This window comes from Symphodus melops, assembly GCF_947650265.1.
Source record: "Symphodus melops genome assembly, chromosome: 18".
NCBI classification, from domain to species: domain Eukaryota; kingdom Metazoa; phylum Chordata; class Actinopteri; order Labriformes; family Labridae; genus Symphodus; species Symphodus melops.
The window spans coordinates 11068245-11195557 of NC_136708.1; the positions used below are offsets into that span (position 1 = coordinate 11068245).

General features: G+C 42.6%; 8 protein-coding genes across 10 annotated transcripts; 3 read left to right on the plus strand and 5 right to left on the minus strand.

Annotated features, from left to right (window-relative positions):
• Nucleotides 1–1837: 1837 nt before the first annotated feature.
• nup42 (nucleoporin 42) lies at nucleotides 1838–5629 on the minus strand. Its single transcript, XM_079368912.1, has 7 exons — nucleotides 5263–5629; nucleotides 4310–4625; nucleotides 4103–4191; nucleotides 3889–3965; nucleotides 3639–3725; nucleotides 3427–3529; nucleotides 1838–2553 (listed from the first exon to the last, which is right to left on the minus strand). Exons 1-7 carry the CDS (start codon nucleotides 5471–5473, stop codon nucleotides 2030–2032), a joined length of 1407 nt encoding a protein of 468 aa, XP_079225038.1. The 5' UTR covers nucleotides 5474–5629; the 3' UTR covers nucleotides 1838–2029.
• A 1540-nt stretch (nucleotides 5630–7169) lies between these two features.
• Nucleotides 7170–16277, minus strand: LOC306839623 (gasdermin-E-like). Its single transcript, XM_079368413.1, has 10 exons — nucleotides 16066–16277; nucleotides 14524–14762; nucleotides 14222–14414; nucleotides 13822–13999; nucleotides 13573–13693; nucleotides 12578–12718; nucleotides 10623–10744; nucleotides 10275–10443; nucleotides 10098–10168; nucleotides 7170–9382 (listed from the first exon to the last, which is right to left on the minus strand). The coding sequence occupies exons 2-10, from the start codon at nucleotides 14732–14734 to the stop codon at nucleotides 9146–9148; spliced, it is 1443 nt and encodes a 480-aa protein (XP_079224539.1). The 5' UTR covers nucleotides 14735–14762; nucleotides 16066–16277; the 3' UTR covers nucleotides 7170–9145.
• Nucleotides 16278–19204: 2927 nt separating this feature from the next.
• LOC306839714 (oxysterol-binding protein-related protein 3-like) lies at nucleotides 19205–37387 on the minus strand. 2 transcript variants are annotated; one of them, XM_079368558.1, is made up of 22 exons: nucleotides 37249–37387; nucleotides 29855–30046; nucleotides 29376–29492; nucleotides 28521–28574; nucleotides 28319–28432; nucleotides 28045–28197; nucleotides 27790–27880; nucleotides 27498–27601; nucleotides 26481–26570; nucleotides 26237–26396; nucleotides 26027–26145; nucleotides 25778–25909; nucleotides 25207–25300; nucleotides 23718–23953; nucleotides 23154–23291; nucleotides 22581–22644; nucleotides 22078–22156; nucleotides 21780–21924; nucleotides 21193–21337; nucleotides 20955–21081; nucleotides 20511–20633; nucleotides 19205–20008 (listed from the first exon to the last, which is right to left on the minus strand). In XM_079368558.1, exons 2-22 carry the CDS (start codon nucleotides 29915–29917, stop codon nucleotides 19912–19914), a joined length of 2445 nt encoding a protein of 814 aa, XP_079224684.1. In that variant the 5' UTR covers nucleotides 29918–30046; nucleotides 37249–37387; the 3' UTR covers nucleotides 19205–19911. The 2 variants fall into 2 exon arrangements, with proteins under 2 accessions (XP_079224684.1, XP_079224685.1); XM_079368559.1 differs by having other exon boundaries at nucleotides 37300–37379.
• A 9390-nt stretch (nucleotides 37388–46777) lies between these two features.
• Nucleotides 46778–51032, plus strand: tril (TLR4 interactor with leucine-rich repeats). Its single transcript, XM_079367671.1, has one exon. The coding sequence runs from the start codon at nucleotides 47102–47104 to the stop codon at nucleotides 49538–49540; it is 2439 nt and encodes an 812-aa protein (XP_079223797.1). The 5' UTR covers nucleotides 46778–47101; the 3' UTR covers nucleotides 49541–51032.
• Nucleotides 51033–51180: 148 nt separating this feature from the next.
• Nucleotides 51181–67016, minus strand: LOC306839064 (cyclic AMP-responsive element-binding protein 5-like). Of its 2 annotated transcripts, none has more exons than XM_079367542.1 (11): nucleotides 66681–67016; nucleotides 64204–64270; nucleotides 63515–63608; nucleotides 61077–61186; nucleotides 60513–60772; nucleotides 57126–57252; nucleotides 56767–56838; nucleotides 53554–53928; nucleotides 53086–53349; nucleotides 52892–53000; nucleotides 51181–52121 (listed from the first exon to the last, which is right to left on the minus strand). In XM_079367542.1, exons 2-11 carry the CDS (start codon nucleotides 64255–64257, stop codon nucleotides 51904–51906), a joined length of 1683 nt encoding a protein of 560 aa, XP_079223668.1. In that variant the 5' UTR covers nucleotides 64258–64270; nucleotides 66681–67016; the 3' UTR covers nucleotides 51181–51903. The 2 variants fall into 2 exon arrangements, with proteins under 2 accessions (XP_079223668.1, XP_079223667.1); XM_079367541.1 differs by lacking the exon at nucleotides 66681–67016 and adding an exon at nucleotides 66294–66660.
• A 4472-nt stretch (nucleotides 67017–71488) lies between these two features.
• jazf1a (JAZF zinc finger 1a) lies at nucleotides 71489–82261 on the plus strand. The gene is made up of 5 exons (XM_079367544.1): nucleotides 71489–71811; nucleotides 77800–77872; nucleotides 78821–79017; nucleotides 80220–80389; nucleotides 81270–82261. Exons 1-5 carry the CDS (start codon nucleotides 71697–71699, stop codon nucleotides 81444–81446), a joined length of 732 nt encoding a protein of 243 aa, XP_079223670.1. The 5' UTR covers nucleotides 71489–71696; the 3' UTR covers nucleotides 81447–82261.
• Nucleotides 82262–83894: 1633 nt separating this feature from the next.
• tax1bp1a (Tax1 (human T-cell leukemia virus type I) binding protein 1a) lies at nucleotides 83895–102546 on the minus strand. Its single transcript, XM_079367540.1, has 17 exons — nucleotides 102093–102546; nucleotides 100751–100965; nucleotides 97331–97433; nucleotides 96446–96636; nucleotides 95994–96149; nucleotides 92804–92952; nucleotides 92527–92617; nucleotides 92237–92422; nucleotides 91856–92107; nucleotides 91585–91776; nucleotides 91372–91444; nucleotides 90393–90898; nucleotides 88254–88340; nucleotides 87190–87376; nucleotides 86874–87082; nucleotides 86089–86171; nucleotides 83895–85529 (listed from the first exon to the last, which is right to left on the minus strand). Exons 2-17 carry the CDS (start codon nucleotides 100937–100939, stop codon nucleotides 85319–85321), a joined length of 2865 nt encoding a protein of 954 aa, XP_079223666.1. The 5' UTR covers nucleotides 100940–100965; nucleotides 102093–102546; the 3' UTR covers nucleotides 83895–85318.
• A 102-nt stretch (nucleotides 102547–102648) lies between these two features.
• hibadha (3-hydroxyisobutyrate dehydrogenase a) lies at nucleotides 102649–123205 on the plus strand. Its single transcript, XM_079367543.1, has 8 exons — nucleotides 102649–102795; nucleotides 104810–104970; nucleotides 105147–105256; nucleotides 105372–105493; nucleotides 115500–115633; nucleotides 116347–116423; nucleotides 120751–120907; nucleotides 121652–123205. The coding sequence occupies exons 1-8, from the start codon at nucleotides 102726–102728 to the stop codon at nucleotides 121808–121810; spliced, it is 990 nt and encodes a 329-aa protein (XP_079223669.1). The 5' UTR covers nucleotides 102649–102725; the 3' UTR covers nucleotides 121811–123205.
• The last annotated feature ends 4108 nt before the right edge of the window (nucleotides 123206–127313 follow it).

Below are 127313 nucleotides of genomic sequence, written 5' to 3' on the forward strand. Positions count from 1 at the left end.
ACTCACAAATCATGTTTATATTAAACAAGTCCGTTTGGTGGACTATGATAGTCCTTGGAATAAAATGATTGCCACCTGCACACTCGTCTTATATAGGTATTTATGTGGTCTGCAGTGATTGATTATTTCCAATAAAAAAACATTCTTTGTCTTGCTGTGTGTGTGTGTGTGTGCGTGTGTGTGTGTGTGTGTGTGTGTGCGTGTCTGTGTGTGTGTGTGTGTGTGTGTGTGCGTGTCTGTGTGTGTGTGTGCAGGCATCCACACTCATCACTCATCTTTCATTTTGCTTTCATCCACCCTGTTCAGCTCATGCATACATTACATAAACACAGTTATGCTTGCAAATTGTCAGCACAGCAGTTAGAGTTTAAATCTGATTATTTGGATCAAGGATTCTCAAATGCTCATATTTCTTCGTTCGATGTACTAAAGCGTCACCGGGTGGCAATTTTTAAAAATAAGTTACATTGAAACGAGCAAGCGAGTGCCTTTTCATAAGCTAGTCTGTTTCAATTGCTCATTAATCTGCTGAATTATTTATGCATTATCTGCAGGCAGGGGATGGGTGGGAGGTTACTGCTGACAGGCTGAGTTGTAGGATGGAGAATTTATGTTGCATACCGTCACTGGCAGTGTAGAAGAAGTCATACAGCACATAAAATACTCAGTTACAAGTAGAGCTTTGCATTTTAAATCATGCTTGACTAAAGAGTCTTACTGGAATAGAAGGATGATGTCGCATGAAATGGAAATATTCAAGAGTAGAACTTTATGTATACGAGAAGTGTTTGGGTAAATGTACCCTAAGTAATACAATTTCCTTGACCATCAATTAGATACTGACTTGGAATACTTTCACACAAATCCACACCAAAACAAACACAAACACACACACAGCTCAATTTCACCCCCTCCTGATATCACAAGCCCCCTGTCAGCTGAAAATGTGCCCCAGTCAGCAGAGCAGGCGCCCCTATAGCAGCAGAATAGGTTATTGCTGTCTCTTTCCTCTTCTTGCGGTCCCACTGGGTGCTCAACACCTAATGAATACGTATTGAATGGCTCCCTCACTCACTGTCGAACACAAACTGCCAAATTACCGGATGCTTACATTCTACAATTCATTTAGCAGATGCTTTTATCCAAAGCTGCGTTCACCAGAGTAAGAAGAACACAAGCAAGGGTCTGAAAAGAAAGAATCAATGTCCAAAAGTGTAAATGAACAGCTTTGAATCTGATAGAACAAGCAGGCTGACACTTTTTTTCAGTTAATATATCTGCATTAACAACATGGACAGCTGTCCTTAAGAGTTCTAATCAGCATCAAAACTATTGTAAATATTGTCATGCTGGTGTGGATGGATGGTTTTTGGACCAATGGGCCCTCTACAAGTTTCTTTTATTTTTAGCATGACACCCTCTTCTGTTTCTGTGTTGCTATTACAACTTTAAAACATGAATGAATGTGCATTGTGCACGTAAGACAAAAGTGTCTAAAGACATGTCATCAACTCCCAATGAATCCTTTGTAGTGAATTTGTTTCTAAGGATATTATAGATAGATAGATAGATAGATAGATAGATAGATAGATAGATAGATAGATAGATACTTTATTGATCCCGAGGGAAATTCACTAACTGCGATTATGATTGATTGCCTCATTTATTTTGCAGATAAAGGTTTCCAATCAAGTCAAATGTTTGTTATTTTTTGTTATAGATTGTGTTTACTTTCATCAACAGGCCAACAGATGGCACATCAAATTATGTTTACTGTAAACATCATTTGAAAAACAAAAAAAAACAACCCAATATCACAAACATATACAAAAATAAATGCTGTTGAAGCAGCTTTATAGAAAGAACACTTTGCATTCACACTAAGATGTAAACGAAAAAAAGAGCTGCCCCCGTGATATGAGTTCAGCCTTTATAAGTGGTAAAACCACTTTGGTTTAAATGCAGCACTACTCAGGAGGAACTGTTAGAGAATCTTAGCTTTAACTTCTTGGAGATTCTACCCACTGAATCATAACATTAACATGTCCGCTGGAGGAGGTTTTAGAGGGATCTGGCCTAGAGTGAACTTCTTAGCCTTAAACTGGTTCAGTTCCTCTTGACTCAGTTCGCTTGCTGGTGAAAAAAGAAAGTCTGACACCCCGCCAGAGGACCCGCCTCCTGCTGCAGGTTGAGCAGATTGACCAAAACCGCTGCTGCTTCCTGCTGATGCTGCCGGTGCCCCACCCCCGAAACCGCTTCCGAATCCTCCTCCTGTGCTGGCTGTCGAGGAGAAGCTGAACCCAGAGGCTGAGCCAAATCCTGAAGTGGCTGCTGGGGTGTTTGTAGTTTGAGAGGCAAAGGAGAAAGAAGAGGCTGAGGGGGCAGAGGAAGCCGAGGAGGAGGCACCAAACCCAGAGGAAGGCTGTGTAGGCCCAGCTAAGGCACTGCCGAAACCTGTGGATGATGATGGTGGTGGTGCCGAGGAGCCAAATCCCCCACTGGGAGCAGCAAAGCTGAAAGTGCTGGCCTGGGCTGGAGCCGCAGCTCCAAAACCTACATGATAAGAAATTAAACTTCAAAGACGAGAAAAGATTTTTTTTTTAAAAAAGGCTAATTGTAATCTATAAAGCTATACGATGAAATTCAGATGCATTCATCTTCTTCACAATCACTTGGCTTAGAAGTCAGTCACCACTAAAAAAACACAATGTCTCACATGTAGTTCAGTTATTTGCTCCAGCACTATACACTGTAGGTGATTGTGGATACTTCCTAGTGTACTGTAGCTCTGACTTACAGAGAGATTATTCCATCAAGTTGAATTAACGCTACAGACAGAAGCACCAAGATTAGAACAACGGAAAGCTAGTCTGGATCTGCAGGGTCATTGAAAAGTATATCTAAAATTATAAAGTGCTTATTTCAGTCATTAAAAAAAAGCAAAAGTGGTAATATTAACTATTTATGGTTTAAATAAAGACTAAAGGCAATAAGTGTGTCTAAAAAAAAGGACACTATGTACATTAATCTATGAGGCACAGCAGTCTAACTTCATGGATAGTTAACCTGTCTAGGAACAGGCTGTGCAGGACTCTTAACAGGATTCTATTTGTACATGACTGTATGAAACCAAAATGGCCTAATCCTGTGTGTAATCAGCAAATCAATTTGAGTGCATATGAGCAAATGATCTGGTATTTTAAAGGCGGAGTGGGAGCCCTGCAGTGTGACAAGCAGCTTGGAAAGAGGATTTTTTTTCTTCTTTTTTTAAAATAAATGAATGGCGGAAATAGCTTTCTGCTCCCTCGTGACGGCAATAGTCCAACAATGCACCTGACCACATCTGATTTCATGACCCACCAGGCCATGGTAGCTTGCCTTTGATAATACGTTTGCGACAAACAAAACATGGCGGTTTAGTCAAACCTTTGCTTTCAAAGCCAGATGAAGAAGATCCAAATCCAGACGCTGTCCCTGCACCAAAGCCGACTGACGACGCCTGAGGTGCTGGGTTGTTTAACTCTGCAAGCTGCAAAACAGTCAAAGCAGAAAATATATTGACATGTTTACCGTTTCCTTAAAGTGCCTTCTTAAAAAATAAACAGGAGGACTACACGGTGAGTGTGCTTGCGTCTCACCAAAGCTGTGCGGGTAGCTGGACTCATAACTTTCAGCTCCTGGACTCTGCTCCTCCACTGGTTTAACAACTGGTCCACACCGTTCACCTACAAACATTAAACAGGAGTTTGTTAGAGCGTAACATATTCAACATGACTGTCTGATCACACTCTGACTTTCCCCTGACAACCTTGGAATGGTAGACTTTATTCAGAGAGTTGTCTTAATGGCCTGAAGACAAATATCAGGGGTAACACTCAAGACACTTACATAACTCTGCAGATCTCCTGAGACTCTTGTGGAGTTAAACTCCAGCCTGAGCTCTTCGGGAGAGAGATCAGTGAAACCTGTGGACAAGAAACATAAACATTTCTCACTTGTTGTGTCTTGGTTATCGGTTCAGTAAACCTAGAACTTAAAACTAAGACTGTGACTTCTAACAAGAACAGAAATCAAAGTGTTTAAATGTAGAAATAAAACAGACCTGATAAAGGGTTCTTGGAGCCAGAGTAACACGAGAACCTCCACTGTCCTGAACTTTCCCAACTGTCCATGTCCATCTGAATGACCTCCCTGTGGGACAGGAACACAGACATCCCACGAGTGAACTCCTTTTCAAAACAGTCATTTTTATGAAGCTCTTCTATAAAAAAAATAAATAAATAAAAATAAAAAATTCAAGCAGACTCACAGTTTTTTGTCATCGTCTTCATCTCCAGCCACCACCTGCTGCTGCCCTCCACCACCTCTTCCTCCTCCTCTGTCAAAGGCACTAGGCGGAGCAAGCGAGGAAAATCTGTTTTGATTTGAGAAGCTGAACTCAGAGGCCTTCAAGTTGTCTCTTCTCCCTGCACCTCCTGCTTGACCCCAGTCATTCCCTCTCCCTCCTCCTCCTCCTCCTCCCCCTCCTCCTCCCCAGTCGTTGCTCCCTTGAGAGGAGAAGGATGAAGGCTGGATGTAGCCTCCTTTTTGCTGTGAAGGATTCACCCAAACTCTGTTTCCAAACCCTGAAATCAAAACGCATGAAACAAAAACTGTGATTAGAGATACAACCTTGTTTTTCATCAGCATCTTTCTTTAACGAACTTGGCTAACTCTACAGCTAATGATTAGTTCGTAACATAAGCCTTCAATGGTCACGAAGGTTGAAAAAAAAAACTGTAAAATTTGGAAGGTTGCGATTACTATGCAGATATGTTTAAAAACAATGCTTATTTTGGATACTTTGAGGTGCTGTTACATTGTGCTTCTTATATTCAGGGCTGTAGCTGAGGTCAACATTAGGCAAACATTTATTTTAGGGGAAACTGTTTAGTGTCTCTTTGTATGAGTGTGTTGTATTGTTATTGTAAATGTAAAATAAAGTTCTCATTCTCTTAGCTGATTGCAGTTCCCTCGGCCTTTCTTGCTGCAACAAATGATAACCAGATTGATGCAGCCTCTTACCACTACGTCTAAAATAGACCTGCAGTCAACGTATTTGCTTTCTGTTTTAAAGAAACGGACTTCTGGGAAAAAATACAAAGGAAGACACGACCTCGGTATCTTCAATGGTGGCTAAGGACCTGCTTATATTATGTCTCTCTGTAATGATTAAATAAGGTTGATGAAAACTCTTGTATCATTCACATTAGTTTATCATACCTCCTCCACCTCCTCCTCCTCCTCCTCCTCTGGGCTGTTGCTGAGAGGAGCGGTTGTAGTTTGTGTTGTTGTTGTTGTATCCTCCTCCTCCTCCTCCTCCTCCTCCTCCTCCTCCTCCTCCTCCTCCTCGGCTTCCTCCCCTCGGGTGTTCATTCCAACACTTGTCGCCATAACGACAACGTCCCTGAAGAAAGAAATTACACACTGGCATTTCCGCACGATGTTGTAAAAAAAACTATCTCACTATCAACAGCGATGCATGTTTTCATGCGACTGACGAAGGAGCATGAGTTGCCGTCGCAGGAGATTTACGTCATCGGCCGCTCATACGTACAACCAGCGCGCGCTACAACCATGTACAACTTCTATGCGTACAAGTCAAACAGCGACTCCGCGTGACGATCAATGGTAGTTTTCAAGAACATAAATCTACGCACACGCTGCAAATGTGCAACTGGGGAATCAATGCTTGACTTGCCTGGCGTGGGTTTAGTAAGTTGGTGGCCCTTTTGCACTCTCTCACAGCTATGTGTGTAATGTTTTTGTCTGACTATACTGTATTTTAATCTATCTGTGCTATCTATGTTCCCGAAAACTATACCTCCAAAGGTTACAAGAAAAAGTCTAAAGATATACAACATTTTTGACAACTAAAGAAATGACTAATTTGATCTCTGACAGGCTGAACTGGGGCTCATAAAGCCAGGTAAGATATTTGTCTCCTATACCTTTTTTAACAGCCTAATTTTTAGTTAAATTTGACATTATATATATATATATATACACACAATAATATAACACTCCTTACAATGTTATAAGTACACATTATGCATGTAATACATATCAACTTTTTATGATAAGGTTTATAAAAGTTAAAATATGACTATTGTGATTAGCTAAATTCAGCCTGAGCTCAGCTTGAGTGAAAATTCTCCTGTGAGGGGGTAAAAGTGTCAGCCGAGCTTTCAGCTGTTGACGATGAGCAGTCTCCCTTGCTTCAGACCGGTGTGGTGAGGTGAATCATCTGGAATCTTTCAACAATATATATATATATATATATATATATATATATATATATATATATATATATATATATATATATATATTATTTCTTACCACAGACTTATTTTAGTCCAGATTGATACTTTACCACCTCACGATGTTTTTAAGAGAGATATCTTGATCTTGAATTTCAAAATAAGAGCTGAAATGTGAAAAAATAGCCACGTTCCGGGCTTATTTAAATTTGAGATAGAAAATAAAGTACCTGTTCTCACGGACTCTTTTCAGTTCAGATTGGTAGTTCACCACCTCATAACGTGGTAAAGGTAAATATCAGGACAATCTGTTTTAGAATTTCAAAATAAAAGCTATCTGACATGTGTATAAAAAAAAACAAAAAAAAAAAACAGCTATGTCCCAGGTTTAGGCTTATTTCAATTTAAGATTAAAAATAATTTACCTGTTACCACAGACTCATTTTAATTCTTCATCACGTTATGAGGTGGTGAACTACCAGTTTTAACTAAAATAAGTCTGTGATAATATATCATTTATTTTTAAATAAATTATATCTGAAAACGTCTTATGATCTCTTTTTAAGCAAGCATCTAAAACGTGACAAGCCAGTAGGGTATTTTAAGGTGAAACTTTTCTTGTTAAGTGCTCTTCCTGTAGCCTAATACTTTCACTCCACACACACCTTAAAATTATTTTGACTGTCGTTTCTGAAATGGTGGCTGGTTTGACCTCAGTCCTAATTCAGCCCAGAAGCTGAACTGTTACTACACAATACTAACTATAGATAATGATGTAACCTGCGTTCTATCATTCCAGCAGCTCTGACGAAAGGTCTAATCAGCCATAAAAGAAACACACCCCACACAACCTTGAAAATATGATTTATTTGGTATGTGAAAACAAACAGTTTCTGACAACATGCATATGAAAATGAATGTCAACACATCCTACAAAGGCTGTTTGAGAACTTCATAAAATTGTAAATGATGTTTAAAAAAACAATGATGAAAGTTTATCTGATATCCAAATAGCACAGAGGTTAACCCCTATATTAGAACACTTTTTCCAAAATAATTACCAAAAAATGTGCAACGACATACATGTACTGTATACTGTTCATCAAAAAGTTGACCCAAAACGTAAATTAATTTAATGTTTAAAGAATGACATGTGTGGAGTGTTTTTCTTTACATAAAATCTTCGTATGTATGTCGGCTGAGAGTAGTAGTAGTTGCATTTAAAACATAGCTATATAAGCACTTTATAGCTTGTCCACATGATTTCATGAATGAAACGTCAATACAATTCATTAATCATCATCACATTCTGTTCTGTATGATTTTGCAAAAAATTCCAATGTTTCAGGGAATGCTTAAGAGGTTGTTTTCTTAACAAATAAAACTAGAAAAAAAATGCATATTTCAATCAAGAGCAGTAGCAGCAATAAAATACAGACTCTGAGTAGGTTCTCAGTCATCCAGGTCATGGTAAACTCAAAGCTTGAACAAAAGACACATGGATGTGGTTGAAGGTCTTGAAGAGATTTCAGCTCTCCGCCAAAAGGCATCTTCAGTTTCTAGACATTTCTAGCTCCGCTCACCAGTTAGTCTCAAGCTGGAGAAGCCTTTTGGCAGAGAGCTAAAACATCTCAAGTCCAGTTGTCTTTGGATCAAGCTTTGAAAAAGCTTGATAGACTTGATAAAATAAAGGTAATTGTAAGTACTGGTGTAAAAACAAGTTGTAGCACATGTTTTTTTTTTTTTTTAAAAACTGGATAAAAAATATGATCTGTTGGACAGATTAATATAAGGTGCTTCATGAAGTTCTCAATGGCTTACAAGCAATACTATTGAAACACTCATATGAACCATTTTAGAGCTGCCCCAACTTACAAGAAAGCATTGCATAAAATATATTTATTTCTTCATACAAAAATACGATGCTTTGCCTGGTAATAAAACAATGTTGGAAAACAATACTATAGCTGCCTCACCAGGGCACTTGGAGATGGACAGTACCGCTGGAGGCATGACCGGGTTGTTAAGACCATCGCTAACGTTAACAACGAAAGGACTTGTGTGGGCGAAGCAGCTCCGACCCTTCAAGGAAATCATCGCCTTTGTAAGAGCTGGGGAGCAGCCAAGCCCTGCCAGAAGAACATCTGCAGGAATCCTAACCTCTGCAAAAGACTGGCAGCTGTTGGTGGATCTTGAACATCAGCTGAAGTTTCCCAGCCACAGTGCAGTAACCACCCTGCGGCCAGACATTGTCATTGTGTCTGAGAACAGTAGGCAAGTAGTGCTGTTGGAGCTCACCATCCCGTGCGAAGATCACCTGGAAGAAGCCTTTGAGAGGAATCTCTCCAAGTATGTCAGTGACTGTCAGCTGGCAGGTTGGAGAACAAGGTGTCTCCCAGTGGAGGTTGGATGCAGGGATTTTGCAGCCTGTTCCCTAACTAGTGCCATTAGCTGTTTAGGCAAAGACAGAGAGAGAAGGAGAGCCATCCACAGCACCACCGACGAGGGAGAGAGAGCCTCAAGATGGCTGTGGCTTAAAAGAGCAGAGCCATGGACTCATGGTAGTTATCTATCTGTCTAGACACAAGATGGGGTCTGATCAGCCCCGACTAGGTCACATGGAGGAGGGCGTACTAAGATGAAGTGATGTGTGTCCAGAGGCATCAGTAGATGTATGTACACAACAATAATATAATATCTGTACAATACACAATTATCAATAAAACTTATTTTTAAAGAAATATGACAAATTTTAATAAACTTAATCCAAATGGATATTACAACAAAAAATAAATGTCTTGAATAGAGTCTATAGAAATTGAAAGAAAGTGCACGTGCAGACATGCCTACTCCTCCAGCCCTTTGCAAAGCATTGACAAACCCTGTGTGCTGAGACTGAGAACCATACAGAGAACTTCAGCTTGGTTTCCTGTCTCCATCTGTAGCCAGTCTGCATCTCTCCTCAAGGTGACGCTGATGGAACTGAGCAGCTGTTCAGCAAGTTGGAAGGCCTGGTTGTCCTGCAGCAGGACTGGAAGACACTGGATGGAGAGAGGCTCGCTGCTGTCCTTTAATCTGGTCATCTGGTTTAATGGATAGATGGACAAAGAGATTATTAAAAAATGTAGTGTGAGATGTAATCATACTTTTTTTTTTTTTAAATTTAAAGCCTGACATTTTGGGAAATACTTATTTCTTCAACCATCAGTGAGCTATTTAACACATGTCATATCTGTGTGACATTATATATTAAGATATAGATAGTAAATTAAAACCTAGATTAGCATTAACAAGGCTGTGGATGGAGCTGTAGACTCTGGGAAGTCACAGAGGAAAAAATACAACAAAAATAGCAGCTTATTATTTTCATTTTTCCTTTCTTTTTACATAATGGTTTGACTGATATGACATAATGTTTAGTTGTATTTGTTCAATTTCAGATAGGAGCTATCCAACAATCCACACAGAACACATCATCTATCTTTATAAATCCTTTTTTGGTAGACCGAGTATTAAATGAATTCAAACAGAATTTATCTTAATTTTTTACTAGGTGAATTTTCCTGTTTGGTTACCTTTACACAGGCTAACAGTTTCCTCATTATGCTAAGCTAGTCTAACTAGCTAATGTGCACGCTCGAGAGTGGTATTAATCCAGTAAGCATATTTAATAGAAAGGCCGAATTGAAATATATATATATTTGTTTTTATTCTGGCGGTACACACTAAAATATTTGACAGTTTTTGCTTCACATCCAATCTGTTAAGTGAGCATGGTAAAGGTGTGTATGAACTGACCAGTGTGTTGAAGGCCTCCAGGAAGTCAGGACAGCTCTCTGCCAGGAGGCTCAGAGTTTTATCAGGCAACTCTAAGAAAACCACAAATAAGACACACACAACTGACCATCAGAAATACTTTCTTGAATTCATCATTGTTTGAGGAATAATGTTTCAGTCCGAAGCGGACCTCCTTACCTTCCATGGCGCTGACCAGCAGGTGAGTAGCCTTTAGGTGAGCAGGGACACCACCCTGGCTGTCCTCAGTGTAACTGTTCAGTATGGCCGAAAGTGTTTCTTCCTGACTGCCCGATAGCTCTCCATGTTCGGCCATGTCGAGTGTTTCACCACTACAGAAGTCCTCCAGCTGACAGAGGGGCAGGGCAACAAATAAAACAGAATATTTCTTGTGTCATGACTTTTTGTGAAATTATTAAATTGCTGTTCTGGGAAACAGTGTCTGTCGGGATTGTTACACAATCATCTAAATGCATAGATGAACCCAAAACCCACAAATTGCTGACCCATTGTCACATTGTCACTTACGAAACACTGCAGATATGACAGAGCACCTCTGTCCTCCAGAGTGTCCTGGAGTTGCTTGAACAAGGCAAATCGAGCAGGCTGGGGCAGCTCTGCCAGAGGAGAAAGGTTCATCTCATGTGAACCTATAAAAGAGTGGAACATACTTTGTCAGGATTGAAACAGAAGCAACAGCAGCATCAAAATGTGGTTGGTTGGCTAAAGGCTTTTGCACACTGAGTCAAGAGTCAAATTTTGGATGTGTAACCTGCAATACCGTCCTCTGAATCTAACTCTGTGACTTGTGTTTTTTTAACTTGTACTAACATCTAGACACTTACTTTCTGCTGTTTTTCATATCTAACTCTGTGATTGTATTCTAACCTGTACTAACATCCTTGACACTTATTCTTCTTTGACATTTTATTCTTTGTCCCTTGAATTGCTCCCCGGGGACAAATAAAGTTTTTTTAATTGAATTGGAAAAAAAAAATCCAAACCTATAGTCACCTATAACAACTCTCAATCCGATGCATTTATTTTTCTATCACTTGCAAAATTTGCAGTATGAGACAAAATGCCTCGGATTTTTTTAGGTTCTTTTACTCCTTGAAAAGAAACTAACAGGGTCAGCTCACATGAAAACAAGAGCGAGGAAAGTTTCAACGGTCAATAAAGGAGCTGCAGAATTATCCCTTCCAGGTGTCAAGCTCTGTGTCCTAGTTTTATATTTTATTTTCTACATCTTGTTACTTCCTGTTTTGTGTCACTTACATCTCTCATTTCAGATCCTTCACTTCTTGTCCTCATGTGTCTACTGATTATCTGCCCCACCCTGATTGTTCCCAGCTGCGTCTCATTTGTCTTCCCCTCACCTGAGTATTTAGACTGTTGCTTTTCTTTCCTCAGTGCCAGTTCGTCTTTAACCTTCGTGTGAAGCGTACAAGCCTTTGTTCTGTAGTTTGGATTATCTGCGCTGAAAGTAAAGACTTCCTTTTGTTTGATCAAAAGACTGTGTTTGGAGTCGTGTTGATACCCTGCACTGTATACTGTAACCACAGATTGAACACTACAGATAGCCACGCACACACACGGATGTATGCATTGCACAGCACCTTGGTCAGCAGCTCCTGTTTTTAAATGTGCTTTATAAATAAATGTAACTCGACTTTAAATTCTCACATGACGCTCGGTTTTGACGTCGTACTGTTTCCTAAGAATAGTTGTTCATAGCATTATTACTGTAATTCCAGACAGCATTATGCAATCATAATTTTTTGAAGATTGCTTTAATTTCTATTGAAGGAAAATATTAATATACTAATATAAATAAAGCTAGATTATAATCATTAGTGTGACACATTTTACTCCACTATACTCCACTACTTCTCTCAGGAATGAGGGTGCATACTATAACCAGCATGGTTTTATGTAAACATCTTCAGTTTGAATAAGTCGCAAATAAAAACAGACGAAATAGCTTTAAAATATTTGAAAAATGACACAATGAGAGAATTGTGTAAATTGGCTGAGATTTACCCTGTTTTGATTTATACATGTTTCTTTTCATTGGGAACAAAGTATGGATTTGTTTGTGGATGTGTAGGTTGGATTGACAAGTTTGTATTTTTAAGAGATTTGGAATTTTAAAAAAAAAAATCTTTCTTTTTCTTTTTTTTTTCTTTTTTTGGAAATCTGAGGAATAGAAATGGAGATTTATAGCAAAATAACAACCTAAAATGTATAAATGTTACTGAAAACAAATAACAACTTTGCACCAAATCCTTTTTTTACATTTTGATTACAGTTATCCACGTTAACTGCCAGCTTCTTAACAAGTAGTACAATTTTCTGGAAAAAGGGAACTCACAGTGGTTTCACAGAATCCTCACTTCCTCACAGAAAAAGAGAAGTTTAGAAAAGATATATAATAGTGTATCTGTATTACTGGCCAAATGTATGAATGAATGCACACAAACCATTTTGTGATGCACTCGATGTTTCTGTAGCTTTGTGCCCATTGCACTTTCCGTCTACTGTGTCCAAGAAATTATGGGATGGTGTTGTTACGGGTGAGTCTGCCTCAATGCCTCCTATTGTTCCTGGTCTCAGACAAATATCTGAAAATGTGGAAAACATGTATTAAAAACATGCAGAGGAGAAAAATACAGTGAATAGGATTAAAGGCAGGGTTGGTAGTTTTTCAAAAACTATCATAGTTTTGAAAGCAGCATTTCCTCGATGATCTGTCTAGCCGCTCCCTCCCCTCTTTGCTCCCTTAAAAGCCACGCCCCTCGCATACATGCATGAGTGTGGCACCGATGCTCCGGAAGCAGACCTCAGCTCACTATTCTAAAACTCACAGCAGCCAACGACAAACTCGCAGTGTAAACTCATTCATCGGTAACATGTTTGGAGTGTGGGTTAGCAGCTAGTGCACAAGAGGTAGAGGACAAGCAGGGAGACAGGGAGTCATGATTAGTTTATCAAACTGGTCCCTTGTAGCAGACATTGGTCTAAGTTGTAAAACTGCTACAGATGGCAGATTGTCTTTGTTCCCTTTTCAAAGCGCATGAATTATTATTTTCTGTCAGGACCTAAACACAGTTTGAACCAAAATCTTAAAAAGTGTATATGGAGAAAATGACCAACCCTGCCTTTAAGTCAAAACTATCAAGTGCTCCGCTTCTCTTTTCCATAGCACTGTGGACACTGTGTTCTCTGCTATGTCCACATCTTGAAACTTTCATTTTTCATTGCATAATAATACGTTTTTCTCGGATTTGGTTGTATATGACATCAGTGAAAAGAACCAGGAATGGAGAAGTGTCATTGTGATTCATACTTTCTTTATTTTAATTCCAATCATGAATCCTGTGTCCCTCTTTTTAACAACACACACACACACACACACACACACACACACACACACACACACACACACACACACACACACACACACACACACACTCACCATAATGCCCATTTTTCTTAATCTCCAGCTCAAGGACGCTATATGCGATAACTGTGCCCGAGGGGATCTCCAAGGAAACATCGCTGTCTGCCTCAATGTTGTTGCTGTCCTTAACACACAACTTAAAACAAACATACATAAATACATTTGAAAAAAATCCAGGGGGAATGTTTTACATCAATGATCTTACCAGCAATTTAACAACTGTTTGCAGAGCACCCATATTAAATCAAGGCCATCTACACCCACCTTAAAAGAGCTCCCCAGCATGCTCACGAGCCCAACCACCCCCTGAAAGATGCACTGCTCCTTTTTGGTCTGGCTGACAGAGCAGGAGTCGGTGGTGAAGATGCGCTCCTTCACCACTGCCAGCGCCTCAGTTGACTTCTCCAGCTGCTTCACCAGCACGTGCTGCATGTCAACCTGCCTGCAGAAAAAAAAATGCTTTCATCTACAGTGTGTATGTACCTGCAGGTTTTATAAATAATGAATGGCTTTTGGTTGCATCACATTCAAAGTTGGGATTATAAATAGTAACATGGACAGAGGTGGTTAAACTACATTTAGAGAGAGTTCAACTCATTAATAATGGAATCATCTTCCTGTTAACTTTTACATGGAATACTTTAGAAAGGAATATTTTAAACACCTGTTGCTGGAGTCTTGTAGCAGCTTCTTCACATCCAGAGTCTCTTTCTTCAGCTTGCCAAAATATGACTTCAGTTTGGAGGTGCCATACCCCTCCAGTGTGGCGCTGACAGAGCCAGCCTCAGTCTCCAGCTTCCCTGACAGTTTGTCCCCATACTTCCCCTCGAAGGAAAGAAAATCTTCCTCACACACACCTGAAAACACATGTTGAAAGACAGGATGGATTTATGTGGCTTCATGCAATCCCAAATTATCTACAGAAAAGTTAGGCTTTTTTTTTTTTGCATGTGGACACCTACATACCAGGACTGAATCCCTTGGCTCCCTGCAGCAAGTCGCTGAGGCTGAAATCTGTGGGTTGGTACTTTGGTTTCTGCCAGAACCAGATGCGATTGCGTTTGATGACAAGCGCCATGGGAACCAATTTGTGGGAGTCATTCACTCTGGACAAGTGGATGAGGCTTCCTTCGGGGTCAATGTCATGAACAAAGTTGGCGGTGGCTTTAGAAAACATGGCTTCAGCAGATGAGGGCTGCAGACAGCTGCAAAGGAGAGACATGAAAGGCTTTAACTTTTTCCACTGGGAGAGAGAATCAAGCTTACAGTAAACTATGAAATAACTAAAGGGGGTTTCCATTCAAGACCAGGTACTCTCACTAGTTTTACCCTCTTTATGAAGTTTATTCCGGTTCAGAAAACTGCAGCCTTTTTATTTGTGCGGGGTATCCCGTAAGCCCGCAACACTCTTGCAGGAGGAGTGACTCAGATAGCATCGAGGAAGTCCCCGACGGTATGCAGGCTTACACACAACATCTCATTAATCTTGCCAGCTCAGCTTTCATTGCTTAAATATTTAAAGTAATCAGGCATTAAAGGGGATTTGTGCTGTGAGGAGACGAAGAAGAAGCAGAAGAGCAGACGAATGGAAGAAAGTTCAATGGTATGCTTAAACAAACAAATAAAGCAGGCAGGAGGATCTAAGTCGGTTTTGGTGAATGAGAGAGAGAGAGGATGAGATTTCTTTTTTCCCTTCATGGACTCAAGAACAGCCCCTTGTTTGCATAAACACAAACCCTATTTGATTAAACGTGGTTTCAGTGTGCTGAGTCATTTGGTCTGAATTATTACAGAGTGCATTACTTGGGACCTTTCTTTATGCCAGCCTCAAACTCCAGAATCAAAAGCTCAAATATGCTTTGTCTAACTCCTTTATGTCTTTCAGTATGAACAAAACTAAAACGAGTTTATTGTAATGGCTCCTATTATCAGTTATTATAAAGCAAAACGCAAAGTACATTGAATGTTCCTACAAAAACTGTTGTCCATTTTCATAATAAAGTACTAAGCTTTTAAACTTTTAAATCACGAGAGCTGAACTGTGATTGGCAAAAGCGAAAATCCAAAGGAAACTTCAATGAAAATGATATTCCCATTAAAAATCTGGCCAATATGAACACAAAAAAATGTCACTCGGTTATCCTCCCACAACATTCCTGCCGTGTGCATGCAAATTGAAACCAACCAAAAACACACGCGCACATGTGCTGGCGCGCGTGTCTATTTCCCGGCAGTCCACTTTCTCTAATGTGTCCCGGCTGCATTGGCTAAGAGATGCGCGTGCTCGTACAGTGAGGTCAGTAGTGCTTGAGTCTTGGGAACGCATGACTCGGATTAAGAGTTCAAAAATAAAAAAGAAACACATTTTTCTTGACAAACAAAGTTTATACAATACATTAACATGCATTTCTCATAAGACAAGAGCGAAAATAGAGTCATCATACTGGTTTTCTGCTTCTCAAAGTCATTGACAAATGTTTTTGCTTGGAAAATGAAGTTTTAGCCTACCTCAAATGATCTTCAAACTTCCCGAAAGGTTCAGGGCTTTGAGCCGTTACGCGATGATGTCCGGTTGTCACCTAAGGAGCGTCATCAAAGTTTTCATGCGTAAAAGTTTCCAAATGTGGCCCCAAGATAGTCCCCTGGTTGGGACAAGGGCACTTCCCTCACGGTGCTTTCACTTAATGAATATAGTACGTCCAATACAGCGAAAGAAAAAGTAAAAAAAGATATATCTGTGATAGAAGCTGTGTTGGTTCAGAGCTGTGGCTGTATGGAGGGAGAAGAAGCTTGTACTGGACCGTTATTCACTTCACAGCGCAGGACAGAGACCGCCTCCCCTCACACTCCCACTGCAGATTTAATTATGATCACATGTACTCCGCTGTCTGTGTACAGTACGTGCATGTGCTCGCATATTTGTATGTGTGCCAATGCGTTTATGCGCGTGCGTGTTTGTCGTAGGACATGCGTAGACTTGCCTCTTTTATTCTCCTTTCTTTAACCAAAAAAAAGTAGAAAGTGAAAACACAGTCAATTGTGCCTTATTGACTCATATCGTAGCTCTTACTCCGGTGAGAGGGGATGATTTGAGCACAGGTGGTTTCATCTTTTAGCCCAGCTGCAGCAACACCACATCCTGCCTAATCCTGTTTAAAATGCATCTTCAAATGAACTACTTAAGAATGTGTAACTTTGTCAAAAGGATTAAAAAAAACAACAACAAAAAACAGGAGATTTAGACCATACAAAGCTCAGGAATCCATGAAATCAGAAGACATATACCTTCTTTGCACATGGGACAGAGACATGATTATTCTGAGAGAGTGGCACAAGTTCAACTTTCCGCAGTAACCCCAATTAGAACATACCATGTGATATTGAAATGGGTCATAGTAAAAATGTGTAAAGGAAACCACATTTAGGTTAGTTGTTGGCACAGTCGGGTTTTTTTTGAAAAATGGTGTCAGCACTTGGGCCACAAGTGTAAAGAGGAGGGTGTAGTTTTTGCATCACATGCTTTCGAGCAGTGATAAGTAGAGAGTTTGTAAAGACTAACAGGGAGTTGTCAAACAGATGTATTGATAACAGGCCTCTGTCCCCCTGAGCTATTGATACACACAGCCACAATGTAGTCACAGTGGGTATTTGGGGCTTTGATCAAAGAAGCACTGCTATGTTTGACAGAAATAAAGGTACTTTAAAAATGTAACTGCAGCATAATGTACAACAATCAAGTAACAGGACTTTTGCAAGTTTCCAGTTTCAAAGACTTTATATTCCTCTATGACTATGAATTAGCATTTTTTTCTCATGTTGCAGCAGGGTAGAATGGGGATTGCGATTGCAAAAAAAAAAAAAAAACTTGAAAAACAAACATTTGAGGTCAAACCCGTTTGGTTCAATTATTTACTGTTATTACAGTTAACAGTTTAACTCTTAATAAAGCTTGATGACACAAACTTAACTCACCTCTCTGTGAGTCAGCTTTTTATTCTGTCCAAACATGCCCAGTTGCACTCTTCATCCTTTCTGAAAGTTAAAAATGTAATATATTCTGAGCAAATCAATGGTTACAACTGATAGAAATGATTATATTTCCACTGTAACATGCAATGTAAACATGGCTAGATACATATATAGTTTAATCTCTGTTGGTCATGTGCTTTAACCTATTTATGAAACTTTTGGTTGGATTTTATGTGAGTATGATGAACGTTTTTATATTGAGCCTCTAAACAAAGGTAATTTTATAGGTGATAAGCAATAACGTTCTTGGAATCTTGAATCTTATATTTGTAATTGTAAACAGACAGATATAATATTAAGACTATACAAAAGAGAAAATTCTAACTACAAATTCAGCGATCAAATTGTGTCAAAATCTTTAACTCACTATTTGTGTCAGTGTTTGTTGGGGACGACAGCAGAGTGCAATTATTTCTGGACAAATTAGTATCCTTTGTCTTATTGATTTGTATTACTTAGAGGTGCTCATTTTGTGCAGTGTATCAGCATAATAATCCCAAACTATCTGTGTTTCTCTCTGCGTTTCTGTGAGTCTTGTCAAAAGGTAGAATGAACCTATGGCTCAAAATGTGTAGTGTCAACGGTTTGGAAATGCAAGGCTATAACATGCATATTTGAAACAGCGGAAAAAGGAGCAGGTGCACAACCTCAAATATGCTACAAGCAAACAAAAGAGTCTGCACACTCAGTGGTTAGTATTTAAAGTTAGTATTGTCTGAGCAGAGCAGCAGCTTACGGATCAACAGTGGACACTTTTCAGCACTAAGTCTTCATCAGCGTTGCAGACGGGGGGAGGCCCCTAGGAAGGAATTCACACAGGGGATTTTACACACAGGGCTGTTCTGTAAAACAGGAAATAGACCAACACATCAACTCAAATAAAACTACTTTTTTTTTTTTTTTTTTTTTTTTTACAATTGTTACAAACCTGGAAATTTTAAAGGTGCTTAACGTTTAAGACATCCCCTTTGTTGTTAATCTCTTTTTTGACATCACATTCAAGAATTAAAAATGTGAAATTAAGCTAAAACTCAGTTTGTCTATCTGTTGTTCTTCTTGTTAGACACCATACATGTAATTAAAGAACTTTTTTCACCACTGAATTTGCACCAAACACTTTGAGGGAAGCTGATAACTAGCTTTAGCTCTATGTTATTGCATCCAAATAGTGTCATGCTCATGCCTCTATCCAGTGGGTAACAGGTACACATCATGAGAGAGAAATGTTTACATCAAAGTAAATATTTAGAGACATAAATTCAGACTATTTAAAAATACTTATTGCAAAGGCTCAAATCTCGACAATGAAAACACTGCAATTGATTGCACAGCCCTTATTGACATCATTTCACGTTTTCACGTGAACACTTGTGACTCATGAATCAAAGAACTGCTTCATCATAGAATAAAGATCCTCAAGCTAAACACATTTGTATTGCTCAATAGAGTGGACTACTGTTTTGCTCAATAGATTTCACCCCGACTCAGGTTTTTGAGTCAGGGTTTCGAGTCTTTCATTCTGTAATTCTATCAGCCACTACTCTATTGTGACATCATCCTTGGAGAGACTTTCTAACAGCATTTGTAGAGGTGAGAACAACAAGAGAGACACACAATATCATGTCCATCCATTGTACAGTTTATTATTATTTTCTTTCAACATGGAATATTATTGCTGTTTTGACAAACATTGGATACAGTCCTATGACAGCCATGACTCATTATTACAAGGCAGCAAAAAAAAAAAAAAAAAAAGCGATATCCTCCAATGATATCCTCCAGTCAGCCACAGGTTGAAGTCAGATCATGATGATGCATTGATGGAGTAATACTTGAACAGGGTTTGACCTAATGAACAAGTCCTCTTCTAAATGTAATCCTTTACTATCCAGTGAGGTCCACATATGATACTGACATCATCCTTACAGGTTAAAAAGTTGTTGTTTCTTGCATTTATGCAAGAGCAGCAGATTTAGCGAGGCACTGCAATAAAAAGGCACTTTGGTAAATGCTGAGATGCAACAGAACATGATGATATGACTCGACAGTCTCCACCGATACTGAGTAAAAGGAAGTCAGTATGATTTGAGGAGAAAAATGTGCACCTATGGAGAAACATTATAAAGAACAGAAGAAAAAAAAAAGTTCTACAGGCTCCGCTCCGTCCTGAAAGAGGAAGCAGGAAGTCCATATAACTTCAGGTTAACGTGACATCTCCTGGTTTATGTTCACCAGGTCAGGACACTGACAGACTGGTCGCAGTTCAGTTTTATACTTCCCTCTTTAGGATTTATTGTAGTGGAGAGATTTGGTGAAATGCAACGGTCACCACAACACAGGGAAGTCAATCTTACTGAAGCCGGGGTCTCTGCGGGTCTCCCAGTACGTGTTGTTGCTCACCCACGTGTCATCTTTAGACTTCCTGCACACAAAAAAAGATGACCATTTCTAAATGAATGATGGATTGATCTGGGGGGTTTTTTGTCTTCAAAATGGGCTTTCGTTGGTTATACTAGCTGTGAGGAGCTCACTTCATTCGGTTTAACAAACCAGCCTGCAGTTTTTTTCATCATTAAATTACTTTGGGTGTAACGTAAAGTTCAGTATGGTTAGGGTGTCTGCACATTGCATGATATGTACGTCATCATCAGTGTGACTTATTGAATGGATGTGATGTCATTGATAAAAAAATCTTTTCTTAGTAAGGATGAGCACAATCGTTCTTTCATCACATGCAGTCCGTTCACGAGTCTGCAGACTGTTACAGTCAGAGACACTTTTACCGAATGAGGCTCTATGTCAGGAGGGGATCTCTGAACATGTGCGGCCGAGTAAATGCTTGAAGAAAAAAAAAAAAAAAAAAAGGGAAAAACACAAACACTGTCTGATTGAACTCAAAGATATTCAGACAAACGGCAACGTACTTGAAGAAGTGTGGCTGGTGTGTCATGCTGTTGTCCTGCAGCACTTTCCTCCTCTCCCTCTGAAGCTGCTCGATTCTTTGTTTCTGCTCTTCGGCTTCTTCTGTGTTCCCCTCCTCCAGCAGTCTGGACAGAGGAGACAAGGAGACAAGGAGAGTGAGTGAGGAAAACTCTAGCTTTCACTCACCCTGAAGTAAACTGTTGTAGTAGCACATGGTTGTGTTGATACACGCTTACTATGACTACTTTCTAATACATGGTTTCTTTCATACATGTGTATCCAACATTAACTGCTTCACACCACATGGACTTGAGAAAACCTGCCCCATTAAAACACAAAACCGTGACTAAAGTTACACAGTATGAAGTCCGTCAAATGTGTAGGAATGATAAATGTGGACTAACTCGTAGAAATCAACACTTCAGACAAGAGCAAAAAGTGCAAACCTTTGGTCCGGTCTGAAGCGTGTGTCTGTGGGGGGCAGAAGAGGTCTCAGGGTGGGGTTCAGCTCATTCAGCTCCACTGCATACTGTGTGAAGCCGTAGTACTGCTCTTGGTCCGCTGGCATGACATCTAAATAAAAACAATTTAAAAACCGTCACGCAGAGCCAGTTTGCTGGCGTGTTTTAAGTCCCTCTGTGTAAAAAACGTCATACGTGACGCATCTGGGGACCGATCACTCACTTGTCCTCCAGATACAGGTGGCAGTAGGCGGGTCCCCTTGAAAGATGGAGTCGTGCCACTTTCCAAAAATGGAGTGCACGACTTTTCCGTTTGAATCGGTGATCACGCCCTCTATCTCGTTCACTGTCGAGCTCCAGGATCTAGCCTAAAAAAACACAAAGTTGGTATATGTGAGATGGAAGGTAAATGTAACATTGAATGAGGGCAAACACATTTCACACTTCTATAATAACTACTGTGTGATTTATGTTGTTCAGGTATGAAGGTTTTCCAACGCTTGTTTATAAAAAAATCTAGTTCCTATATTTATCCAGCAGGTGGCAGTGACTTCAAGAAAAGTAAGCTCATACATCTGAGAAGGCAGCGTGTGTCAAAGATGAATTGGACATTCAGTGTTCTAACAAGAGGGAAAAAACAACAACAGTATGTTTACAGAAAACTAGGTGCTGATTGTCTCTACGGTGGAACCACACAAAGAAATCTGCTTAAAGAGCTCATCAAGAACTAAACCATTTGTCTCTGCTTTGTTTTGCTGTTAACACCTCTTTTTAAAATAAGCACAGGGTCACATATCTGGGTTTTCTGACCTTAACGAATGTGACTTTGCATTGGCAAACATCACTGTTGATGTTCTTGATTGACATCTCTCCGTAGTGTTCTATCCAGCGCTGACCGCTCAGGATGTTATGGATACAGGATGTCACTTTGTTCCATTCGTAGTGGTCCCCGAAGCTGCAGAAATCACACGTCTTTTTGTTCCTCATGTTGTCTTTTTCTCTCACATACTTACAGCCCATACAGTGTACCCTCATCCTCAACATCCAACAGTGTAAACAGTTATGCAGATGAGAACACACACCTACACACAACAAGGAAAGGACTTACGCAGGTAGCGTGACATGGGTGGTTCCCATGGGAACAATTTCCATGGATTTGCCCCAGAATTTATTTTTCCATCGGACATCTGGGGAAAAAATATATATATATAAATACATCACAAAGGAAAAAGTGAGCAATTGATGATGATGAAGAAGATATCCACAATCACTCAATTTGAAATCTCAGAGGTATTATCAGGTCTCTTCAGTGAACAGCAGCATCTCTAGATGGAGCTGATCTTTCGTTATGTGAACAGGGGAAAAATCAAACAAGCCAACAATCATACATCCACTGCAGATAGCTGATAAGTTGTATGTGCCAAAGTTTACAAATAGGGTCACTTCAGTGTAATCTTCATGATAATCGTGAGTACGGCACTAAATAATCGTGTAATGAAAGGTTACAGACGTGTCATTAGGTTAAAAAAAGTCACAGTCAAACAACACACCATAAAATAAATCTGCAGAAAACAACCTCAGAAAAGAAAAGGATTGGGCCACAGTGCTCACCTTGCCAAAAGCTGAAGTTCTTTGAATCACAGTGACACGCTGACACGGGAGGGTGATGACTCACCTGCGAAACAAGTGAGGAGACGCGAGATAAGATATACAGCACTTCATTAAAAGTTGTACAACAGTACAAAGTGTTATAAACTCGATGTAACAAGGTGAAACCGTGAACGTCCTACATATTATTATCGTTAGACTAAATACTTTATTAACTCTGAGAGAATCAGTTGAAGTGCTGAAAAGCAACGGATCACAGGCTAGTCTATGACTTACAAGCTCTCCACTGATTACTACAAGTGTATCACTTCAAGGCATAAAAAGAAGAATATAAACTTTCCATCTTAAAATGATGATTAAAAATATCTAAACATAGAACCTTAATCTTACTTAAACACAGATTTTAGATGAAAAGGGACGCATTTAAGAATCTGACTTCAACGACTCCACATGTCAAATGACCGGTCATTCATCTGTTCTAAGTTCTCATACAGTCATCTTTAAGGCAGACTATCCTGGGAGGAGAGTGTAATCTCATGCCGTAAATCGTGCTGAAAATAATGATGTCATCGCTACCTGTTCCGCTATGAACCTGAAGCCTTTGTCCGGTCGGTCACACTCGTACGTCTCTCCCAGGACAGGGTTAAAGGGTTTACTTCCTGCTCGGTAGTAGGAGGATGCGTACGCAGATATTGCAAATGTAGCAACATACACCTGCAGACAAAATCAAATTTGTTGAGTTCATTTGTTCCATGTATTCAAAGTAATCGTAATGTTGTCTACATGTTTATGACATATGTACGTGCGTGCATGTGTTTTAGATGTGAAGTGAGATTACATATGAAAACTGCATCCCTGTACAAAAGCTGTTCAACTGTATAATGTTTATGCTACAGTATTTTGAGGTCCCAGACTTCTGTTGAAACAACAATAAGTCTTTATCAAATCTTTAAATAAAAATAAGGTCATTGTTTAACTAAAGTCAATTAAAAGCTTTTTCTTAGAAGTGTTTAATAGAAGTTTAGTCACCAAGAAACTGAGGAACATCAGAGTATTTTTCAAAAAGCTTTCTGGTTAACACATTCCCCATCGAACCAACTTGCTCTTGCTGGTTTTGACATGCATCTATTTGCCTCTCACCATGCGCTGGTAGGGATCATGGGTCTGGTTGGCGGTGTCCAGCAGCTCGCTGTACTCGACCTCCTCACACAGCCTCTGCAGGGTGTTGAGCGGCTCATTGAGCTGCACCGGCATGGCCACCTTGGACAGGTCCTTACCGATGTTGTTTTTCAGGATGTTCCACAGGCTCACGCTGCTGGTCGGGCTGGTGGAGGGCAGCGTGGAGCGCCGACGTGCCAGGGTCACCACGCTGCTAACTGGAGGGGCGTAAAGTGGAGGGAAGGGCGGTGGGAGGGGACGGCAGGAAGAAGGCGTGTGAGAAGGGAGATGGAGGAGAGGTCGTTGTTGACATAGATATGTAGATTAGACAAACATCAAAGTGACCTGCACAGCAATTTATAATCAAAGTCAGGAGTATCCGAAAAGCTCATATCCACTTCATGATCTTTTCTTCTTCGGTCCAGTGATCATGTCAAAAACCGAGGTTGTCATCACTGATTCAGATCTAAACTTTCAGAAGCACAGTACCGCTACGACAAGGACAGCCTTCTATCTTCTTAAGAATATTATCCAAACTCAGGTGCTTCATGACCCAATCCAACTCCGAACAACTGGTCCATGCGTTCATATCTAGCAGACTAGATTATTGTGATGCCCTCTATGCAGGACTTCCCAAAAAAAAAAAAAAAAAAAAATCAATGAAGAAACTTCAACTCATCCAAAACGCAGCAGCCAGAGTGCTAACAGGGACAAAGAAAACTGAACACAAAACCCCAATCCTAAAAAACCTTCATTAGCTTCCAGTTCACTAAAAATTTAATTTAAAATATTACTTCTGGTTCACAAAACATTACATGGAATGGCAGCTTAATATCTTTCTGACCTACACACAAACTACAGTCCAATGAGACCCCTCAGATCAGCAATAGAGTCAATACCAAATCTGGTGAAGGTGCATTTAGTCACCATGGGGCAGTTTTGTAGAATGAACTACCTGCTGATCTGAGGTCTTAAAATGTTGCTCTTCTCTCGTGCCTTTGGCTGCTAATTTATCTCTCTCATTTTGGTTTTATTTGTTTTGTTTGTTATTTTTAATGAGTTTGTATTGTGTTTGTGTTTTGATCTTTGTCTTCTGTGAAGCACACTGGGTTTATGTTTGTATGAAATGTGCTATAGAAATAAAATTGAATTCATTTGAATTAACACTATCCGTCATGAAGCTTTGTCAAGTAATCAACGATGAAATGTGGAGTTTGTAACCACGTCTGGAGAGAGATTGTGGTCGTGTTAGACACATTGTCTTAACAAGTGAGTGATCACGAGGGTTACAGACATTAAACATACATTTAATAGAGGATATTTTAAGATAGAGGCGAAGTGATGGATGCACAAACATAGAGAAGCCCCGCCTCTTTTTGACTGAATAAAACTCTTTGTTTTCCATCAGGAGATCTATTTGATTCCTCACACAGGCATTCAGACACACAAAACATGCAACTGTTTCAAGTACCAGAGTTGTGTCTCTCACTTCCTCCCTCATTGCTGTAGGTATCCATGGAGACACTGTCGCTGACGTCACTGATGTACGAGTCGTCGTCAGATACCTGGAGACAGAGAATCGACGATGAAAGGTCAGTCATCAATAATCAAAAATTCCCACACTGTGTTTGTTGTGATATTCAGGTAACAGGCTTTCATTAAAACTACTCAGGCTCCTTCCACATTTCTCTCCCTGCACAAATGATCAATTCTTAGACCTGAATTTACACTTTTCCACTAAATTTAGTGCTTAAACATATAAACAAATAGTTCATAATATGAATTAGTGTCCCAAATGTTAACATGAATTTAAATGTATAAGTCATTTAGAGCATCTAAAAGTCTTATAATAAGCAGCTTGTCTATGTTTAACACCATTTTAAATCTTTTTTTTGGATTTTTACAAAAAACGTGACCCCTATGTTGGAAACATTTCTCATCAATTATTCACATTTATTTGTATGTATAATATAATTATCATAGCCATGCGTTTGGATTCAAACACAGAGTTGAGGAATAGTATAAAGCAGTAGAAGTCTCACTTCATTCTCCGAGGAGGAAGAGGAGAGGAGGTACTCCTGAGCGTCGAAGAACTCGGAGATGGACTCTGGGATTGATGCTCTGCTCTCATTGGACGTCTGGTGAACCAAAGAGTGGGATCCACTTGGACATTCCTGATAATATTAACAAGCCAAGTGGATGAAGCAGATCCCCGGTGACAATTAAAAAAAAAAAAAACATACGTGCTGTGCATGCAGACACATGATAATCTGAATCACAAACACACTCACTGAGGCATAGGCGCTCTTCAAACCCATGACCTGCGCCGGCTGGGGGGCCTGCAGGGTTTGTCTCAGTTTGTCTTTTTCTGCTGAGAGAGAACTAAAGGCTGACTTCAGTGTGGCGTGGACTGGAGAGAGGAAAAACAGAGACGGTACAGAGTTGTCATGGAAACTATCTCGCCATAGACGCCGATAAAGGGAAAGCAGAGAGGGACTCACTGTTGTTGGCCAGTCTGCAGAAGTCCTCCTGTAAACGGGACACGTCTGTAGGTGAGTCTGGGGACTCGGGACAGACTTCCTGAGTGTTTGATTCCGTGGTGGAGAGGTTCGGGTTGGAGGCGTGGAGGCGAGGAGATTGGGAAGAGATGCAGCTTGGGACCTTAAACAGAGGAAAGGTGTTAATTTATTGTTTTGTTTTTTTGCAAAGAAATCTCAGTGGAACAAAAAACATCTGTAAGTGTACCTGTAGTGTGGCTTTGGTTTCTTTTCCATTGTTTTTGGACCTCCATCTCCTTGGCCTCTTGTCCTTTTTAGGGATGTCAAAATTAGACCCCTGAGTATTGCAAAAAAACATAAATGTATTTAATAAACACAATGGCTTAAAGTACAAGTTGATCATTAATCCAAAGAGCACATCAAAGAAGTAAACTATGGCCTCAAAACTAGCTAAACAGAGTTTAATGTGCCTTACACCTGCATTATCTGTAACGGCCACCAGGGGGAGACTCCACAGGATGCATAAAGATCAACAACTGTACGAAACCAGATGAGGAATTCACATTCTCTGGTGATTTATTATCTCAGGAAACACTTTCCTCTGAGTAGTCACCGGTCTCTTTAATACAGCATGATGTTTATTTAGTAAATGATGATCCCATTTGCCAACACAAATACAAGACGTGCAAAGGTTCAACAGCGCCTCTGTTTTAATGTTGTCAACACAATGCTCTATCTATTTTACCCGAGTTTTATTGAAAGTGTTTGGACCTTTTGTATTCAGTGTTGGGGAGGAGCACTGTCTGTAAAAAAATAAGCACAAACTGAACACGGTTGTTAAACTAGGCAGCAAAATAACCAGGAAGTAAATGTGCTGCATTTCTGACCTGACAGACTAGTGAACAACAAGATAACAGCTGACCCTCTGCACCCTGTTTGGTCGGAGTTTGAACTCTCGACTTCAGGATGAGGACTAAAAGAAGCATTACATGGTTTGTACCCCGCAGCATCCAGCTGTTTAAAAAGCTCTGGACTGTACTGAATGTACTATAGGCACTCTGCACTTTATCTAACTTCATGTGATGCTTTTGTGTTTTATGTGCTTTCATTCTTTTGTGCCATCTTGTAAATGTTTGTTTGTTTAGAGTCTTATGCAATAAAGGTTTTCATTCATTCACTGGGTTTGAGGATAAGGCAGTCTACATCCATCCTTTACAATCAATACTTTGCATAACGACCAGCTGAATTATTATTCTGTGCTTACTGGTAGCAGACTTATGGCTGGGGCTGAGTAAGTGCGATGGAGGACCTCCATGCTCTTCAGCAGCAGGTTGAGTTCCAGCAGGTACGACTCACATTCTTCCAAGTCTGAGGTGAAAAAAAACAAACAGATTATTATAACATGTCAGATGGGATGCATGCATGCATGCACAGCGGTAAGGGAGAGGAGTAAGAACATAAAAGATTCACTGCAGTGACACACACTTAAAAAAATAAAAATAAACAGTTGACAGGCAGGGAAGAAGAAAAGACAAGAGACAACAAAAAAACCTAACCTTTGCTGCACTTGTCCATGTCCTCTGAGGAATGGAGCCAAGAACTGACCTTCGCCTGCTGGATGGACGCCTGCTTTGTCAGAGTCGCCCTCTGTTCAATAACAGGAGAACAGAATGAATGACGCGTACACAAGCTAACATCACTAAATCCCTACTGTGACTACTTTAAAAAAATACAACAAAAAACCCTCTTTGTTTTGAATATTTTATACAAAAAAAAAAAAAAAAAAAAAAAAGAACACAGGGAAGTCTTACTTTTCTAAGGGAGTCACTGAGGGAGGGGGAGGAGGAGGAGTGTGGGTGGAAGAGGTGCCTCTCGTGGGGATACATGGCAATCTCGTTCTGTCGGAACACGCGGTGATTACGCAGCTTTGACACCCACTCCTCGAACAGCTCGGGAGACTTCACCTGGGCGGCACGGAGTCAAATAAGGAGCAGAAACTTTGAGAACGCCGCGGGGCGTCGATGCGCAAATCTCCAAGGAGATTCACATTTATTTCAACGACTCTCGTTAAAAGGCAGGAGTTACCTTCAAGTGATAGATGTTATCCTCCGTGTCCAGGTCGATGCACAGGGCTTTCTTCTTGATGGACATGACGGAGAGGCCGACGTCGATGCAGCCATGGAGCTTCCCCTTCTTTAGCTGTAAACAAAACACCGCTTTAAGCGTTGTCTGCATGGGCCTTAATGCCAGAACGACAGAGAGATGGTGCTATTCAGGAAATACCTACATCAGTGTCCCGCTTTGCATACTTCAGGATGCCTTTCTCCAACACAAAGTACCTCTGAGAAGAAGGAAATAAAAACACCAGTTAAACTCCATTCTGTTGTTTTCCACCAATAAAAAAAACAAAAAAACACTTGACCTCGACTTCCATGTTTTACAACAGCAGCAGTGAAATAAGTGATCAGCAGAATTTACAATGACCTTGAGCAGACCAACCTTTAAAAGGTTTACAATGAAAAGAATGCACTGATAAAGCACTTTGACAGGACTTGAGAACCTTTTGTGTGTGTGTGTTTTTTTTTCCTGGTTGCCAATTTAAGAGGCAATCCACTCGTGTTGTAATGCAGAACTTTCCAGGTCTGAGCGCAGTCACAGAGAAGAAGAGGGGGAGGAGGATGAGTCAGGGTTACAGTATAATCAGCTGGGAATATAAAGAATAGAAAGGAGGAAATACAGGAGGGCCATGGTGGTGAGGGGGAGGGAATGTAGAAATAGCTCAAGGTATTAACAGATAGCGGGTCAGATCTGTAGCTCGACATTTGGGACGGACTTAAAGCTCAGAGGAACGTGTACGTCAGTTTGAAGATTTATTGCGTGATTTCCGTATTTCTTCAGATTTGGATGGGAGACATTTTAGAGCATTAGATATTTTAACAAAAACCAAAAAAACAAACATCTAAAAAGGTACCCCTCACAACCTTCAAAACGTAGCACACAATTAAACGTGTCTGGCTTCAGGAGCTTCAGAATCACGCTCAGGGAGAGAAGAGCTCTGTGGTTCAATAAAAGGAGCAGCGCTGTTCTATAATAAGACACGTTTCTGTCTGGGGGGCTTTAAAAGGATTGCCGAGGCGCTCACCTTATGCCACCCCTTCATGGGCCACTTCCTCCTCTTGAGCAGGAGGCCCTCCTGTCTGTCGGGCTCCTTCATGCTGGCTGGAGCCCCCCTGAGCCCCTCTACAATCTCCCAGCTGTCCTGCAGGGACACACAGACACAGTACTGTTTGAGTCAGACAGACAGGTGAGTTCAGCACACAATGCAAACATCAACAACACATTAACATCAACACACATCGCAGGCAGGTACGACACTGGTGTGAGTGCAGCGCGGGTTAAACTGTTTCAAAGCACCTCAAGCATTTCTTCAGTGTTTAGAGAGTTTGCGTTTGAGGAACATTTCGTTTGTTACCAGAGAACAAAGCTGGTTCATCATTCAAAAAGATGAGTAGAAGTTGAATGAAAGCAGAGGCGAGTACATACAAACTAATGCAGGAATGCTAACCCTAGCTGTTAGCACCACAGAAGCTCTGATGCTGCACCCCCTCCTCACACACATACCTGGTTACTGTCATGCTTCGAGGAGCCGCTGCTGTCGCTGTGAGTGGGCGACAGTGACGTCATCTTCTGGCGACTTGAGCGCTTTTTGTCCACCTTCCTCTCGTTCCCGTGGCAACGTCGGCGACCGAGATCACACGAGTGCCGCTGGGAGCATCACTCTGACCTTTGAAGGCCACGGCGCGACAGTCAGCACTGCAGAGGGAGAGAGAGAGAGAGAGAGAGAGAGAGAGGTCGAAACAAATGGATGACGGAGCAGAACAAAAGCTTATTTTTATAGAGAACAGAAGCGGCGTGGAGGAGCTGCGGATAAAGACGGAGAGGAATCGCTTACTCACTGTGTGTCTGACTAACTGGAACGGCTGATTGAGGATATGAAATTCCCAAAAATCAAAGGAAGCAGCAGACACGTCGAGAATAGAAACACTTGAGCTCTGTATCATGTGCTCTTTTGGGAAACATTGGAGTATTTTAGATCACGTTTACTTGAGCTTCATAATGAATAACCGTCTGGTTTTAAGAAGAGTGAAAGCAAAAACTGTAAGCAGAGGAATGTACAGAGCTGTGGGCTCAGTGGTAGAGCCGCTCATCTAGTAGGTCAGGGTTCGATCCCCACCTCCTGCAGTCACATGTCAAAGTGTGTGAATGTGCATGATATACTGATGGAAACATTACACAGCATCCTCTTCAGAACAGTGTCTCAATTGTTTTGACCACGAAATGAGCAAACTTTCATTCAAATGAAATGAAAGGATCTGATTTCCATGTCGACCACATAACACAAGTCAAAACTAGTAAAACCCCCCAAACGATCCACTGAGCCCCTCGTTTCAAAGCTGCTCTTTTAAGGAGCCTCTCTGTCGTCCAGTTAGGAGTTCTGCAGGCCGCGTATTAGAAAACCATCTGACACTATCAAAATAAAATGTGAAAAGTGCTCATCACTCGTAACTCAGAATTTTGGACTATCAGGTGTTTTTTTTTTGTTTTACTCAATAACTGTGTTTTCCATCTCATTTCCCTCCTGGATCCAGAATGCACTTTGGTACATGAGGTAGTGTTGTCGTTAAGACCAAACAAGACAGAGACGTTCCCGAGACTGGAGTGCTCCAGACCAAGACCAAGAAAAAAAAAAAAAAAATCATCAACTTGTAACACTGGGAAGGTTTCAGTTGTAACCAGATGAAAGTCAAACTGCACATAAAGTAAAACAATAATCATTCTTTTAAAAAAGAGGTGTTTTCCTTCAAGTCTCAGCAAAGAGAAAAAAAAAAAAAACAACCTTTCAGTGGCGGTCTAGATTTAAAGTCTGCCAAGTCCGAGATTGAAAAATAATTTGGATTATGGGACGAGACTCCGAACCAGAAGACATCAAATCATTTGGGTTACATTACGATCCAGTTAGTCCCTTTTGCTATGTTCAATACAAATGCTCCTATTACTAACAATGACGTTATGAAGCCCTGACATGTTGTTTCCATCTCCAAACCGAAACCTATCAAAAACATCACAGCGTCAAACACGAATGCAAACTGCAAAAGCAGAAACAGCTTAACCACTGACTACTTTCTATTAATTGCACTTCCTCCTGAAAGATGTGCTGTATTCACTCTCTGAGGACTGAGGGAGTCTCCACCTCACCCAGTATTGTGAATCATGCTAGACATCTTAAAAAGCCCTTTCTTTGTTATAGTGATCTGAGCATTTAAAATAATCACATCATAGGAGTATTGCGCACACGAAAGAAAAAAAAGGATTTCATGCAGCAAAGGTTTTGAACCCATGCTCATCGTCCGATGAAGCTCAAGTCAGCAGCGAGCATGACTTTCATTGCTCATTTAGAACAGATTTTTTTTTTTTTTAATCTGGATTCAGGATGGGAAGTTTGTGATCGGCAGAAAGTGTGAGAGAGTTACGCACGCCGTCATCCCTTCATATCGTAGCACTGAGCGGCATCAGACAGTGGAAGCTCACACTCTGGGAGCTCGCCGATCAGGACTGTTATTTCTTTGAAAACATCAACACTGTATCTCTGCTGGTGTCACATGATGAACTCACTCAACCCCCCCCCCCCCCTTGTCTGCTCCCTTTGAAGACTTCAGTGTTCTGTCTCTACACAGACGTACTGTGCAGAGCATTGATCACCACATTCTCACTTCTTTGGAACAGTCAGTCTGTATCTCACCTGTGTGGTCCGATGCCACTCCCTTTGTGCGCTCATTCTGCCACAAGACGGCTACTGCACAACCTCGTCTTAAGTCTGGGTACAAAACAAAGCCGTGTGAGCAGAAATGCAAATGTGTGTTAAACTCTCCGATTCTGAAGCCAACTTCATACATCCTCTGTGAACTGTTTTTGGTGGTTTCTGTGTGTGTTGTGTATTCTGTAGTTCCCCAAGGCCTGGCTTACAGTCAGCGCCATGCCCAGGACGTGAGTCATCGACAGGAAAGAATGCGCTCCCTGCTTCGATACCCCCCCTCGACACACCATAACACACAGCTACAGTCAACACTGGTGCTAAAAGCAGACTGGACGGCCCACTTACTTCACAGCCCGGGAGCACAGACAACATGTTTTGAGTACAGGCTGCGAATGAGAAAACTTTGGGAGCTTGAAATTAGCTCATCAAGCCGTCGTGCGTTTTCGCCCCTTTGTCAGGCTGCAACATGTCCGGTGTCTTCCGCTGAAGCGCCACGCGGATGCAAGTCAAGTTCGGGGATTCTGAACACGTAGCACGTGCATGATATTATTTCTACTCTGCGTCTCCTGGATGCAGTTTAGACTTTCAATATGTGGAACACGACGATGTGGCATGTAGTGCCTGGCGCTCAGGGCCTCAAACGGTAAATCTGCAGCTCTCACTGCACTCCGGGGATGAATAGGGCCGTGATTATAAACACAATAGTTGGTGAGTAAGTGCAGCAGCATGAAGCGGCACCTTACATAACACACTCAGCCCTGCCTTCAGAGCCTCACTCTCTCTCCCCCCCCTCCCCTTTCACCCCAACAAACTTCCTTCGAGCTCAAGCTCAAAGAAGAAATGCCTCGGTATCAGTGCAAAGATTCCGTTTGAAGTGTCGCTACCTTCCAGCTTGAAAGCTCTCGCAGAAGTTCGTCTGGGATTCTTTCTTCCACAGATGAACTGTAGCACTCTGTAAGTGAACCTGGGAGACCGAGCGCCCTACTTCCCCCCCCCCTCCCCTCGCTGAGTGATTACTGGAGCATTGTACACCATGCAACAAGCCTCCCGCGCTGTAAGACTAGAAGTGCTGAGGTTTGGCATTCAGACTTACGTCATGGAAGTCAATCATTGATGACACAACACCTTGGTAAATGATCTGTTAAGAAAGAAAGAAGGGGTCACGGCTGCAGCGCGGCCGCACAGTCACAAGGCCCGAGCGAGGTGAGAGAAGGAGTAAAGGTGAAGGACGGGGGACGGGGGACGCTTTGTGTGCTTCGTCTTTAGCTTTTACTACTTCTTACAGCATTGGTGACATCAGCTGACGAGAGAGAGGAAGACGTGGAAACGGGCTCCTTCTGACATTGGGATAATAGTGGTAGCTCTTAAGATAACGCAAGCACTGAATGGTGAATTACACTTTCTGTTTATTCATCCCCTTCCTGACATGTTTCACTCAGGTAAGGGCCTGTTGCATCGCACAGAAGGGAAACGCACCAACGAGATCAGACATCTCCAGTCGCTCTTTGTGAGAGACGTGTTTTGATACCGGTATCCTGATTAAGCAACGCTTCAGGAAAATGGTTGTACATGCGGGGTTGTTTATGAGCAAGTTTTCTCAGCAGTGATCCAAAGACGTCAGTCTTTCTTCACGGATGCACTTTACACAGAGAACGTTTGAATGACCTGCACTCGTTACACGTCTGCCACTGTTTGAGATGATTGACATTATTTTCAGACTTACAGCAGTGAGATCTCTAACTGACAGAAAAACAAACAGAGGAGATTGATGGTGATTTGGAGAGGCTTCCCGGCGAACAGCAGCGAGGATGTTTCAGCATTAAGCGCTACATTAACACATCATGTTCACCTTCACTAAACTTAGCCTCGTTCCTTCGGCAGCCCGAGGATTGACTTTGATTTAAAGATTCGCAGGAAGTGGAACGAGAAGTTTTGGTTCAAAACGATCGTCAGCAACTTTCCATGTTCCCACAAAAGCGCTCACGCTCTTTGAGCACGTGTGTGAATCTGAGCCCAAATAATACGGAAGTGGAAATTATCCACCAATATAGGACTCTCCCAGATACACCACAGCAATTACATGTTTGAAAGCTTTTTTGCACATGTAAATGGAAAAAGGAAGCTTGAAGTTAGCCATTAAGACACAGTAGGCTGCTCTGGAGATAACGCTTTATGTTCTCTAATAACACTCTTTGATAAAGAAAGCATCTGAAGGTAATCTGGGCACAATTCACACAGAGATGCTCCAGAAGCTCAGAGAGAAAAACATGCTGCCTTTGTGCTTCTTGATCGGAGTAATATATCATATGATACATCAAAAACCTCAGAAATGCTATTTGATATTGATGCTCAATCCATCAATCAAATTAAACTACAAGTCAATGACTGCTTGATTACGTCCTTGTTGTGTACAGCAGACACATGTTGTTTATTCACAATAAGCCCCGTGGCTTTGAAAAGCAAAGCAAAGCCTCATCTGTCCCTCACCAGTTTCCATGACAGGATCTCAAGACGTCGAGGTCGCAGCCTCAGGAATTGTCAGACTGGAGTTTCCAGTCTTGGCACGACAAAACACACAGACGTTGACTTAGCAAGCCCGACCATCTGCTTTCAGCCCCATACTCGTTCTGACAACAGCAGAACTGCCATCAACACAGCAATCCAGTGTAGCCGTATATCCTCCCCATTACAGGCCGACTGGGACTGCAAAGAGGTCCTCACACAGATGGCACATCTGTGCCTCTACCGCCAATAAATCGCCTCCCAGTATGGCTGCAGAATTATCCTTAAAGCTGTGCATGATCCACTCATAATCAAGCTGAGAGCCGGCATAGCATGCTTTAAATAGACCCGCATCTGGCAACATGGTCAGGCTACTTTCAGGATGCATCAACACCTAAACTGAATTTATAAAAAATAGATAGAGAAATATGGACGCACATGGTTTTAGCAGCATTAGCACTTAGCTAATCCGACCTCTTGACTTCACGTCTGGCTGAGTGCGTTATGTGTAGTGTAATGTTTTCATTCAGTGTTGGTATTTCCTGTATGCCTGAACAGAAAATGATCATGAGCACCAGCAAGTGATCGAAGAGCAAAAAGCAGCCCCAACCTGCCGTGTACAGAAGTATCACTCAATGAGTGACAGAGAGAGAACAATACTGAGAGCCAGCAAGCCCAAGGAAGTCTTGTCAAATGTTTTATTTTGAAAAGACGCACACAATTATGCCATTTGGAGCCAAGGGACACTTCTGTTACTGCCCAATCCCTGGTTGCTATGGATACAAAAAGGCAAAGGCAGGAAGATATATTCAGTCCGTTTGTTCTTTATGTGAAATCTGGGGGCATAATACATGGGGCTATTTATAGAGCTGTGCTGTTAACAGCATGAACATGATTTTTACATGAGTGTCAGTGTTGACCTGACGGCTTAGCTTGCAGAAGGGCAAAGCTTCCTAAAACCGTGTGAACCCCCCGAAAGAGATCCAGCGCAGGAGGCGTCATTGCAGAGTGAGTCAAGGCATGCAGGGAGCGCTGTGGTTCCCAGTTTGAAAGTGGGTGTTGTTGTGTAAAGGCGAGTGACACGGAGGTAAGTCAGTGTGAGTCACATAGAGCCACGTTGGATGTTTACACCCAGAACATTAAAAAGGAATGAACAATCAGCTGACTGACAGACTTCATCGATTGCTTCAGAGGGAATTCTCTGCTGCTTTGAGCGGTCACACAAACGCAGCCTGGAACAGCGCCCCCTACAGTCAGGAGGGATTCACTTTCAGCGGATTGCCCTCCAACAGGAACAAAACACTGCAGACTGTTTAATCACAAGGCACGCCCAGTCTATTAATGATGTTTTTGATGAATTTGATTATTTATTTGTACTTAAATCGACAGATCACTTGGCCTATGGTGACATTTTGAAATATTAAAACTAAATCTGAGTTGAAAACAAACCACTAAGAAGTTGCAAATCTGCACAATCATGAAACAGGAATTTAAGCATGATGGACACGTTTGGCTTGAAAAGTTAGTCAGACAAATTAAGTTCAAATGTATTTCCTTTTTGTCTGATATTACTCTCTGCATTACATACATACATGCATACATACAGTGTTTGAACAAGCAATCTGTATAGTATGAATGGCATAGTGATGATACCACCACTAACATGATCCTGTTTCGCTAATAGGTGCTAGGGCCAAGGACTGAATTACAACAGCCTAAAAAAAACCAGTCCAGCCCCACAAAGGCCTGAGGTTAAAGAGGTGATCAGTTGGTGAACGTCTCACACCTATTCATCATTTATATGCGGATGCAAACAGCAACAATCAATGTTTTCAAATCAGACAAAAGAAAAAAGAAATCCATCATAATATCCCATATGATCAAGTTGCATATTCAAATGTATTGTTTTTAAACAAATAGCCCATTAGACAAAGGGTTTTATCATTCACTAATGAAGATGAAGCTAACATAATATCTAGCTGAAGCTCGAATAGGGAAACTTCATTTTTGGCAATTTTGCTTTAGACATATCTGAAAGTATTATCAGAATTGTTTCCATTTTTGTCAATCAATAAAGGAAATAAATAGTGTCATCCTCAATGGTTTGTGTCCTCTCACCTGTGCTTTGAAACACACAAACATGACTGTCAGCAACTTTGAATGTCTCTCATCACAACCCAACATAATGTTCTATAGACTAGACCTACATTTATTATTTAAGTTAAAACACTTGCATGATGTCAGAATGATACTTTACATACTGGGGACAGTGTGGCACTGAAACAAACGCGGGTTTGTTAAATGAAATAGTCATCAGAGGGAAAACTCCGCTAGCCGAAACCACAGGTGTCCCGTTTGAATCCACAGCCCCCACTTTAGTTCCTGGTACAAACAGCAATTCAAAACTTGTCAGCGAAGACCAAACACGTCTCATGTTTCCCATGTGGTCCCAACGGCTGAGAAATAATCAGACTGGTTCACGTTCACACACAAATTCTGCTCCAAATGTCAGAAGGAAGTCCATTAATAATTCTATCGAAAGCGTGAATTCACTTCAGCACTGACACGGGGAGCAAAAGGGAGGACAGGAGCGCTGTCAACTCTGACGCCTTAATCCAAACAGAAACGACACAAAACCGGCAGAAAACACCTCTAAATATCCCTGGATTAAAAGTATAAATGAAAGAAACATTCTTACGGTTGTGTGGCGAAAGCTACAGCATCCTGACAGTGTTGAGACACACTGTACCTGGCTTTGGGGCTTCTGCTCCTCGTTTCAGTGCTCGAGCTTCGTGGAAGAGGCGGCGTTCGCTCCTGTGGGCACGGGTGACTGGCGTTTGTCTAAGCCAATCAAAAATGAGGACGTCAGGAAGGGGCGGTAACAAAAGGGGTCGGGCGTTTTTGAACGGACCATTGAATGACGTAGGCAATATTGTCAAAGAATGAAAGACGCAATCAGGTGAGAGTTTAGTGGCAGACAATGGACGGTCAGTCAGGTGAGCTTCAGCTGTTAAAGTCATGATAATAGTCTGTGTGTGTGTGTGTTTGTGTGTGTGTGTGTGTGTGTGTGTGTGTGTGTGTGTGTGTGTGTGTGTGTGTGTGTGTGTGTGTATGTGTATGTGTGCGCGTGCGTGTGTGTGTTTTAACCATAGACTGTAAAAATACGCTCAACGTTAAATCCCCCACATGAAACCAACAACAGCAAAAACGAAGGAATAAAAGATATCGTGTGCTGGTGCTGCCAGAGGTCAGAAAGCCTAAGTCACTCTGTCATGTGGTAAGATCCCTGATCCAGCTGTAGACCACAATGATTGGGCTCATCTCTGAATACCGATTGATATGTTTATTAAAACAATCAATGTACTCTGTGAATTATCGTGTAAAAGAACCAATGGAGGCCTTCGATTCCTCATAACCAAGGAGATGTCATTGAGTTACTGATTTTGTTTTGTTTGATTTTTCTCTCTAAAACCCAGGTGAGTATCATTAAAGGTGAAGGACAGCTGCTTTCTGTTATCTTTGAAGGGATATTTAGTATTTTTGCTTCAAACATGTCAAATGCAATATGACCTATTGTGCATTGATGTGAACAGCTTGTTCATAATAAAACTCCAGTTGGTTTTAAGAGATACAGTATGTCTTGCTTGTCTGATGACAGATTGTTTGGTGCTTTTCCCCAGACTTTCTGATTGCAAAAGCCGACTTTACCAACAAGTGCAGACTGTTTGCTGAGATGATGAGTAAGTGAGAGAAGTTGTGTGAATGCCCCCAGACAGACTGAGTGTGTGGGTGAACAAACGAGCATGGTTATGTTTTTTTTTTCTTCCTACTTTTCACATGTATTTCACGAATGAAGATATGTGTAGAGAAAGCCTTGCTCGCTCTGTTCACCTCCATTGTCCTTGTGAACTACCTTCATGTCTTGGATTTGTTTACCCAAACAAAACAAATTTCCTCCTTTGCATGGGCATAAGGCTGTCACTTCCTGCCGAGGCGTATTTCTATGGCAACAGAGGGAAAGGAAAACATAAAATAGAGGAGAAAAAAAAAAGGATTTCAAAGGAATGGTTGGGTGTGTCCACATATTTACAGCCAGCAACACCGATGGCAGTGTTTGGAGTTTAAAGGAATGTCTGATATGCAGAAGTATGATGTTTAAAGAACACACAAATGAAGGGAAATTGTTATGTTTTGATATCACAGCCAGGCGCCAGGTGGATTCCCTAAAGCAGTGCACAATTGTACAAGAAAACACACCCTGACATACCTGACAAACCCCGCCCGGTTACAGTGGAGGAGAAAACCAGCAAACATACACAGGTGATGACTTTAAAACAATCTCTTCAAGCATCATTGAGGACAAAAGAAAAAATGACGGAGAGACCGTCATCAATAAGATCATCAGCTGATAATAACATTTATCATTCAGTTGTTGCATTCCAGAGTATTTAGATTGCTATAATGATTTGTTACACAGAAGTGCACATACTGTGTGAGCACTGAGCAGATTGTGTATAATAGTGTCATCTATAGGTTACATACAGTTACTGCACATTGAACACATACTGCTTGCTGTAAGCAAACAGCAGTTTGTCATTGAGCCTATGTGGATTCCTGTTAAACAAAGAACACGAGTTTGCAGGAAAAGTCTGAATGATGTTTTTCACAGCATAAAATAAATCTGTCATTTTCTCAGCTATTCATGCGAATTGCATTTTTTCCACCAAAATTGTAGAGCAGAAAGTAAAAGTTCCCTTCAACTTGAGGACATCTATTTTTAAAAGTGTAAGAGCATTTGAGCTGACACTGACAGCATCTCTGTTCCACAGCTGAACATGACCTTTGCTCCTGAGGCAAATTAACCAACAAGAGGGCTATAGGGCCTTACTGACCCCTAGTTTCCCTCCCTCTGTGTGTGTTGGGTTTATTCTTGTTAATAATGTGCAACTCATTGGATTTATCATAATTGTGATATCGTCAAATCGTGTAAAATGCATTATTAAAGCACAACGTTAATATAAGCTCCATAGCCAGCAGAGGTTTTCTTAATTGGGCATTCATGTGTTGTGTTGCAACATGTGTTGTGTTGCAAAATGCAAACTTCCAACAACTTCATAATGTCACATGACCAAACCCTCTGGTATATGAAGGGTTCAAACAAATTATTTATTGTGTCCTCACAATTGTATGTTTTGAGTGCATTACATTGGTTGACCAAACCAAATGTGTGCTCTTAATGAGCTTTTAGAAATACCAGTGTTGTGTTTTTTTTTAACTTGTTTAACATATCAGTCTCGGCAATATTTATGCTAAGCTAATAGATAGATAGATAGTTAGATAGATAGATAGATAGATATATAGATCGATAGATAGATACTTTATTGATCCCGAGGGAAATTCAAGGCATCCAGTAGCAGTATACAGACAGGCAGGACACAAGACATTAGTTACAATACACACCCGCTGTCCCCCCTCCCCTCTGTATACAATAATCCCCCAACAAGATTTAGCAGCCCCTATGTGACTAAGAGTAAACATAATTACAGGTTTAACCTGTGCAGTTAGCATTAGCATTAGACTTAAACTTATAATGTACATAACCTGTGAAGGAGAGAAAGACGTGCTGATTAAAATAGACCTGTAAACAGTTAAAGAGCCTTAGAAACAAAAAGTGCTGACCTTAATAGTGGTATACATTAGAGTGTCCTTCCTTATCTCACTCTTCACAAGAAAGCAAAGGTGTTATGACAAAATGTTAAAACATTCCTTTAAACGTAGGGGCACCATGATTGGGTAAGACTATCGATGTCTCAAGAACCTTAACACGTAGATTATATTACATTGTAGTGAGGCATTCATATGAAAACAAATTTTCATTGAACTATTATAGCCCCACACTACTTGCCAACGTGGATTTTTCAGTCATCTGGCCTCTGAAAAAAACTGGTGCCTTCTTTTGCTATAAATTTCCTCAACTGCAGAGGGCGATGTTGCACAAAAGTAGTGTGTGGGGACTCCAACTCGACAGCTGCAGATCAGATGTCTCAGCTTTCCAAATTACTGACTGGCGACTTTGTTTTGTGAGTCATAAAGCCCTCTCTCTGTCTCTGCTCTTGTTTTACTCGCTTTGCATTGTGTAAGTCTGAGTGTAACATGAGGATGATTGTGTGTGTGCATGCAGATGTTTTTGTGCAGCTGTGTACAGACTTCCAAGTCCTTGAGTGTGAGTGTTATCTTCTGTGCGGCTCAGGATTCTTTAGATGTTGAGGCATTATGTTCTCTTTGTATCATTATGTGATTAAGGTTATTCATGTGCATGCCAACAGTTTCTATCAGAGTTTCTGCATCAAAGCATTGTCTTCGCAATACACACGCACTCTATCTCTTGCACTATACTCTCCTTATTCCTTCCCCTTATCGCCCCCTCCACTCACTCCACCCTTTCAACAGGGCAAAAGCATGCTCTCTAATTTTTTCCAGATGTCAAGTACCTCCCTTCCCTTCCTCTTTTCCCTGTTCTTTTCCTTCCATTCTGAACTCTCATAGGGTCGACTGAAACCCTAACAGTTCCATCTTCCCCCCCTCCAGCCCCACCACCACCCAGACTTTTTCAGCATATTGGTCGCAACGACAAAACATGACCCCGGGAGGTCATGCAGGAGCAGAGAGGTTGGAGCTCTCCCAAAGCAGAAAGGAATGCAAAGACAAACTCATTTCCCACATTGCATGACATGCTCGTTTTATTGCAATCAGCCGTTTGGTCCAGGGCGCTGTTTGTGTGCTCTGCTGCTCTGATTTTGATGGGAATATTCAAAGAAAAGTTTCTCTTTGTCTCCCCTTGGTTTGTCCCTCCTTCCCTCCTTTTTCTCCTTTCCTGGATTGAAACCACCTGGGGGAGTTGAGCAATTGAGCAGTTATACGTGTAGGGCCACAAGCATGTGTCCCAGGTGTCCCTTCCACTTTTGTTCTATAGTTTATATTGTTTTAGTGCCTAAAATTATAGCTACATTTTCTGTTTGAAAAACAGCAAAACTGAACATATTAAATCTCTGCTATCAGCCACACTCAGTGGCGCTGCACATTTCACAGAGTGGACAGTCTTTCACCATCTCTAAGTGCATAAACACACTCACTCATGCACTCACAAACATACTAGTGCACACATACACACACACATACACACGGTTAATACACATGAACTCGGACTAGATCTGTTATTCCCAGACTTAGCTAAAGCACTTAATGATCCCAGCAGCTGTTGCTCATGTAAACTCTCCTTACACACATACAAAGACACACACTCACTCACACACTCACACACACACACGATCCAACCTCCTCATTGCCTTTTCCCCTTCCTTTTCCTTTACTCTCTTTTCTTTGTCTCTGCACATTTGTTACTTAAGCAATTAAGAACAAATAAAGTTGTAAAACAAGTTCAAACAGACACACAAATGCATATATACACCCTCACACACTTTACAAGATTGCCACACACCAACGCAATCTGTTATTAGTTTGACTCATTTCCTATTGATTACAGCTCTGTTGGAGGATCAAAGCTTGCTGATCATCTTCGTTGTGGCGCATCCTTCATGGATTACTGTGATAATCCGCCAGTTTCATGCAGGGTTATTTTACCAGGATGTGTCCCTTGCAGATTTTCTTTCTGATGTATGTTATGTCCACAGGGGAAAACAGAGACTTTATGATCACTACATACAATACAGCACACATGTTTCCACCAGCACAACTCCTTGTATGGTTGGGCCTTTGTATGAGGTGCATGGGGGTATATATTATACGCATTCTTATGTCTACATGTCTAATAAACAAGACAAATAATCACTTCAATTATATCACAACTATGTGCAATGTTATTTCATAGGTCTATAAGTTTACTATTTTTACCAGTGCAAAATCCCAATTTGTCTGCATCTGGTGAGCTCTTAATGCTAAGCTACTGCTAAGTTAACATGCTTCTGATAAGCTCTTCTTTATAACAGCCATGTTTCACAATATTTAGTCGGTAAACTGATACAAGCAGCATCTCAACATCATATGGCTCTAATTGTTTTAATTAAATCATGTTACCATGAACTGCAATGCACCACCGGGCTGTTGTCTACCAAAAAAATTGAAGTTGAATGAGTCAGATTCCACTTAAGGTCCACGATACAGTTGTACATTTCTGAAATGAGTAAAATGTCCTTGAAAGGAGGTCTGTTAAACATTAAGGCCATTTGATAAAGAGGCCTTTTCCACTGATGCCATTGTCACATGCCACAGAAAAGCACATGTGTAAATAACTTGCTTAATACATACCATTAGTTGTCAGTTTCAGGGTCGTGGGTTCTGTCCAAAATAGCTCCCTAGCTCATCATCCCTCCTGAAGCCATGGACTCTGAAAATGGAGCAGCTTGTTAAGACTGTTTTTGTTGACAATTTCATCATCTTATTGTGTCATCACTTCCAGGTATTAAGCTAAGCAACCGGAAATGTCACTTCTGTGTGACATTTGCAATGTGGCTCAATGCATTATGGACTTACTGCAGAAAGTAGCCGTCATGTCATGGACACATGGACATTGCCTTTTTGTTTCCTTTAGGGCACTTTTAGGAGCACTTTGCAGTGGATGAAATGGTCAAAATCCAACCCATTAAATGTAGTGTACTGTTCAGTAAATAGGTAGTCTTAAATATTTGTGGTAGTTTAGGATATTACTAACATCTGCACTTTTCTTTTCATGACAAGAGGCTGTGTGGGAGAAAATACATTTTCTTTTGACATTACAGACATTTGCCCAAAATACAGTATATTTATAAGAATCAATACAATGAGCCAGATATTGTAAAATATTGGTTACACATACATTTAGCATACATTTCACCTCAGGATACAAATGACCAAATGTAAAACTTGTATAATGAGGCTTACCATCGCTTGTGCAAAATTGCCTCCACAGATAAACACTCTTCCTTGCCGTCTAACACCCTAAACCATATTAACACCTGAAGACTGTGCAGGAGAAATTTAACACCTCTAGACGACCTACTTACGCTGCAGCAGCATCTCATTTACATGCATACACACATTCACCCTGCACTGACCTGGATATTCTTTATTTTATGCAGCAACACATACTCAAACTTCGGCAGTCCCATGAAAGAGGAGGCTCAGGTGCAGACTGCCGTAAAAGCCTTTTTCTTGATGGATTTAGGTTACTCTCTCACATACATACTCTGTGTCTCTGTGCAGACTGAAATGTCAAATGGCCGGTTGATTGGACAGTGAGAGGCCCACTGGGAGGGGAAAGGTGATGAAAGGATGTGCTGGCAAAACAAGTTTGCTGCCCTCATTGTGTGCAGGCACAGTCGCAGAGTCCTTGATGCTGCCTTTTGTGCCAGTTTCTTTGTAAATCTGGGTCAACTCCAGCACACTTTTCCCCCACAACAGTCTGTCTGCTTCATTTTAACATTGCTCACTTCTATCCTCCCCTGATCTCATGCTCTAATTTTTTTCAGATGTCTTTATAGATCTATATAACAAATCGTTCACCCTTATACAGCCAGAAACACAGCTTCATTAAATGTCCATCTTCGCTGATGACATATTTTTTTCTGATTCACCCTCAACTTGAACAGCTACCAGCTAATGGTAATATAAAACTGGATTGACCCCAGTGTGTAAAGCTATGTTGATTGTTTTGTCAATGTGTGTGTTCCTTAGAGATACGAAAAGTGAGGTTAGAAAGAGGGGGGTTCAGATGAGCAACCAGAGAAGCAAAAATGCTATGGAGAGATTTCTTCCCAGACAGGAAATGACCTCCCAGAGAGAGGGGGCTTCCCCAAGGGTTGTATTTCTCTCTGCCACTCATACACAGACCCTTAGTCATATACACTTAATGTCTGCCTATAAAGTCTTCCAACAGATATGAATAAGACTGAATCATAGAGAGTTTGGAGCCTCTGCATTGTGCTGAAAGACACTACAGCTAAAGCTCTGCACAGAAAACCTCTGCTTCTGTTGCTTTTCGAGAAGAAATGTATCTGAATGTGTCTGTGTGAGTGTTTACTTGAGTGAGTAATCACTGCTTATTCTTCTCTTTGTTAAAAAATATTTTTCTGACTTTCCCATCAAGTGTTGCAATCGAGAGTAACGGTCAAATAGGCTACCTGAAAAAGCTAAAAGTAGCTAACATAAACAATTTTAAAAACCTAGTCATGACAGTTTAAGATAACTCAAAGTAGTTTAAGATAGAGGATGAGAAGCTAAATTACTTTGGTATTAAAATGGATAAGTTTAAATTGTTAAGCTGTTAAGAATTTAACATAAAAGCAAAGGGTTGAAAGTTGAAACAGTTAGCCAACGCTAGCTAAAAACAGAAAACACAAGCAGGGTAAGAGTGGTAGCCAACAGAATAAAACAATTAAAAAGTTGAGAACTAATTAATACACATTTTCAATTAGCTTAACTTTTTTTTTTAATTGCAATTAATCACCCTTTGAAATCCCATAATGTGAAAAACTCTGAAGGATTTGTTTTAATGTTTCTATTGTCTTAAACTGATAGTAGCTAACTTAGTAGCTTACTTTACTTGATGCTTTTTTAACACTAAAGTAAGGACCTTCTGGTAGATCGAAGTTACAACCTTAACCAACAGTAACTACAGTAAAAGAAACGCTTTATGCATCAAAAACTTCATGACTAGGCTACGGCTCAAAGGAACAGTAAAAAAGTGAAATGTTTGATGTCACAAGGTTGAAATTGTTATTATGACTCGTCAACTGAATTGACTTTGAGTCTTTTTTTAAAGTGAAATGTGGCACAAATGAGATAGCAATGTTGTTCTGTTCTATTGCAGTGACTATTAGGAGACACAGTGGAGGCTTATCCACAGTGAGCCAAAAGGGACAAAATAGCATGCAATTAAACAGAGAAAATAATAAAAGTTCCAAGTAACACATTTCAATTAGCCTACAAGCAAGAGTATCCATTCAGTTTTCTATGGCACAAAATCATAAGCCAGCGAATTGTGAAAGCTATTGAATAAGTAGTTGAACACTTATCGAAAAGTAATATGTTTGTTACTTTAACATAGCATACTTGTATAAAGTAAATGTGGATGAAATGTGTTGGGTGTAGCTCCTTCAAGCCGAGTGCACATGAAGAAAGAGAACATTGATGACTCAATTAAGAAAAAAATGAACAAGTAAATAGGTTAACATTTAGAGCACTGACTTATTTAAGCATCTTTAATATAACATGTGTAATCATTAAAAGCTTGAGCTCATCTAATGTGGCTTACACGGAAGAAACAGTTGGAACCACTGATCTAACATAAGGTTGTGTGCATGTCAATGGGTAAGCTGTCTACCTCATGCAGGCTTCCATAAATGCTCAGATATCTTGGCAGTACATTTCCTGCTGTACAGACTGGACTGCGACATAAACCTTCATGAACTCTGTAAACATGTTCCCCACTCTCTATGCACAAAAAAACTTCTCACGCTGTTCTCAACCTTCATTTAATTCCCCACTTTCAAGTTCGAGATCTTTCCCTCAGATTTGGCACCTCTCCTCGTCAGACCCCGTCACACACTTCACGAATGAAACTCCTAATCTGCAAATGTCTACCATCTGTGCTCCTTATGGCCCTGGCAAGGCGCGTTAATGAGAGAATTGTAAATTATAGTTGAGCTGCATGAAAATAGTGTTCTGCACAGGCTGCTCATATGATGATTGTAGTTTATGATCACTTTGTGTAAGCAATGCTCACGTCCTCTGATTTGCAGAATGCATCACATGGATGTTCACTGTGCCACAGCTGTTTTATGAATAACCATTTTAGCTAACCAATGAGATAAGAATCACAGCATTTTATTCAATCAGTTTCTGGCTTGCTCTGCCTGTTCATCGCTACGAGGAAATCCAAGACTTCGGAGCTCTCTTAGGATTCCGTGGGAAGGAAATCTTCCTGACTGTTTTGTCCATACCAGGGATCTAATCCAGATCTCAGACCCCCGGTGGCTGCGGGGGCGCGCAGGAAACTCGGTCAAAGGCTTTTTCAACCTTTCTCGCTGTAAAGTGTGTATGTGATTAGCTGCGTGCACGCGCAAGGCTCTGGATCTCGTGCGTCAAGACCGGTGCACATCTGTTTTTGGCAGGGTCGCAGAGTTGCGGGGGAGGGACTACTCGGGTGTGTTTTAATGTGTGTGTGTGTGTGTGTGTGTGTGTGTGTGTGTGTGTGTGTGTGTGCGCGCGCCTGAACTCTGTTTTCTCTTTTTGCGGAACTCTGTAATTCGCTGCAGATGACCACTTGGGGGGAAAGAGGCTTAACTGGGCCAGTACCAAAACGCACTGCACAAATTAATTTGCGCGTTAGATGATGGTAAGTGATGGAGCTGTGTGCTTGATGTGTCTCTCCGCTTCTCAGAACAACAAGTGGAATATGGACGTGTGGATCTGCAGTGTAAGAGAGGAGAGGGGCGACTTCACTTGAAATACACAAAACGAATGCGGCGTCGGTCCCTGGCTGTGCCAGGCGCACCATGGGGATGGATACCGGCAATTTCCTGGCGGGGATTTGCATTTTTCTGCTGTCGATAAATGGCTTTATCTCTTCTTCACCGGCCCCAAGCTTTTGTCCCGACCGTTGCGACTGTCAGCACCCGCAGCACCTCATGTGCACCAACCGCGGCTTGCGCGCTGTGCCAAAAGCTGGCGCGCGGACGTCCGAGGAGTTGCTAATCTTCAGCCTGGGGGGCAACTTCATTGGCAACATATCTGCCTTTGACTTCACACGGTACAGTAACCTGGTGAGGCTGAATTTACAGTTCAATCAACTAAAAACCATACACCCAAAGGCGTTCGAGAAGCTCTCCAAGTTGGAAGAGCTCTACTTGGGACATAATCTTTTATCAAATATGCCCACGGGGACGTTACAGCCCCTCAAGAAATTAACTATTCTCTATGGTAATAATAATGACATCAACCAAATCACAGCGGAGCTCTTTGCCAACCTGGGCAATCTCGTTAAATTGCGTCTTGATGGCAACTCGATAGAAGTTCTACAGGACTCTGTTTTTAAAAGTTTGCCCGGTCTACACTATCTCCATCTGGAATTCAACAAACTGCAGCACATTCACAGAAACGCTTTCTGTAAACTCACTAACCTGCGCTTTCTAAACCTGGCACACAACAAGCAGACATCTGTGCGCAATGCTCTCACGTTTTCCCAACTCAAAGCTTTGAAAACGTTGCTGCTGTCTGACAATGAAATTCAATACGTAGGAAACCATGTCTTTCAAAACCTGAACAAGCTTTCCAAGTTGTCCCTCAGTAACAACAAAATCTCTCGTCTGGACAGTGGAGCTCTGAAGGGGCTGACGAGCCTCAGAGAGCTTCTCATTGACGGCAACGAGCTAGAGGAAATCCCAGCCGGTCTGCTTAACACTTTAGAGCGTGTCGAGGAGCTGGACTTTAGTCGCAACCGTATTTCCAACGTGGACTCTTTAGCCTTTTCTCAGCTTACACGTTTGAGGGTGCTGAAGCTGAAAAACAACATGCTTACGAGCCTGTCAGGGGATATGTTTTCCCTTAACAACGTGCTTTACGACCTTGATCTCCATGGCAACAACTGGACGTGCGACTGTCGCCTCGAGGAGCTGAAAAGATGGATGACTGCTGCGCACTCCCAGGGCAAATTGTTGACTGTTTTTGTGCAGTGTCATTACCCACCAACTCTGAGGGGGAAATATCTGGACTATGTGAACAGCTCCCAGCTGCAGCCCCTCGGGAACTGGACCCACTTGTGTAAGAGCCAAGCTGGGCCAGAGGAGAGCAGAGGAGGGGGGGTGATGTTGAAGACTGATGTGAAAGGAATGATCATCAAGCAAGAGAGGGATGAAGGACGCCAGGTAGTAGAGACAGAAGGTGTACATTTTAGACGTGGAAATAGAGATGATTCAATTATGAGGAACGAGGAAGCCAAAACGCTACAACAAGGTCAGGAGGAGACAGGAATCCAGGGAGACCAAGGGGGTCTAGAGGTTGCGGCATCCACATCTTTACAGGAGAGAAAGAAACCAAAGAAAGAGGCTGCTGGGAAACGTGCAAAGGGAAGACAAAGGTCAAATGTAGTTACGAGAACTGATCCACCTGTAACTTCAACACCAAGTCCTACTGAAGTCCAAGACAGGAACAGCACTGATCAGAACACAGCATTCACCACAGTCCAGTCCAGAGAAAAGTTTGATCTTCTGAGGTCAGACTATAAGGACGCACTACCTGTAATCACTGATCCATGTATTTTCAACCGCCATTTCATCACAAATGTTTCAGTGGATGAGGTGACGTCCAGTACAGTCACCGTCTACTGGACCACAAGGGATCATCATCGCTACACGCCAGGACTTGGGCTTGGCTTGGAAGAAGTCCACTATCGGATTCTATTCGACCGGTTTGGCACTTCAGACCGTTTCCCCCGCTATGTTTACACTCGTGGCACGGCTCGCTCTGTGACCCTCCGTGAACTGAGCTCAGCCGTGACTTACATGGTGTGTGTTGAAGGTGTGGTGGGTGGGTCCGTTTGTCAGGTTGCACCTCGTGACCACTGTACAGGCCTGGTCACTCTTCCTGACGAGGGTGTTCTGACCTCCGACCTCCAGCTGGTAACGGTGGCCACACTGGCTGGGAACGCCGTGCTACTGCTTGTCATTGGCGGGGTCTGGCTCGGGCGGGGCCTGAAGAGGAGGCTGCAGAGAAGGAAGTCAGCCGTGCATGTGAGGCACATGTACTCCACCAGGCGACCATTCCGTCCCGCCATGACCACCGCTTCACTGTCCGCTGACTTCACCAGCTATCAGAGCAGTCGACCTGCACGACTAGCACCCCTAGAGGAAGGGGACCTCATCGAGTTCCCTTGTGACCGTTTTCTTGACAACAGCAGCATTCGCAGAGACAGTGACATGCAGAGATTCTCTGATTAAAGCCAATAAAATCACAACATGTTAACATTATATACCAGGAAGATATTGATAGTTTATAGATAGAATCATGTCTACATAACATGTAACATGTATAGTTATATTACAAAATGTGTATTTGTGGCTGTGGACAATCCCAATACACAAACCCACCATGATGTGTTTTGGTTCTTTTGTGACCACTAAAGACCTTTTTATGTGACAAAAACAGCTGAGCTCATCAGTGCCTTTTCAGACACCAGAGGAAGTCCAATCCCTCTGACTTCCTTTTGCTTCTTTGTGCCTTTCCTCTTTCATTTCCTTGCACCTGCAAATGTCTCTGAACGTGTCATTTGTTTTTGAATGCAAGTATGTGTGTATGAAAGATTCATCACTGATTTCAACTATGGTGCTAATTTTGAGTTCACGGACAACACATTGTCTGATTTTTTTTATTTTGTACAGTTTGTAATGATGGCTGCTGGTTGGCAGAAAAAACCCCACTTCTTTTGTGTCACATCTATAAGTCTTTTTTTACTTTTCATAAAATGTTGCATTACATGATGAAGTAAAATCCCCAACAATGTGACTAATCTGCCATTTGAGTGTTTATGGATCATATACGCTGTCATACATGCTTAATAGTAAATGGACTTGAGCTTGTACAGTTGTTTTCTAGTCTTCTGACTTCTCAAAGCGCTTTTTGCAACACAGCTAGATCGCAAAGGTTGCTATGTTTAGTGTCCAATAGTATACATTCATACACCACCGACTAAGTAGCAGGAGCAATGTCTTGCCCTCGGACACATTGAACCCCTGTTCTGAGAGATAATGAACTTCACCACTGATCCACAGCTGGCCTTAAGCAGTAAGCTCTCTTTGGCTCCAGAATACCTTTTATGTTAGCCATTATTTTGTTATAGGGGGATACTTTTTTCCAGAGATAATGGGAATTAATACATTTTTCTGTTGTGGATAATTTCTTAAAAAATTATAACAGGAATACATTCACAATGATTACTTGCATTAACCACTTGAGCTTCAGGTTGGGTTTTTCTTTAATGATTTATTTATTTTATGACTTGGCAGAGTAGGCCAGTAAAGTCCTGCTGCCCTGTAATACCATCATAGATATTTCATGGTTAAAATATGGAGCAATCAATGTTTTTTTTTCTTCCTCTTCAGCTGATACTCAGTGCATTAAAGTGAGGCCTCAGCAGCATGAGAGGCTGGCGACAAAAACAAGTTTGTTAGAAAAGTTGGAGAGTATGAATGTGCATCAATTCTTCTGCCTGCGTGTCATGATGAGGTCTGGCAACAGTTAAGCAGCCCCCTTGTTTAAGTAGACAGGATGGAGCGTCTCTCCCACACTTGGTCAAAATCATAAACACATGCATACGTGCATGCACATGAAATGTTTTCATAACACAACAAAAAATCAGAAGGGAGCAGTCTTAAAAAAACCCCAACATGTTATGATTTTTAAGTTACATTAAGTATTCTAACTGCAATCTTTTCTGTATTGATTGTAAATCCAATTAGCCAAATCAAACGTGTAATTAAAATAGAAGAGGCCATACAAACAGTGTCTTTGTTTACTACTTATAAATAAATATGTATTTGTTTGTAAGGCTCTCAACTGTAAACATTTTGTAATCCACTGTGCAGACCACTCTGTTAGAGTCAACTTCCAATAACAGAAGCAGTCACTAGATGGCAGACTAGACCATACTGCATGTATAAACGCTCTCATAGCTAGAGTGTCAAAATAAATGCAACAATTTCAAAATAAAACTACTTAATTTCAATACTTGAAACAAACAGAAGAAAACAATTTCAGAGACACATTTATTTTGTCAGCTGATAGGGATTGAGACATCAGGTAAAATGTTAAGCTATTTATGTTCTCAATGATAAAGAAGTGCTTGTAGGGACATTCTGTACAATCATATTTCTTTAATGGCTTTTTTTCTTCTTTCTCGAGACCAACCTGGGTTTGAAATCTAAATACACGTTTTGTCCTTTGAATACTTGTAGAAAAATACAAAGTTTTGATAAGCTACCTCTGCATCACAGAGAAGGCATAGGGTGTGCAATTGTATCAGCGTAGTTAAAAATATAAAACTAATACATGAGCTTTGTTTGTTAAATTAGTGCAAAGTAGAGAAGCAACATTTACTGAAAGGATTGTGTTTGTGCAATGTCAGTGGGTAGAAGGCAAGGGTGAAATCGATTTAAACAGAGAGATATTTTCTGAATACACAGGATCCAGTCGTTACCATCACAGGCTGTTTTAATAGTCTGTGTTTGACCAGTTGTGGATTTGTTTCAGTACGTGGTATTTCTGTATTTAATTGAAAGAGACATGGATCCACATCCAAGTGAGACTAAGGTGGAGTTATGACAGATAGATCATCAAGTCTAGTGGGATTCACACTTCCAGACCCTCCCCCTCCTCTGTATGAAGGTTGGTGTCCGTGTCGGAGGTCATGCCCCAATGCGCCTCCAGCTGTCGAGGAGGTGGAGATGCTGTTGTGTTGGATGGCCTGCAGATGAGACCCAGAACCTACAGGGGTGGGACTTCCTCCTGGGCTAACCCCTGCAGCTGGACACAGAGACAGCTGTCAATCACAGTCAATCCAGTGTGTTTTCTCTGTTCTGTGATTTGTGCAATCTGAGCAGAACAGATGTGAAAATGAATGAAAAGCCACTAGATTTAAGGAAAATATCTCTTTTATTTTAACAAATACAGGTAGAAAGACAACATTAGAAATATAGGAATATAACACACAGCCAGTATTGCGTCAGTCCTCGCTCTTTTAAGCGTTCTTAACACTTAAAACATAATGGCTACCCTAACTGAAGCCAAAAGGTGCTGGAGTTTCTCAATTTCTTTCATTATAGGTCACATGCAGGTTTAGTTAGTGTTGAACATTAACCTTAACCTCACAGGTGTGCAAGATGCGCATGATCTGAATTTGGATACAAGCTAGCATCATGCAAGGCAAAACAGCCATTCCCAGAAAACTGCATTGCACTCCCGATTATTTCAAATACCATCAAGGTCCAGTTCATGAAATGAGCATGAAAGTGATAATGAAAAAGCTGATCCTTTAGAACGAGAGTCAAGAGTGCAGTGCTTTCCCCTGTTTGGCTCTCCACAGGAATAAAAGTGCATGTACCAATAATTGGTGAGTGTTGGGTCAAAAGCTAAGTGCTGCTTAGTTTCACTTTTTAAGAAGGAGTTCAGACAAAATTCAACCATGGCAGGCTCCCTTGTGAGCGTGTACAAGGTGTAAGGTGGTGTCAGGCATCTGGTAAAAGCAGGTGAGGTTTCTGGGGAGGGGGGGGTGCAGGGTAGAGGATCTTACTCACTGGGAAACCCCTGCGCCTCCCTCTGCCGGGCGGTGACGGGACAGTCCTTGTGTGTGAGCAGAATCTGCTTCAGTTGACCCACCTCCGACCGCAGCGACGTCACCTCATTCTGGAAAGAAACAGAGAAACACTAAGCATCCTCTCAGTGTTAGATTGCGGTTGTTTGTGTGTGTACTTGTCAGAGCGTGTCCCACCTGTAGCTGCAGGTTTGTGTGCGTCAACTCCTCGGCTTTCTTTTCCAGAGAGGACACCCAAACTTTCCTTTTCTGTCGGCAGCGTGTGGCTGCAGCTCGGTTACGTTCCAGAAACTTCTGTCTGCGCTCATCAGGGTCTTGCTCTGTTGTTCTTCTGCGACGGTTACCACCACCTCCTCCTCCGCTACAGCTACCGCCAACCTGCATGGCATGCTGGGATTGGGATGACTGTGAGGGTTGCATCTGCTGGGCAACTGGAGATAACTGCAAAACAGAGCAAACAACATTTAATTGCAATCTATTGACAGTTGGTTTGACGGCTTTCATAGGCACCAGGTAACCAGAACACCTGATATGAGTGATACATCTAGCTAAAAGAAGGAGTAGCTGTAATGTATAACTACACATGGAATGCCTCTTATCCAATTGGAACACATGGTAATTCATGATGATTTTAGAGCAGCGTACCTGTGGGGGAACAGACAGAGGAGGTGCAGGAGGCGAACCCTGATGCAGATGAGGAGGAGGTGATTGGTGAGCCTGAGCGTGCGGTACATTCACTGACTGGTGAAGCTGGTGCCTGTGAGGGCTTCCTAGATGCTGCGGAGATGGAGCATGGCATCTCGGTTGGTACGGGGCGTGTTGGGTTGGAAGCTGTGCCTGATGATGATGATGATGATGATGATTGGAAGGAGCAGGATGGTGGTGGTGTTGTAGCGGAGGTGCCTGATGACGCTGTGTCATCATATCCATCATGTGGCCCATAGATGTCACAGGGTTGTTGACGCTGACCATTCCTGGGTGGTGCTGTTGGAAATGATGCCCCAGGGCCTGTTTGGATCTCTGAGAGAAAATAAAGAAGAAACATGGGCGATCATGTGATGCACTGTGCGTAGCATTTTAAGTTGCACAAAAATTCAATGAATAAAGATTTTAGACTTTAAAGTATTGATGAACTAATTAAAAAAAAGTTTGATTGGAGCATTGTAATTGCTGTCTGCCTGTTTATTAAAGCTGTCTAAAAAACAAGTTTGAATTATAAGTTGGATTTGGAGTTGAGTTCTTTGACACTTTTCCTCGAATTAATTATTTTCAACGTTGCCACAATTTAATTATTTGCAATAACCACATTGGAATATTTAGAACATATGGCAATGCATGAGAATAAAAAAACTATGTGTAAACAAGAAATAATTTTTCACTCAATCTCCTTATCAGATACTTGATTATTTAAACCCTTGTTAAAGAAATGTAAAAAGCAACAAGCCCTAAATGTTGACATGAAACACAATCAAAAGTGTTTTTCTCTAAAAGATGTCATTTAAATGTTGCCTCTTACTGTCACTGTGTTCACCTCAGGAGAACTACAACCCGTTTTCATTTAAACATTATATATAAATGGGCAGGTGATTGTACACAAACATTTTCCATCAGCCTCATATTGGGTGGGGTGTGTTTGACCCCCTTACACGAGCTAAATGTGTGAGTGTGGCAGATAAGCTCCTAACCTCCAGGCCACCTCAGGTCACACAAGTCCAAGTTCCCACAGTGTCTCACCTCTATGTCACAAAATGCGTCCAAATTAAAATGATAGCTGCTCTCAGTTACACTCCCACACTTAGTGCATCATCGCCATTTCTCCTAATTATCAACAACTGTGACTCTGACCGTGGATATGTAGGTTAATGTGTTCAAATAAATGCTGCCATGTGAGGTTTGATACCTTCACACTTTATCATTCCCATGTATCATCTGACTAAACACACTGTAAGAGCTAAATTAAACCTCCTCTCACCTTTCTCCTACACGCAGCAGAGAAAGCAGGAGAGGAGGAGGTCATGTTTAGAGCATGACATCACCCCCCCCCCCCCCCCCCCCCCCCCCCCCCAGCTTAATGCTATCTGCTCCCTGTTGCACAATATTTCTTTAAGAGAAGAGGCAGTCTTTTTTCCCCTTCAACCATTCAGCAATGAGAAAAGGGAGCACATTTAGTGGGTGCCAAGGATGAGGTCACAGAGTCGAGCTGTGCCAGCTTAACCAGCCAGCCAGACTGCCAGTCAAACGCGCACGCATAGCCTCACACACGAACACCCACACACACACACACACACACACCGAACAGGACGGGACACGAGTGTTTCAGCTCTGTTTACTACATAGAAACACCCTGACACCATTACATCATTGATCTCCTTCGACTGGATGACACACCACGTTGATATTTCTGTCTAGAGGGATCAGTGAATGAAGACGCACAACTGTACGTGAAAGAGCGATCCACTTGTCAGACGTTTACTTTTCCACTCGGCCTGAGTGTGGAGTTACTGTACAAGGCAGGCATGTTAATACTTTTCCTGTGGTTTTTCAGAAGCTGAGTACTGTTTCAAACATTAGACTTGCAAAATCAAAACACTTGACTAAAAGTATTTGAATAAAATGTGCCTGAAGAGTAAGTTATTGTGACTGTGTATTCAAAGGAGAAGAGGGGAGGTTCAGATTTGAACCCGCGACCTGAGCAGCTCTGAAACCCGAAACCACCTTTCATTCGCTGCTCTATGTACAAGCTCGGCACATGAAGTCATAACCTGTGCGTGTTCGTGTGCATGCAGGGCCATTTCACAGTTTTCCCTTTCAAGCTGCTTTTGATAGCCCACATTTTAAAGTATTTATACTACACGCTCCTAGAAAGAGGATATGCAACATTCAGAATGCAAGAAATCAAAATCATGTTGACACAAGGGGAAATAAAAACATCTAGGATAGCTAGAAATAGTGTGTAGCTTGTCATCCTGTGGTGTGGATCTGTGTGAGTGTTTGCATGCGAAATGTGTTTGTTCTCAAGTGTAGAGTTACACTCTGTTTCCTGGCCATCCTGATTAGAGAGGAGTACAACCAACGAGTTTATTTTGTGACTTTAATCTTTAAGTAAAGATGAGTGCAGTGAGATTATACAACAACGTTGAAAGAGGTAGTTCGATTAGCTTAGCTTAGCTTAGCTTAGCTTAGCGTCCACATTGGAAGTCTTGAAATGGCACTGTCAAAAAAAAACTTTAAAGCTCACAAATTAAGTACAAAAATTGCAGCAAAAAAAACCAAAACCTTTTAAACAATTTTTTTGCGCATAATAAGTTATGCCTGTTAGCTGTTTTCAGCCTTAAGCAGATCCAAGAAATAGAAATTTTGCTTTTTCGGGGTCTTGGCTAATTTTACAAACAGGTGGACTGTAGGTGGATTGTAGCTCTTTATCAGGAAGAAGGGTTTTACTTTTGCTAAATTGTGTAATTGACCTTAAACTATCAGCTTTGGTCATGTTGGGTTTTTTTTGTTTAAAATATGCTAGCTAGAGGATGAGCGAAGCTCGATGGGTGTGTTTGCATAATGCCTCTTCACAAACCAATGGGAGACTCCACTGAGACTACATCCATGTTTTCTACGGTCTATATGCTTTCATGTTCATACTTGTGGTAAAAAATAAGATGTTAATATAATATCTGCTACGACGCGAAAAAGGGTATTTCCCAAAATGTCAAACTAATACTTTAATGCCGGGAACAAAATTCTCAACTTTAGTCTGAAAGGTATAGGCATTGGGATCAGTTTTTTTTTAAGTGTTTTATTCCCATAGAGAGAAGGAAAAGAGCAAGACACAGGAAGATGATATGAGTGCTGACTGGTCAGTACCTGAGGCGAGGAGCAGGTTGGGTTATGTACAGGGCCTGGTATACCCATTACACACGACATCTGCTTCTCTATCTAAAGACGGGGGAAAATGACACAAAAATAACCTTTTAACTTTAACAAGTAAAAGCTTCAGCACAAACAGAACCGAAAGGTTAAAGGGTTTTCCTTCAGGTCACATCCATTAGGATTATTTTGGCTCTTTTGATTAATTCATCCGAAAGAGTGAAGTGAATTTTTCTGTCACCAAAGAATATTTCTCACTCGGGGGATCTTGACCACTTTGGCCCCTACACCTGCATCAATAAATCATAATACAAACATGAATGCAAATGTGTGAGAAACCAGTCTCCTCTACTTACAGGCATGTGCTGAGCAGATGCCCCTTGCATGGCAGGGTCTGGCAGGGTGCCAGGTAAGGAGGCCGGCAGCGGTTGTCTGTGTCTGTTTCTCATGTGGAGGAGGGAGGACAGCGGCCCGGGAACTGGTCTGTGGTCAACCAAAGGGAGAGAGAGGAACGGGTCATACCAGACAGCTAAAGTTTCACTAGTCTGTATCCAGAGTGAGTTGCTAGTTGAAACATTTATAGCCGGGACTTATAAGTAGATGGAGGTGAGTTTAAGATATTAAGATAGATTTAACATGTTTTGTTCATTTTATAAAGGTCAATGTGCAAATAAAAACCTTCAAAAACATTGAGAAATCATATTTTAAGGCTTGTGTGTTTGCAGACACAACGTTCCACTAACCCTGGGTAATCCACAGACGTCACTGCCAGCAGTTTTCAAAAGACGACTTTCTGCTGAAAAATATGTCTTATGATAACTATTGTTCTTTAGATTACCCAGAACAACCAGGACTCGTTTCTGAAAGCACTTGTTCCCATAACAACATACTATTTCTCTCCACTGAGCTGAAATGTATGCTGTGTTGCTTGTTTTCCTCCCAGATTGGCAACTTTTTTTGTTGAGCAAACTTTGGGTGTTTTTACATTATCTGGGATTTCAGCTTCTCCCAAAAAGTGTTGTTTATGAGGCAGAATGTCCTTATTTATAGCTAATAATGTAGTTGCACCTAGAAGAAGTAAGACAAATTATTTTAATCAAGTTTTAGACAGATCAAACAAATGTGGGTAAATAGGTGTTAGAAACAGAATCATAAAGCTGTTTTATGCTTTGCCTTTATCAAACTGCTCAAAATTGAGAACTAACATGACATGTTGTGCCACAACAGGGATCGGCCTTAGGTGAATTGTGTTTTTTAAGTATCTTTTATTTCATGAAATGTACTCCTGAAATGTATCTCTATTAGGACAAAAATAACTTGTTTTTTTATATCACTTAATATGTCTGTGTTAAAGTGTTGTAAATTGTGTTATCTGTTCATGTCTTTCATATATAGAACCATTTCAAAGGATATAATTGTGCAGTATTTTGGATGGGTCAGATTGGGGCCAGAGGCCTTGATTTAATTCTTCAAGTGAATGAAATGAGAAGGCCAACCCTGAGTTGTTGTGTTTACTGTTGGTCTCATCAAGCTGTGTGCATTTCTTAATTTGAATGAATTGAAAGTGGATTTAAAAAAAGAGGACTAGAAAAGTGTTGGGCCATTTAGTGTTGGCTACATCTGGGACTGTCTTGTAAAAAATCTTTCAGGTGAAACTTGAAAAACAAACATAATAAACCATCATTTTCTACAAAGCTACAAAACCAAAATTGAAAAATGAGAAATATGCAGTTTTGAGAAATAGATTGACCCAACACTAAGACTCTGGGCAGAGAAGTGTTTGTTTTTAAACAGGGGTACACAGAGGTGTGAGGTGAGGCTTTTGAAAAATGGAAACTTTGAATGTGTGATGAAAGTGAGAGAAAAGACAAATATGGAAAATGGCGACGGCTTCAGAAGGAGGAGAGAAGCTAAGGGATCACAGCAGGGGATGTTGGGAGCCAGGGTGCCATGTGCTGACATAACCGCTGTGGCTCTCAGCCAGTCGGACATCATGGGCCTCCGTGGCAGCGCTGAGGTCATCGACAATGATGTCATCACTGAATCTGGGGTATGCGGCCCAGTTAACATACAACAAAGTTCAGACTCACCAAAGCGGCATTTCCTAAGATAACCACAACAGTTCAACTGGGCCACAAGCCAGACAATCTCAAGCTAGGTCGCTATGGAAACCAGCGGTAAACATGAGAGGAAACAATCAGACACAAGATCTGTGATTCAAGGAGCTGGTTTGAGTGACTAACATGCTAGCTGGCAGTGATTTGCTTCTCAGTCTTGGACAGCTCGCGCTTTCTGCACTGTCCCGTCTGCTCATGGGCAGATGTTTGAAATGATGACGTCACTGATTTACTTTTGGTGTTTAATTTAAGCTTAAACATGAGTCTTTTTTATCAACAGTAGGTGCTTTAAGCCAAGATCAGTTATCGTTCTGTTGATGGAATATGGTTGGTTTGATGGTTGGCAGGAAGGCTTTTTGTAAGACTGACTTTTCAGAGTATAAAAGCACAAAGTTTAAAGAACAGAGCTCCACTCTGTGAGGAATCCTGTTTGTGTTACGGTTTAAGGCATCCACCATGTATTTGTAATGTTCTGTCTAGAAAGCATGTTGTAACGTCTCTCATATTTCCTCTGTGTCTGCTGTCTGCCCTCCAAAAAGAGGCTTAAAAAGTAAGAATGCAGTTGCTCATGTTCATTTATGAGGTGATAACTATGACTGAGGGAAAAAAGAGAAAAAAAAACAATAAAAGAAAGCTCCCGGAAAAAAAAAGAAAATTAAAGTAGGCCAGCAGTGCAGAATTTACATGGACAACATTTAAAATACTTTTTTTTTTTAAAAGTCCAAATGAAATGAAATTAGACTGGACCTCGAGGGAAGCAAACGTTGAAGTTGTGGCAGAAGCTCAAGTTAATCTGTAAATACATGTTACATACATGTGGAACTTTTAGTTTCTCAGATGTTAAAGGTATTGTATACACACTTCTAACTAGAACTAATGATCCAAATTCAGCTTCCTTTGCAGTTCAATATACATTTTCACATCAATTCCAGTTGAAAAAGTCCAATTCGAATGATTACTATTCTTTTTTATCAGCAACTGACTAAAGCTGATCAAATCACCTACAACAAACTAAAGTTTTGTTCTTATCAAACAGTGTGCTTTAAGTGAAACTGGTGCTCAATTTGGCATTAATCCCTCAGAATGTATGTTCAGATGACAGAAAGCATTAGTGTGTTGTTAGAGAAAGAACAGCTGCTCAGATGAAAGACAGGAACTGGTCTAATCTGTGTGTTGAACTGGGTGATAACCAGGGAGCCTGGAAGCTTCACAGGCACTGACAGACTCCAGTCTGGTTCCTAACAGACAAAACAGAGGCTGCATTACAGTGAGAGAGCGGGCGGTGTCAGTGCATTTGATTTGGTGTTGTGCTGCGGTTCTCCAAGTTTTTGCTCTGACTTTGTTCTCTCAGTAAGTTGAAAAGTGTTTTTTCCTCCTCTCACAGTTCATTAGTGCAGCGGTAAATTATTCAGGGGAACTGTGCCAGAGAATATGAGTCTGAACACGTATAAGTCTCTGGGTCTCAAGAATAAATAAATAAATAAATAAAAATAAAAATAATAAAAAATTCCTCCAGGCATGAAGAGGGGGGAAAAGGAGAGAAGGAAGCCCGAAGGGGAGCGCTGTAAGTCTGTGTGTGTGTATATGTGTGTGTGTGTGTGTGTGTGTAGCCATGATCATACTCACCCTGAGTGTGTTAGGGTGGAAGGGGCCTGGGTGATGACAGATCCGGACTGAGAGCAGGACAGAGCCTGGGAGCAAGATAGAGCTTGCTGGGCAGCGAGGCTGCAGCTGGGGCTCATCAGGGAACCATGAGGCTGCCGCAGGTGATGGGTCTGAGGGTGGTGCAGTGGTGGGTGCTGAGGCTGGGGATGTGGTAGATGCAGTTGTAGCTGGGGTTTGAGCTGCTGCTGGGTCACACACGATGGCCCATTGTGAGAGAGTGTCTGTGTGGAGAAGCAGGAGTGAAAATCAGTGTATGTGTGGTCTCTGTTTAATTTACAGCGGAGAATGTGATCGTCCGGTGTGTCTTTCCCTGCAGCAGGTCAGATATCTGCAGTTGTCTAATTGGGCCCTGCTGCTTTTATCTCTCTCATTTCAAGTGTCACTCAAAGCGCTAAAGTGGTAGACCTCCAAAGCAAACACCATCACAACAAAAGGAAGTATTATGATGATACATGTTTTCTGTTCTTAATGTTTGATCTCAGCTGTAAATCAGAATATTCTGCTTATTTCGGTTTGCTTTGATACCTGTTTGCTCTTTTCCTCTTCTTCTGCTTGAAGAAATTCCTCCTCTATTTCCTTGAACAGACCAACCTCTTCACAATTTTGCAGAAATCTTGTTGGTGTTGGGGTTTGATCTGGAAGCATAGCAAAAATACACGCTCATAAAAAGGAGAAAAACAGAAAAAAAAAACAGTAGATTCATAATAGCCTCTTCTGTTTCGGCTTATTTGGTTTTTAAATCAGCTGTCCCCAGAACTGAATCTCCTCTCAGCCAAGCTCTGTGTCTATCTCTGAGATAACATCAGTCTGTCTCTCCAAGTCGTCTAAACATGCAGGGGGTCAAAGGTCAGCCACGCTCTTTGTTTTGACATGAGATTTCCTGCAGGAGGCGTGACACACTGTGGGACACAAACACCGACAGAGGGATAGAGAGTGTCTGCAGGGGTTGGATGTCAGGCGTATGTTTATGTTCAGAGAGACAGCGGTTTCTATGGTAACAGACCATGTCACATGATTTTGACCATGAGTCTGTATCACGATGGTGCACGTAGCCTACCTCCTTTATGATATATGATTAGTAAATTAAGAGAGCCTTCTTTTATAAAACTGGCTAAGGTTTCTTTCTCTTTTTTTCATTTTAAATTAAAGGTTTATCTATTTAATTGAACATCCTGTTTCCAGAAGAACAAGCTGTTTTCTAAGAACAACAGCATCAGTAATTCCTTGTAGCGTGCATTGCTCCTCGGGGTTGAATTTGCAAAACATTTTTTCCTCATTGACATTTTTTTACAACTGCAAAGTGCATCATAGGTGGCATTTAGACGGGGACACGGGACACGATATTCCATACAAATCCGATTATCTTTGGGTTGGCAGCTCTTTTGACAGAATGAACCTCTTTTCTTATTTACTGGGAAATATTAAGCCTTGAAAGGAGAGGAAGATTTTGGAACTTGGTGAAGGGTTTTTCCAGTTTATGCAACTTTACAGTTACATCAAAAGTGTGTCGTCAAATCAGTGTACAAATATTTGATCGAAGCTTCACACCTAAAGCTCCTCCTGCAGCCCTTTAGCCCCGACCATCTAAAAACAACCCAAACCCTCCTCTAATCCCCTCTCAGACAGCGACAACACACAAACACAACCTCCAGCACATTCATAAACTTCCCTTTCCATTCTCTCTTATCCATCTCAAGTGGACCAAAAACAACGAGCCTATCTTTGTCTCTTTTTCTTTCCATCTTCTTTTCCTCATTTGTTTCTTTTTTTCGTTATCTTTTTCAAGTGTATTTGATTTTCTTTTGCTTTTTCTTTGTTCATTTTTTTTTTCTGGTTTATTTCCTTCCATGAATATGTCTCAGTAATCTGCAAATTTATTAACGGTCCTAATATGCAATTTTGGATGCTTTATTTCGTATTGCTTACAAAGCACTTACTGTTTTTAAACTTTCACAGAATGAAGAGTTGAAAAAAAGAGCAAAAAGAAAATGTTCCTTGTATTTTAGAAAACTTCATGCAATTTTTTGTCAAACAGAAGTGTGTGGATGTTTAAACAATACAATGATTTTTTTTAAAAATTAAGAAAATATTCTTACGATTAATTTTACAGTAAAAATGATAGCAAACATTTGTTGCCAGCTTTTAAGCCCCACTTGAAGCGGCTAACAGCATGGCCTCTTAATCCTCACCACGCTTTGAACACTGAATATGAACTGTTACATTCAGTCGTTTGAATAAAGTTAGACTGAAGCACTCTTTTGTTCACAGGTCAAATCTGAAGTTGAATGCAGAGCTGAATCCCACATCAAAAGAAGTTAGAGACCTCTGAATGTTTGTTTGTTCCTTGAATGTTGTGTCACATGTTTGTATCTTGTATAATTTTTATTTTTCCTAAGGGAGCCACTGTGATGCGAGACACTTTTCAGACTAGTTCTATCAATCAATCTTTTTATTTATTTTTTTATCAATTTGTCAGTTACCTTGGAAATCAAATCAAATAATCTGTAGTTTGGTATCCAGATCCTTCCTGCACTCCTGCTCCCCACTTACTTTGCTAAATATCTAAAGCATCCATGTATTTCAGCTGATTTGTGCTGAAATCTACGCCCACTTCCTGTTTGTAAATCAAAGGGGGTTCTCAATGATGCTGTTTTCAATGTACTGTATATAGTCTAATCTGATGCAGTATACTGTACAGGTTGCAACAGGATCCGCTTTGTTTCATAGTACCAACTATCTGAGGGAAGCATGCCTGCATCGAGCTTATCTGATGTCAGACTGTATAACGTGGCGTCATCACTTTTTTTATGCTAAAAGTGCTGAAAGAAGTCATCCTGCTCAGAACTGAGGGACTGATATGTTTCAAATATCATCAGGGATTAAGAAAGAAAAAAAAAAAAAAAACAGAGTGAAACAAATCGTCGTCTGACCACACGTGTGACAGGCTCCGTTTGTCCACTCACCTGTAAAAGCGGAATCTGTCTTGACGGAGGAGAACTTGAGGGTCATCTCATGCTTGTGTCTGTGGATGATCAGGTGCTCCTCTAACTGGAAGCGCTACAGCACAGAGTAAGAGAGAGAGAGAGAGAGAGAGAGAGAGAGAGACATGAAGAGACACGTGCAGCTGTTCTACGTGACACACGATGACATGATGATGAGGCGAGATGTTCAGTTCAATCAACTGACATCCCTTATCAGTCATAAGGCTGTTAGTCAGTTGAAAAGGTTGGAATAGTTAGATAACTGACACATTTAATGATAAGTGTATTTTCTCCTTAAAAAATCGTTTTTAATATTTAGATGTAGGGATTTTTATTTCCACATGTTATTCTTTTTTGCCCATGAGTCTTTTGAGCTTGGCTTTCACAGTACTCCAAGTAGACTAATGAAATCCTGAGTCTGGAAAATCCTGTTACTATCAGCCCACAAAATACAACGTGTCCTCTTTTATTTGTTAACTATGGTTGGGTGGCACTTTTCCCCTCAAATAATGCTCATGAAAAACAAATGTAAGCATGTTATAGAACATCTTGCAATAAATGATCTTTTTCCTGATTGAAGTTGAATTATTCTTCAGATTTGATTGTATGCACAGTCATTTTTCTTCAAGCAGTAACATTGCAATACACACAGATTCTGCACCCCAACTGACCTGAGAGCAGCCGTGAGCGCCGCACACATAAGGCCTGTCCTGTTTGTCATTCATGTCATACACAAGCCTGCGAAACAGACGAAAGCAAGAACAACAATATTACACAGCTGCCTCGTTTTTAACACATGCAGGGAACTTCTCTCTGCGTACAGTAAATGGTCTCACTTACAGTTTGGTGATTTCATTTAGCGGAAGCCTTCAGTTCTCTATATTCTCTGTTTTTGTTTACACAGATGCCGTGCCTTCAGACACATCCCACACTGAGCTTGTGGGATACAGTTATCTTCCTATTATCAAGTCTTTATTGTCAAATCGTTGTGTGATGAAATAGATGCCTGTGAGCATGCTTGTTTCACTCTGAGACACAACAAAAACGAACCCTTTGGTGCAAGTGGGAGCAGCCATTTTTATTAGTGCAAGAACCATAACACACCCCAATGCGTCTGGGTTTATTTTTCCGAACAAGTCATTGCACAATCCTGATAACATGTAAGCATCACAAGGGTGTCTAGGTCTTACATTACTATGATCGCGCGTTTCCTTGGTTTGTATGGAGCTTAATGATAAATATAGTGCAATTGTTTCCTCCTACGGTTAGGCTTTCAGCGCAGCATCAGTCGATAACATCAGTGTGATGAAAGAATACATACAAATGAGGTCATCACCAGGTTAAAATATCTACACAAACACAGAAGAGAGCACAATGCTAACTTAACCTTTGGCTGACCCTTTTAGCTCTTCAGTGAACATATTAAGTGAGTGGTGGAGGCGGTGGTGGGGGATGTACTTTTGGAACGTCTTTGCTTCAGGCCCTTCATTTTCCGCTGAGACCGAACGAAGAGGATTTCAACTCTCTGACCTGAGGCATTCCTCTCAGCTGACTGTCACCAAACAAGACTCAAACACTTGAGGGGACTCGAAGGTCAATGAGGGGGACCCGTCCTTGACTCTTTCATCCTCCTTCAGTAGAACTTCAGAGGACAGGAAGAAGATATCAAGAAGGGGTTAAAGGTGGATATGAGGGAGATAAGGAGTTTGGGTTTGACAGTTCTTGACAGGTACACGAGACACGCGCTCTCAACGTTTGCGTGAGCGGGAAATCGCTGAGAATAGAGCCAAAGACAGCAGCGAGGGGAGAGAGAGAGAGAGAGAGAGGGCAAAAGTACATGCTTCCATAAGAACTGGAAAGTATGTATGTGTGTGTGCGTGTGTGTATTTATTTATTTGGGGGGCGGGGTTGATGTTACAGGGTGATGGCGAGGGGAATGGAAAGGGCAAGTGGCAGTGAGAAAGAGAGAGTAGGATGACACAATGAATTGAGGAGAGAAGGAATGAGGGAGGGAGCACAGGGAGGGCCTAGTCCTCCTGACAGGTTGGAACCTGCCTCTGCCCCCATTTTCCAACCCCCACCATGTAGAGATGACTTCATAGGTTTGTGTCAGCATGTGTGTGTGTTTGTTACAAAACCGAATAAGAAAACAGTGTCCACAACAACACTATCATCAAAAGAATGAGTGGAAAGAAACAATCGGCTTTCTTGTTTCACATTTTTAGGTCATGTTATATGTATATACACCCTGCAGCAGTGCCATCAGATAATGCAATATTTTAAGATTTGATCAAAACGTTCCACATCAATAAGACTCAACTGTCTTAATCTTCAGCAGCGTCTAGCTCTAAGTCTCCCTTTCCCCATTTTTAGCGGTACTTGTACAAGAGAAGCTCACTCAGCACATTTTCGGAAAAACCTTCTGTCACAGTGGTTACGTCAATGCACAATGACGTCATCTTTAATACATAAATCCGACAACGGAGCTTGCAACATGTTGCCAATTCAAGACGGATTAATGTATTTGTGTTGAAGAAAAAATATTAAACCAGGGCAACGACTTTTTTTTAGCCTTTATACCCCTCCTCTCTGCCCTTGTCATTTATATAGGGTTAATATAAATACAGCCTAATACACGCATGTTTTAAAACCACAGGGGCTTGCTCAATTTAAAAGGTAGGTAACCTATTAGTATTTTCCAAAGTTGCATGTTTGATAAATGAAAAGCAATCATTTCGAACTTGGAGCTCATTCCGCTCACATAAAGCAGCAGTTCTGGCCGGCAAAGTCCTCCGGCAAGCAGGCTGTCGGTACCAGTATGTGTCCCATGGAAATGCCGGTGTGTCCCCTCTTAGCGCTCCGTAAAGCAACCTGTTCAACTCCTAAACAAGCCCGGCACAGCTGTACGGAGAGTCCTGTCACACCCCCAAATAGACGCTCGCGCTCAAGCCGTCCAGCCTAGTGATGAGACTTAACCCGGGACAGTTGGCTGTAAACTTCTCCCCGTTAACTTTAAAGTAGCTCTAAAAAATGATTTCTAAAAAAAATCGTCAAACGCTACATTCAACAAACAGTGGTAAGAGTGAGGAGTATACGCCTGCTGCGTGGTTTAAAGTTTTGTGAATGAAAGTAAATGGTGGAGGCTTACCTTCAAGTAGTGAGGGACAAGCGGCGCTCCAGAGAGGAACCACGTTGGACTGGAGCGGGATTACAATACGTTCTATTTACAGAAGCATTACATCATCCTCCCGATGACGTCACGTGGGATTCCTGAAGTTCTAAATCATTGCGGTCCCGTACGGAGAGAGGGATCCAGGGGGGGGGCGGGGTTACGACACCGGCCGGGTGGGCGGACCGAATGGGACAGCAACAGGAGGATCCACATCGACGGACACTTCAAGTCATACACACCGGCAGCAACGTGACGGGACGAGGGGCACAGCAGGGTGGGCGGATGAAACCCAGTCCCCCCCCCCCCCCCCTTCTCTCCCTTCTGTGCCCGTCTGAAATGGGACGTCCCAGCGTCTGCGTCGAGTTCGGCTGTGCGTGCGTCAAATGAGCAACAGCCAAGGTTTTTGTAATGTCTAAACTTTTCTATCGCCTCTGTATGATGTTATGAAAAACTTGTGAAGAAACAGAAACAGCTTTCGGAGAGGAGAAGTCAGTCCCTGCTTCGACTTCATCCCGAATAAATCGCGATAAATAAATCTCAGAATACACAAGTGCTACAATTAAAGTATAGGCAGTAGTAATAAGTGTAATTAATTATATATCTTTATTATTATAGATGAGCTTTATGATAATACAGTTTTAATAAATAAGTTCTTTGACATGTCAGGACAAAAAAGTAAAGTATTTCTGATTCTGAAACAGCGACAGCAAACATAATCAATAGGCTACTATCATTATAATAATGACAAATTATGACTGAATTACATTTTTATATTAGCAATATAAAGAGAACCTGCAGACCAATACATGATGAGTTATAGGTAATTTAAGGCTTTGTATACAGTATTTGCTTTGTATATGCTGAGTAAAGAAGAATTTAGAATTTAAACAGTCTATATTTGCATTCATTGTTTTTGTTATCATTTGTAATTTTTACGTGTTAACATGACTAATATAATTACCTACTTAAACACAACATTTAATTTCCTGTATATTTGTGTCGAACTATTTATAACATTAAAGCAGGTTTAAGATTTGTGTTCTTTTTCCATTACAGACCTGTCAGACATCACTCAAAAATTAGGTGTAGCTTAAACCAGAGAGCCAACAATCAATTGACAACATTGAATAATCCTCATAATTAATCCATATTAGTGCTCTCAGGTGACAACAGAGAGAGAGAGAGATCACATTTTAAATCGCCCAGGAGTATGATCAAAATCTTTCTTAAAAAGCTGTTTTCAATTCAATTTAGTTACGAGATTAGAACCAATGAGGAGAGTCAACATTAGAAATGAGGAGCTATTGCTGAAGTATAACACATTTACATACAGTATGTTTATCATCAACACAGCCACAGTCCTCACACTCTTGTGTTTTAAATATGATGTCAGAAGTCAGAAGAAGGACAAAGAGTTGCATTACAGCGTGACAGGGCATTGAAACACAGTTTAAGGAGTTGTTCTGTGTTGTATTTTAAAAAAAAAAATCTATTATATAAGGTTCTATGCTTTGGTGAATTTGTATAGGTTAGAGAACTTTTATCAGTTGCATGTACATTTGATTTCTAAAATAAAATCCCTTTTTTGGGTGATTTTTCTAGTTTTGTGATTTCATAAAACCTTACGTGCCATGACTAAAAGTTAAAACTTCAGTCCCAAGCTTAACCATGGAGTTATACCTCTGCCATATTTAGTCAAGCTTTCCGGTGACCAGCAGGAGCTGAACAGAGGAATATTGTTTTGTAGTGGTTGAAGTAAAAAAAAAAAAAAACAACAAAAAAAACCCCAGAACAAACCCCACTGACTCATCATCCCCCAATCCCAAAAGTATGCAAATTCTGGAAGCCATGGTAACAAAAAGAAACAGGAAGTTGTGATGATGTCACTCAGCGTTTCAGAGCTCTTCAGGGGAGTTTTGTTTTCAGTAGAGATAGGAAATGTTTTACAGCATGTGTGCACGCCTGTGAGTGCACAGTCACACTGAAAAGTGTATGACGGCAGCCAGGAAGTCTTTGGCTGGAGCCTTGGAGCAGACAGTGCCACTGAGCTTACAACTACCCCATAACTCAGTGACTCTACCAGCCATTAGCATCAGGCATCTTAACCTCAGCATGGCTTTTAACAACCAGACTGGGAGCTTTAGAGAGCTGCCTGCTCGAAGCCTGATGTCACCATGTCAGCAGAATTATTGGGTTTCAGGTCAACGGTCAAACAAACTTACTGACCTGGATCTGTATGCTGCACTACATTTTTTAGCTAAATCACACATCAGGCTTATTTGCCAAGTCGATCTGGTGTGATGCATGGTTGTTTAACACTATTTCTAGTACCAAGACTTAAAAGGTAACTGGGAACAGATACTTTAAACAGCGTCAGATTAACAGTAATAAGATGCAGTCAACTTGTTATGTAATACGATGGCTCGAGTTTGATTTACATTCATCTTCATGTGAATCCATGCTAAAGGGGTGCATGTGTTCATTCTGCACAATATTGGAAGTGTGTGTTGGTCCTCACTCTGACTGGACTGTCATCGTTCAAAGAAAGCGTTGCTGCTAATCAGAGACGCTGCACTAGTTTGAAATCCATCCAACGCTGTGCACCACCCTCAGACCTCAGATCAGATGAAGTCATGCTCTGTAAACTCTCTCTGTGTCTCTCCCTTCTTCTCCTGCCTTTCACAACACATGCTACCACTTCTCATTTACGTAATGGTGCAAGGAACTGCGTCACTGTCACAGCTCTGATACACCGAGTGTTGTATGTGTGAGCGTGTTTATGTTGAGTGTGTGTCTACACACGATGGTGTGTAAGAGAGAACATCTGTGCTGTGCTGATGAAGTCATCGAGTTTCTTTACTGTACGTGTGCGAGTGTGGTGATGTCATGGTGTTTGTGTGAGTTTACATTTTTGTGATAGTTGGTATTAACTTGTAGTTGTGAAGGTTTACACTTTGTGTGTGTGTGTGTGTTATATACAGTTGGCCAGATAGAGGGTTGTCAAAAAAAGAGTAAAAGTCTGTTCCTAGGTTTTAAAGTTGTTTGTTGAAGTCCCTGGCCAGTGGTTTATGACAGGCTGTTTTAACGCTCGATTAACAGGTCCAGCACAGGCCAGCCGGCCCTGGTTAGCCATCCACAGTGATTTAAGGACATTCTCCTCTCTCTGGGAGCTGCACACACACACACACACACACACACACACACACACACACACACACACACACACACACACACACACACACACACACACACACACACACACACACACACACACACACACACACACACACACACACACACACACACACACACACACACACCTCACCCTTGAACCCTAAAACAACATTAATCTGTAAACTTTATAGATGTAATAGATGTCAATTCTGTTAAACTGTTACATCTTAAAACACACAGAGACAGAAATTAATCCATTTATTTATTAAGATTCATCAGATGACTTTATCAGAGATAGAAATCATAAAATGTATTCAAATTTCTCCAAGCAATGACAGATTTTCAGATTTAAACTTTTTTTTGTTTTTTGATGCAGTTGCACGGTGAAGTATGTTTCATTGTGTTATAAACATGTCAAATGTTGCACTCTGGCACAGGGAAAATAATCAATAAAAAAAAACATTTATGTTGCAAATTGCATACACACAATCAGTTGTATGTGCAATAAAATAAAATAAATAAAACGCAGAAGACATTCAGGAAAAACACATTGCTGCCTGGAAATTTGTGACACATAAATGAAATGCCATATGAATGAAAACGTTTAGTGAGTGTCAGCATATTTGTAGTTTTAATTATGGGACTCTGATGCATCCATCTCCTGACTTTAAGTGAAATCATTTACAGTTTGATCCTCCTCCTGACCTCTAGCCACACAGAATGCTCATATATCTATTCACTGACAAGCCCTGGATCCTAGAGGGACAGTGGGTGGCTGAAGATCCCATGGTAGAGTCTGTCATCTCTCACTCAGAAGGTCGGTGGTTCAATCCTTAGCTCACGCAGCCAAATCTCTGATGTGTCCTTGAGCAAGAAATTTAACCCACTTCACTTGGCAGCGTGTGAAGTGGGACTAATGCCATTAAGGTGTGAATGGGTAGGTGTGACCTGTGTTGTATAAAAGTGCTTTGAGTATACAGAAGACTAAAAAAGGGCCATCCATTTTACCATTTTCTTTAGTAATTAATTTCACGGTATAAGCACATATATGGCATCCGATTTAGGTCAAAAGGACATTGTAACTCGTGTTGGGTATTACAGTTCATTTTGTCATGAATGTAATGTACACAGTATGAATTTTGGATGATGCCTGAAATCCATTGAGTAGATATCTTATATTTCAAGTCTTAAATCTTTCTATAGCAGGCTCATGTTGCAGCACTGAAAGGGACTATTTGATTGTATTGTTGATTTAAACTCAGTGTTATAAAATATTGAACAACCTTAACCCATAACTAAATAGGGTCTCCACTATAAACAACAATTTACGAATTGAGATTGTAAAATTTTACTTAAATAGACATGGCCAGCATTTGTTATAGCTTTGAATAACAACTTTCAATATAATATAATAATGATGTAAAAAAAAAAAGTAGATCATGTAATGTCAATAGAATTGACAAGCACCATGATTTGGCTATCTGTGAAGCCAAGATGTATCTTTTATTTTTAAAGGGCATGCACATTTACCATTTAATTCGGATTGTTTTATTGTCGGGGTCTCGGATACCAACAGGTAAGAAGATCGTGACGTAGGCGGCCACCAACCAGCCCTCCTCTTCCCCCCATCCCCACCCCCACCGTCCCGCCTGCCTACCAGCTGCGTCCGCCGCTGTCCTGTCTGCTCGCCCGGTGTCTGCTCCGCCGCTCCGCGGCGCTCCCTCCCCGAACCCGACGACTCTGCCTCCTCGCTCACCGCCCCGGCTTCCCTGGTCCCCCCCCCAACATCCACCCGGTGAATGCACCAGCGCCGAAATCATGACGGGCATCGCCGCCGCTTCCTTCTTCTCTAATTCCTGCAGGTTCGGGAGCTGCGGTCTTCAGTTCGAATCTCTCGCCGAGCTCATCGTCCACATCGAGGACAATCACATCGGTGAGTCGGGCCGGAGGGAGGGGGGGAGATGGAGCTAAGCAGCTAGCCTGTATTAGCTAGCGTCCTAGCTATAGTTAGCTGAAGGCAGACGGACTCGGGTCCGCTATTCCTGCTGCTCGCTATCCGTCGACGCTCACTGGAGTGCGAGTTACCCAACAGCATTAGAGTTTAATGTCTTGGAAAAACACTCATTCTTTTCGAAATAAGTACCGGCTGGTTTTAATTACGCTTAAGCCATCACAGTCACCTTTTGCAGCGGTAACTCGGCTCCAAAGGGCCGCATAGGTGTAACTAGCATTCCGAGCAGGCAGCGGCTTCACAGCTAACAGTGCAGAGGAGTCGGTTTGTTTACATTTCCAGGCCTGATGCTCAGCAGCTGTGGCACCTCGAGCATCGTGTGTGTATTGAGCGTCAAAAGGTCTGTCGCTTTTGTCGCTCCAGGTGACTCAGCTGCATCGAGGCATCACTGTTTATTCAATGCGGTGTGATAATGTTGGTGTCTCATTACCAGTCAGTCTGACCCAGGTAGGCAGGTGACGCAGATTTACACTGAGATGATTGGCTTTTTCTGTCTCGTGCACAAGCTTCAACTTGTTGCATCGCTTGTAACGTGAGAGAAATTGAATAACTTAAAATCAATTCAGTTATTTTATGTAGGCTTATTGATGAATACTGATAATCAAGGCACAATATGTAGTGTTTTCAGGTATTTTGTTGTATTATTGTCAATTAATAGGTAATTTTAAAGATTGACAAATGTAGTCCCTTAACAAATGTTGCACTTTAATGCAGGCTTAGTGATTAAATATGCAAATTAGCTTTTTGCTTTTTAAATGGTTGGAAAATGTATTCTGCTATTGCTCTCATTTAAGTGGGGAAATTCATCCAGATACAGAAGTGTCTTATTTTAAGGTGCCTCACTGTTCTTTGTCAAGTGTCTTTATTTAATCTTAAGTATTACTGCAGCTGCTGTAACTGTGTTATGACCACATTTTTCCCTTTTCAGTCAGACAAAATGTTTAGAAATAACAATAGATTAACCTTCAATTCATTCTCACAAATGACAGTGTGAAAACTGAACGAAGCTTTAGATAACTAAAGCTCTCAATAATATGCTGTAAAGTTGATCAGGGCTAATCATTATTAGTGGCGTGTATCCATCTTCAGCAGGATGTTTGAGGTGGTGGGGGTGAGGGTGATATAATGGATGCTTCATTGAGCCAGTCTCCATGGCAACAGGCCGTCTCTAAAGGGGTTGGGGGCAGTAAGCAGTACATTGGCTGAGTTATTGCACACCTGCTGTCTAGCCAACAAAGAGCGCTCTTGAGAAGCGTGCGATGATAGGGATACTGACGCGCGATGTCTTGTTACATGCTGGATAGGACTGATGTGCTCACTTCTACAAACATATGAAGGGTGAAGTCAGTTTTGTGTGACTGTGTTTTTGTAGGTGAGGAGAAAGTGGGTGGTTGGTGGGGATGTGGACCGAGCTTAATTAGACCATATGCTCAACGGATCAGTTGCAAATAAACCAAAAAGAGGGAGGACACCAACATGTTTGGCCATGTATACATTTGTTTCTTCCCAAACCAACCAGTAATATTTCAAAGAACAAGAATGCAAGAATGTATTTTGTTTTTTCAGGCGCTCCCTGCACCCATCTGGCTCTGAGCTGGACCTTTTGACCCTAACGGTCAGCAGAGCAGAAAGGCCGTTCCCCTCTCAGATCACTCAGATTAATGAGTTTCCACTCTGCCAGCTTCTGCTGGTCCTTGGCAGCGTCAAGATCACACATAAAACCCAATCAATACGACTCCTGGATCAATGACCGAGTGGATGAGTGTGACAGATGGAGGGGATTGAGGTGAGAGAGTGGATGAGAGTGGGGGTCCGGCATCCAGCTTCCACGCCCCCCCCCCCCCCCTTTTTTTTTTTTACTTCTGAAACGCTGCAGCCAATCGTGATCAACAATTAATCAGAAGATAAGCTCATTTGATCCAGCATGTACAGGCTCCTTTATGTGCAATACCAGATAAGCTTTTTAAGGCTCTGTAGATAACAGGTTGCTTTGATTTCGCTCTGTCCTGCAGAGTGCTAATGTATTATGAAAAAGCAGGCACGTACTCGATGTCAGATAATCCAGAGGTGACAAAAGGCTGGTAAACGGCAGTTAAAGTGAGTCGCTGGCTCTTTCAGGTCCGACCCAGACAAATTTGGTAATTAGCGTAGACTGTGCTGCCCTCTAGTGTTGGCACGTCCACAATTCTGGAAGTCTTTAAAACAGTCAAACTCTTCTCTTGATTTTGGAATCTCAGTGATCTCAAACTTGTATCTTATTGGCCTTCCTTTACACAGCACACAATAGACGGCGGTGTGCACAACACATGATCCTGTCTTGATGTTTTTCTTTTTGGGTTTTTTACCGTGAGAAAAGTCTGTAATATGCGGGTCTGCAGCGCTGACCTCATCCAGTAACACACCTGTGGTGTTTAGATTAGAGGAGGAAATCGGTGATGTGAACTGTGTTTAGCAGTGTTTGGTTGTTGTCGGGGGCTTTGTGCCGTGGCTCTAGGTAAGAACCGAGGAATGTAATGATGTCAGCCTCGTCGACCCGTATGCGCACAGCCAGCGCTGCCGAGCCGTGTTCCCACCTGCACAAGCACATACCTGCCTCTTACTTCAACAGAGAGCAGCTGGGAGGGAGGGAGGGAGGGGAGGGAGGATGTCGAGATTAAAATCAAGGCAGAGATTTGAAAGACAAGTTTAAGAAAAGGGAAAATATAAGGGAGAGCAAGCACAGGGAAATCCCAAAGGTCTCAGCTCTGTTTGGACAGAGTTCACTTGGATTTGATGTTAGAGCTCCAATCAAAGGCTGAGCTGAGACCACATGTTGGCCGAGACAAGTCAGCATTGTGTGGTTGAAGGTAAGGCTCTGCTGAAGCATGACAATAATTAACCTACATTATCTTGTATAATGATCCAGCCCACAGGCAGAGTTCGCCTGTATGTCTCTACCCAGGGGAACGCAGACACAATATAATGAAGAAGCATCAACTGTTTGTGGGAAAATCCCTCTCCTGTTACATCTCTGAGCAGTTAGGGAGCGTTATTGTTTATTGATTGTCATGGAAAAAAGTTTTTGGTGATCTAATCAGGGACACAATGCAATGAGCGTCGCTGCGCGTGTAAAATATTCCGTAGATGCTGTGCATACTGACCGTGGGTGGTCTACAACCCCAGAGTTTTTTGGATGAAAACGCAGCATAAGACCAAAAGAAATCCAGAAACAGTGACGCTGTACGAATGCAAACATTACAAAAGTAATAAATGAGTGGATTGACAGAAGTTATCTGCAAGAACTCTTGACTCTTTTGTGTAATACACATTTGTCATGTTTCAGCCTCTCAGATCTCTAAAAATTGTCCAAAGTGATGAGTAACTGTTTGAGGTTTCTAGGTGATCGCTGTCCTTGTTGTTATTAGTGTTTCCTAACTGTTCATTTCAACGAGCCCACGCCACATGCTCCATTTAATGGTTGCGTTCTCTTACTGTGAAGTCCAGACGCCCAAAAATATATTGGAGTGTCTCTTGTGCAAGATTGCGTGTGCGTGTGTGCGTCCGCCATACTTCCTGAATGACCTGTCAGGGTGAAACGGAGCAATTAGTGGATCGACATCCCCAACTGCATAAAGCGCACACCCTCTCAGTTCACTCCTCGCAAGCATCCACATCCACCTTGTCACACGGTTCGCCTCTCGGAAGTCGCAGGGCCGGAGCGCCCCACTAATCTGTGGGAAGTGTAATTACAGAGAAGTCGGCCCCCACCCACATCTCCAGCCTCCCCCCTCCCTCCTCCTCCTCCTCCTCCTACTCCTCCTCCTCCTCTCCCTCCATCCGGTGGCCTGCTGCTCTACAACACTTTAAAAAGCTCTCTGTGGCTTAATTAGCAGTCTGCAAAACAAGCCACGCATTCTTTGCCTGGTTTCAAAACATGCACACATGTGAAGACGCACACACACACACACACACACACACACACACACACACACACACACGCACACACACAAGGACTCACCTCGACCCATACACACGTGCACATCCATGTGGAAACACGCACTGACCTCAGTGTGTGTTCAGCAGGGGGCAGCAGTGCTCTGCTGCCGGGAGATGGATGTTTGCGTTGAAGTGAGTAGAGTGTCGATTGGTCACTATTTTTTTTTTATGACAGGGCTGCTAATTAGGGAGATATTTATAGACCCTTAAGAGCCTGAAATGGCACAGACGAGCAGCAAACATGCACAGGGACATCATGAGTGCACACACACACACACACACACACAAAACGTGTGTGTGTGTGTAGCTCCCCTCTTGCCCCAGTGACAGGATCAGCAGTGTTAGTTAACTTCCTGTCCTGCTAGGTGAACAGAAGTCGTTAAGCCGGTGAACATTTATTGCAGCTCTCTCTCTCTCTTTCTCTCTCTCTTTCTCTCTGCACCTGGCAGAGCTAACCCCCCCCCCCCCCCCCCCCCCCCAGACTTTTTCTCTACACACGTGCACACACTTACCCCTCTTACCTTTGAGCTCCTAGTACTCGTCAGGTTATGAACTCTTTTCTTTTTGTTTCTTTCTACCTGGCTGTCTGAATGCTGTTTAGCATTTAGCTGACTGGAGCTAAAGGTTACAGTGTTCAGGCTACTTGTGTGTCACTTCTGATCAATGGTTTGGAAAGGTACGTTATGTGTGTGTGTGCGTGCGCACACTTCAGCATGCAGAGGGTTCTGGTCCCTGCATCAGAGCAGCAGGTAGGATGATTAAGCCTCAGCTATAAAAGACCGTCAAAGACCACCTGTGTGGACCACCTCAGCTGAGTTGTGTTTGTGTGTGTGTGAGCCTGTGTATTAGTTGTGTGTGTTAACGGATGCGCGTCCCTACTATCCCCTATTCCTCACCGAGCTTCTCCACTGTTTGAGACCCTGCACCACGTCCAGGACCGCGGCCTGTGCAGCAGCAGCGGAAACGCTGTTTTTTTTTTTTCTCCTCGGGTCGCGTTCTCGTCTTCTCCCGCTCGGTGGGAAGCCTGCATTCTTTTTTAATTATGAGGTGTGAAAGTCTGAAAACCAAAAGATCTAAGAAAGCCAAACACGCAAACACACTCACACTTGGGGATTGGATGCAAAGAGCATCCAGAAGAATGTTGTTAAGTGCTGCACAGACATGATCCAGCCCTTTGATCTCCATTTGCTAACCATTTCATATAAAGCTGCGACTCAGACGTGCAGGCCATGGCAGAAACATAACATGATTTCATTTAAAGCATGAATGTTCCCCGTGTTGAACACTTGATGGCACTGGTACTTCATAGATGCAGCCACCCGCAGTGTTTTCATGCACACACTTCCCTGTTTTCCAGAGTGTGAGTGTGTGTGTGTGTGTGTGTGTGTGTGTGTGTGTGTGTGTGTGGGGGGGGGGGGGGGGGCTTTGAAGTTAACGCTGCTTCCCTCAGGCAGTGGAAGTTGCCTACTGTAGTGTGACTGACTTTGCAAGTGAACTGGAAAAAGCGTGTGTGTGTGTGTGTGTGTGTTTGGAGCAATACACAGTGTACATTCATGACAGCCTACAAGTTTTTTTTTTACTCGAACAAATTTCTTCTTCACCACATTCTGACAGAGGGAGTTATTAATCTGCTGTGGGTAGCATTTGGAATGGCATTAACAGTAAATTACAGAAGGCTTGGCGCTGGCGTAATAATGCACCATTTATGAAACTATCTGAAATCTATCTCCAGGCTTTTATATATTATAAAGTCATACAGAGAAGGCAGTGTGAGAAACTTCCAGCAGTCCATCAGTCTGGCAGGAAGAATAGACGTATGAGTCAGCCACTTACGAAAAGTGTTCCCACAACATATCCCTCCGCAGAAGCAGTGATGAATTGGTGATTAATCTGAATCTCTCTCTCTCTCTCTCTCTCTCTCTCTCTCTCTCTCAGACACAGATCCTCGGGTCCTGGAGAAGCAGGAGCAACAGCAGCCCACGTATCTGGCCCTAAGCTACATCAACAGGTAAACGCACACATTCCCACACAGCCAAATAGCGTCTGCGTCTACAGGGGGCAGCATTGCTCCACCACTGACAGCCCTGGCGCGTGCGTCTTCCTGTGAGAAAGTGTGCACACATGTGGCTTGCGGGGGTTACGGGGGAGCAGCTCAAATGACGGATGTCTTCCCATAGACCCAGAAGCCGGTGACTCATCCACAGACCGGCACAGAAAAACCACTGCAGACCTCCCCTCCCGCCAGCCTAGGGCGGCGTCTTAGGACTGCGGCATGTTTGTATTTTTTCGTGCGGTGAACCGATGTGTCATGTCCAACTCAACGCTGCGCTAAATCACCCCAAAACGCAACATTTACTAAGACGACGGTAAAATAGGACAAGAGGGAAAGTGAGCATGAGGTTTTTTTTTTTTTGTTGTTTTTCTTTCTTCCGCGGTTTATGTTGTCTGTACTTACTGTGCCACGTTTGTGATGACAGTGAAGTGTATTTAAAGGGCCGGCTCATTCAGCAGCTCATTAATGTCGTCATGTTCCACTCTTCCTTTTCCTTGAAGCAGTGTACAGAAGCGCCATTATTAGAAGGATGAATCTTTGCTAATTATAGCAACAAAAAACTTTACAAGTGTATGCACAAACAAAAGGAGAATATGACAAGACAGCTGATTGGTATTCATTTTGTAAATTTAAATTACAGCTCGACTTCCCGCCTTTGTTTTCTCCTTAAGATCATTTTTCTTGCACATCTTAGAATTTCCCCCTTTTCCTATTATTTGTGTAAAGTTCGGCTTGAATTATTTTGCTAGTAAATCACGTAAATGCATCTCCAGGCTGACATGTTAATGCACTAACAAGTACGTCGGCGCGCGAGTCAGCTGTGAAGAACCGCTGGCGCCTGGCGATAAATTCTCGCGCCACCAGACTCACCGCTGACGCGTCCCCCTCTGCCTGTGTCTCCAGGTTCATGACGGACGCAGCCCGCCGGGAGCAGGAGACCATGAAGAAGAAGGCAACGCCCAAGCTGTCCCTGTCCATCACCGGCGGAGTGTCCAGGAACAGCACGGCCACGCCCCCTCGCCACACCAGCGGTAACCTGACGCCCCCCGTCACGCCCCCCATCACCCCCTCCTCCTCCTTTCGCAGCAGCACACCCACAGGTACGGCAGGTGTGTGTGTGCGCGCGCGTGTTGAAATGTGTGTGTTGACGAAGACGGATGAGTTGTGTGGCGTGAACGACGGCGTTGAATGCAAACGAACCGTACCGACGGTTTCAGAATAAAAGGCGCCAGTTGTGGTTGCACCACCAGGACACAGTCAATCAAACTGAGAAGGAGTTTTCATCAGCACATGATGAAGATATTTGTTAAGTTGATGGTTATGCAGCTTATTTAATACCTGATGAGTGAGTTTAAAACTCCCCCAGAGGAAAAAAAAACGGCACATTATTTTCTCCCAAAAACAAAAGCCTTGAAGAAGTCGGACAGGTAAATGTCACATGGCATTTATGGAAGGATCTACGTCTCTTCATAAATGTGAAGAGGCTCAAACCCGAGCCCGCTGTCTGAGGATGCACGTGTGTGTCTGCGAGTTGTTTGTGTGCTGGCTCTGCTCCGCTCCTGCAGCGCGCACACCAGTCAACACTCTGCTAATTACACAGCAGCTGTCACGCTGTGTGATCGCATGGGGCCGTGTGTGTTGCACAGCCCAGGAGCAGATGTCCAATTCCAGCCCAAATGGTTCCAAACATAGTGTTAGGTCTGGGCTCATGCACCAGCGGCACACACACACACACACACACACACACACACACATATGCACATGCTCGCTTTTGACATGTGCCAGGGTGCCATCCATTTCCTCCTGCTGAGGTGCAGCATTTCCTGTGTGATAGTGGGGGGTCAGTGTGTGTGTGTGTGTGTGTGTGTGTGTGTGTGTGTGTGTGTGTGTGTGTGCGTGCGTGCGTCTTTGTCTTAACATTTTGTTCATGCAGTAAGTGCCTGCGTGTGTTGAAGGTGTTCTGCATGTAACAAAGCACTTTTTTTTTCTCCCCAGGCCAAGCAATGGGAATAACTCCCACTTAATGATCTCTTTCTCTTTGCCAACCCCTCCATACACTCACGCACAACACTGCCGTTTTGTTTTTATCCTCGCTTTCCGTAACATGTGAGCCACGAAAAGCACCGAAGTAGGAGCAGAAGGATAGAGAGAAGTATTGATAAAACGTTATGTATCATCACTGATAAGTGAGTTCCCAAGGGAATAAAAGCATCGTGTTCTTTCAGGGTCTGTCACTTCCCATTTTTCATCCGGGGTGACTCGCGATATTTTTATACTTGCGTGTCCTCTGTTGTGCCTCCAGGCAGCGAGTATGATGAAGAGGAGGTAGACTACGAGGAGTCGGACAGCGATGAGTCGTGGACCACAGAAAGTGCCATCAGCTCTGAGTCCATTCTCAGCTCCATGTGCATGAACGGGGGAGAGGAGAAGCCGTTCGCTTGCCCCGTTCCCGGCTGTAAGAAGAGATACAAGGTAAGGTGACAAAGCTGCCCCCTATCTCTGGAACTCACTCCACACACACATTCAAGCACTTATGAATCCATTTTTTCTTATTATCCCAAAGGAATACAGAGAAATCTGTGTGAGCTGTGCACCAATAGCACATAAGCTTTCGTAGCTTCACACAGGAGCTTTTGTTTGATCACATGTCGTTAGTTTGAAGAATCACGTTAGATATCTAAAATGTCAATTAGAAGCAATGGTGAATGTATCATGGTGTATTTGTTTTGGATACTAACAATAATACAAAACTCTCATTCAGCCTCACTACGCCTTGCTCTGCACTAAGGGACGTTGTGGGAAAATGTCTGTGGAAAAAAAACCCTCTTAGATTTAAACTGCTGATTATCTAATAGAACAAAGATGAGAAATAAACACAATGATGAGTAATCATTTCGAATCAAACTCTCAGAGATGTAAACTTAAACAGTTTTTTTTTTTGGGGGGGGGGCCGTGTTGTTTTGGTTAAGCATGAATACATATTGAGATGTCCTTAATTATACTTTCATTTTTTTGCCTGTCACTGAAGCACATTTAGAATCATGAACGTCAGTGCAGTCTTTTGTCGCCTCTGACCTTGAACAATTGAAGACCTCTGACCTTCAAATGTTTTTTTCTCTTTGGATAACTGTGCAAAATCCAAGGAGTTAAAAACGACTCATTGTATTGGCGTACAAACTATGTTGTAGTCAGATCCAGTGACTTCCTGAAGTCTCCACTGGTTCCCTCAGAGTCTCACCGTGGCTCTGTACATGTTCAGTCAGTCAGCGCTGTTGGGAAAGGCAGCTGGATTTTTCTGACCTTCTAAGAGCTTGCCGTTTTGTGAAGCATCTCCTCTCAAATGTCTCCTCAGAATGTCAACGGCATCAAATACCACGCCAAGAACGGACACCGCACACAGATCCGTGTGAGGAAACCCTTCAAGTGTCGCTGCGGCAAGAGCTACAAGACCTCCCAGGGCCTGAGACACCACACCATCAACTTCCACCCACCTGTCTCCACAGAGATCCTGCGCAAGATCCAAGGCTAGACCCCGAGGTCACACCAACCCCCAAACACGGCCCTATCCTGACTTTACCTTTTATACCCATCCCACACACTAAAGGATCAAGTGCATGCTTTAAGTTCTTATACCTTTTTGTTTTTTTGTTTCCTTTTTCCTGTTATATTATTTTTTATCCATGTTATATCACTTGTATTTTTGGTAAAGAAAAAAAAAAAGTATCTTTGTAGTATTTTTAATGTTGTACTTTTGCACATTCGTATATGCTATCACATTATTTTTGTTTCTATCGTTTGACTGACATAAGGTGCTAACTGTAAAAAACAACAGAACGAAAAGACAAAAAACAAACGAGTGAACGAGACGGAGGGAAACTTAAAAGAAGACATCAAAAACAGGGAGTGCAACCAAGCCCCGCCCCTTTTCCCTGCTTTTCCCTGAGTGGGATGGAAGTTGACGTCAGAGCTGATCTAAGATCAGTCGTAGTCAGTACACTCCCTGTCTTTCATTGTAGAGAGTATGCTGAGCTTAGATCTGCCTTGGTAGTGACTTCAGCGGGCTAAAGTGCAAGTGTTAAGTTATACTTTAAATAGATATATTGATATATAAACAATAGATATGTGTATATACAAATATAAAAGTATTCATTACATTGATAGTTACACTTTATTTCCAAGCTTTATTTGATATATTTTTGTCAGTGTTTTAGATTTAGACGTTTTTTTTCTATATGACTCAATAAGTGTTCCTTTTATTCCATATTTGCTGAGGCGGCCACTTCAGAGGTTAAGATCTGCCAGATGACTTTGGGAGGCGAGGAGCTTAAAGGCCTTTCACTTTAACACACTCTGATTGTGAGCGATTTATTTACTGTGGATCAGGAAGGGGACCCTCGGTGCTGGACGTATTCGATAAGAGGCCCAGGCCAGTAATTCATATCTGAAACTTTTTTTTTTGTCATCCTTGCATTCCACGTGTCCTCATTCAGAGTGCCAGAGCTGCGTTCAAGAGACTTCAGAATCATACTTTATTCCAGTTGCCAAGATCTTTGTTGGTGTTTAGTTTGGTTGTTTTCCATGATTGTTGCCAACAGCTCTCCACTGCCAAACATTGACCATACCATGTGCCTGACGAGGGGGTGGGAGGGGGGAAGGGAGGGAGGGGGGGAGGGCAGTCGTAACACTTTCACTCTGGAGGTCGCAAAATGTGTGGTATGATTTTCAACCTAGTCGCGCCTCTGAAATGTGCGCTCGAGTTGATGTACATTGAATGTTTTCGTGCATGCTTTCTGTGTCGTAACAAGAGGAATAATGTGTGAAAGAAGAAAAGGGGGGGGGGGTGTCATATCAGAAAGAGATTACCATCTGCACACTGTCTTTTTTGTGCGTGTTGTAGAAGACCATTCCAGTTCAATGTGTGCTGTAAGTGTGTGTGTGTGTGTGTGTGTGCGTGCGTGTGTGTGTGCGTGTGTGTTTATCAGCAGTTTCCATCTGGTCAGCCTATAGACTGTATTTTGTGTGTGACAGTGCTTGGATGTCTTTTGCTGCCGGGTCGCCGGTTCGGCTCCTGTAGAGCAGGATGGCTGGATTGTCTGCCGGCTGTGTTGCATCATGTAGTTTAGCATCGGCCAACTTGTTGCCCCTGACTGGGATTTCATCATTCATTGCCTCTAGAAAAACAAAAGCGGTGTCATGCAGCGCTGCACAGTGTGCCAAGTTACATTGAGCCATGACATCATGTTCTAACCTGCAGGGGCTCATGAGCTCAATCTGCATTCCCATTTGTTTTTGTTTTATTTCATTTGATGGGTACAGTGACCTCTGACATGCACACACCCTGCTCATGTCCTCCCAGCTGCTGTTGCCATGGAAACCACAGCATTAGCTACGCAAAGACACTTAACTAAACTCTATTTTTTCCTTGTGTACCTGAATCTATTCAAGCCCTAATTCTAACATTTAACCCTGTCGTTTGTCACTTCCTGCTTTACTCATCGTCCGTACCATACGGACCATACATACCACCTTTAAGCAGTGCTACCTAACAAATAAGCACAAATGTGACCTGAAAGATTCCTAGTTCTTTTCTGAATGGATCTAACTGACTAGAGAAGCTTCATTCCTGCCTTTCAGCGAAGGGGAACACCTTCTGTTGGTTGGGATCAGAGCAGAGACCGGATGAGACCTACAGTCTCCTGTTGGTCTGTCAAACACTCGTAAAACCATCCCCGCTTCACTGACATTCCCGTCACCATGGCAACAGATCTGGCTCTTCACAAGGGCCCAATGGCAGTATTATAAATACGGGAGTGGAGGAGCAGAGGCTGTGTGCAGAAGGAGGGGACGAGGGAGGGGATTCAATATTCCAGTACCGTGTACAGTGAATGTATTGTAACGTGTCTGTTGTCAAGTGCTTTTAAATTATATTTTCGTATGTAACGTGGAGACCATTGTTTCCTTTTTGTATTGGGGGGGGGGGGGGGGGGGGGACAGGTTCTGGGCAGAGTAACTTGTAAATGATGTCAAACTGTCTTTCTATATAAAAGAGAAGCTGCTTAAATGTAAACAAGAAACTTAAAAAAACCCAAGAAAAAATAAAGTAAAATGCTTTCAAGCTTGGTCTTTTCATCATTTCTTCACTTTCAACACAAATAAAACAGAACGGTCAAATGAATTAAGACAAGCTTAATTTATTCATAAAGATCTTTGCAGTGCAAACTTTTTTTTCACCTTTCTCTCACATGAAAAGGGCTGCGTTGGACACATGACGTACAAACACGATTGCCTTGTGATTACTGGGCATGTGCGGTTTTGCTTTTTTTTTTCCCAAGCCTGAATACAACACTGTCAGGAGGAGGAGTCGCTCTAATGACAGAAAATAGAAAGCTGTGTGATGGAGCCCAGTGGACACGAAGGACACTCACTCATGACATGAACCTGCACAGAATGACTTCTTCCTTACAATCCTACTTTCATCTCTTAAAACGAAGTGTCCTGCGAGTTATTTAGAGGACTTCTCCAATTAAATCAAAAGACCAACATCTGACCAATCTTTGATCACGCAAACATGAAGGAGGTCACAATAAAAGGGAGGCGGGGTCACAACAAGTCTCTCCACCGACTTATGCTCGTTTTCATATGTACAGTACATTCAGAGTAAAGCCTTTTTTTTAGTGCAGATACATGAAAACGTCGTGCGGTTTCTGTTTCAACCTTTTCATGATTTTTTTTTTTTCAAAAACACTATCATACATACAGTAATACTTCAGTTTGGTAGAGAAATCATAGATCTCTTCCAGTTCAAGTCAAAAAGAATCACCACCGTCCTCTTCAATGACACGAACACTCGTCATGGCTGCCTCTGCATTTACACTTGGAGAAAATCTTGTTCCTTTTTTTTTTTTTTTCAACCTTTTTGAGCTTCCACCGTGAGGACAATTAAAGAGAGATTGGCTCTTTTATGACAACAGATTCAGAGTCTTTGGAGAGGATTTCTCTGCGCGCTTTAAGAACACAGACTTTGACATTATCTTCTTTTCTAACTCGGTTTTCAGCTTTCCATTCATGGTCATGATCGCAGAATTAATGCATGCACTACCACTGGTGTTTTACTCCATCACAGCAGAAAAATGAGCATACCATAATACAAAAGTAAAGGACCATGGCACTTTTTCACCAGTGATCCACTGACCCACTGTGTAATAAAGTGACAGATAATCTAGGTGGAGTCGCCAACTGTCGACTACATTCTAAGTTGTGTTAAGATTGCAAAAAAAGTGCTAGTGATAGTGTGTCAACGGGACAACTTAACTGAACCCCAATCATAATGAACTAATAGCTGACAACACACTCTTTTCTTTTTTTTTCTTTTCTAAATTATCAATATTCCTCTGCATCCTTTCATTCAATCTGCTCGAAGTTGAGCACGTGGCCGTCAAAGTGCGTGAGGACGTGTCTCTCGAAGAGCTGCTGCTGGCAGTTGAGGGGGAACTGCTCCGAGCAGACGGGGCAGACCTTCCAGTGGCTCTCGACGTGCTGCTCGAAGCTGCGCTGCTCGAAGTGGGGCGGGAAGATCACCTCGCATAACGGACAGCGCTTATGGACGTCACTCCTGCGAAAGGAAAAGGGAAGGGAGGGCAAGACAGATGACAGACTGATTAGTGTCAACTCTGATTTCATACAGATTATCTTTAAGTAATCACGTCTGAGTCTTGTGTGTCATTTTTGCTGCTGTTGGTTTTGTTCCATATTTTTGACTTTAGATCAAAAACTTTTGTAATTTTCAGTTCAATTGTTTCAACAACATATCTTCTTTACTTAACAAACGGAGTAGTAAAGATAAGGAGCTGTGGTTGCTCCTTCTGAGCTAAAATGTCATTCACTCAAAAATGAATGAATGTGTTCCAGTGGTGTCATTTATTTCGATCTCGTATCTGAGATGGAAAGATCGACCCTTGAGCCTCGCATGACTTGAAAAGTGCCACTGTTACTGTGAAGTCGGCTTTTCGGCTCATGTTGTTCTTATCATTCGCAGCTCCTCTCTTGACTCTATTTTTAGCCATGTCATCGTTTTTGCATCCGTTGCCGTCATGCGGCTTCTAGAGAAAGAAACTGATTTTAACGCATGTTTATTTCACATTCATCATTGAGTGCGCGTGTTCTCACATTACCTGGAATCAAAACAGAAGCTGCTCCGGGTTTCGCTGCGTCTGCTGGCCTGGTGGTCACAGGACGGCTGAGCCCCGTCAGCAGCCTTCGAAACAAAAAAACAAACGCACACGGAGAGGTTGAAACTGAGGTCTGATTTTATGCTTATAGTACTCTGTGCACAGGAACACATCCTTCACCATGTCAACCAAAAAAAAAAAAAAAAAAAAGACAGAACAGGCTGAAGGGGTTTGAAAATAACAAAACTACCAAAGACGGTAGTGTGTATTTAAGCGTTACTAACTGATCTCGGGTCTGACCCATTGCAAAATCTGCCCTAATTACTCTGTCAGCTCTGTCCTCTTCATCATGAGCCTTGACCACATGAGTTCAGAGATTCTGCTTCTAAGGGCAAGCCACTGTTCCCTTTATAGAGAGAGAGAAAGAGCGAGAGAGAGAGAGAGAGAGAGAGAGAGAGCGAGAGAGAGCGAGAGAGAGAGCGAGAGAGAGAGAGAGAGCGAGAGAGAGAGCGAGAGAGAGAGAGAGAGAGAACTGAACGTCTGCAGAAAACACAAAGAGAGGATTAGAACTCAGACGCTGCCATGATATTTAGTATGTTGTGTGTTTATGTTGGATTAAAAAAAGGGTTCCATTATCAGACGAATATCCTGAAAACAAGTCATGTGATTAAAGTAGTGCTGAGTAAAGAAATGAACCTAATTAATTTCAGGCTTTGTAATTTATTGCATCTCAATGTTTGCTGACTGAGGCAGTTTGTTATGGCGGCAGGATGTTTGCCCGCTCTCACTTTTTTTGTCTCATTGGCCGGGTGCTCCAGGCCTTCGGGTGGGGTGGAGCTGCGAGTGGGCTGCATGCAGACCACCTCTTGGTTCCAGTCTGGAGCTCCTGCACTTGGACTCGGGGGTGTGATTGGGGGTGCACAGGGAGGGGTACAGGTCGGGGCTTCAGGTGGGGGGCGGGACATGTGCTCAGGAGACAGCGCAGCATCCACCCGATCTAAAAAAAAAAAAAAAAAAAAAAAAAGACAACAACATTCAACTGTTATAGACCTGAGTTAAAGGCAAAATAGAAGACGCGTTCGTTAGAGTTTGAATTCCTCCCACCTCTTGTGGCGTCTGTGGAGTAAGGATTGCCGTACTGCAGCTCCGCGGGCCTCTGTGGCACCAGCGGTGGAGGAGAGGGGTCCTGTGGGTATGGAAGCGGGTAGCGCAGCAACATGGGCTGCCTCAGCTCAGCACCCTGAACACAGGCTTCCTGCTCCCTCTGCCTGCACACGTAGCGCTGCAGCTCCTGGAGGTGACACAGTAAACATGTCAAACTGGGCACATTTCTTTCAGCGAGTGACGTCTACCCCTACAAATGTTTTTTTTCCCGATGTTCCATCTTCACATGCGTGATGTTCGGATCGATATTTCTCGTCCTTTCTTCAATTCCCGTCGGCGGATATTTGCTTTGCACACATGCCAAACATTCTCTCGCTGACGACAGAGTGATTGCCTCGAAGAAATGTGCGAAAGGAATCTGGGAAATGTTCCCTCGGCTCTTTTTTTTTTTTTTTTTTTTTTTACCACTCAGGGAGTTCAGCATTTTCAGCTCTGAGTTAAGTTTCCCTCTACATTGTTTCTGCCCTTTGTGATTATATCTGAAGCACGAGCATTAGTACCCTACTCATTACTGTAATAGGTGTCAGACTTGGGCTCCCACTGCTCTCGCTTTGCCGATGGAGGCACTCGCTGGCTCCCTCCTTCCTGTCCTTACTCCCCCCCCTGACCTCCTCCCTTAAAGACTTCATTAGTGCACAGCTATCAGGTTTAACATTTAAACCGAGGTTGGAAAGGTGAAACAGACACGTCGCGTGGCATTTGCTCCGTCTAATGGCACTGTATCAGCGGGCAAAAGAAGCAAGTATAGGTGTATTAATTAGTGGGGAGTGAGGAGAGGGGAAGGAGTTTCTACACTGCACTGGAGCTCCTTTAATTGAATGTGAAGATCCCCACATGGACTTCAAACTGAGAGCCAACATCTCTACTGTCACAACTACAGGTTGAGATGTAACGCCTCGCCTTTTTCAGAAAATAAAACTTTCTCCATGTAACACTTTGGAATGAAGAGTTTCCCTGTTTTCGACTGTGAAGAGGTGAGAAACAGTGTCCGCCCGGTGCTGCACCTCCTGTAGCTGCTCCTTGTCTCGGAGAGCCTGGGCCAGGTTGCGTTTCAGCTCCGTCACCTCGCTGGCCCGCTCTGCCATTAACACCTACAGACAAAAAAAAACATACAACAAAAACATCAAGAACATAACTTGTCATTAAGGTTCCTCTACAAGAAACAACAATCATTTAAATAAGCAGTCGGGTTTCTGTGAGAGAGTCCCCTGCTGACATTATGGGCTAGAAAACAAAGCAGAGCTGCAACTTCCAACGTCTTTCATCGACGATTAATTCATCAAAATCACTTTTTTTTTTTTTTTTTTTCATGTTTTATCTCAACTTCCAGTATGTGTCACAAAGCTAAGCGACGAGCGCTTTACAAGAACATAAAAAAAGAAGAGAATCAACAAGGAAGCCGAATCAGACATCATTTGGTGTTTTTGATTCATGAAGGACGCGATCGCTCCATCGTTCCATTGAAGCTACTGTATCTTTGGAAATAAAAGAATAAGTGACAAAGCCAAGCATTATATTTACATACAAGAACTATGGATGAGTGACTTCTGGAAAGTAAAGACAAAAAAGCAGAGGCTGAATACTAAAATGAGGAGACTCATCTAGAAGTTTAGAGAGGAATCCAAACCACTCTCTTTCTGTCCTCGGCCAGTTAAACAGTTGCAGATGAAATAGTTTCAACTCAAAAAACCTTTCAAGGACTCGCTCGTCCTTCCTTTCTGTTTTCTGTGCTATCAGGTTGTACATCATCTGCCTTTGTGTTTACAGAGCAAAGTGAGACATCGGTAGGCAGACCGGCAAAGGAACACGATATTTGTTCAGTCGAGTTTTATTTAACCTGGAGCCGAGTCAAACGTGTGCTGCTTTACTGTAACGCCACAGAGAGCGTGAGCGTGAGCGTGTGCGTGTGTGTGTGCAGGGCAGGTCTGGGGCGTCGTAGTAAATCTGGGCACTTTCTCACAGGGCTCACTCTGTGGGAGAGTTTACACGGCTCTCTTATTTGATCCCGTTACGAAAGGGGTCCAAATTCCCCTCCTCCCGCCGGCTTCTCTTTCTGCTTCGTGTCCATCAGTCTGCCCAGCTTGTTTCACTCTTAAATTCAGTTTGCTTCTTTTTTTTTCCCCCCTCTCCCTCTTGATTCCCCTTTCATCTCCTATCCTAGACTCTTACCCTCCCCCCCCCCTTTCATTAATTTACGGCGCAGTGTTAGGAGGTTAAGTTCAGGTGGAGGGATTCTGCAACAGTGGATTTCTGTGCTCCCTCACTGTCTCCCTTCTCTACCCCCCCGCCCCCCCCCCCCCCCCCCCCCTCCCCCTCCCCCCCTCGCTCTTTCCTCTGGGTGGCTGATGTAAACAGCCGTAAAGCACGGTGCTCGGCGGCTGCCTTGTCTTGTCAGTCTCCGGGGCCATTAAGGGAGGCTGTGAGCCCGGGGCGCTCGCCTCAGACAGGAGACTCTATCAAAGACAGGGGAGAGCTTTATTTACAGCGCCGATAAACACACACTCACTCAGCGAAGATGAAATGCCGGCAGGTACTTTGGTTTCGATGTTCACAAAACGCAACAGGCCCCGGTGTAGACGCAAGCGGCTCAAGTGCTGGGTGTGGAGTCAACGCCGCGCAGACGACGTACCACACACATCGGCTGACACAGTGGGTCGTGTTTGTGCTCGGAGTCACCAGGTCAGTGCAAGTCAACTGTTTCTAGAACGTGTTCCCGCGTTTATGAGCCAATTAACACGACAGTTCAATTGGTTATCTATCAAAGTGCTGCCAGGGATAAAAGCCTCCTCGTGCTTCCTTTGTGTTTTTGACTGCAGCCAGTGTGAGACTGACTCATTGGTTTAAATAGACCGACATTTGAATGGACTCGAAATGTTGAAAAATGAAGAAGCACGAACTATGAGAACTATTTGAAGTACTGGCTGATTATTGGTTGGGACCTCAAAGTGGGCTTTTGGACCGCTGGAGGTATTAAAAAAAAAAAAAAAAAAAAAAGGGAATGGTGATGGCTGGTCTTGGAAGTTTGACCAGTTGAGAACCACTAGATTCTGTTTTAATCTACATTTAAAGTGTGTTGAGGGTTCACTCGGTGCCTTGCTCGAGGACACAGCGGCTCATCTTTCTGCCCTTCTGTGAAAGCATACCCTGAATCGTTCCTCTTCGTCAGCCAGGCGCTGTTTGAGCGTCTCGTTGATTGCACATTGCTCCCTCCACTTCTCCTCCATCATCGCCAGCTCCTCCTCCACCGAGCGACTCTGCTCCTTCTCCGCCTCCCCCGCATTCCTCGCCTTCGCCTCCAGCAGCACACGCTCCTCCGAAACGTCCCTCGCCTCGTCTGCCTTCCGCGGCGCCTCCGCCTCGCCTAGCGTCTTCTCTTCTTTGGCGCTTGTCGCCTCGTTCTGCACCTCCACCCAGCTCGTCATCCTGAGGCTCTCTTCTGGCAGGCTGTCCTTCTTCTCCTCTTTGTCTCCGACTGGATTGGTTTCTCCCTCAGCCTTCGCCTCAGCGCTCTCCATCTGCATTTCCCCCCTCTGATTGTCTTCCCTCTCTGTGCTGGAGTATAAATCTACGTGTGTGGACTCCCTGTCACTGTGTTCTGGAGTGATTGTCAGTTCAGTGGCTCCTTGTAGGACTGCAGCAGCTATATTTCCTGTAAACACAAAACACAAAGAGTGGTTGTAATTCAAAAAAAGAAAAAGAAAAAGAGTGCTGACATTTTAAGTTCCAGTCATGACTCTCAGTTAACCATGGCTTAACACCTTCTGATAGCATTCATCATCTATAAGAACGAGTGTTGTTGTTGAGTTGCACCTTAGTGTGTTTCGTCCAGTCGAGCGAAAGTAACTCACAAACGCTTCATCATGTCGTGTAATTACACTCCTTCACTCTGGACTGAAAATACGGTTAGTGGAAAATCTTGACGTACTACCTTTCCTTTGCATGATGTGATTTAAACTGTACACCTCCATGCAACTGTTGATTTCTGATATAGATTCATTTATATTCACGGGATGTAACAAACTGATGAGGTGCTTCTGTAGTTAAGTGAGTGCGCGTGTGTGCGTGCGTGCGTGCGTGTCTGTGTGTGTGTGTGTGTGTGTGTGTGTGTGTGTGTGTGTGTACCATCTGTTGGGGACTCTGGACTCGGTGTCAGTGGCTCCAGTGTTGTCTCAGTGGATACATTTCTCTTTGGCTCCTGCAAAAACAACAAACACACACACATTATTTCTTCAGGGATCATTTTCAACAACACCAATATGAACCTGAATGTGAGATTGTGTGATCGTAGTTTTTTTTGTTTGTTTTTTGCTGGGTGTTTATCTAGCTCGTACTCACCCCCTGTGACTCAGTCGTGTTCAGTTTTGCTACCTGCCTGCGTAGGCGCTGACACTCCCTGTACTTCTCCTTGTAGTGCTCTGCGGCCATGTGGAGACGCAGCTTCAGCTCCTCCACCTCTCTCTGCAGCTCGGCCTCTGCCTCCGACACCACCGTCACGCCGGGCGCCATCTCCCCGCTCGTCCCCACACCCTGGAAACGAGAGGGAACGCCCGGTCAGCGCTCTGTAATACAGAGACGGGCACACGGAGTGAGGATGTTTGACACTCACCACCTCCTTATGTGCGGTGCTCCTCATGCGGTCCAGCTGACTCTCCATGCGTTGGCACTCGGCCTGAGCGTCAGCCAGACTGGCACGGAGCTTGTCGGCTTCCAAGCGGGCCCGGTACAGCTCGGTCATTGTGTGGTCTCTGGCGCTGGCTGAGTCGCGGAGCTCCGAGGCCAGCAGGGAGGCCTGCTGCCGGGACGCCTGGAGCTGCTCCTCTGCCTGACGGAGGTGCTCGCGCACACGGGCCAGCTCTGCCTGTCGATTTACCAAAAACAAGTGTGATCAATAAAATGCCTTATAAACGCCCGCACACAAGACAATCCTCAAAGCTGTTCACTTGATTTCTGATTTTCATGACGCCGACATATTCAAACCCTCGACTACCTTGTCCGCCTTGTGTGCCAGCAGCTCCTTCTCCAGGCTGTCCCTCTGTGCGACACACATTCTGAGCCTCTCCAGCTCCTCCTGGAACTGGGCAATGGTCACCTCCCGGTTCAGCTCCACCGCCTTCAGCATCTGCAGCTCTGCGCTGAGCTTAGTGTTCTCCAGCTCGGTGCTGCGCAAGTGGGCCTGCATGTATGATGAACAGGGGAATAAAGCCCAGGTCAGAGTACAGAATTTCAGTCAAAAAGGTATTGTTTTTTTGTTTTTTTAGTAAAGAACTTTCTTCGCACCTTGTACAGGTCTCTTTCATCCTTATCGTTCTTCAGCTGGCTCTCCAGGCTGTCTCTCTCTGCTGTCAGCTTCTTCAGACGGTCCCTCAGGCTGTCACATGAAAACACCGTCTCACGTCAAACCTCTTCACTGACAAGTGTGTGTGTGTGTGTGTGTGTGTGTTTGCTTCTCATCGTTTGTTCTTTTGATGTAGCAGCTTTAAAGATGAAGATGTCGAGATGGGAAATCCTTCTCAAATCCATTCTTAAAGGCTCCTGTCCTTCATTCTAAACTCACCAGTCCAGCTCGGTCTCCTTCTGCAGGCCCCTCTGGGTGACTCCCAGCAGGTCCTCTTCCAGCTGGCGGACCCGGTCGGTGGCCTCGGTCAGCCTCCTCCTCACCCCCTCGCGCTCTTCTGACAGGCCCTGTGAAGAGCGCAGCAGCTCCTGTGGGACACAGAGGCAGCCGTGGATCAGAGTGACAGGTGCTGAAGCCAGTCACAGATACGGAGTGAGAAAGCTGAAGAGTGCTGGACGAAGACAGGAAGTGACGCAACACTTGTTATACTTAACAGACGGTGACATTTCAGGTGACTGTCATGTTGCATATAAAGTAGGTGTGAGAGTTTCAATGTGCTTTCATTACACCGATCATTTCTTTATTTCACTTTTCATTAACCCGGTAATTAACCCTTTAAGATCAAGATCTCCTTCACAAGTTCGACCTGGATAAGAAGGCAGCAACACACCTCATAAAACAGAAGCACCCCCCCCCCCCCACACACACACACACACACACTTACATCTCATTAGCCTAGTTTATTTGCGTTTCATCGTAATAAAAAGAATAACTGTTTTTTTCTGTTTCCCACCTCTCAGCCTGTAGGAAGGGCAGGTGTAACTCATGAATTTTCCCCTCAGGGGACCGGTGAGATCTTATCGAACCATCAATCACAAAACAGCAGTTATAACTCATTCCGACTGAGCGCACCTCGAGGAGCACGAAACGCACGCTCACGACGCTAAAGTTACTGAATTCTTGAAACTGGGTGAAGACGTTCAGCTTGTGGTGAAAAGGTGTTTAGACGTCGTAGAGTACGAGGGGAGAGACATTCCTGCGAGCGTGCGACAGATCATATGAGGTCTGTTTTTTTCCGTGCGGTGGGCCGGCTGAGGAAATGCCTTGTTTGAACTTGCTGCTAATCAGCAGTGGAGGACGTTAAATCATCCATAGTTAATATTGTGTTTGACAGAACAACATACCTTTTTGCGCACACCCTCCTCCTTTTCTTCTTACTACACACACACACACACACACACACACACACACACACACACACACACACACACACACACACACACACACACACACACACACACACACACACACACACACACACACACACACACACACACACACACACACACACACACACACACACGAGTGCAGAAAGATGCATGGACAAATTCAAATCTATGTGGACACAGAGGGACGGCGTTGAGTGCACACGCACACAGCCATGCATTCTCCGGCCGTCCTCCCTCTGGGCTTGGCTCTGTGCACTCTGTTACTGTATGATTTTTATGGCTGGCGTTTGGGAAGTACTTTAGCAGTGCATAAAGACCTTATAAAAAGTGTAGTCATAAAATTAGCAGCCACAAAATATGTACTTATGTTTTCATGTTAAACTCGGGATATTTTCATCAGCTTCATGAGCTAACACACCTACTGTAAAAAACACACACACACAACCACATGCACAAGTCGTATATTACACATGGACATGCCTGTTGAATGAGAGGCAGCACAGTAATAACAGAGTGTGTTTGTGTGTGTATTACCGCGTAATTTATGGCGATTTTGTCCTTTGTGAAAAAGAGAGAGAGAGAGAGAGAGAGAGAGAGAGAGAGAGAGAGAGAGAGAGAGAGAGAGAGAGAGAGAGAGAGAGAGAGAGAGAGAGCAGCGGACTAACTGAGAGCAGCTCGCTCTGAACTCTGAGGCCACGCTGCTGAGCTGCACTAGGGGGCGATAAGAGACTGGATTCAGGCCGAGAGAACTCTCGGCCGAGTTTCACCTCTTCCTGCTTGTCATGGAGGTTCTTTGAGTTTACTGCTGGGTTAAAGTGTGAGAGAGCCAAGTTCGCGCTTATCAAATGAGTAACTCATAAAATACTAAAATATGAAATCTGACCCCAGTTGGTGAATTAAGAGGCAATCAAAGAAGATCCACTCTTTTTTTTTTTTTTTACGTGGTTTAATTCGTAGCGACTTTCCTTTAGGCGATGTTGTTTAGCTTGCAAAGTCATGCAGATGTCTTAATGCTCGAAACAGACACTAGGTTAAAAAAAAAAAAAAAAATGAAGAAAGGACGGAGCGCGGGGAACAGACGGACTGACAGACAGGGAGAAAATAAGCAGTGAGGAAGCAGTGGCCACTGAATCGCGTGACAGAGTGGTGTTTGTCCCTGAGGCTGGGCAGGGCTTTTTTGTCAGGCGGGCGGTTTGTGGACTACCCTCCTCTCATTCCACACACAGACTAAAAGGGTTTGCAAGCGGGTGGCATAATGAGTGTGTTTGTGTGTGTGTGTGTGTGTGTGTTTGCGCTTGAGCATGTGTGAATGCATATTAGAGGGGCCTTGTGGTGTGGAACCTGAATGTGAGTGTGAGAGTAAAAGGGGGGGAATGGTGGGTGGGTGGGGGAGAGAGAGGGGGGGGGAAGGCAGTTTGTGTATGCGTACATGCATTTTTTGTGCGTGCGTGTGTGTCTGTATGTTTGTGTGTTTGACGTCATGTTTGTTCACTCTGCGGTTGTGATGGCATCGTCCCTGACGCCAGATGCCCAGGAAAACTGCTTCCCAATTCCGTTCTGGCCCACTGAGTCAGGTCGTTAAAAAAGAGGGAGAAAAAGACTAACACACACACACACACAGAGAAACACACACACACACACACACAGAGAAACACACACAGGCTCCGTGTGTGTCTCTCAAACATGGTCAGAGATTATTCATAAATTCGGACCTTTGAAGTTTTCAGACCTGTGATCAGTGGCGAGGAACCGGCTCCACACACACGTGCAAATAGGGATTGTCTGTTTATGTACACACACAGCCCCCCCCCCCCCCCCCGATACACACACTGCATACAAATACACAAACGTTCAAACACACTGAAACTCTCCAGGAGGGTCAGTGTTTGTTGGAGCCTCTGTGTGTCATTTGAAATGCAGCTTTACTGACTTTGACTGATAATGACGAACATTTGTATATTCTTGGAGCAATCCTGTGATTTGATGACACCTTTGATCAAAATGTGAAAAAAAAGTGTACTTGATTGAATGGAACTGAAAATGTGTCGGCTAATATATCATATCAAAACTATCTGTGACTGTGTCTGTTGTGATTGGACAATAAGCAGGGCTCTTTTTAATCATGGAACCGGAGGTGTTGTTTGCTGAAAGCGGTATATAACCCCCCCTCCCCCCCTCACCTGGTTGTGTGTCCTCAGCAAGCAGCACGTCTCCCTCTCCTGCTCCCTTTCCCTGGCCAGTCGCTTGTGCTCCTCCTGCAGCTGCAGTTTCTCATCCTGGAGGACGCGCATGGCCTTCAGCAGCTCCCTGCGCTCCTGCTGCGCCTCCTCCACGTGCTGCCAGGAAAGGTAGGAGGTACAGAGGGTGAGGCCCCCTGAAGAAGGTGAGAATGGTTCCTACTCTCTGTAGGATGCTTATGTTCAAGACACTACGCGTCATCCTTTTTCTGTTCCTGACTACGGCCCGCATAGAACGACAACCCTGTGATAGCTGAATGATTTCAAACCTTTAAATCCTTTTAAAGATACTCAGGGACATCCGAGGCTCGTATCGGGACTTTTTCTTGCCAAACAGACCCAAAGGATAGAAAACAGAAAAAATAGGCCTTTATTTCCCCATTTGTTTGTCTTACCTCGAGCAGGCCACTCTTGGTGGTGACGACCAGTATGTCTGAGTTGCTGTCGTCCTCGGTGACAGTAAGCAGCTCCTCGGTGGGCGTGGCACACCTGAACTGGAACGGCGTGCTGGCTCCTCTGATGTCACCAGCATGGGTGACATAACAAAACTGGTAGAATTCTCCATCAGATTTGGGGACATAATAACCTGCAAAGGGTTAAGAGTCTGTGTTTGAGGCAAGTGATCAAATACGAACTGAATGAAGTAAATTGTTAGTATCGGCTTGGCTGAACTATTTCTGGAATAAAAGCCCTGATCTGAAAATGGAGGAAAGCCCAAGCAAAGCACTACCATGTACTCCTTACAAATTCATTTCTAGAAAACAAGTTAAACTTCCAGAAAATGCAAATCATTCATGTTATGTCCATATTTTAAAACACCGGTAGCTGCGGAACGCCGTTCACATGTTAGGCCTGCTTCTCTGAGACAGCGGAGTACAAGTGCAGAACATCCGACAGCCAACCGGTTTTACTGACTACTGACACACCGCAGCATGCTCTCATATTTTCACTGTGTAATATCTGACCGTTCAAGCCCAGTAAAACCAGTTCGCAACCTGTGTGTGTGTGTGTGTGTGTGTGTGTGTGTGTGTGTGTGTGTGTGTGTGTGTGTGTGTGTGTGTGTGTGTGTGAGAGAGTGGTTTGGGGGTTGCTCAGGTCCCAGGCCGCTGCTTGTGGTTGTGTTCCCTTATTAAATAAAAGTGCTGGTTTTTATATGCGCCGTAAAATGGAGGAGTTACTTTGGAATAGCCTCGGTCTGCAGAGTGGTTTACATAGTGTGTGTGTGTGTGTGTGTGTGTGTGTGTGTGTGTGTGTGTGTGTGTGTGTGTGTGTGCGTGTACCTTGAAACATCACCGTCCTGTGCACAGTGCTTCCTGGTTCGTAGTTTTCAACCATAGGAGACCAGAGGAAGGTGTAGTAATCTCTGGCTGTGCTCCAACCTACCTGTGGATAAAAAACCAGGACGAACAAGGTGTTGTTTTTTTTGTCTTGGTTTTTAAAAAAAATCTGCAACAGAAAAATACAACAGCTGACTGGACGGAGAAAAGCAGGACATTATGCCGAAAAATACACCCACCAAAAAACTATTAAGCTGGATGACTTTTTGGTAAAAAAAAACAAACAAAAAAACAACAACAACAAAAAACCGTTTGATGTTTAAAAACACATTAAATAAAAACATCAGGAGGATTAAATAAACTTGAAGAATGGGAGCATTTCAACACAAGGCCCCTCATTCCTTTGAAACACCTCTTCCTCTTCCTCTCTCCTTCCTCTCAGTTCCTGCCCCTCTTGGGCTCACACTAAAAGAGGGGCAGTGAAGGTGTGAGTATGGGGTGGGGCGGCTGGGTTTCGTATGTGGCTTTTGCGCACACATGCACAGACTCGTGAGACGGATGAAGACAACCGGGGAGAGAGAGAGAAAGAGAGAGAGAGAGAGAGAGAGAGAGAGAGAGAGAGAGAGAGAGAGAGAGAGAGAGAGAGAGAGAGAGAGAGAGAGAGAGAGAGAGAGAGAGAGAGAGAGAGAAACAAAAAGGGGGAAAGAATGAGGGAAGAAAAGGTGAAAATTTGCCACAAACTGCCAAGGGACATGCAGCTCCGTGGATGTCATGTGTTGTGAGGTGACAGATGATGAAAGGGAGTTGTGAACATCATAACTCAGGTCGTGCGTCGTAAATCTGCCGCGCACAACCGCACTCTCTCCCTCGCACACATCGTTCCAAACTCCCATGTGCGATACACGTTTGTAACATTATATAACGCCACTTCAGCTGCGGAGAAGCCAACCACCTGTAGCCCTGTGGAGCTGTCTTAGAAAGAAAAAAGAGTAAGGGGGGGGGGGGGGACAATTTCTCTCCTGGACCCTCGCTGCATATCAACCCCTGACACGCGGTCGACAGGGCTGTTCAGGACAGGACACAAAAGACGCTGGGAGGGGCGACTTGCTTTTGTTGATCTTAAAGCAGCCATAACCTTTAAAGATGGAATTACAACATACCAGTTAATGTCAAGCAGCATGTTTACATAGAGACGTTTTTAAAGGTAAATATTTAAATAATTGACATTCAAGCCATCCATTCAGTGGATTCAATGTTAAAACAGAAAACATTCGAGGAGAAGAATCATTAAGAACAGCCCAAAACACGGCAAAGCCTCTTAAAGCTTCGAACCAGCAACTATAAATCAACCGAGCTACTCAAACAATTGTCAAAATTTCAGGTTCGATAATGTTGTTGCATGACATCTAATTGCAGTGTTTGCCACATCAAGCCATTACAGCGACTATAATGCTATTCTGAACAAATAGTAATTGTCAGAGTGAAGGCACAAGCCAAGAACATTCCTTCCACGTCCAGCAGCATCTCGGAGTGGAGCTCGGCGGCCGTGGACTCCCGCCAGCTCTGCTTGTGCGCTCACGTGTGTTCGCTTCAGAAGGAACAGACATAAATAATTTCGCTAATTGCAGAGTGAAGGTGACTGACATTTGGTTAGGTATGGTGTGGCATTCCAGCACTGGAGTGATGTTATAAAATAATCACAGGCAAAGCAGCTATCAATCATTCAGCCAAGGTGTGAGGGAACGGTGTGATGACATGTTAATTATACACTCACACAACGGGTTTCTCCCAGCCAACCCAACAAACATGCCACAACCGAAAACCTCCACGGGGCTTTTAAGGAGTTGTGTATGTGCGTGCTTGCGTGTGTCAAACATCCAACTCAAACAAACTATATCAGGCACTCAGCTGACATAGAAGGGAAAACAAATATGTTCTTTCTTTTTTTTTTTTTTTTTAAGAGAAGGAGAAATGAATAATGATTATGGACCATGTGCCAAACTTGAAGAGAGTACACTGTTGATGTTTACTGTGTATACACTGCACCGTACACCACCATTCAGGAGCTGCTTTTGGGATTCCAGCACCATTATTGTGGGACAATAAACATTTTCCGCCACTAGGGGGTGTCTGTGCACAACTCAAATGAAGCAAGTCTGCCTTTGCAGTCTGAGTCATCCTGATAGCGAGCCTCCCTCTCTCTCTCCCTCTCTCTCTCTCTGTAGACAGGTAACGCCTTCAGATGTGCACGGTGAAAGGGGGAGACATGCTCTCTCCCTGAGTCATCCCTGCACAAAGGTTTTGCCTCTGGGAGGCAAAAAAAAAAAAAAAGACTCATCGATGATGATCATCAGTGCTCAGTGAGGATGTCACATCCAATCAATCATTTTGAAGACGCCACCCTCCTGTGGATTTTTTTACATCAGAGTCACCGAATACCCAAAGAAACCCGAGCACAAACACAATCGGTGTTCATTACTTGTACAATCAGACATATATACAAACCTCTTAATACGCTTACAAGAAGACTGAATCATCAAGAGGTGAATGGTTAACTGCAAATATTAATATAGAGTCAAACAGCAAAGATTTTTCAAGAACTAAATCGATACATATCGAGAAAAAAAAAAAGCGGAGCTGGGCCTCTAAAAGATGAAAGAGGGCACGGTCTGCTTGTTCCCCGTCATGAAGCAGCGACCATCAAACACGTTTCATTAGTGGGATTAACTATTACATTTTCCAATTGACTTTTTTCCATATAAAACCAGCATCCTTATTCCTATTTAATTGAGCTGGTGGATTTGAAGTCAGTTCTTAAACAACAATAAAATGTTTGTCTTTGTAACTTTACGAGACATTAAGTTTCCTAGTACACATTTCCTGTTAATCATGTGTGAGATTTTGATGGCCTTGATAAAAGAGCTGCCGAGCGGAGGTATGGTTAGCAGGAAGCAGAGAGGAGACTGATGGAAAGACTGGGGGGGGCACAAGTGAAGTAGAGGTTAAAAAAAAGAAAAAAAAAAAAAAAAAGAGGTCCTAATAAGAATCAGAGTTGTTCATTAAGAGCACCAAATGTTTGCCCCCCAGCGAGACCGACTGCAAACAGCCCACCATGTACACTCTTCCTCTTTCTGCATGCAGGGCAACCACACCAAAGCTTGTGGTGAGGTTTTAGGCATGTAGGGAAGAGCAGAACCAGCAGTGTGCAGGCATGAAGTATGTGTTAATGTGTCAACTGAAAAGCTCAGGCCAATGAATAAAACCATAACACATAATTCATGTCACAAACACTTATGAAATGGGCTGGGAATTGTTCAAATCTTGAACTATCTCCTTTTATGATTTGGATAAAAATAAAAGGCTGGTCTGTAGTTGATCACGTTCAGCGATGTCTTTGAAGCATCCGCGCCGTGCATGATTTACCTTAAAGATGCCCACCCAGTCTTTTGGGTGGGGAGTGATGTAAGGGGTCAGAGTATAGTGACACTCCAGGGGCGCTTGGGGCAGGAAACTTTTGCCCACATTTTGGAAGATCACGTGGGCAAAGTTGGATGTTTCCATGACGCTGACGCTGCTGCCTGGCGATGAGTCCACCACCTGGAATGATGACATTGTATCCTGTTGGTCACTTCATTGGTCTGTAGAGCAAAAGAGGAGCAGAGGAGAACGGTAGTACAAACAGTACTGTAAAGAAAAGGAGCAAGTTCAAATGTAGTTAAAAAAAAAAACATACAATCAAATATGTTTCTGAAGTTCTCACTTCATCTACAAGTATAAGTACAACACCAAGCAGAGATGAAGCATATAGAGACAGACCTTCAACATCTTCTGAGCAGGGGGACAAGCCATATTCTGGATACAAAAATGGGTCAATAGATAGAGGGCGTTGTGTGATGTAATGACTGCAAAGACCACAGAGGCAACTTTCTGATTTTTGGCGATCGAAATAAAACCAACCTGTCTTAAAATAGTCTCAGCTACATGTTTTTTTTTTTTTTTGCATTCAACTATTGCTTATCCCTCACTGTTATTTATTGCACAAAGAACACTTTTGTTAACAGTTTGAGCCTTTAAGCCAGTGCTAGTGCTGCGGATCAAGAAGTGCACTGTCTTCAATTGGCACGGAGCATTGGAAAAAAAACAAAAACATGTTTGAGATTACTTTGATTGAAAAGTCATACAGTCTTCTAGTGTTTGTTTGTTTGTGTGTGCTCTTGTACTACAGACAAGGGAGCTCTTAAAATTTCAAAGTCAAATGACAAACAATTGTGAGAATGAACTACCCTGCAAGTACAGTAAAAACAGAGCTATTATTGTAACGTAGAGTAACATGGGGAGAAAAATGTTTGAATCATTTATTAGAAGACTCTTCCCTCCAACATGTATATTTGGTTTTAAGCAGCACAAAACTAAGCTAGCACACCAGTGTGAGTGAGTTACTAATCCATTCATCCTCTCCTACATGACAACACATCCAAACCAGCTGACTCTCATGTTTAACACTCAAGCCCAACTCGACAAACCGAGCCATCATAACGTCGTCTTCATGCTACAAGTTAAAGTTTCTCGACTAATCTACCATTTAAATATACTACAGCATACTGTCACAAGTATCCAGATCATCTTCTTCACGGTGTTACGCAGTTAACATTAGCTTGTGAACAGGCCATGTTGTCAAGTCATGTGCTAGCTCAACATTATCCCCGTCGGTTCGCGCGTGTTGACACATTACACGAGTGTTTTTAACTTGAAATAGAAAAAGTACCCGTTTCATATGAATGCCACTTGGTAATAACTCCGAATTTCTTCCAGACAGGTTGATGTTTTTTGGCAATGTCTCCGTTGTTGTTCAAGCTGAAGCCGATGCTGCGTCTCTTCCTGGAAGAGCAGATGATGCATAACTTCCGGGATGCAGGGAAGTCTCAGGGATGCTGAGGATGCTCTGGAGGAGGAGGGGATGCAGATGTCTCCACGTCAGGAGATACATAGACTGTATATGCTGATGAAGTCGTCTAAATATAATGTTAATTCCCCTCCCTTTAAACATGTGCGTTCCATCCGACTTAAAATTATATAATAAGTGTGACTGTCAAGTACGTAGACAGTCTATCTAGTGATGGAACATGTTCTAGACATCAAAATTAAAATAAAAAACGAATTATATCGTTTTCAAAACCATTATAATTTCACAATTACAAAAATACACACGGATACAGGGGCAGTTAAAGGGCATGAAGTAAAAGTACAGGATGTCCCGCCTTTGTCTTTATCCAATTGGCTGTGTAAAATCGGCGAGAGCTGCGATTGGCTGAAATCCGGCTCAATCATCACGGTTCGGTTCTTGTTTCCTGGTGACTTGACAGCTGTCACCGGACGCCGAGGTCAAGGGGAAAGAAGCATGGCTGCGTTGTTTAGAGGGTCCAGAAATATATTGTTACGGTGGAATAAGCATGTCGACCTTGCATTTGGTAACGTATCGCTCATGTCGTCGCTTTCCTTGAGACTTTTTGTCGTTAGTGAATGAATGTGTTTTCTGCTTCAGCCTGTTAGCTTGTTAGCTATCTGAAGACAGTATGCATGCAGTCCTAACACTGCTGCTCCTTAAGTGTTCAAGTCTGAACACAATGTCCCTGAATTAGACACCTGTGGTGAGTTGTTCAATCCTTCAGCATGGTGGGATCATGTGCTGAATAGGCGCAAGCAAAGTTTGATGGGCAGCATCTCATTTTACTTACAAGCATCTCTTAATGGATCTCAAGGTGCTCATCACGTGCATGTGATTTATTTTGATGTTTTCTGAATATATCAGACAGCTTTAGGTATGCTCTACAGCTTTCACCTTTTTTTTAACTTTAAAACCAATGCTTCATCAGGAACAGTGAATGTTTGAATGGATCTTATACGAGTGTCATTGTCGACTGGCATTATGTAGCTACTCATGTAAAAAGTCAGGTGACTTGAAATAGTTGTGATGTGAACTATCTGTTAGTTACATTGCACTGTACTGCATCTTAATATAAAATAGAAATTCCCCTCAGGTTACTTTATCAAAGCATACTCAGATTTATGTCCAGTTCTCATTACAAAGTAAAGCCGACCGCAGCTCCACATGGCTTGGTAAAACCCCTCTTATTATACCCTGCATTATGACGAACTATTCATAGATATTTGAGAGATGGAGTCGAATGAATGAGCCAAATGCCTGAAAAAAAAAAAACCCTGATAAAAGCCTTCAACTCTAGTTTACACTTGAAACAAGGATGTGCAGTAAATAGTTTTGCTCATTTTATAAGTGCTGAAATGAACGATTGATTTAATAATCAAAACCTGAAGAAAATCATTGTTTTACACTTTACTATTTTATTCCATCATTGACTGAATAGAATTTAGAAATTAATTTACGACTGTGTCTTGAACAGAAATATTTAGAAGCTGTTACCTTTGGCTTGAGAAATGGGTAGCAATTAAAGAACCCCCCCCCCCCCAGTTGAATCAGTTATACTCTATAGTTGTACACTTGATGAGTAAAGGTCTGTTGGGAAGGCCAAACATCTTTTTGTACACCTCTGAAACACACACGAGCCGAACCTGCAGGGAAAATATCCTCCCATCAACCAAAACATCTACATTTTGTTATCACCACTTTAAATGTTGGTCGTAAATGAAGTGCTCGTCTTTTCCGCCATGCAGGGAAAAAAAGGTTGTGGATGCTGTGAATATTTTATGGGACACACGCATGCAAAGAAATGGGTTTAATATCAAACGATGCAGTTTAGAGCAAAAACAGTCAGAGCACCAAGGGTACCTGTTTGCTTGCACATAGTACTTTCCATGCAACGTCACAAATAAGTTATTTGTCTCATTTGCTTCTTTTAAATGAATCCTTCATCTCCTTGAATCCATTGTTTAAAGTATTATCAATGACGTAATGTGGATGTAATGGTGATGTGGAATAGGAAGCGAAGGGGTTGGCACGTAATGCTTCATCCTGTGTGGGCTTCACTATTTAGGTCTAATCCTGTTGTTGGAGTTGGATTTCTTGACTCTGTTTAGCTGCTATTAACCTTGCTGGACTTCGGCTGAGCCAGCAGTGTTTGATAGTCTGGCCAGACGGCCCGAAAAGCCGGTTTTAAGTTGGAGCAATAAGATTTGCTCTGTTGTTATTGATTCTAATTAGAGGCTTTCCCTGTGGAAGTATTAGTGAAGCCGTTTCCTCCGGTTTCTTTTCACTGCCCTCAGTAAATGTTAGTGCTTTGAATAGCAGCTGTACAACACTCTGCACTTGGGTTATTGAAACCCAGCTATGTTTGTCTCCATGTTTGGAAGTTCTGGAGGAGGTATTAAGAGTTGGGAAGCTTTTGAATTGCCACATGGTCTTCTGCCAAACAAATGTCCCTACCTGTTTTTTTTTTTTTTTTTTTTTTTTTTTTTTTTCTCCACCCCTTTAACGGAGTCTTTTTTTTTTTCCCCCTCCTACTGCAGTGTCATCGCGATCGATGGCCTCAAAAACACCAGTGGGGTTTGTTGGTCTGGGAAACATGGGCAGTCCGATGGCCAAAAACCTGTTAAAAAACGGTTATCCTGTTATTGCCACTGATGTCTTTCCCGAGTCACGTAAGGAGCTGCAGGAAACTGGCGCCCAGGTAACACTCGCATATCTCCCATCGCAAACAAATAGTTTACATATCATCAATTTGTTACTGTGTGAATGTGTGTGTCTGAGCCAATAAGAACCACAAAGCATTCCATTTGCTCATGAAGGTGTGTAGTCCGTGTCGACGACAGTCTGGTACAATGAAACTACGATTGCGACTTTCAGGTAGTCGACTCTCCGGCAGAGGTGGCGGAGAAAGCCGACCGCATCATCACTATGTTACCCTCCAGCCCGAACGTCATCGAGGTCTACACGGGCCCCAACGGAATCCTCAAGTAGGCGAAGTTGAATATCACAGACGCGACAAACAGCCAACTTTTCCCCTTCCGCTTTCTTGATCGGTTTTGAAATGGATGAAGTGGTAAAGCTTTTCTTGTGCTCTCTCCTCAGGAAGGTGAAGAAGGGAACGCTTTTGATCGACTCCTCAACCATCGATCCGGCTGTATCGAAGGAGATGGCGGTCGCAGCGGAGAAGATGGGGGCTGTTTTCATGGATGCTCCAGTATCAGGAGGTAATTTTTTTTTTACTCCAAAGACTTTTTTTTTTTTTTTTTTTGACTTGGTGCTTCACATCTGAAATGTGTATCCATGGATATTTTTTAAATGTGTGTAGGTAAGTACATTTCAATGGCTCTTCTGTTTCGATGTAATGGCGAACAGATAAAATTGTATTCCAGTCTATATTCCTCTTGAGAGCGTTAACAAATGTCAGGCATTATATACAAGAATTAAGAGGACAGTCCAATCACAGTGGTAGGATCGTGACCCCTCAGCCGTACTTCTGAACTGTCTCACACTCTTTTGTCTATTTAGCCATGGGACCTTTTGGGTGAGTGCTTGGACATGGGTTGTAATTACTGAGTGGGCCATCCAGTGGGTGCCCTCGCCAAGATTTTATTGCTGCTTTTGACCTGGGGTCTTAAAGGCAAGGTTAAGGTTTGAAGTCCTCATTATGTCGCTGCTGTCTGCTCGTGACGGCTCCTTGACAGAGCACAGGATCGCCAGTTGTGCTTAATGGGCTGAGCTGCGGCGGAGAATCCTGTGTCAGAGCTTTTCATGTTGATGGAGCCGTAATGGCGGGTATCCCATGTTAGTGCCTTTCATGTCAGATAAAGAGTCATAAAGAGAAGCGAAACTGCCCTCACATGTAGTGCAGGAGAGGAGAGGAGGGAGATAAGACACGAAGGAGACACATCGCAGTAAAACTGTCCATCTCCCCGTCTCCCTCGCTCTCTCTTTCTTTCCCACGCACACTATTCTTTCCGTCCATGTACGAGGTTAAAGTGTGCTTCATTCTAACCCTGCTGCAGACCAGATCAGTTCACGCTGTATTTGCTTTTTTTTTTTTTGCACAACCTTTAATACATGACCAATGCACTCTGTAGCTCCTCCCCTTTTCCCAAACAAACACAGACTGAACCGACATGGCATGTTTACCTGCTGGCGTCTGGAGAACAGAGTGACTGCAGTCAGTGAGCTCATAGCCTTAAGCCTGTTACTCTCCCGTAACACACACTGTTTACATACTACAGACAGTGCACAGTTTGTGTGAGCAGACCTCTGTGAACGTTTCTTCCTCTTTCTCGTCTCTTTGACTAAGCCTCTTTTACTAGCACGAGATGACCCGTGATTTATCCACTTTACCCCATGCCACCAGCTCTGCAGATACTCTTCTTAAATGCATGCACGCATGCACGCATGCACACATGCTGCATGCACCCCGCCCACCCAGCGTCACCTCCAGACAACCCCAAGTCATACAGTATCCATAAGGGAGCACAGCTAGTTTAGAGTGCAAAGAGCCAAGCATGCGCTTAAAAATCCCCTCGAAAAGAAAGCATGAGACGTGATCTCTATCAATTTAATCATCTATGAAGAACAGCTAGCTTCAGCTTTTAAACAGAATGTGTTATGTTTAGATTTATTTCTATGCTTTGGGAGATTGTAGGGCAAATTATTCAACATTTCCTGTTTTCTTATTTATCCATGAATCTGAAAAAAACAAATCGTGTTGAACAACAGATTCATCAAACAGACCTTAAATGTACGTTAAGAGAGTCGGACTCTCTAAACTCTGAGGAATGAAAGTTGGCTATGATGTGACCTCGATAAGCCCCGGCTAATCCTGCGCAGATATCGAACTCATGAAAGAACTTCAGAGGAGAGACCTGTAGACATCCCCTACCTGCACCACTCAGCTCAGTTTCCAGGATGGGATATGAGCTTACATGCTCTGTTCCAACCAGGAGATGGCACCCTACCCAAATAGGGCATTGTTACAGTTATGAGGCGTGTATGTGTGCAGAAGAGAGAAGTGTGTGTGACATCAGCCCCACTCTGTGACCAGTAGTACTCTTTATTTTTCGCCCTGCCAACGAGAGGCGTCTGGTCCTACATTTACAACACCGACGAGCTGGACTCCTCTCCTCTGTAGATCTCCTGTTGGGAGAATGAATTAGCAAAATCATTGGTCTGCAGAGTCCCTTTACCTTTTTTTGTTTTTCTTTTATATAAATCCCAGGGAACACACACCATGTCACCTTCTAGTCAAAATAAATTCTTTTACCTTCAGGTCATCCTGATTGAATCAACTTGACAAATTCACTTGGCACCAGCAGAACAGCAGAAGCTTCTTTCAGACTCGCTGCGATCTCCCGCCCTCTTAAAACTTTGTGCAGACACAGCTGTTCTCTCTGTGGTGTCTGCAGCATTTGTTTTTATTTTTAATTTAGATTCTTTTGATATAAACTGGACCCTCTTGTGTATGTGTGGTGTGTGAGGTGGCGTGTTTTACACAGAAACGTGTGTGTGTGCGTGTGTGTGTGTGTTTCATATGCGTCACTCGAGGTTTGGCAGCCAACCGTGGGATCTGAAAAGCAAAGTTATATCCCTTCTTTTTTTTTTTTTTTTTTTAAAGGAAAAGGAAACTTTCACTTTCTTCTCATGGGCTTCTGAGTGTCTTTAATTTAGACCTGCATGGTCCACTTGTGTAATGATACACACGAAAAAAGGTCTGAATCGAAGTCTGTCTCACAAATCGGTAATTTACATTAAACACTGTTATGCTTGCACACGCACACACAGAAACAAACCCACACTCTCCCACCACTGTCTGGTGTCATTAAAAGCATCCGCATGCAAAGCTGACCCACAACAAAACAAGCTCTGATGTCACAGACTCAGGGTGTTGGCAAAGCGACTGCAAAAATAGGAGGTCTGGCTAACAAGCAGCAGGGTCGTTAGCAGTAATTACCCAGAATGCCTGTGTTTGTGTCTGTGTGCCCATGGTGGGCTGCCACATTGCTAACGGACGATGGCTTTAAAAAGCTCTAAAAAAACCTTTCATTGTGTTTTTCCCAGCGCTGGGAAAGTTAGCTATCGGCCCCAATGAAAGGAAGAAGGAGGCTAGCTGCTGTGGGACTGTGAGCACTCGGGCTAATGTCGCTTGTTTGCGAGGTCTTATAATCCTCAGCTAACCAGCTATTTGGACTCAGTCTCAACACCACTCCGAACATATCCAGACCACAGAAACTGACGCCTGAGTGTTGCAGTGTGTCATTTGCCGACAGCTTGTACGTCATCCTGCAACCTGCACGAGCTTGTTCAAGCCAAAGCTGGCACCAGTTGGTTCATCAATCAACGCTGCCAATCGGCTCCTGCTGACTGATATAGACCGTGTTTCTCCCTCCAGGCTTAAAGGCCCTGCGGCATCTTTTACAAATATCAACTTTTACTATGAGTGACATTAAACATTGAGTCAGACCTGAGATCATTTCAGGAAGCCAGGATGAGTGTTTCTTCACTGGTTGTCGAAAGCTTTTAATTTAGTTTTATTAAGCATTGAAAAGTTAATCGTTTTGGGTTTTGTTTTTTTTTTACATTGGAATTGAGAGTGAGTTAAAACGCTTAATAATGAATGACTTTAGCAGTGCAGAATGAGTGAAGGTGCAGATTTTGATTATGACACATTCATATAATGAACATGTTGATTTTGTTTATCTTGAATTAAAACATTTAAGAGATGTACACGTGTAAGAATTAGTGCCATCTAAAAGTTTAGAACACAATCACAGTCCAACTAATTAACTGCAGTTAGAAGAGCAGGGGCCTCATCCACCCAGGCTATTGTCCTCGACGCATCGACAGCAGGTCCAACTGCCTTTGATGCATTTCAACTCTGTCTCCCTACATTCCCTGTCTCTCCTCAGCTGTCTTATCAATACAGGACAAAAAGAGAATCTCAGAAAAAGAACACTAACAGATATCCTAAAGAGGAACTTCTAAAATCAAATATACTTTGGTTGTTTTTTAGCTGTTATTTCATGTGGGGGAAGACATGATTTATTTTTTCAGGCCAAGCATTTTTATATTTCTTTGATCATGTCTGGAGGAAATCTTGAGATTTTTCAAAGAAACTCTTGAAGCCTGAAAAACCGGATATTTTCTCCCAACGAACCTTAACCCCTTACTAATCCAACTAGTTACAAACTAGTTATTGAACTGACTAATGGTTGCAGCTCTCATTTGAACCGTGTTGTCTTTGTTTGAATAACACCAATGTTCAGTCACTCATATCTACACATTTACACTTTCATTCTCGAAGGAGACTATCTGACTTGTAAAATCTCATTTTTACAAATTCATTTCTGTCTTGCATTGTGGTGTAGATTGAATAATGGATGTAACACCACATAGAAAGTGATTTATAGAAGTTGTAGACTTGCATAAAAAATAGATGTCGATGCTCTTTTTTTTCTGTCTTTCTTTAAACTGGCCACTGGTAGCTCTGGTCAGAGAAAGAGCTGGAGAGCACTCAGGCCAACCTAATCCAGTCTGAGAATGGGATCAATGGAGAAGATGAGTCTGGAAGCATTAATGCAGTTTAGTGAAGGTTAGCGAGGATCCTCTGGCGCTCGGTGAAGAGAGAAGGTTGGATTGAGGGCTGCTGCTGTCCTCGTCTGTCAAGTTGATGGCTAACCAGCAAAGCAGAGCGCAAGTGATCCAAAGACTAGATTAGCATAACAAGCCTCTCACTGACGGGGTCTGGTGACATGGGGGGGGGGAACGGGGGCCCAGTGGGTGGGAGGGAGGGTGCAGGGCCAGTAAAGCGACCAGAGACAGCAGTGATGGAGGGGTAGTGATTGGGGGACTCTACCCCTATGGTCCAGATGGAGGTGGACCCACAGCAGCTGGGGACTGGATCTCACGTCTCTGCCCCTATGTCATCTGCTGTGTGTTTGTAAGTGACTAGTGTGTGTGTGTGTGTGTGTGTGTGTGTGTGTGTGTGTGTGTGTGCGTGTGTGTGTGTGTGTGTGTGTGTGTGTGTGTGTGTGCGTGTGTGTGCGCACGTGCAGTCAAATAGTCAGCTGGTTAATGAGTCATACAGAACGTGTCTGTCCGTCAAATGCAGCCCAAACGTCACTCAACTAAGAGCGAATTAGCGTTATTTCTGTGAGAAGGAGACTTTCTGCACCTGAACTGCAAATGTGAGTGCGCCTATGTGTGTGTGCGTGTGCGTGTGTGTGTGTGTGTGTGTGTGTGTGTGTGCTAACAGCCTAATTGGGGATCATTATTTACTTGCTCTAGCTTAGATGAGTCTCATTGGGCCGCATAGAGGATTGATTGTGGATCTCTCCTGCTCCCTGCAGCCTCTGTCACCTCCCATTGACCAGCTTCCTCCCTGCAGAACTGAGCACTTACTGACGATGATGATGATGATGATGATGGCCTGTGTGTCAATAGATGGGCACTGCAAACAACAACAAGAAAATTATGTTGAACTGAATTCCCTTTTTCTTTTTCCCCCCAAAACCCCAAACTTGTCTCCAGTCGTCTTTCCCACTCATGGTTCTCATGAAGTGTTTGTGTGCAGGAGTCCGTTCTCATGGCAGCACTGCTCTCGTTAACTGTAGCCGATAAAGTTTTTTTTTTTTTTTTTTAACACAACGGAGGAGCATTAGCAAAGTTGGCAGATGAATTGTTGAAAGTCTCTTTTTTTTTCCAGCATTCTTGGTTGAAATGCACCCTCATAGTGTTTATTTAATGTCCTCGATATCTTTTTGTTTTTATGGGGCCTTAATGGGTTTTTATTTAGTTTGAGAAAAAAACAAATCTGCCTATGGTTGTTTTTGTTTTTTTTTTAAATGCTGCACTTCGATGTTGGCCTGTAAACCCCCCCACTGACTTTCAGCCATCTCCCATTGACTCGAGGCTTCGTGTCAGTGTAAAGCCCCTTTTTAGTCTGAATTATGGATGAATGCAGCCATGCCAAGACGTTAACCTTACATGTGCATATAGTTAAAAAAACATCGAAGCAAACCGTGTTAAATAGTAAATACTGCCAAAACTAGAGTTTGTTTACGCCGACCATGTTTGGACGGGAAGGTGTGAAATGACTTCTAGTGTTTCTTAAAGTAAGAACAGGAACTTTATCATGTTAGGATATTAGGTGTTTGGAAGAGCTCTAACGACATTAGAGGTGTTGTTTTTGCTTTGAGTGTTTTTCCGTGTTCCCTCTGGGGGGGAACAAGCCCGGTTGTGGCATGTTGTCAAATGCGTCATTCATTACCAAACTCTGAGAGCGTCCCTTTTTTTTTTTTTTTTTTCTCTGTGTGTTGTTTGTGCAGCCTCAGATTCACAAATGTAGTTTAATTTAAACTCACCACCCATAAAAAGTGCACACTGGCTAACATGCCGCTCGTAACTTTAAGACATGCGGCCTCAGAAGCTCTAAGAGACGTCTTATTGGTGGCCCGCTCTGGGATCTGCACCTGTCCCTGCAACACACATTTTTCAACACACACACACACACACACACACACACACACACACACACACACACACACACACACACACACACACACACACACACACACACACACACACACACACACACACACACACACACACACACACACACACACACACACACACAGGTTCTTCATGTTCACACTCATTTTGTACGTGCACACACCACTTCAAGAAAGTTGCAGAGCTTATAAGGCTGTCATTGCTTCTGTCGAGTCTTTCGTGTGTAATGAAAGAAGTGCTAATGGATTCAGTGTTGACTACAAACAGGCCAAACCAAAGTCGTTCCTCTGATCTTCCTCTCTCTTCGCGCTACAGAAATCACCCTCTCATGTTCGCGGTTAATGCCCGTCGTCAAAGCCGGCTGTCGAGCATCTGTCCTAATAGTGCCTGATTGCCCGCTCATTAACTTGAACCTTTTTAACGGAGGAGATCAGATGAAGGAGATGTCGATGTGTGTTTGTAATTGAACAGAAGCTAACTTTGCGCGGGCCACACACAGCCACCCATGCGAACCCAGATAGACGCGCAGTGTGGTGCCACACAACATATTACAAAAGCCACCTTCTCTTCTCCTCTGACTCTCGACTGTTTCAGTCGTGCTCTGACTGACTCAAGCCTGCCCCCCTGACATGTGTGTGTCCGAGGAGTAGGTGGGCAACCCAAGACTTTTCACCACTCAAAACTTGAGAGGAAGTGACCGAGGGGAGAGGCGGTCCACTCCTTAGAGAAATATTTCCAGTCACGTTGCCTGCTCAACAGATCAGTGGGACGTTCTTCCTCAAAGAATCACCAGTATGTGCTGTGATAACGCTCTCATGTTATTTCTATGATGCTGAGTTAATTTTAGTGAGGAAGCTTGTTTTATGGATTGATTCCAGTCTTGTTGACATTTTATCATCATTGTAATTCCTTTGAATACGACGGGATGGATGTGTGTGTCTGTGTCTAGATTTTCTCCTCTTATGAATTCTGAGTATATTATTCTTCTCTGCTATATTTTTATGTACAGCTTAAATCAGCTGCTGATTTTAAATGTGCTTCATAAATATATTTGATTGATTTATTATTCATTTACAAAGACATCATTATAAAAGAGCTTTAAGAAGTGTTTTTTATTGCATTGTATAAAATAACTTTATGTTGCATTTGTCTTTTTTAGTTTTTAAAATCCTACCTACACTCTGTTTTTTTTTTTTCTCTATCCTGTACTTTATATTACGAGCCCCCCAATACCCAACACACACGTGCACACACACACACACACACCTTGTCTCCCCCCCCCCTAGGGGGCGTTGTGTAGTTGTGCAGTGCTAACGATCCAGGACTGTCACTCCCGTTGGGATGGATGAGCCGGCGGACCCGGAGCTCAGGAAGCCTCATTAGCATTCCTATTTAATCCGTCTCTGACAGGACCAGTCCGCGAACGGGACGTCCCCTCACACACACACACACACACACACACACACACACACACACACACAGTAGCATAGACACTTCCACGAAAGTACACATTACACACAGACATTTTTGTGCATGTACAATGAAGAGACTCACCCAACACACACAAACACGCACGCACACATTGTTATGCTAATGATGTGCTTTTCTTCCACCTACTAGGATCTTCCATCATCCCGGTGTCACTGCCTATAGAAATCCACTACAGATCATAAGAGCTTATTATGGGTGATTAGTTAATTTGAGGGAGGGAGAGTTGGGAGGGAAGCCGGGAGGTACGAAGAGGAGGATCATTTTCCTTCCCTGCAGTCTTCTCTACATCTCTCTCTGCAGCTCTCTCACCCCTCTAGCTCACCCTCTAGCTCACCCTCTTTCTCTCTCGTGACATATATTGATCAGAACGTTGACTATGTTATCAATAATCTCCTCTTTAGTCGTCTGCGAACAGTGATCTCCACTAATGAACCAGCACAGTCGGCACTCGTTCAAAGCCTTTATGTTTGTGTTAGTTTGTTTTTGTGAGAAGACCTCAGACTGAAACTTGAGAGCTAGTAAATTAAATATGAAGTAATAAGGATACCATAAGTTAAACTTGTAGCTAACAGCTCAAACAAATAGTGCTCTTGCTAATTGTCTGTATTTTTTCCCCTTTAAATTATGATGAAAAGTTGAATGGCTACTTCAACACTGTACAGGACACATGACATAGCTGTTAACATATCAGAGCTTCATGTTGGCTAAAACAGATTCTGAGCTATTCTGACAAGAAGTAAAGACTTCATCACACACTTAAAAATACACTCAACATGACAAAGTTAGATTTGTAAATGAAAGAAGAAGAAGGGGGAGAGGTGTATTCAATCTTTTGTTTTTGGCCCAGGAGTGTTTGGCGGCGGTATGCTTAGTGTTTGTCTTAGTTCCCCGGCAGCTCCAGCAGTGTGGGCTTCAGCCGTCATTATGTGGCCCTAACGACCTGCTGACAGGCCGTCACTGACTCACACACTCATGTACAGTGCAGTGGCATCACCATACACTTGACAACAGAAGAGCCAATTAAAGAAGGTGGAGGGGGATAGAGATGTATATGTTTATGAGTCACTAAAATATACAACAAGAATCCTCTTCCTCTCCTCTTCCTCTCCCCTCCTCTTCCTCTCCTCACCTCTTCCTCTCCTGGTATTTTAGCTGTTTTGTCCTCAGCAGTGCTCTTTAATTATTAACAGCGACATTATTAGGCTTTCACTATAAAGAGCCCTTTCATTAGAGCTGGACGACACCCTGTAGACAAATTGAACTCACTTCCTCTCTTTTTTCCTTTTCTCCCTTAGTCTATCTGAAAAGTCTACATTAAGTTAGCCTTTTTTTTTTTTTAAACTAGCTTTCTTTTTTTGGAGGACTATAATGCATGATAAAAGCATTTTTGTTTGGAGGGGGTGTAAAATACTCAATTTATTTGTGTTCTTTTTTTCTTGTGTTTTTTTTAAGGCTATTATGTATATATAATTATATATAATTATATAATGAAACAAACTTCGACTGCAGGGGGGACTGATAGCTAAGCGTTTCCAAGCCACTGTGAAAGGGAATTATTTCTGCATTAAGGACCCTGGGGGGGGGGTTGCCTCCTACAACATGGCACGCTTCTTAAACCATCAGGCATGGGGAGGGATACCTAATTGAACATGATAAAGTGTAAAGTTAATTACCCCTCACGCCTGTCACTGATACCCCCATGAGGAGGGCTGGCCGTAGGCACAGCTGTTGGTGTGTGCATGTGCGTCTTTGTGTGTGTGTGTGTGTGTGTGTGTGTGTGTGTGTGTGTGTGTGTGTGTGTGTTTGTGTGTGCGAGACGGAGAGAGTAAGGGTGACAGGACAAAAGGCAAAAGCTCCCACGAGGGTTGTGTAGCGGATGATGGCAACAATCGGCTTTTAAAGATAGCTCCGTCCCCTCTGGTGCAGCGCTACTTAACACTCCTGTCCCACTATGAGATTAACACACGACTGACCTTTGTGACACAGCTGGTTGTGTTGAAATGCTGAAGAATTTGATAGATTGTCTCCTTTCATGAGGCGAACACATTTCACTCAACTTTTGTCGACTTTCGCTCAGATACAGCACAAGTGAAAAGAGTTTGAACCCCCTATAGAATGTGTCATGTATTACAGGTCTGGTTTGGACTATACTGAATGTTGTAGTTTACTGACTCTGTAAACTTCAACAATATGTCTGAACATGCGCCGTGTGTGTAGGTGTCGGGGCTGCCAGCTTGGCCAAACTGACCTTCATGGTGGGCGGAGTGGAAGAGGAATACAACGCTGCTCAGGAGCTGCTCACCTGCATGGGAGCAAACGTGGTCTACTGTGGACAGGTTGGAACAGGACAGGTAAAAGAAACGTCCAATGCAAACACACATACACAGTCTACAAACCTCTCTTATTCATAATATAGCATTAGTCAGTTCAATAACCTCTGAACATAACAATTCAAACTAAAACGTGGCATCACAACTGAAGCATTATCTCCAAATGGATCCATGCAGTCTATATCTAGTTGTGATCTTTCAAAAACTGCTAACAATCGTTTTCATTTTGAACAAATAGATCATTTTTCTAAATATTCCTGTACCATTCAAACTCACTGTCGATGTCGTGGTTGGGCCAGTTCTTTAAATGACCTAATAGTTCTAACACGATGATTCTATACCTGAAAAAGTTCCTTCAGTACAAATGAACTCTATCCAAAAATGATAAATGACATAACTAACAAGGTGCTTTTTGTTAATTTAGACTATTGACATACTATAACCACATGTTAGGATGAATTTAAATAGCCAAGAATTATGGATATTAAAAAAAAATATATATATATATATATATATATATATATATATACATATACAGTGTGTGTGTGTGTGTGTGTGTATATATATATATATATCATACTGTTTTGACTGATTCACTCGTCTGAAACAGAAATCAAAATACCTTTTCAGTAAGTTTATATTCTTGGGTTAAGGCTGCATTAGAATTCTAGTTTTCACACTGTTTTCTGAATTCCCTTTTCTTTTTCCTTCATTTTGTTCTCTATCATCTCTAGGCGGCAAAGATCTGCAACAACATGCTCCTGGCCATCGGGATGATTGGCACTGCAGAGACCATGAATCTTGGAATCAGGTACTGTCTGCCAATCCATTATCCTTTACATCGAAAATGTTACAAGGCCCTTCGATATGATAAGAGCTAGTGATCACAATGTGTTGTTTACAGGCAGAAGGTGTTTGGGAGGTGTGAATACAAAAAGTACAGTCCATCCAGTTGTTCTTTTTTTCATGTTAGGGATGTTGAGCAGCTGACTTTCATTCTGTGTCAACAAAATGTTGACATTTTTAACACTAAAAGCACAATGTCCACAGTTATTTAATACTTTAATACTTGTTTGGAAGTGTGTGTGTGTGTGTGTGTTGTTGTGTGTGTGTGTGTGTGTGTGTGTGTGTGTGTGTGTTGTTGTGTGTGTCCATATGTGTGTGTGCGTGCGCAAGAGAGTGAAGGGGTCAGAACCGCCTCTGCCCAAGAGAGATGGATGAGTGGGCGGAGCCAGAGACTCTGATTTACATCTGCTGATTGAGCTCTCAGCAGAATCCTGTCACAACCCTGTCACTGAACACCGCCTAGAAATCCCACAATTCATCATGCCTCGTTTATGCACAGAGCCTTTTTTGGCCTAATGGCTGAGGGTGGTGGGATATAGAGCCTATTGAGTTGAACCAAAACATGTTCTGATGATTTGTAATAGACGGGCTAAAAGGTTTAGGTCACTAAATTCAGGTTTCGACGTGAAGTCGTACGTATTAATTATTTCTCCCTTAATTAAACGAACTATCAGATCAGGTTTTTTGAACAATAGCCGTTTGAATTGATTAGTTCCTTAATTTGCAAACATCATCTGTTTATTGGCTTATTATAGTGTATTCTTTTACAGGTTTTGCAACTCCAAAGACGTGTGCTCCCAGTATAATGTGTGTTTGAGTGCATTGCCCCTCTCACAGTGCAGCTGTGTTAGTGCTGCAGATTTATCTGTGCTGAGACAGAAGAGGAAAATTGGCATGAGCAGTCACACATAAATCCCCCCACTAGGCCCCTGAAATATGGAGGCATTAAGGGAGCAACACAGATTTACACATTGCCACGCTGTGTCTGAAGTGCGCGCGCGCACACACACACACACACACACACACGCACACACACACACACACTTGCACACATACACACTTGCACACATAGATTTACATCTACAGACACAGTCGTTTTCTACAAAAGTACGAAAACATCCACTTACTTTGCACCTCATTATCATTTATGCAAATGAAATGAGGATTTTAAGGACTGCATGTTTTCTCTTTAAATGTGAATTTAAGTTTATATCATTGTAACACTGAGTTTCACTCTCGATTGTGTCCGTGTGTACAGACCCGGTGTGTGTGTGTTTTTGTGCTTCCTTGTTTCCCAGCGTCTTACTAGCCAATCTCTGGGGCTTTATTATGGGGTTTGACAAAGACTGTCATCGTTTAGAGAGAGCCCACGCCCGTAAATCTCCCATGCTGCATTGCGGCCCTGTCTCTTATGCAGAGAAGACACACTCTTGTGCATGTGTGTGTGTAGTTGACACACACACACTTACACGCACACACACACACACACACCTACCCACACACACGCACACGAAACAGTCTGACACAAAGGAGACTGAGCACTCACAGCCAATTTACAGGAAAACGGCAATAACATTTTATCATGCTGGACTTGGGCCTGATAGAGCTGCCCTTTCTTTCCAATATGTCAGTGTGCTGTGTGTGTGTGTGTGTGTGTGTGTGTGTGTTTCTCTTTACCTGTACACGCTGTGAAACACCCCCCCCCCCCCCCCCCCGCCACACACACACACACACACACGCACACGCACACACACAGCCCTGTTCTTTGAGCTAATTTGTTGATCTCAGATGGAAGCCCGGGCCGTCTCCATCAGAGCGTGACGTTCTCTTAGTGCTAGGAATGGCCACGCATGACAATTACGAACACACCCGAACAGCATCCTTTCTATCCATCTCTTTTGACTTTTTCTTCCTCCTCCCTATTAGCTTTACCTCCTCATTTGATTCTCTCATTCTAAATCCCTTCGTCTCTCCTCCGCCTGCTGTATTTTCTGCATGCAACCAACCAGTGAGAAGGCTGGCTGAGTATCGAATAGAGAGGCAGCAGATGATTTTAATGATGCACATGAGATGAAGGAAGAGGAAGAAGAGGTGCAGGTGGTGGTTCACTTTACATGCCTGTTTACCTCCACCCATTCATGCATACACTGCTTGAAGTGACTGTCATCGAAGGTAAAGTAGGAACACGCAGATTTACTCCTTAACTTTTTTTGATGGGGTAAATCAACGGGTGAATCAAAGGCGTTAACATTTAAAGGCAGAAAAGGCTTGGGCACACACATGCAGACACGCATCTCTCTGGTCCTTAAATGAGTTGTGAGCATATGTTGTGATGAAGATTGAAGTTGGGTGATAAACGCGCTTGTAGTGTCTATAAATGAGACAGTAAATGCTTGTGTGTGTATACGTTCTCGTTGGCTCTTTAATGTAATAATAAATGGGGACCGGGTTTGGCTTCGTCTCCTGTGGCATCTGACGAGGAGCTAATCGCAATGAAACAGACAGTTAATATCCGAGCTGCAAATGAACTCCACCTGCTCCAGCTCCCCAGCACACAAACACCCTCCTCTCTCCTTTTCATCTTCATCTCTCTCCCGCTCACGTTTCTTTAATCTGCCGCGGCATCGCACCCGACATCGTGTTTGTTTCACTGTCCGTGTCGTTGTGTGTTTATCCGTGTCAATCTTGTTAAAGCGTGACATGTCCTCTTCTCCACGCAAATTACTGCAGGCGAGGAACAACACCACTGCGTCGGTTAATAACCACCACTGTCTGTCTGTGCGTGCGTGTGTGTGTGTCTGTGTGTGTGTGTGTGTCTGTGTGTGTGTGTGATGGAAGCAGGAGGGGAACTTCATTGATTTATCGTTAACCGAGGACAACAGCTCCCCGTCAGCGTCTCTGGTCGCTATAACAAACGATCTGCGCGCTCGGACGCGCTTTATTGTAGCTCAGCTAGTAACCTTTTCAGCTGCTGACCCAGAACGGAGGGAGGGGCTGCCTGCGTGTGTGTGCGTACGCGCACAGGGAAGGCAGAGAAGGCGGCGGGGGGGGGGGGGGGGGGGTTGTGCACGATGTCAAACATATGTCCCCCAGAGTCCTCAGACGGGGAGGTGTCAGCAGGGAGGACGAGTGGGGGGTGGGGGGGGGGGGGAAGCAGGACGGGAAAGGATACTTACAGACTTAAACTGAAAAAGCCATCATCAGAGAGCCTGCAAGCTGAAACACATGTTTACACTCAAACACACGCACGCATGCACTGTCACTTATGCCACATTTCCAAAACAGTCTGTTAAAGAAACACGAGAGCAGCAGAGCGGACACAAAAGAGACGAAGAGAAAGGGCAGAGGGAGCGACATGGAGAGAGTGTAAATGCAATTCCCATTCTTAATTAGTTAGTAGACAGCTAATAAAAACGGTGGTTATAATGGCAGAATGAGAGCCAGGTGGAGGGAGGGAGGGAGGGGGGGGTCCTGGCCTTAAGGACCTATGATGGTTTAATAGTCATATTGAGAGCAGAATAGAGTTACAGGCCTGTAAGTAACAGCGAGCGGAGACAGCCAGGGCTTGATGTGGGCAGCTTTACACTATCCTTTTAAACCGTTAATATACAAAAGCTGCACTGCACAGACACAGGCGCTACAGTTACACCCTCTCCACTGTAATGGTTTGCACTTAGTTTCACTCCCTGCCTCTGTCTTCACTCTCTTTGTCTCGTTTGCTTTTTTTTTTTTCCCCTTCCTCTTATCACAGTCTGGAGATTTGTTCCTCTCGCATATGAAAGTGGGTTGCAGCAAAACGGGGCAGCCAAAGTGAGAGCCTGCACCTCTCGATACGTGACAGCGAGGTTTATGGCTCCCCTGTGCTGTTAACCACTTTTTCCTCCTCCGCTTTCCCTTTTTTTTTCCATGAAAGAGGGGATGATGAAGGATAGACGTGCCGGTGAACATCAATACTGCATTAGCCGACATTACAAAGCCTTGAGCCATTAACACTGAGGAATGGTCACAGCCCAGCATAAGGTTCAACAGGGGTCACTACAATCACCAGCCACCCCACAGCCATCTTTTTTCTTGTTATTCATCTGCCGTTTGGAAAATTAATTCTATAATCTATGTTCCTATCCCGCTCTTATTGCCTGGTCTTTTTCCCGACAAACACACACTGAGCCAGTGTGAAAATGATGCTGTGATTTGTATCCGCTTTCATCTCTTTACAGTATATACTAATAATGAACCCATGAATGTCCAGGTCTAAAGGAGATACTAACTTCTTTCTTCTCCTGCTTTCTCAGACTTGGTTTGGATCCCAAGCTGCTAGCAAAGATCCTCAACATGTCCTCAGGTCGTTGCTGGTCCAGCGACACGTACAATCCAGTCCCTGGTGTCATGGAGGGAGTCCCCTCAGCCAACAGCTACCAGGGCGGCTTTGGAACCACACTAATGGCAAAGGTTACTCCCTAATCCCTGTCTTTATGTTGTTTTTTTCACAAGAACCTCTCGTGACTCTCTCTCTACAGGGCTGATCTAATGTGTTACTACATTATTGAAACCTTTTCATTGTCAAGCTTTGTTCTGTCGGCTTCGTCTATACAATTTAGAAAATTCAGAAAAAAGCTCAGATATGTGTTTCCCTTGTGAAAAAACCCCCTGAGATAATTCAGATGAATTAAACATGGAGACACATACAATCATCAGAGTAGACAACCTGGAAGCAAAGTTTCTTAACAATCCTTTATAATTACGGTATTTTTTTTCTTCTTACTGAAAAGTGTTTGAGCTAAAACTTTTATTTCCTTTTCCCTGAGCCTCTTTTTGTCAGTCTCTCGACCCTGTTTTTTTTTTTTTTTTTTTGCTTTGTCTCAATTGTAACTGTTCTTTTGTATCTGCTTCCTCTCCACCACTCCATCTGGGACCTATTGTGTAACAAAATGTTATTGACACTGCGTTAGCTCTTCTGTATAAGTCAGTCTGTTCATCTGGGTGTCTGTTAATACACTGGCATTGTGTGCCTTGCATTCATTAGTCCGCCTATCACACACAGCGAAAGAAAGAAACCTGATAGAAGTGGGATAAACATTCGGCTCTTACAGTCACTTAAGTCAGGTGTTAGTTAAACAAAAAGAGATTATAACGATTGCTGTCCACTCATCTGACTTTCTCCTCCTCTACTCTCTTGTGTGTCTGCTTCTCTAGGATCTGGGTTTGGCTCAAAACACTGCCACCAACACTAAGACACCCATCCCTCTGGGCTCCCTCGCCCACCAGATCTTCAGAGTCATGTGCTCCCGAGGCTACGCTAACAAGGACTTCTCATCCGTCTTCCAGTTCCTACGCGAGGAGGAAGGCCAGTGATGGAGAGGGAGCACAGTAGACTGCGATGTTACACACACACACACACACACACGCACACACATACACACATATGTACACACCCCAGTGCCCCTTATCCCACTATGCTCAGGAGAGACTAAGGCCTTGCCCTCAGGCACAGATCTTCGGTCTAATTAACATACTGTATGTCGACATGTACCCCCCCCTTTCCCCATTGCATTAGCTGAATCATATTTACCATCCTCCGCTCACCTTCTGCATGGTGGAGATGCTAAAACTGACCTTAGATCAGTATCTAGAGACATAGCCCACTCTCCCTAGTCTGAGCTGAGAGGCCGGAGTGAAATGAGGTGGGATGAAGCCCTGCCAGATTTTGTGTAATAATGCAAATAATGTGCAGTTTCCAGGATGATTGATAAGTCATAAGTGCACGATTGTTAAAAGTTTAGGTACACTTTTGTCAGGTTTGCGCTTTTTTGCTTGTTACCCATATGACTCGGATATTTCCCAGTCAAATAAAAGAGGGCAGTAAAGACACAATGATTCATAAAGTGGTAGTGTCGTTAAAGAGACAGCGCAAGAGAGTGCAGAGTTTTGGTTAACAAAGAAAAACAACAATTTTCCTTCTTACTTGAAAGACAAATCCTCTGATTACAGCACTACATGTAAGGTAACCAAAACTGACCACACTGTTGGCTCAATATTTACTTTTGTTACAGTTGTCAGTGTTTTTTTTTTGTTTTTGTTTTTTTTAATAACTGAATCGTGTCAGCCGACCAGAATCCATACTTTGGTTCAATACATTTTCAACATTTCAATTTTTTTTTTTTTTTTTTTTCTTCAAATATTTGGCATGTTGACGAACATTTAATTCTCATCTCACTGGATCACCCAGTTCTGCTTATTTAAATACTGTGATATATTTGTGGTTATTTTTGCACTGAGTGCATTGCAGTGCAATGCTCTGGGCAATTTTGATACAGTTACAGAATCTCTTTAAACTGACCTCTCTGCTCTACCGTCTGCCACTGCTTATTTAGCCACTGGAGTATTATTTTTTGACCAACACTGTTTGAATTTTATACTGTTCACTACAAAATGTGAGTCTCACTGTCGAGCACTTTCTCTCGCCATCTTTCCTGTATTAAAGTCTATCCTCATATTTTTTCTCTCTCACTCTGTCTCTTTCTCTGCTTGTATAACATCTGTGTGAAATGTGGGCAGGGAACAGCTGCTCCCCCCTCAGAGCATATGTACATAATGTAAATTTCATATTGTTGTGTAGTATTAAAGAGGAATCTAAATGGACTGTCACTTTTTTTTAGCAAAATTCATCAATAGTGTCTGCAGTTTGTCTTTGCTCTGTGAAACAGATCCTCAGTCATGCTGTGGCCTCAAATAAAGATGTTCTGTGAATGCTGTGTTTTGTTTGTGTTTGTCAAATAAGTATGTTGATTAAGATGGTGCTATTGTTATATATAGTATTTTCAATGTGAGATATTTCATTGTCTCTGTGTTTCAGTTATTAACACGGGTCCATATTGTTATTTAAGAGCTCAAAAAACATTTGTGGGCTACTAGTTTAGCTCAGCTTGTTCTATTCTCCACCATTTGATGGCGTTCCACAGATCTCTACTCCTCGTCCGTCTTCTACTGTCCTCTCTTAAAAAGGCTCAATTTATTAAAGGACGTATAGTTGGATGTGATCAGAATATTATAACCAGCTTTTGGGAGAATGAAACATGTTAATTAATGAGAACATAGCCACCAAACGTGTTCGTGTTTCATTGCTTCTAGGGGAATTTTTCCCATTTAAAATTGTTAGTTTTTTTGTTAGACACCATGGCTTATTTCATGGTTCAGTTTTGCCAAAGGCAAATGCTGTATATCAACAATTCCAGATGGCTGATGAAGCAATGCCTCTAGATAACTGACAATGACTTACTTTAATGCATCCTCTGTATTGACTGCTGTCAGTATTAATGTTTGTAGAAAGTAAGCCTTTAACCAGAGGAGCTTGAGTTTTTTTTAAGGCCACAGTGTTAAAGGGTTCTTTTAGTTCAATGCTAACGTGCTGATGTTAATCATCTTAGTTTACAAAGCATCTATGGAATGTCTTTTGCAGATGCACTCAGGGTGTTATCGGCATAGGACTTTGAAGTAATTATACTGACTTAGTAATTGATGTATGGACTTGAGCTTGTATAGCACTTTTCTGGTCTTCTGACTACTGAAAGCACTTTTAACACCGCAGGTCACACCTACCTATGAGATAAGATAAGATAAGAGAATCCTTTATTCATCTCACAATGGAGAACAAAGAAATGTACAGAGTTACAGCAGCAAAGCAGGATAACCAACAGAAGAAATAGTGCAAAATTAAATAAAATAAAAATGTAAAAATATACATCAATAAAAGTTAAAAAAAAAGAGAGGCAGTAACAAGGCTACAGTTGTTACTTATAGACGTGCGTCCGTATAAACAAAACGCTATCATGTACACAGTTCACATAAGGATGAACATCTTATTGCACAAGTTGTCCCATCAACTATTATTACAAAGCAAATAATTGTCCAGTCTGTGATCTATTGGGAGAAGCCTTGGTAGAACATTTTTAATAAAGATGGTATAATTAATATAGTGGAACCATTTTAACATGATTTGCATCATGCCACAGAAGAGCTTACTGACTTACTAGACAGCAGACTCGTTGAACAGCTGCGAGGATGTATCCTCTTAAAACCATAAATATCTATACCAATGTTTGTGGTGTTCTGTTACAAAATTAGAAAAATATATTTTTTAAAAAACAAAAATGTCAACCTGCAGTTTCACTCCAGGAAACATCTGGCAATCACCTCAGTGGGTAGTGTTTATCCTCTGGGGACCATGAATGTCTGTCTAATACTTTATGGAAATATATCCCAAAAACTTTGAGCTACTTTCGATGGAACTAAAAATCCAAGCAGTAATCAAATTGACAGTGAATGTCTACTTTACACAAGTACCTCCCTTTACAGTTGGATTCTCTTTCTTTTCAGATTCAGAAATACTTTTTTAATCCCAAAGTGTAACTTCAAATCACAGAAGCTAAAAACCTGTTATTGCAATAAGTTAACATTTACCATCGCTGTGTGTCACTTTAATCCTGTTCAAGGGATCTTGGAAGCTCATTTGTGTTTTTCCAACTAGTACTCATCTGAATTGAGGAAATATATACTTTACATGTCATATGTTGTAGAGATTATGAGAGTCTACATTTTGAAGGCCCTTAAGGTGGAAATTGTGTTATTGAATTCTATGCCGATTGATAACTTACCAGTTAAGGTCAAGCACTCGGCCATACACACAATATAAAGTCAAGTTTTTTCAACTGTAACAAGATTAAACGCCATTGTTATCTAATCCAAGCCATCGGGCTCTTCAGCAGATTGATGTTCCATTGTTCCTCCAAAGCTCTTGAGCAGGCGCTCATATAAAGCTTAACGTCAGTCGGGGAGAAATAGCAGCACTAATCTCAGAATGATGCCCTTATTTCCATCATTACAATGAAATGAGAGGAAAAAAACAAATGTGGTTTCGTTTTATTTCACCCCCTTCTTTTCTGAGGGCTGGCGTTTCTTTGCGACATTTTATAGAGCTGCTGTTGTCTAACTGGTAGCCGCAGTTGTTACAGACTGCGGCGAGCCATTGGTGGCAGGGGTTGTGTCGTGGGCTAGTGACTCACTTTGTTATTGTTCTTTGGGAAGAATGCACTTGCCTTTGCTTGAGGATTATCTTAATTTGATAATAAAAAAAGAAGTACATTCAGGTTTATATGAAGACGAAACATCACACATTTCTTCTAATGAGGAAGCTTATGGATTAGGTCAACAACTCCATCTTTACCTTTGCAGACAACAGGCTGGTCCTCTTGAGGTCTCGATAAACATGAGCTACGCCTCTGCTCTGGTCTGCTGAATTAGGCAGTTGACTGATTCATATTTGGGTGTTTTAATTTGCCTGTGTTTTATAGCAGGCTGCTGAGCCGGCGGTTTCCTCATTAAAGGGCACATGAAAGCAAGCTGTAAAGAAGCCTCGGTATAACCAGCCTGCACTGACGTCTGAAGGGGATACAAGCAGCTGAAGGACCGACCAAGTCCCGAGCCAGCCGGTCTGAGCCGGAGGGCCTCACCCTCTCATCCAGGCAGCCAGTGGCGGGACAGCAGACACACCACACTGAATTGTGTTCACACAAGGACACAAAATACATTCTGATGTGTCAGTAGGAGTTCAATGTTCGATGGAAGACTAACTGCTATTGTTGGATTCAAAGATTAATCTTAGAAAGAGAGATCTATGAGAATATTGTAGTTATTATTACTCATTTCCTGAATGTAGACACAAGTAGAAACTCCCACAACTAACCTAAGTTTGGCCTTATTCGCTGATGATCAGCTATTGTATCTCTCCAGTTTCTGCTGCTTTTTTCTCATATAAGTTAATTGCCCACCTGGTAGATTCCCCCCTCCAACCCGTCATTGCGAGAATAAAACAGCCTTGGCTTTAAGCATTGCTGCTGTGATAAATACCTGAGGCAACAGCGTTCATTATTTCCCCATTATAACTGCTGGTGGATCCTCTTGGCTGTTTAATGACTTGCTCCTTAAGGAAGTGAAAGCGATGGGGTCACGGTGCAGGGACGGGGGTGAGGGGCTCCTTTAAGCACCCTGTGATTCATATCAAACGCATGCTAAGTGGCATGTGGCTAAATTAGTGGCTGAATTCTAGCAGGTATAATAGCTTGCCCGGCGGTGTGTAACGAGCCACTGTCTCATTGTTTAGTAATGTGGCCTTGATATCTTTTACTAGAACCCACCAATAAGAGTTAAGCAATTTAGCTAGGGACGAATCAACACCCACTGCATCTGCACATCATCACAACACCCACACAAGTCTTCTTCTTGTTTTGCAGACAACATTCCCCCCGTCCTGAGTCACTGACTCCGCTTAGGTTCACTAGTGAAGATGACTTTGTTGCAGCACATAACGCATCAAGACGACAGTGATGCACATAACTGCAGCTAATTATAACTATGAACGCCTCTTTGAACATCTATAGTGAGTTGTGAAGCATGCAGACACTTCCTTGTACCTATGTTACATCTTAACACCTTGTATGAACATTTCAGGGAGTGTGACTCCATCCATTTTTCCCTCCTTGTCTCTGCATGATTCTGTTTTCACTCATCTACACTAAAGCCTTAAGTTGCTGTAAGCTGAACATACAGAGTTATATTACAATTTCCTTTGTTTGTGAAATTAAATTGAACGTGAAAAAAGGAATATCTGAAATGGGAAAAGTGAATCTTAGAACTGCTTAACTTCAACCTCAATAATTAACATACTCCATGTTTAATCATTATCACAGTTGCTAATATTCACATTATAAGGCTGATCAGTCTATCTCGATTAAGCTCTTACTGCTAAAACTACACAAACCTCGATCATGATTACTGACATCGCAGCTATAAATCGATCCTA

Bases quoted from the DNA above. Each gene is read 5' to 3' on its own strand.
- LOC306839064 (XM_079367541.1), bottom strand. From the start codon at position 66,361: ATGGGACACATACTGGTACCGACAGCCTGCTTGCCGGAGGACTTTGCC. The intron at 63,609-64,203 runs GTCAGTTGGGGT...TCTGTGCTGTAG, and splicing joins GCGCTCACGGCTGCTCTCAG to CGCTTCCAGTTAGAGGAGCA. The intron at 53,929-56,766 runs GTACTGACCAGT...ATTTTCTCTCAG, and splicing joins CAACCTGCTCCTCGCCTCAG to AGATCCAAACAGGCCCTGGG.
- tax1bp1a (XM_079367540.1), bottom strand. From the start codon at position 100,939: ATGTCATCATTCCAGGTGGTGGACTCATCGCCAGGCAGCAGCGTCAGC. The intron at 97,434-100,750 runs GTAAATCATGCA...TTTTATCCACAG, and splicing joins ACTGGGTGGGCATCTTTAAG to GTAGGTTGGAGCACAGCCAG. The intron at 96,150-96,445 runs GTAAGACAAACA...CTTTCCTGGCAG, and splicing joins CCAAGAGTGGCCTGCTCGAG to CACGTGGAGGAGGCGCAGCA.
- nup42 (XM_079368912.1), bottom strand. From the start codon at position 5,473: ATGCCAGTGTGTAATTTCTTTCTTCAGGGACGTTGTCGTTATGGCGAC. The intron at 3,966-4,102 runs GTCTGTTTTATT...TCTTGTCCACAG, and splicing joins CTCCAAGAACCCTTTATCAG to GTTTCACTGATCTCTCTCCC. The intron at 2,554-3,426 runs GTTTGACTAAAC...CTTATCATGTAG, and splicing joins ATCTGGCTTTGAAAGCAAAG to GTTTTGGAGCTGCGGCTCCA.
- LOC306839714 (XM_079368558.1), bottom strand. From the start codon at position 29,917: ATGACGTCACTGTCGCCCACTCACAGCGACAGCAGCGGCTCCTCGAAG. The intron at 26,571-27,497 runs GTAAGCACAGAA...TGCAATACTCAG, and splicing joins CAGCCATAAGTCTGCTACCA to GGGTCTAATTTTGACATCCC. The intron at 21,082-21,192 runs GTGAGTGATCGG...GTTTTTATTTAG, and splicing joins CACCTGTATCTGGAGGACAA to ATGTCATGCCAGCGGACCAA.
- tril (XM_079367671.1), top strand. From the start codon at position 47,102: ATGGGGATGGATACCGGCAATTTCCTGGCGGGGATTTGCATTTTTCTG.
- jazf1a (XM_079367544.1), top strand. From the start codon at position 71,697: ATGACGGGCATCGCCGCCGCTTCCTTCTTCTCTAATTCCTGCAGGTTC. The intron at 79,018-80,219 runs GTACGGCAGGTG...TTGTGCCTCCAG, and splicing joins TCGCAGCAGCACACCCACAG to GCAGCGAGTATGATGAAGAG. The intron at 80,390-81,269 runs GTAAGGTGACAA...ATGTCTCCTCAG, and splicing joins GCTGTAAGAAGAGATACAAG to AATGTCAACGGCATCAAATA.
- hibadha (XM_079367543.1), top strand. From the start codon at position 102,726: ATGGCTGCGTTGTTTAGAGGGTCCAGAAATATATTGTTACGGTGGAAT. The intron at 115,634-116,346 runs GTAAAAGAAACG...TATCATCTCTAG, and splicing joins GACAGGTTGGAACAGGACAG to GCGGCAAAGATCTGCAACAA. The intron at 120,908-121,651 runs GTTACTCCCTAA...CTGCTTCTCTAG, and splicing joins GAACCACACTAATGGCAAAG to GATCTGGGTTTGGCTCAAAA.
- LOC306839623 (XM_079368413.1), bottom strand. From the start codon at position 14,734: ATGTTTTCTAAAGCCACCGCCAACTTTGTTCATGACATTGACCCCGAA. The intron at 14,415-14,523 runs GTATGTAGGTGT...ATGTGTTTTCAG, and splicing joins AGCCAAGGGATTCAGTCCTG to GTGTGTGTGAGGAAGATTTT. The intron at 10,169-10,274 runs GTAAGGAGGTCC...TGGTTTTCTTAG, and splicing joins GCTGGTCAGCGCCATGGAAG to AGTTGCCTGATAAAACTCTG.